We start from the raw sequence: 144,179 nt of genomic DNA on the forward strand, positions 1-144,179 counted from the left end.
TCACCTGCGGGCTACGCCAGAACCACTTGGACGACTCTCCGAAATGACCTGCCGGGCATGTTGGAACCACCTCTCAGACGTGCCAGAAGCACGTGCCAGACAGTCCGGAATCACCTGTTGGGCATACGCAACCACCTCTGAGACGTACCAGAACCACGTGCCGTGCACGCCGGAACCACCTACCGGACAGACCGGAATCAACTCTTGGGCGTGCCGGAACCACCAGTCAGATGTGCCAGAAACACGTGCCGGAGACGCCGGAAGCACCTGCCGAGCACGTCGCAACCACCTGCTCAACTCGCCTGAACCACCTGCCGGAGACGCCAAAATCACCTGCCCGCTACACCAGCACCACTTCGGGGACAAGCCGGAATCACGTGAGGGGCATGCCGGCACAGCCTCTCAGACTGAACCTCGTGCCGGACACCACAGAACCACCTGCCGGACAGACCGGAACCACCTGCCGGACACGCCGGAACCACCGTCTCGACCCGCCGGAACAACCGCTGGACATGCAAAATCACCTGACGGCTACGCCGGAAACACTTGGCGAACACTCCAGAATCATCTGCCGGACATGCCGGAACCAGCTCTCAGACACACCAGAACCACGTGCCGGAGACGCCGGAAGCACCTGCCGAGCATGCCGGAGCCACCTGCTTGACTCGCCAGAAACACCTGCCGGACACGCCAAAATCACCTGCCGGGTACGCCAGAACCACCTGGCGGACACTCCGAAATCACCTGTCGCGCATGCCGGAACCACCTCTCAGACGTGCCGGAAGCACGTGCCGGACACGCCGGAATCACCTACCGGACAGACCGGAACCACCTGCCGAGCACGCCAGAGCCACCTGTTCGACTCGCTGGAACCACCTGCCGGACAGGCCCATATCAACTGCTGGCTATGCCAGAGCCACCTGGGGGACGGTCCGGAATAACCTGCCAGCCATGGCGGAACCACCTCTCAGACGTACCAGAACCACCTGCCGGAGAACCTGGAAACACGTCCTGGACAGTCTGGAACCACCTGCCGGCCAAGCCTGAACCACCTGCCAAGCACAACGGAACATCCTGCCAGACACGCCAAAATCACCTGCGTGTTATGCCAGAACCACTTGGAGGACTCTCTGGGATGACCTGCCGGGCATGCCGGAACCACCTCTCAGACGTGCCAGAACCATGTGGCGGACAGTCCGGAATCACCTGTTGGGCATGCGCAACCACCTCTGAGACGTACCAGAACCACATGCCGTGCAGGCTGGAACCACCTACCGGACATGCCGGAACCACCTGTCAGATGTGCCAGAAACACGTGCCAGAGACGCCGGAAGCACCTGCCAAGCACGTTGGAACCACCTGCTCAACTCGCCTGAACCACCTGCCGGACATGCCAAAATCACCTGCCGACTATGCCAGAACCACTTGGCGAACACTCCGGAATCACTTGCCGGGCATGCAGGAACCACCTCTCAGACATGCCAGAACCCCGTGCCAATGACCCCGGAAGCACCAGCCGAGCACGCCGGAACCACCTGCTCGACTCGCCAGAACCACCTGCCGATCACGCAAAAATCACCTGCCGGCTACGCCACAACCAGTTGGTGAACACTTTGGAATCACCTGCCAGGCTTGCTGCAACCACCTGCCAGTCATGCCAAAATCACCTGCCAACTACGCCAGAACCGCTTGGCGGACACTGCGGAAACACCTGTCGGGCCGGCTGGAACCACATCTCAGATGTGCCAGAAACGTGTTCATGAGATGCTGGATCCACAGCCCGAACAGACGGATACCACCTGCCAGAACCGCCTGAACCACCTGCTGAGCACGCCGGAACCACCTGCTCGACTCACCGGTACCACCTCCCTGACACGCCAAAATCACCTGCTGAGTATGCCAGAACCACTTGGCGGACACTCCGGAATCATCTGCCGGACATGCCGGAACCAGCTCTCAGACACACCAGAACCACGTGCCGGAGACGCCGGAAGCACCTGCCGAGCATGCCGGAGCCACCTGCTCGACTCGCCAGAAACACCTGCCGGACATGCCAAAATCAACTGCCTGGTATGCCAGAACCACCTGGCAGACACTACGGAATCACCTGCCGCGCATGCCGGAAACACCTCTCAGACGTGCCGGAAGCACGTGCCAGACACGCCGGAAACACCTACCGGACAGACCGGAACCACCTGCCAAGAACGCCGGAGCCACCTGTTCGACTCGCTGGAACCGCCTGCCGGACAGGCCAATATCAACTGCTGGCTATGCCAGAACCACCTGGGGGACAGTCCGGGATCACCTGCCAGCCATGGCGGAACCACCTCTCAGACGTACCAGAACCACCTGCCGGAGAAGCTGGAAACACGTCCTGGACAGACTGGAACCACGTGACGGCCATGCCTGAACCACCTGTCGGACACGCCAAAATCACCTGCGGGCTACGCCAGAACCACTTGGACGACTCTCCGAAATGACCTGCCGGGCATGTTGGAACCACCTCTCAGACGTGCCAGAAGCACGTGGCGGACAGTCCGGAATCACCTGTTGGGCATACGCAACCACCTCTGACACGTACCAGAACTACGTGCCGTGCACGCCGGAACCACCTACCGGACAGACCGGAATCACCATTTGGGCATGCCGGAACCACCAGTCAGATGTGCCAGAAACACGTGCCGGAGACGCCGGAAGCACCTGCCGAGCACGTCGCAACCACCTGCTCAACTCGCCTGAACCACCTGCCGGACACGCCAAAATCACCTGCCCGCTACACCAGCACCACTTCGGGGACAAGCCGGAATCACGTGAGGGGCATGCCGGCACAGCCTCTCAGACTGAACCTCGTGCCGGACACCACAGAACCACCTGCAGGACAGACCAGAACCACCTGCCGGACACGCCGGAACCACTGGCTCGACCCGCCGGAACGACCGCTGGACATGCAAAATCACCTGCCGGCTACGCCGGAATCACTTGGCGAACACTCCGGAATCACCTGCCGGGCATGCCGGAACCACCTCTCAGATATGCCAGAACCACGTGCCAATGACCCCGGAAGCACCTGCCGAGCACGCCGGAACCACCTGCTCGACTCGCCAGAACCACCTGCCGGACACGCAAAAATCACCAGCCGGCTACGCCACAACCAGTTGGGGAACACTTCGGAATCACCTGCCGGGCTTGCTGGAACCACCTGCCGGTCATGCCAAAATCACCTGCCAACTACGCCAGTACCACTTGGCGGACACTGTGGAAACACCTGTCGGGCCGGCCGGAACCACATCTCAGACGTGCCAGAACCATGTGCATGAGATGCTGGAACCACACCCCGAACAGACGGAAAACACCTGCCAGACCCGTCTGAACAGCCTGCCGAGCACGCCGGAGCCACCTGCTCGACTCGCCGGAACCACCTACCTGACATGCCCAAATCACCAGCCGGGTATGCCAGAACCACTTGGCGGACACTCCGGAATCATCTGCCGGACATGCCGGAACCAGCTCTCAGACACACCAGAACCACGTGCCGGAGACGCCGGAAGCACCTGCCGAGCATGCCGGAGCCACCTGCTCGACTCGCCAGAAACACCTGCCGGACACGCCAAAATCACCTGCCGGGTACGCCAGAACCACCTGGCGGACACTCCGAAACCACCTGTCGCGCATGCCGGAACCACCTCTCAGACGTGCCGGAAGCACGTGCCGGACACGCCGGAAGCACCTACCGGACACACCGGAACCACCTGCTGAGCACACTGGAGCCACCTGTTCGACTCGCTGGAACCACCTGCCGGACAGGCCAATATCAACTGCTGGCTATGCCAGAGCCACCTGGGGGACGGTCCGGAATAACCTGCCAGCCATGGCGGAACCACCTCTCAGACGTACCAGAACCACCTGCCGGAGAAGCTGGAAACACGTCCTGGACAGTCTGGAACCACCTGCCGGCCAAGCCTGAACCACCTGCCAAGCACAACGGAACAACCTGCCAGACACGCCAAAATCACCTGCGTGTTATGCCAGAACCACTTGGAGGACTCTCTGGGATGACCTGCCGGGCATGCCGGAACCACCTCTCAGACGTGCCAGAACCATGTGGCGGACAGTCCGGAATCACCTGTTGGGCATGCGCAACCACCTCTGAGACGTACCAGAACCACATGCCGTGCAGGCTGGAACCACCTACCGGACAGACCGGAATCACCTTTCGGGCATGCCGGAACCACCTGTCAGATGTGCCAGAAACACGTGCCGGAGACGCCGGAAGCACCTGCCAAGCACGTTGGAACCACCTGCTCAACTCGCCTGAACCACCTGCCGGACATGCCAAAATCACCTGCCGACTATGCCAGAACCACTTGGCGAACACTCCGGAATCACTTGCCGGGCATGCAGGAACCACCTCTCAAACATGCCAGAACCCCGTGCCAATGACCCCGGAAGCACCAGCCGAGCACGCCGGAACCACCTGCTCGACTCGCCAGAACCACCTGCCGATCACGCAAAAATCACCTGCCGGCTACGCCACAACCAGTTGGTGAACACTTTGGAATCACCTGCCGGGCTTGCTGGAACCACCTGCCAGTCATGCCAAAATCACCTGCCAACTACGCCAGAACCGCTTGGCGGACACTGCGGAAACACCTGTCGGGCCGGCTGGAACCACATCTCAGACGTGCCAGAAACGTGTTCATGAGATGCTGGAACCACACCCCGAACAGACGGATACCACCTGCCAGAACCGCCTGAACCACCTGCTGAGCACGCCGGAACCACCTGCTCGACTCACCGGTACCACCTCCCTGACACGCCAAAATCACCTGCTGGGTATGCCAGAACCACCTGGCGGACACTACGGAATCACCTGCCGCGCATGCCGGAACCACCTCTCAGACGTGCCGGAAGCACGTGCCAGACACGCCGGAAACACCTACCGGACAGACCGGAACCACCTGCCAAGAACGCCAGAGCCACCTGTTCGACTCGCTGGAACCACCTGCCGGACAGGCCCATATCAACTGCTGGCTATGCCAGAACCACCTGGGGGACAGTCCGGGATCACCTGCCAGCCATGGCGGAACCACCTCTCAGACGTACCAGAACCACCTGCCGGAGAAGCTGGAAACACGTCCTGGACAGACTGGAACCACGTGACGGCCATGCCTGAACCACCTGCCGAGCACGGCGGAACCACCTGCCGGACACGCCAAAATCACCTGCGGGCAACGCCAGAACCACTTGGACGACTCTCCGAAATGACCTGCCGGGCATGTTGGAACCACCTCTCAGACGTGCCAGAAGCACGTGGCGGACAGTCCGGAATCACCTGTTGGGCATACGCAACCACCTCTGACACGTACCAGAACTACGTGCCGTGCACGCTGGAACCACCTACCGGACAGACTGGAATCACCATTTGGGCATGCCGGAACCACCAGTCAGATGTGCCAGAAACACGTGCCGGAGACCCCGGAAGCACCTACCGAGCACGTCGCAACCACCTGCTCAACTCGCCTGAACCACCTGCCGGACACGCCAAAATCACCTGCCCGCTACACCAGCACCACTTCGGGGACAAGCCGGAATCACGTGAGGGGCATGCCGGCACAGCCTCTCAGACTGAACCTCGTGCCGGACACCACAGAACCACCTGCCGGACAGACCGGAACCACCTGCCGGACACGCCGGAACCACGGGCTCGACCCGCCGGAACGACCGCTGGACATGCAAAATCACCTGCCGGCTACGCCGGAAACACTTGGCGAACACTCCGGAATCACCTGCCGGGCATGCCGGAACCACCTCTCAGATATGCCAGAACCACGTGCCAATGACCCCGGAAGCACCTGCCGAGCACGCCGGAACCACCTGCTCGACTCGCCAGAACCACCTGCCGGACACGCAAAAATCACCAGCCGGCTACGCCACAACCAGTTGGGGAACACTTCGGAATCACCTGCCGGGCTTGCTGGAACCACCTGCCGGTGATGCCAAAATCACCTGCCAACTACGCCAGTACCACTTGGCGGACACTGTGGAAACACCTGTCGGGCCGGCCGGAACCACATCTCAGACGTGCCAGAACCATGTGCATGAGATGCTGGAACCACACCCCGAACAGACGGAAAACACCTGCCAGACCCGTCTGAACAACCTGCCGAGCACGCCGGAGCCACCTGCTCGACTCGCCGGAACCACCTACCTGAAATGCCCAAATCACCAGCCGGGTATGCCAGAACCACTTGGCGGACACTCCGGAATCATCTGCCGGACATGCCGGAACCAGCTCTCAGACACACCAGAACCAAGTGCCGGAGACGCCGGAAGCACCTGCCGAGCATGCCGGAGCCACCTGCTCGACTCGCCAGAAACACCTGCCGGACACGCCAAAATCACCTGCCGGGTACGCCAGAACCACCTGGCGGACACTCCGAAATCACCTGTCGCGCATGCCGGAACCACCTCTCAGACGTGCCGGAAGCACGTGCCGGACACGCCGGAATCACCTACCGGACAGACCGGAACCACCTGCCGAGCACGCCGGAGCCACCTGTTCGACTCGCTGGAACCACCTGCCGGACAGGCCAATATCAACTGCTGGCTATGCCAGAACCACCTGGGGGACGGTCCGGAATCGCCTGCCAGCCATGGCGGAACCACCTCTCAGACGTACCAGAACCACCTGCCGGAGAATCTGGAAACACGTCCTGGACAGTCTGGAACCACCTGCCGGCCAAGCCTGAACCACCTGCCAAGCACAACGGAACAACCTGCCAGACACGCCAAGATCACCTGCGTGTTATGCCAGAACCACTTGGAGGACTCTCTGGGATGACCTGCCGGGCATGCCGGAACCACCTCTCAGACGTGCCAGAACCATGTGGCGGACAGTCCGGAATCACCTGTTGGGCATGCGCAACCACCTCTGAGACGTACCAGAACCACATGCCGTGCAGGCTGGAACCACCTACCGGACAGACCGGAATCACCTTTCGGGCATGCCGGAACCACCTGTCAGATGTGCCAGAAACACGTGCCGGAGACGCCGGAAGCACCTGCCAAGCACGTTGGAACCACCTGCTCAACTCGCCTGAACCACCTGCCGGACATGCCAAAATCACCTGCCGACTATGCCAGAACCACTTGGCGAACACTCCGGAATCACTTGCCGGGCATGCAGGAACCACCTCTCAGACATGCCAGAACCCCGTGCCAATGACCCCGGAAGCACCAGCCGAGCACGCCGGAACCACCTGCTCGACTCGCCAGAACCACCTGCCGATCACGCAAAAATCACCTGCCGGCTACGCCACAACCAGTTGGTGAACACTTTGGAATCACCTGCCAGGCTTGCTGGAACCACCTGCCAGTCATGCCAAAATCACCTGCCAACTACGCCAGAACCGCTTGGCGGACACTGCGGAAACACCTGTCGGGCCGGCTGGAACCACATCTCAGACGTGCCAGAAACGTGTTCATGAGATGCTGGAACCACACCCCGAACAGACGGATACCACCTGCCAGAACCGCCTGAACCACCTGCTGAGCACGCCGGAACCACCTGCTCGACTCACCGGTACCACCTCCCTGACACGCCAAAATCACCTGCTGGGTATGCCAGAACCACTTGGCGGACACTCCGGAATCATCTGCTGGACATGCCGGAACCAGCTCTCAGACACACCAGAACCAAGTGCCGGAGACGCCGGAAGCACCTACCGAGCATGCCGGAGCCACCTGCTCGACTCGCCAGAAACACCTGCCGGACACGCCAAAATCACCTGCCGGGTATGCCAGAACCACCTGGCGGACACTACGGAATCACCTGCCGCGCATGCCGGAACCACCTCTCAGACGTGCCGGAAGCACGTGCCAGACACGCCGGAAACACCTACCGGACAGACCGGAACCACCTGCCAAGAACGCCGGAGCCACCTGTTCGACTCGCTGGAACCACCTGCCGGACAGGCCAATATCAACTGCTGGCTATGCCAGAACCACCTGGGGGACAGTCCGGGATCACCTGCCAGCCATGGCGGAACCACCTCCCAGACGTACCAGAACCACCTGCCGGAGAAGCTGGAAACACGTCCTGGACAGACTGGAACCACGTGACGGCCATGCCTGAACCACCTGCCGAGCACGGCGGAACCACCTGCCGGACACGCCAAAATCACCTGCGGGCTACGCCAGAACCACTTGGATGACTCTCCGAAATGACCTGCCGGGCATGTTGGAACCACCTCTCAGACGTGCCAGAAGCACGTGGCGGACAGTCCGGAATCACCTGTTGGGCATACGCAACCACCTCTGACACGTACCAGAACTACGTGCCGTGCACGCCGGAACCACCTACCGGACAGACCGGAATCAACTTTTGGGCATGCCGGAACCACCAGTCAGATGTGCCAGAAACACGTGCCGGAGACGCCGGAAGCACCTGCCGAGCACGTCGCAACCACCTGCTCAACTCGCCTGAACCACCTGCCGGACACGCCAAAATCACCTGCCCGCTACACCAGCACCACTTCGGGGACAAGACGGAATCACGTGAGGGGCATGCCGGCACAGCCTCTCAGACTGAACCTCGTGCCGGACACCACAGAATCACCTGCCGGACAGACCGGAACCACCTGCCGGACACGCCGGAACCACCGGCTCGAGCCGCCGGAACGACCGCTGGACATGCAAAATCACCTGCCGGCTACGCCGGAAACACTTGGCGAACACTCCGGAATCACCTGCCGGGCATGCCGGAACCACCTCTCAGATAGGCCAGAACCACGTGCGAATGACCCCGGAAGCAACTGCCGAGCACGCCGGAACCACCTGCTCGACTCGCCAGAACCACCTGCCGGACACGCAGAAATCACCTGCCGGCTACGCCACAACCAGTTGGGGAACACTTCGGAATCACCTGCCGGGCTTGCTGGAACCACCTGCCGGTCATGCCAAAATCACCTGCCAACTACGCCAGTACCACTTGGCGGACACTGTGGAAACAGCTGTCGGGCCGGCCGGAACCACATCTCAGACGTGCCAGAACCATGTGCATGAGATGCTGGAACCACACCCCGAACAGACGGAAAACACCTGCCAGACCCGTCTGAACAACCTGCCGAGCACGCCGGAGCCACCTGCTCGACTCGCCGGAACCACCTACCTGACATGCCCAAATCACCAGCCGGGTATGCCAGAACCACTTGGCGGACACTCCGGAATCATCTGCCGGACATGCCGGAACCAGCTCTCAGACACACCAGAACCACGTGCCGGAGACGCCGGAAGCACCTGCCGAGCATGCCGGAGCCACCTGCTCGACTCGCCAGAAACACCTGCCGGACACGCCAAAATCACCTGCCGGGTACGCCAGAACCACCTGGCGGACACTCCGAAATCACCTGTCGCGCATGCCGGAACCACCTCTCAGACGTGCCGGAAGCACGTGCCGGACACGCCGGAATCACCTACCGGACAGACCGGAACCACCTGCCGAGCACGCCGGAGCCACCTGTTCGACTCGCTGGAACCACCTGCCGGACAGGCCAATATCAACTGCTGGCTATGCCAGAACCACCTGGGGGACGGTCCGGAATCGCCTGCCAGCCATGGCGGAACCACCTCTCAGACGTACCAGAACCACCTGCCGGAGAAGCTGGAAACACGTCCTGGACAGACTGGAACCACGTGACGGCCATGCCTGAACCACCTGCCGAGCACGGCGGAACCACCTGCCGGACACGCCAAAATCACCTGCGGGCTACGCCAGAACCACTTGGACGACTCTCCGAAATGACCTGCCGGGCATGTTGGAACCACCTCTCAGACGTGCCAGAAGCACGTGCCAGACCGTCCGGAATCACCTGTTGGGCATACGCAACCACCTCTGAGACGTACCAGAACCACGTGCCGTGCACGCCGGAACCACCTACCGGACAGACCGGAATCAACTTTTGGGCATGCCGGAACCACCAGTCAGATGTGCCAGAAACACGTGCCGGAGACGCCGGAAGCACCTGCCGAGCACGTCGCAACCACCTGCTCAACTCGCCTGAACCACCTGCCGGACACGCCAAAATCACCTGCCCGCTACACCAGCACCACTTCGGGGACAAGCCGGAATCACGTGAGGGGCATGCCGGCACAGCCTCTCAGACTGAACCTCGTGCCGGACACCACAGAACCACCTGCCGGACAGACCGGAACCACCTGCCGGACACGCCGGAACCACCGGCTCGACCCGCCGGAACGACCGCTGGACATGCAAAATCACCTGCCGGCTACGCCGGAAACACTTGGCGAACACTCCGGAATCACCTGCCGGAGAAGCTGGAAACACGTCCTGGACAGTCTGGAACCACCTGCCGGCCAAGCCTGAACCACCTGCCAAGCACAACGGAACAACCTGCCAGACACGCCAAGATCACCTGCGTGTTATGCCAGAACCACTTGGAGGACTCTCTGGGATGACCTGCCGGGCATGCCGGAACCACCTCTCAGACGTGCCAGAACCATGTGGCGGACAGTCCGGAATCACCTGTTGGGCATGCGCAACCACCTCTGAGACGTACCAGAACCACATGCCGTGCAGGCTGGAACCACCTACCGGACAGACCGGAATCACCTTTCGGGCATGCCGGAACCACCTGTCAGATGTGCCAGAAACACGTGCCGGAGACGCCGGAAGCACCTGCCAAGCACGTTGGAACCACCTGCTCAACTCGCCTGAACCACCTGCCGGACATGCCAAAATCACCTGCCGGCTACGCCACAACCAGTTGGGGAACACTTCGGAATCACCTGCCGGGCTTGCTGGAACCACCTGCCGGTCATGCCAAAATCACCTGCCAACTACGCCAGTACCACTTGGCGGACACTGTGGAAACACCTGTCGGGCCGGCCGGAACCACATCTCAGACGTGCCAGAACCATGTGCATGAGATGCTGGAACCACACCCCGAACAGACGGAAAACACCTGCCAGACCCGTCTGAACAACCTGCCGAGCACACCGGAGCCACCTGCTCGACTCGCCGGAACCACCTACCTGACATGCCCAAATCACCAGCCGGGTATGCCAGAACCACTTGGCGGACACTCCGGAATCATCTGCCGGACATGCCGGAACCAGCTCTCAGACACACCAGAACCACGTGCCGGAGACGCCGGAAGCACCTGCCGAGCATTCCGGAGCCACCTGCTCGACTCGCCAGAAACACCTGCCGGACACGCCAAAATCACCTGCCGGGTACGCCAGAACCACCTGGCGGACACTCCGAAATCACCTGTCGCGCATGCCGGAACCACCTCTCAGACGTGCCGGAAGCACGTGCCGGACACGCCGGAATCACCTACCGGACAGACCGGAACCACCTGCCGAGCACGCCGGAGCCACCTGTTCGACTCGCTGGAACCACCTGCCGGACAGGCCAATATAAACTGCTGGCTATGCCAGAACCACCTGGGGGACAGTCCGGGATCACCTGCCAGCCATGGCGGAACCACCTCTCAGACGTACCAGAACCACCTGCCGGAAAAGCTGGAAACACGTCCTGGACAGACTGGAACCACGTGACGGCCATGCCTGAACCACCTGCTGAGCACGGCGGAACCACCTGCCGGACACGCCAAAATCACCTGCGGGCTACGCCAGAACCACTTGGACGACTCTCCGAAATGACCTGCCGGGCATGTTGGAACCACCTCTCAGACGTGCCAGAACCACGTGCCGTGCACGCCGGAACCACCTACCGCACAGACCGGAATCAACTTTTGGGCATGCCGGAACCACCAGTCAGATGTGCCAGAAACACGTGCCGGAGACGCCGGAAGCACCTGCCGAGCACGTCGCAACCACCTGCTCAACTCGCCTGAACCACCTGCCGGACACGCCAAAATCACCTGCCCGCTACACCAGCACCACTTCGGGGACAAGCCGGAATCACGTGAGGGGCATGCCGGCACAGCCTCTCAGACTGAACCTCGTGCTGGACACCACAGAACCACCTGCCGGACAGACCGGAACCACCTGCCGGACACGCCGGAACCACCAGCTCGACCCGCCGGAACGACCGCTGGACATGCAAAATCACCTGCCGGCTACGCCGGAAACACTTAGCGAACACTCCGGAATCACCTGCCGGGCATGCCGGAACCACCTCTCAGATATGCCAGAACCACGTGCCAATGACCCCGGAAGCACCTGCCGAGCACGCCGGAACCACCTGCTCGACTCGCCAGAACCACCTGCCGGACACGCAGAAATCACCTGCCGGCTACGCCACAACCAGTTGGGGAACACTTCGGAATCACCTGCCGGGCTTGCTGGAACCACCTGCCGGTGATGCCAAAATCACCTGCCAACTACGCCAGTACCACTTGGCGGACACTGTGGAAACAGCTGTAGGGCCGGCCGGAACCACATCTCAGACGTGCCAGAACCATGTGCATGAGATGCTGGAACCACACCCCGAACAGACGGAAAACACCTGCCAGACCCGTCTGAACAACCTGCCGAGCACGCCGGAGCCACCTGCTCGACTCGCCGGAACCACCTACCTGACATGCCAAAATCACCAGCCGGGTATGCCAGAACCACTTGGCGGACACTCCGGAATCATCTGCCGGACATGCCGGAACCACCTCTCAGATATGCCAGAACCACGTGCCAATGACCCCGGAAGCACCTGCCGAGCACGCCGGAACCACCTGCTCGACTCGCCAGAACCACCTGCCGGACACGCAGAAATCACCTGCCGGCTACGCCACAACCAGTTGGGGAACACTTCGGAATCACCTGCCGGGCTTGCTGGAACCACCTGCCGGTGATGCCAAAATCACCTGCCAACTACGCCAGTACCACTTGGCGGACACTGTGGAAACACCTGTCGGGCCGGCCGGAACCACATCTCAGACGTGCCAGAACCATGTGCATGAGATGCTGGAACCACACCCCGAACAGACGGAAAACACCTGCCAGACCCGTCTGAACAACCTGCCGAGCACGCCGGAGCCACCTGCTCGACTCGCCGGAACCACCTACCTGACATGCCAAAATCACCAGCCGGGTATGCCAGAACCACTTGGCGGACACTCCGGAATCATCTGCCGGACATGCCGGAACCAGCTCTCAGACACACCAGAACCACGTGCCGGAGACGCCGGAAGCACCTGCCGAGCATGCCGAAGCCACCTGCTCGACTCGCCAGAAACACCTGCCGGACACGCCAAAATCACCTGCCGGGTATGCCAGAACCACCTGGCGGACACTCCGAAATCACCTGTCGCGCATGCCGGAACCACCTCTCAGACGTTCCGGAAGCACGTGCCGGACACGCCGGAATCACCTACCGGACATACCGGAACCACCTGCCGAGCACGCCGGAGCCACCTGTTCGACTCGCTGGAACCACCTGCCGGACAGGCCAATATCAACTGCTGTCTATGCCAGAACCACCTGGGGGACGGTCCGGAATCGCCTGCCAGCCATGGCGGAACCACCTCTCAGACGTACCAGAACCACCTGCCGGAGAAGCTGGAAACACGTCCTGGACAGTCTGGAACCACCTGCCGGCCAAGCCTGAACCACCTGCCAAGCACAACGGAACAACCTGCCAGACACGCCAAAATCACCTGCGTGTTATGCCAGAACCACTTGGAGGACTCTCTGGGATGACCTGCCGGGCATGCCGGAACCACCTCTCAGACGTGCCAGAACCATGTGGCGGACAGTCCGGAATCACCTGTTGGGCATGCGCAACCACCTCTGAGACGTACCAGAACCACATGCCGTGCAGGCTGGAACCACCTACCGGACAGACCGGAATCACCTTTCGGGCATGCCGGAACCACCTGTCAGATGTGCCAGAAACACGTGCCGGAGACGCCGGAAGCACCTGCCAAGCACGTTGGAACCACCTGCTCAACTCGCCTGAACCACCTGCCGGACATGCCAAAATCACCTGCCGACTATGCCAGAACCCCTTGGCGAACACTCCGGAATCACTTGCCGGGCATGCAGGAACCACCTCTCAGACATGCCAGAACCCCGTGCCAATGACCCCGGAAGCACCAGCCGAGCACGCCGGAACCACCTGCTCGACTCGCCAGAACCACCTGCCGATCACGCAAAAATCACCTGCCGGCTACGCCACAACCAGTTGGGGAACACTTCGGAATCACCTGCCAGGCTTGCTGGAACCACCTGCCAGTCATGCCAAAATCACCTGCCAACTACGCCAGAACCGCTTGGCGGACACTGCGGAAACACCTGTCGGGCCGGCTGGAACCACATCTCAGACGTGCCAGAAACGTGTTCATGAGATGCTGGAACCACACCCCGAACAGACGGATACCACCTGCCAGAACCGCCTGAACCACCTGCTGAGCACGCCGGAACCACCTGCTCGACTCACCGGTACCACCTCCCTGACACGCCAAAATCACCTGCTGGGTATGCCAGAACCACTTGGCGGACACTCTGGAATCATCTGCCGGACATGCCGGAACCAGCTCTCAGACACACCAGAACCAAGTGCCGGAGACGCCGGAAGCACCTACCAAGCATGCCGGAGCCACCTGCTCGACTCGCCAGAAACACCTGCCGGACACGCCAAAATCACCTGCCGGGTATGCCAGAACCACCTGGCGGACACTACGGAATCACCTGCCGCACATGCCGGAACCACCTCTCCGACGTGCCGGAAGCACGTGCCAGACACGCCGGAAACACCTACCGGACAGACCGGAACCACCTGCCAAGAACGCCGGAGCCACCTGTTCGACTCGCTGGAACCACCTGCCGGACAGGCCAATATCAACTGCTGGCTATGCCAGAACCACCTGGGGGACAGTCCGGGATCACCTGCCAGCCATGGCGGAACCACCTCTCAGACGTACCAGAACCACCTGCCGGAAAAGCTGGAAACACGTCCTGGACAGACTGGAACCACGTGACGGCCATGCCTGAACCACCTGCCGAGCACGGCGGAACCACCTGCCGGACACGCCAAAATCACCTGCGGGCTACGCCAGAACCACTTGGACGACTCTCCGAAATGACCTGCCGGGCATGTTGGAACCACCTCTCAGACGTGCCAGAAGCACGTGACGGACAGTCCGGAATCACCTGTTGGGCATACGCAACCACCTCTGACACGTACCAGAACCACGTGCCGTGCACGCCGCAACCACCTACCGGACAGACCGGAATCAACTTTTGGGCATGCCGGAACCACCAGTCAGATGTGCCAGAAACACGTGCCGGAGACGCCGGAAGCACCTGCCGAGCACGTCGCAACCACCTGCTCTACTCGCCTGAACCACCTGCCGGACACGCCAAAATCACCTGCCCGCTACACCAGCACCACTTCGGGGACAAGCCGGAATCACGTGAGGGGCATGCCGGCACAGCCTCTCAGACTGAACCTCGTGCCGGACACCACAGAACCACCTGCCGGACAGACCGGAACCACCTGCCGGACACGCCGGAACCACCGGCTCGACCCGCCGGAACGACCGCTGGACATGCAAACTCACCTGCCGGCTACGCCGCAAACACTTGGCGAACACTCCGGAATCACCTGCCGGGCATGCCGGAACCACCTCTCAGATATGCCAGAACCACGTGCCAAGGACCCCGGAAGCACCTGCCGAGCACGCCGGAACCACCTGGTCGACTCGCCAGAACCACCTGCCGGACACGCAGAAATCACCTGCCGGCTACGCCACAACCACTTGGGGAACACTTCGGAATCACCTGCCGGGCTTGCTGGAACCACCTGCCGGTCATGCCAAAATCACCTGCCAACTACGCCAGTACCACTTGGCGGACACTGTGGAAACACCTGTCGGGCCGGCGGGAACCACATCTCAGACGTGCCAGAACCATGTGCATGAGATGCTGGAACCACACCCCGAACAGACGGAAAACCCCTGCCAGACCCGTCTGAACAACCTGCCGAGCACGCCGGAGCTACCTGCTCGACTCGCCGGAACCACCTACCTGACATGCCCAAATCACCAGCCGGGTATTCCAGAACCACTTGGCGGACACTCCGAAATCATCTGCCGGACATGCCGGAACCAGCTCTCAGACACACCAGAACCACGTGCCGGAGACGCCGGAAGCACCTGCCGAGCATGCCGGAGCCAACTGCTCGACTCGCCAGAAACACCTGCCGGACACGCCAAAGTCACCTGCCGGGTACGCCAGAACCACCTGGCGGACACTCCGAAATGACCTGTCGTGCATGCCGGAACCACCTCTCAGACGTGCCGGAAGCACGTGCCGGACACGCCGGAATCACCTACCCGACAGACCGGAACCACCTGCCGAGCACGCCGGAGCCACCTGTTCGACTCGCTGGAACCACCTGCCGGACAGGCCAATATCAACTGCTGGCTATGCCAGAACCACCTGGGGCACGGTCCGGAATCGCCTGCCAGCCATGGCGGAACCACCTCTCAGACGTACCAGAACCACCTGCCGGAGAAGCTGGAAACACGTCCTGGACAGTCTGGAACCACCTGCCGGCCAAGCCTGAACCACCTGCCAAGCACAACGGAACAACCTGCCAGACACGCCAAAATCACCTGCGTGTTATGCCAGAACCACTTGGAGGACTCTCTGGGATGACCTGCCGGGCATGCCGGAACCACCTCTCAGACGTGCCAGAACCACCTGCCGGAGAAGCTGGAAACACGTCCTGGACAGACTGGAACCACGTGACGCCCATGCCTGAACCACCTGCCGAGCACGGCGGAACCACCTGCCGGACACGCCAAAATCACCTGCGGGCTACGCCAGAACCACTTGGACGACTCTCCGAAATGACCTGCCGGGCATGTTGGAACCACCTCTCAGACGTGCCAGAAGCACGTGCCAGACAGTCCGGAATCACCTGTTGGGCATACGCAAGCACCTCTGAGACGTACCAGAACCACGTGCCGTGCACGCCGGAACCACCTACCGGACAGACCGGAATCAACTTTTGGGCATGCCGGAACCACCAGTCAGATGTGCCAGAAACACGTGCCGGAGACGCCGGAAGCACCTGCCGAGCACGTCGCAACCACCTGCTCTACTCGCCTGAACCACCTGCCGGACACGCCAAAATCACCTGCCCGCTACACCAGCACCACTTCGGGGACAAGCCGGAATCACGTGAGGGGCATGCCGGCACAGCCTCTCAGACTGAACCTCGTGCCGGACACCACAGAACCACCTGCCGGACAGACCGGAACCACCTGCCGGACACGCCGGAACCACCGGCTCGACCCGCCGGAACGACCGCTGGACATGCAAAATCACCTGCCGGCTACGCCGGAAACACTTGGCGAACACTCCAGAATCACCTGCCGGGCATGCCGGAACCACCTCTCAGATATGCCAGAACCACGTGCCAATGACCCCGGAAGCACCTGCCGAGCACGCCGGAACCACCTGCTCGACTCGCCAGAACCACCTGCCGGACACGCAGAAATCACCTGCCGGCTACGCCACAACCAGTTGGGGAACACTTCGGAATCACCTGCCGGGCTTGCTGGAACCACCTGCCGGTGATGCCAAAATCACCTGCCAACTACGCCAGTACCACTTGGCGGACACTGTGGAAACAGCTGTCGGGCCGGCCGGAACCACATCTCAGACGTGCCAGAACCATGTGCATGAGATGCTGGAACCACACCCCGAACAGACGGAAAACACCTGCCAGACCCGTCTGAACAACATGCCGAGCACGCCGGAGCCACCTGCTCGACTCGCCGGAACCACCTACCTGACATGCCCAAATCACCAGCCGGGTATGCCAGAACCACTTGGCGGACACTCCGGAATCATCTGCCGGACATGCCGGAACCAGCTCTCAGACACACCAGAACCACGTGCCGGAGACGCCGGAAGCACCTGCCGAGCATGCCGGAGCCACCTGCTCGACTCGCCAGAAACACCTGCCGGACACGCCAAAATCACCTGCCGGGTATGCCAGAACCACCTGGCGGACACTCCGAAATCACCTGTCGCGCATGCCGGAACCACCTCTCAGACGTTCCGGAAGCACGTGCCGGACACGCCGGAATCACCTACCGGACATACCGGAACCACCTGCCGAGCACGCCGGAGCCACCTGTTCGACTCGCTGGAACCACCTGCCGGACAGGCCAATATCAACTGCTGTCTATGCCAGAACCACCTGGGGGACGGTCCGGAATCGCCTGCCAGCCATGGCGGAACCACCTCTCAGACGTACCAGAACCACCTGCCGGAGAAGCTGGAAACACGTCCTGGACAGTCTGGAACCACCTGCCGGCCAAGCCTGAACCACCTGCCAAGCACAACGGAACAACCTGCCAGACACGCCAAAATCACCTGCGTGTTATGCCAGAACCACTTGGAGGACTCTCTGGGATGACCTGCCGGGCATGCCGGAACCACCTCTCAGACGTGCCAGAACCATGTGGCGGACAGTCCGGAATCACCTGTTGGGCATGCGCAACCACCTCTGAGACGTACCAGAACCACATGCCGTGCAGGCTGGAACCACCTACCGGACAGACCGGAATCACCTTTCGGGCATGCCGGAACCACCTGTCAGATGTGCCAGAAACACGTGCCGGAGACGCCGGAAGCACCTGCCAAGCACGTTGGAACCACCTGCTCAACTCGCCTGAACCACCTGCCGGACATGCCAAAATCACCTGCCGACTATGCCAGAACCCCTTGGCGAACACTCCGGAATCACTTGCCGGGCATGCAGGAACCACCTCTCAGACATGCCAGAACCCCGTGCCAATGACCCCGGAAGCACCAGCCGAGCACGCCGGAACCACCTGCTCGACTCGCCAGAACCACCTGCCGATCACGCAAAAATCACCTGCCGGCTACGCCACAACCAGTTGGGGAACACTTCGGAATCACCTGCCAGGCTTGCTGGAACCACCTGCCAGTCATGCCAAAATCACCTGCCAACTACGCCAGAACCGCTTGGCGGACACTGCGGAAACACCTGTCGGGCCGGCTGGAACCACATCTCAGACGTGCCAGAAACGTGTTCATGAGATGCTGGAACCACACCCCGAAAAGACGGATACCACCTGCCAGAACCGTCTGAACAATCTGCCGAGCACGCCGGAGCCACCTGCTCGACTCGCCGGAACCACCTACCTGACATGCCCAAATCACCAGCCGGGTATGCCAGAACCACTTGGCGGACACTCCGGAATCATCTGCCGGACATGCCGGAACCAGCTCTCAGACACACCAGAACCAAGTGCCGGAGACGCCGGAAGCACCTGCCGAGCATGCCGGAGCCACCTGCTCGACTCGCCAGAAACACCTGCCGGACACGCCAAAATCACCTGCCGGGTATGCCAGAACCACCTGGCGGACACTACGGAATCACCTGCCTCGCATGCCGGAACCACCTCTCAGACGTGCCGGAAGCACGTGCCAGACACGCCGGAAACACCTACCGGACAGACCGGAACCACCTGCCAAGAACGCCAGAGCCACCTGTTCGACTCGCTGGAACCACCTGCCGGACAGGCCAATATCAACTGCTGGCTATGCCAGAACCACCTGGGGGACAGTCCGGGATCACCTGCCAGCCATGGCGGAACCACCTCTCAGACGTACCAGAACCACCTGCCGGAGAAGCTGGAAACACGTCCTGGACAGACTGGAACCACGTGACGGCCATGCCTGAACCACCTGTCGGACACGCCAAAATCACCTGCGGGCTACGCCAGAACCACTTGGACGACTCTCCGAAATGACCTGCCGGGCATGTTGGAACCACCTCTCAGACGTGCCAGAAGCACGTGGCGGACAGTCCGGAATCACCTGTTGGGCATACGCAACCACCTCTGACACGTACCAGAACTACGTGCCGCGCACGCCGGAACCACCTACCGGAAAGACCGGAATCAACTTTTGGGCATGCCGGAACCACCAGTCAGATGTGCCAGAAACACGTGCCGGAGACGCCGGAAGCACCTGCCGAGCACGTCGCAACCACTTGCTCAAGTCGCCTGAACCACCTGCCGGACACGCCAAAATCACCTGCCCGCTACACCAGCACCACTTCGGGGACAAGCCGGAATCACGTGAGGGGCATGCCGGCACAGCCTCTCAGACTGAACCTCGTGCCGGACACCACAGAACCACCTGCCGGACAGACCGGAACCACCTGCCGGACACGCCGGAACCACCGGCTCGACCCGCCGGAACGACCGCTGGACATGCAAACTCACCTGCCGGCTACGCCGCAAACACTTGGCGAACACTCCGGAATCACCTGCCGGGCATGCCGGAACCACCTCTCAGATATGCCAGAACCACGTGCCAAGGACCCCGGAAGCACCTGCCGAGCACGCCGGAACCACCTGGTCGACTCGCCAGAACCACCTGCCGGACACGCAGAAATCACCTGCCGGCTACGCCACAACCAGTTGGGGAACACTTCGGAATCACCTGCCGGGCTTGCTGGAACCACCTGCCGGTCATGCCAAAATCACCTGCCAACTACGCCAGTATCACTTGGCGGACACTGTGGAAACACCTGTCGGGCCGGCGGGAACCACATCTCAGACGTGCCAGAACCATGTGCATGAGATGCTGGAACCACACCCCGAACAGACGGAAAACCCCTGCCAGACCCGTCTGAACAACCTGCCGAGCACGCCGGAGCCACCTGCTCGACTCGCCGGAACCACCTACCTGACATGCCCAAATCACCAGCCGGGTATTCCAGAACCACTTGGCGGACACTCCGGAATCATCTGCCGGACATGCCGGAACCAGCTCTCAGACACACCAGAACCACGTGCCGGAGACGCCGGAAGCACCTGCCGAGCATGCCGGAGCCACCTGCTCGACTCGCCAGAAACACCTGCCGGACACGCCAAAATCACCTGCCGGGTATGCCAGAGCCACCTGGCGGACACTCCGAAATCACCTGTCGTGCATGCCGGAACCACCTCTCAGCCGTGCCGGAAGCAAGTGCCGGACACGCCGGAATCACCTACCGGACAGACCGGAACCACCTGCCGAGCACGCCGGAGCCACCTGTTCGACTCGCTGGAACCACCTGCCGGACAGGCCCATATCAACTGCTGGCTATGCCAGAACCACCTGGGGGATGGTCCGGAATCGCCTGCCAGCCATGGCGGAACCACCTCTCAGACGTACCAGAACCACCTGCCGGAGAAGCTGGAAACACGTCCTGGACAGTCTGGAACCACCTGCCGGCCAAGCCTGAACCACCTGCCAAGCACAACGGAACAACCTGCCAGACACGCCAAAATCACCTGCGTGTTATGCCAGAACCACTTGGAGGACTCTCTGGGATGACCTGCCGGGCATGCCGGAACCACCTCTCAGACGTGCCAGAACCATGTGGCGGACAGTCCGGAATCACCTGTTGGGCATGCGCAACCACCTCTGAGACGTACCAGAACCACATGCCGTGCAGGCTGGAACCACCTACCGGACAGACCGGAATCACCTTTCGGGCATGCCGGAACCACCTGTCAGATGTGCCAGAAACACGTGCCGGAGACGCCGGAAGCACCTGCCAAGCACGTTGGAACCACCTGCTCAACTCGCCTGAACCACCTGCCGGACATGCCAAAATCACCTGCCGACTATGCCAGAACCCCTTGGCGAACACTCCGGAATCACTTGCCGGGCATGCAGGAACCACCTCTCAGACATGCCAGAACCCCGTGCCAATGACCCCGGAAGCACCAGCCGAGCACGCCGGAACCACCTGCTCGACTCGCCAGAACCACCTGCCGATCACGCAAAAATCACCTGCCGGCTACGCCACAACCAGTTGGGGAACACTTCGGAATCACCTGCCAGGCTTGCTGGAACCACCTGCCAGTCATGCCAAAATCACCTGCCAACTACGCCAGAACCGCTTGGCGGACACTGCGGAAACACCTGTCGGGCCGGCTGGAACCACATCTCAGACGTGCCAGAAACGTGTTCATGAGATGCTGGAACCACACCCCGAACAGACGGATACCACCTGCCAGAACCGCCTGAACCACCTGCTGAGCACGCCGGAACCACCTGCTCGACTCACCGGTACCACCTCCCTGACACGCCAAAATCACCTGCTGGGTATGCCAGAACCACTTGGCGGACACTCTGGAATCATCTGCCGGACATGCCGGAACCAGCTCTCAGACACACCAGAACCAAGTGCCGGAGACGCCGGAAGCACCTACCAAGCATGCCGGAGCCACCTGCTCGACTCGCCAGAAACACCTGCCGGACACGCCAAAATCACCTGCCGGGTATGCCAGAACCACCTGGCGGACACTACGGAATCACCTGCCGCACATGCCGGAACCACCTCTCCGACGTGCCGGAAGCACGTGCCAGACACGCCGGAAACACCTACCGGACAGACCGGAACCACCTGCCAAGAACGCCGGAGCCACCTGTTCGACTCGCTGGAACCACCTGCCGGACAGGCCAATATCAACTGCTGGCTATGCCAGAACCACCTGGGGGACAGTCCGGGATCACCTGCCAGCCATGGCGGAACCACCTCTCAGACGTACCAGAACCACCTGCCGGAAAAGCTGGAAACACGTCCTGGACAGACTGGAACCACGTGACGGCCATGCCTGAACCACCTGCCGAGCACGGCGGAACCACCTGCCGGACACGCCAAAATCACCTGCGGGCTACGCCAGAACCACTTGGACGACTCTCCGAAATGACCTGCCGGGCATGTTGGAACCACCTCTCAGACGTGCCAGAAGCACGTGACGGACAGTCCGGAATCACCTGTTGGGCATACGCAACCACCTCTGACACGTACCAGAACCACGTGCCGTGCACGCCGCAACCACCTACCGGACAGACCGGAATCAACTTTTGGGCATGCCGGAACCACCAGTCAGATGTGCCAGAAACACGTGCCGGAGACGCCGGAAGCACCTGCCGAGCACGTCGCAACCACCTGCTCTACTCGCCTGAACCACCTGCCGGACACGCCAAAATCACCTGCCCGCTACACCAGCACCACTTCGGGGACAAGCCGGAATCACGTGAGGGGCATGCCGGCACAGCCTCTCAGACTGAACCTCGTGCCGGACACCACAGAACCACCTGCCGGACAGACCGGAACCACCTGCCGGACACGCCGGAACCACCGGCTCGACCCGCCGGAACGACCGCTGGACATGCAAACTCACCTGCCGGCTACGCCGCAAACACTTGGCGAACACTCCGGAATCACCTGCCGGGCATGCCGGAACCACCTCTCAGATATGCCAGAACCACGTGCCAAGGACCCCGGAAGCACCTGCCGAGCACGCCGGAACCACCTGGTCGACTCGCCAGAACCACCTGCCGGACACGCAGAAATCACCTGCCGGCTACGCCACAACCACTTGGGGAACACTTCGGAATCACCTGCCGGGCTTGCTGGAACCACCTGCCGGTCATGCCAAAATCACCTGCCAACTACGCCAGTACCACTTGGCGGACACTGTGGAAACACCTGTCGGGCCGGCAGGAACCACATCTCAGACGTGCCAGAACCATGTGCATGAGATGCTGGAACCACACCCCGAACAGACGGAAAACCCCTGCCAGACCCGTCTGAACAACCTGCCGAGCACGCCGGAGCTACCTGCTCGACTCGCCGGAACCACCTACCTGACATGCCCAAATCACCAGCCGGGTATTCCAGAACCACTTGGCGGACACTCCGAAATCATCTGCCGGACATGCCGGAACCAGCTCTCAGACACACCAGAACCACGTGCCGGAGACGCCGGAAGCACCTGCCGAGCATGCCGGAGCCAACTGCTCGACTCGCCAGAAACACCTGCCGGACACGCCAAAATCACCTGCCGGGTACGCCAGAACCACCTGGCGGACACTCCGAAATGACCTGTCGTGCATGCCGGAACCACCTCTCAGACGTGCCGGAAGCACGTGCCGGACACGCCGGAATCACCTACCCGACAGACCGGAACCACCTGCCGAGCACGCCGGAGCCACCTGTTCGACTCGCTGGAACCACCTGCCGGACAGGCCAATATCAACTGCTGGCTATGCCAGAACCACCTGGGGCACGGTCCGGAATCGCCTGCCAGCCATGGCGGAACCACCTCTCAGACGTACCAGAACCACCTGCCGGAGAAGCTGGAAACACGTCCTGGACAGTCTGGAACCACCTGCCGGCCAAGCCTGAACCACCTGCCAAGCACAACGGAACAACCTGCCAGACACGCCAAAATCACCTGCGTGTTATGCCAGAACCACTTGGAGGACTCTCTGGGATGACCTGCCGGGCATGCCGGAACCACCTCTCAGACGTGCCAGAACCACCTGCCGGAGAAGCTGGAAACACGTCCTGGACAGACTGGAACCACGTGACGCCCATGCCTGAACCACCTGCCGAGCACGGCGGAACCACCTGCCGGACACGCCAAAATCACCTGCGGGCTACGCCAGAACCACTTGGACGACTCTCCGAAATGACCTGCCGGGCATGTTGGAACCACCTCTCAGACGTGCCAGAAGCACGTGCCAGACAGTCCGGAATCACCTGTTGGGCATACGCAAGCACCTCTGAGACGTACCAGAACCACGTGCCGTGCACGCCGGAACCACCTACCGGACAGACCGGAATCAACTTTTGGGCATGCCGGAACCACCAGTCAGATGTGCCAGAAACACGTGCCGGAGACGCCGGAAGCACCTGCCGAGCACGTCGCAACCACCTGCTCTACTCGCCTGAACCACCTGCCGGACACGCCAAAATCACCTGCCCGCTACACCAGCACCACTTCGGGGACAAGCCGGAATCACGTGAGGGGCATGCCGGCACAGCCTCTCAGACTGAACCTCGTGCCGGACACCACAGAACCACCTGCCGGACAGACCGGAACCACCTGCCGGACACGCCGGAACCACCGGCTCGACCCGCCGGAACGACCGCTGGACATGCAAAATCACCTGCCGGCTACGCCGGAAACACTTGGCGAACACTCCAGAATCACCTGCCGGGCATGCCGGAACCACCTCTCAGATATGCCAGAACCACGTGCCAATGACCCCGGAAGCACCTGCCGAGCACGCCGGAACCACCTGCTCGACTCGCCAGAACCACCTGCCGGACACGCAGAAATCACCTGCCGGCTACGCCACAACCAGTTGGGGAACACTTCGGAATCACCTGCCGGGCTTGCTGGAACCACCTGCCGGTGATGCCAAAATCACCTGCCAACTACGCCAGTACCACTTGGCGGACACTGTGGAAACAGCTGTCGGGCCGGCCGGAACCACATCTCAGACGTGCCAGAACCATGTGCATGAGATGCTGGAACCACACCCCGAACAGACGGAAAACACCTGCCAGACCCGTCTGAACAACATGCCGAGCACGCCGGAGCCACCTGCTCGACTCGCCGGAACCACCTACCTGACATGCCCAAATCACCAGCCGGGTATGCCAGAACCACTTGGCGGACACTCCGGAATCATCTGCCGGACATGCCGGAACCAGCTCTCAGACACACCAGAACCACGTGCCGGAGACGCCGGAAGCACCTGCCGAGCATGCCGGAGCCACCTGCTCGACTCGCCAGAAACACCTGCCGGACACGCCAAAATCACCTGCCGGGTATGCCAGAACCACCTGGCGGACACTCCGAAATCACCTGTCGCGCATGCCGGAACCACCTCTCAGACGTTCCGGAAGCACGTGCCGGACACGCCGGAATCACCTACCGGACATACCGGAACCACCTGCCGAGCACGCCGGAGCCACCTGTTCGACTCGCTGGAACCACCTGCCGGACAGGCCAATATCAACTGCTGTCTATGCCAGAACCACCTGGGGGACGGTCCGGAATCGCCTGCCAGCCATGGCGGAACCACCTCTCAGACGTACCAGAACCACCTGCCGGAGAAGCTGGAAACACGTCCTGGACAGTCTGGAACCACCTGCCGGCCAAGCCTGAACCACCTGCCAAGCACAACGGAACAACCTGCCAGACACGCCAAAATCACCTGCGTGTTATGCCAGAACCACTTGGAGGACTCTCTGGGATGACCTGCCGGGCATGCCGGAACCACCTCTCAGACGTGCCAGAACCATGTGGCGGACAGTCCGGAATCACCTGTTGGGCATGCGCAACCACCTCTGAGACGTACCAGAACCACATGCCGTGCAGGCTGGAACCACCTACCGGACAGACCGGAATCACCTTTCGGGCATGCCGGAACCACCTGTCAGATGTGCCAGAAACACGTGCCGGAGACGCCGGAAGCACCTGCCAAGCACGTTGGAACCACCTGCTCAACTCGCCTGAACCACCTGCCGGACATGCCAAAATCACCTGCCGACTATGCCAGAACCCCTTGGCGAACACTCCGGAATCACTTGCCGGGCATGCAGGAACCACCTCTCAGACATGCCAGAACCCCGTGCCAATGACCCCGGAAGCACCAGCCGAGCACGCCGGAACCACCTGCTCGACTCGCCAGAACCACCTGCCGATCACGCAAAAATCACCTGCCGGCTACGCCACAACCAGTTGGGGAACACTTCGGAATCACCTGCCAGGCTTGCTGGAACCACCTGCCAGTCATGCCAAAATCACCTGCCAACTACGCCAGAACCGCTTGGCGGACACTGCGGAAACACCTGTCGGGCCGGCTGGAACCACATCTCAGACGTGCCAGAAACGTGTTCATGAGATGCTGGAACCACACCCCGAAAAGACGGATACCACCTGCCAGAACCGTCTGAACAATCTGCCGAGCACGCCGGAGCCACCTGCTCGACTCGCCGGAACCACCTACCTGACATGCCCAAATCACCAGCCGGGTATGCCAGAACCACTTGGCGGACACTCCGGAATCATCTGCCGGACATGCCGGAACCAGCTCTCAGACACACCAGAACCAAGTGCCGGAGACGCCGGAAGCACCTGCCGAGCATGCCGGAGCCACCTGCTCGACTCGCCAGAAACACCTGCCGGACACGCCAAAATCACCTGCCGGGTATGCCAGAACCACCTGGCGGACACTACGGAATCACCTGCCTCGCATGCCGGAACCACCTCTCAGACGTGCCGGAAGCACGTGCCAGACACGCCGGAAACACCTACCGGACAGACCGGAACCACCTGCCAAGAACGCCAGAGCCACCTGTTCGACTCGCTGGAACCACCTGCCGGACAGGCCAATATCAACTGCTGGCTATGCCAGAACCACCTGGGGGACAGTCCGGGATCACCTGCCAGCCATGGCGGAACCACCTCTCAGACGTACCAGAACCACCTGCCGGAGAAGCTGGAAACACGTCCTGGACAGACTGGAACCACGTGACGGCCATGCCTGAACCACCTGTCGGACACGCCAAAATCACCTGCGGGCTACGCCAGAACCACTTGGACGACTCTCCGAAATGACCTGCCGGGCATGTTGGAACCACCTCTCAGACGTGCCAGAAGCACGTGGCGGACAGTCCGGAATCACCTGTTGGGCATACGCAACCACCTCTGACACGTACCAGAACTACGTGCCGCGCACGCCGGAACCACCTACCGGAAAGACCGGAATCAACTTTTGGGCATGCCGGAACCACCAGTCAGATGTGCCAGAAACACGTGCCGGAGACGCCGGAAGCACCTGCCGAGCACGTCGCAACCACTTGCTCAAGTCGCCTGAACCACCTGCCGGACACGCCAAAATCACCTGCCCGCTACACCAGCACCACTTCGGGGACAAGCCGGAATCACGTGAGGGGCATGCCGGCACAGCCTCTCAGACTGAACCTCGTGCCGGACACCACAGAACCACCTGCCGGACAGACCGGAACCACCTGCCGGACACGCCGGAACCACCGGCTCGACCCGCCGGAACGACCGCTGGACATGCAAACTCACCTGCCGGCTACGCCGCAAACACTTGGCGAACACTCCGGAATCACCTGCCGGGCATGCCGGAACCACCTCTCAGATATGCCAGAACCACGTGCCAAGGACCCCGGAAGCACCTGCCGAGCACGCCGGAACCACCTGGTCGACTCGCCAGAACCACCTGCCGGACACGCAGAAATCACCTGCCGGCTACGCCACAACCAGTTGGGGAACACTTCGGAATCACCTGCCGGGCTTGCTGGAACCACCTGCCGGTCATGCCAAAATCACCTGCCAACTACGCCAGTATCACTTGGCGGACACTGTGGAAACACCTGTCGGGCCGGCGGGAACCACATCTCAGACGTGCCAGAACCATGTGCATGAGATGCTGGAACCACACCCCGAACAGACGGAAAACCCCTGCCAGACCCGTCTGAACAACCTGCCGAGCACGCCGGAGCCACCTGCTCGACTCGCCGGAACCACCTACCTGACATGCCCAAATCACCAGCCGGGTATTCCAGAACCACTTGGCGGACACTCCGGAATCATCTGCCGGACATGCCGGAACCAGCTCTCAGACACACCAGAACCACGTGCCGGAGACGCCGGAAGCACCTGCCGAGCATGCCGGAGCCACCTGCTCGACTCGCCAGAAACACCTGCCGGACACGCCAAAATCACCTGCCGGGTATGCCAGAGCCACCTGGCGGACACTCCGAAATCACCTGTCGTGCATGCCGGAACCACCTCTCAGCCGTGCCGGAAGCAAGTGCCGGACACGCCGGAATCACCTACCGGACAGACCGGAACCACCTGCCGAGCACGCCGGAGCCACCTGTTCGACTCGCTGGAACCACCTGCCGGACAGGCCCATATCAACTGCTGGCTATGCCAGAACCACCTGGGGGATGGTCCGGAATCGCCTGCCAGCCATGGCGGAACCACCTCTCAGACGTACCAGAACCACCTGCCGGAGAAGCTGGAAACACGTCCTGGACAGTCTGGAACCACCTGCCGGCCAAGCCTGAACCACCTGCCAAGCACAACGGAACAACCTGCCAGACACGCCAAAATCACCTGCGTGTTATGCCAGAACCACTTGGAGGACTCTCTGGGATGACCTGCCGGGCATGCCGGAACCACCTCTCAGACGTGCCAGAACCATGTGGCGGACAGTCCGGAATCACCTGTTGGGCATGCGCAACCACCTCTGAGACGTACCAGAACCACGTGCCGTGCACGCCGGAACCACCTACCGGACAGACCGGAATCACCTTTCGGGCATGCCGGAACCACCTGTCAGATGTGCCAGAAACACGTGCCGGAGACGCCGGACGCACCTGCCAAGCACGTTGGAACCACCTGCTCAACTCGCCTGAACCACCTGCCGGACATGCCAAAATCACCTGCCGACTATGCCAGAACCACTTGGCGAACACTCCGGAATCACTTGCCGGGCATGCAGGAACCACCTCTCAGACATGCCAGAACCCCGTGCCAATGACCCCGGAAGCACCAGCCGAGCACGCCGGAACCACATGCTCGACTCGCCAGAACCACCTGCCGATCACGCAAAAATCACCTGCCGTCTACGCCACAACCAGTTGGTGAACACTTTGGAATCACCTGCCAGGCTTGCTGCAACCACCTGCCAGTCATGCCAAAATCACCTGCCAACTACGCCAGAACCGCTTGGCGGACACTGCGGAAACACCTGTCGGGCCGGCTGGAACCACATCTCAGATGTGCCAGAAACGTGTTCATGAGATGCTGGATCCACACCCCGAACAGACGGATACCACCTGCCAGAACCGCCTGAACCACCTGCTGAGCACGCCGGAACCACCTGCTCGACTCACCGGTACCACCTCCCTGACACGCCAAAATCACCTGCTGAGTATGCCAGAACCACTTGGCGGACACTCCGGAATCATCTGCCGGACATGCCGGAACCAGCTCTCAGACACACCAGAACCACGTGCCGGAGACGCCGGAAGCACCTGCCGAGCATGCCGGATCCACCTGCTCGACTCGCCAGAAACACCTGCCGGACACGCCAAAATCACCTGCCGGGTATGCCAGAACCACCTGGCGGACACTACGGAATCACCTGCCGCGCATGCCGGAACCACGTCTCAGACGGGCCGGAAGCACGTGCCAGACACGCCGGAAACACCTACCGGACAGACCGGAACCACCTGCCAAGAACGCCGGAGCCACCTGTTCGACTCGCTGGAACCACCTGCCGGACAGGCCAATATCAACTGCTGGCTATGCCAGAACCACCTGGGGGACAGTCCGGGATCATCTGCCAGCCATGGCGGAACCACCTCCCAGACGTACCAGAACCACCTGCCGGAGAAGCTGGAAACACGTCCTGGACAGACTGGAACCACGTGACGGCCATGCCTGAACCACCTGCCGAGCACGGCGGAACCACCTGCCGGACACGCCAAAATCACCTGCGGGCTACGCCAGAACCACATGGACGACTCTCCGAAATGACCTGCCGGGCATGTTGGAACCACCTCTCAGACGTGCCAGAAGCACGTGGCGGACAGTCCGGAATCACCTGTTGGGCATACGCAACCACCTCTGACACGTACCAGAACTACGTGCCGTGCACGCTGGAACCACCTACCGGACAGACCGGAATCACCATTTGGGCATGCCGGAACCACCAGTCAGATGTGCCAGAAACACGTGCCGGAGACGCCGGAAGCACCTGCCGAGCACGTCGCAACCACCTGCTCAACTCGCCTGAACCACCTGCCGGACACGCCAAAATCACCTGCCCGCTACACCAGCACCACTTCGGGGACAAGCCGGAATCACGTGAGGGGCATGCCGGCACAGCCTCTCAGACTGAACCTCGTGCCGGACACCACAGAACCACCTGCAGGACAGACCAGAACCACCTGCCGGACACGCCGGAACCACTGGCTCGACCCGCCAGAACGACCGCTGGACATGCAAAATCACCTGCCGGCTACGCCGGAAACACTTGGCGAACACTCCGGAATCACCTGCCGGGCATGCCGGAACCACCTCTCAGATATGCCAGAACCACGTGCCAATGACCCCGGAAGCACCTGCCGAGCACGCCGGAACCACCTGCTCGACTCGCCAGAACCACCTGCCGGACACGCAAAAATCACCTGCCGGCTACGCCACAACCAGTTGGGGAACACTTCGGAATCACCTGCCGGGCTTGCTGGAACCACCTGCCGGTGATGCCAAAATCACCTGCCAACTACGCCAGTACCACTTGGCGGACACTGTGGAAACACCTGTCGGGCCGGCCGGAACCACATCTCAGACGTGCCAGAACCATGTGCATGAGATGCTGGAACGACACCCCGAACAGACGGAAAACACCTGCCAGACCCGTCTGAACAGCCTGCCGAGCACGCCGGAGCCACCTGCTCGACTCGCCGGAACCACCTACCTGACATGCCCAAATCACCAGCCGGGTATGCCAGAACCACTTGGCGGACACTCCGGAATCATCTGCCGGATATGCCGGAACCAGCTCTCAGACACACCAGAACCACGTGCCGGAGACGCCGGAAGCACCTGCCGAGCATGCCGGAGCCACCTGCTCGACTCGCCAGAAACACCTGCCGGACACGCCAAAATCACCTGCCGGGTACGCCAGAACCACCTGGCGGACACTCCGAAACCACCTGTCGCGCATGCCGGAACCACCTCTCAGACGTGCCGGAAGCACGTGCCGGACACGCCGGAATCACCTACCGGACACACCGGAACCACCTGCTGAGCACCCTGGAGCCACCTGTTCGACTCGCTGGAACCACCTGCCGGACAGGCCAATATCAACTGCTGGCTATGCCAGAGCCACCTGGGGGACGGTCCGGAATAACCTGCCAGCCATGGCGGAACCACCTCTCAGACGTACCAGAACCACCTGCCGGAGAAGCTGGAAACACGTCCTGGACAGTCTGGAACCACCTGCCGGCCAAGCCTGAACCACCTGCCAAGCACAACGGAACAACCTGCCAGACACGCCAAAATCACCTGCGTGTTATGCCAGAACCACTTGGAGGACTCTCTGGGATGACCTGCCGGGCATGCCGGAACCACCTCTCAGACGTGCCAGAAGCATGTGGCGGACAGTCCGGAATCACCTGTTGGGCATGCGCAACCACCTCTGAGACGTACCAGAACCACATGCCGTGCAGGCTGGAACCACCTACCGGACAGACCGGAATCACCTTTCGGGCATGCCGGAACCACCTGTCAGATGTGCCAGAAACACGTGCCGGAGACGCCGGAAGCACCTGCCAAGCACGTTGGAACCACCTGCTCAACTCGCCTGAACCACCTGCCGGACATGCCAAAATCACCTGCCGACTATGCCAGAACCACTTGGCGAACACTCCGGAATCACTTGCCGGGCATGCAGGAACCACCTCTCAGACATGCCAGAACCCCGTGCCAATGACCCCGGAAGCACCAGCCGAGCACGCCGGAACCACCTGCTCGACTCGCCAGAACCACCTGCCGATCACGCAAAAATCACCTGCCGGCTACGCCACAACCAGTTGGTGAACACTTTGGAATCACCTGCCGGGCTTGCTGGAACCACCTGCCGGTCATGCCAAAATCACCTGCCAACTACGCGAGAACCGCTTGGCGGACACTGCGGAAACACCTGTCGGGCCGGCTGGAACCACATCTCAGACGTGCCAGAAACGTGTTCATGAGATGCTGGAACCACACCCCGAACAGACGGATACCACCTGCCAGAACCGCCTGAACCACCTGCTGAGCACGCCGGAACCACCTGCTCGACTCACCGGTACCACCTCCCTGACACGCCAAAATCACCTGCTGGGTATGCCAGAACCACCTGGCGGACACTACGGAATCACCTGCCGCGCATGCCGGAACCACCTCTCAGACGTGCCGGAAGCACGTGCCAGACACGCCGGAAACACCTACCGGACAGACCGGAACCACCTGCCAAGAACGCCACAGCCACCTGTTCGACTCGCTGGAACCACCTGCCGGACAGGCCCATATCAACTGCTGGCTATGCCAGAACCACCTGTGGGACAGTCCGGGATCACCTGCCAGCCATGGCGGAACCACCTCTCAGACGTACCAGAACCACCTGCCGGAGAAGCTGGAAACACGTCCTGGACAGACTGGAACCACGTGACGGCCATGCCTGAACCACCTGCCGAGCACGGCGGAACCACCTGCCGGACACGCCAAAATCACCTGCGGGCTACGCCAGAACCACTTGGACGACTCTCCGAAATGACCTGCCGGGCATGTTGGAACCACCTCTCAGACGTGCCAGAAGCACGTGGCGGACAGTCCGGAATCACCTGTTGGGCATACGCAACCACCTCTGACACGTACCAGAACTACGTGCCGTGCACGCTGGAACCACCTACCGGACAGACTGGAATCACCATTTGGGCATGCCGGAACCACCAGTCAGATGTGCCAGAAACACGTGCCGGAGACGCCGGAAGCACCTGCCGAGCACGTCGCAACCACCTGCTCAACTCGCCTGAACCACCTGCCGGACACGCCAAAATCACCTGCCCGCTACACCAGCACCACTTCGGGGACAAGCCGGAATCACGTGAGGGGCATGCCGGCACAGCCTCTCAGACTGAACCTCGTGCCGGACACCACAGAACCACCTGCCGGACAGACCGGAACCACCTGCCGGACACGCCGGAACCACCGGCTCGACCCGCCGGAACGACCGCTGGACATGCAAAATCACCTGCCGGCTACGCCGGAAACACTTGGCGAACACTCCGGAATCACCTGCCGGGCATGCCGGAACCACCTCTCAGATATGCCAGAACCACGTGCCAATGACCCCGGAAGCACCTGCTGAGCACGCCGGAACCACGTGGTCGACTCGCCAGAACCACCTGCCGGACACGCAAAAATCACCAGCCGGCTACGCCACAACCAGTTGGGGAACACTTCGGAATCACCTGCCGGGCTTGCTGGAACCACCTGCCGGTCATGCCAAAATCACCTGCCAACTACGCCAGTACCACTTGGCGGACACTGTGGAAACACCTGTCGGGCCGGCCGGAACCACATCTCAGACGTGCCAGAACCATGTGCATGAGATGCTGGAACCACACCCCGAACAGACGGAAAACACCTGCCAGACCCGTCTGAACAACCTGCCGAGCACGCCGGAGCCACCTGCTCGACTCGCCGGAACCACCTACCTGACATGCCCAAATCACCAGCCGGGTATGCCAGAACCACTTGGCGGACACTCCGGAATCATCTGCCGGACATGCCGGAACCAGCTCTCAGACACACCAGAACCACGTGCCGGAGACGCCGGAAGCACCTGCCGAGCATGCCGGAGCCACCTGCTCGACTCGCCAGAAACACCTGCCGGACACGCCAAAATCACCTGCCGGGTACGCCAGAACCACCTGGCGGACACTCCGAAATCACCTGTCGCGCATGCCGGAACCACATCTCAGACGTGCCGGAAGCACGTGCCGGACACGCCGGAATCACCTACCGGACAGACCGGAAGCACCTGCCGAGCACGCCGGAGCCACCTGTTCGACTCGCTGGAACCACCTGCCGGACAGGCCAATATCAACTGCTGGCTATGCCAGAACCACCTGGGGGACGGTCCGGAATCGCCTGCCAGCCATGGCGGAACCACCTCTCAGACGTACCAGAACCACATGCCGGAGAACCTGGAAACACGTCCTGGACAGTCTGGAACCACCTGCCGGCCAAGCCTGAACCACCTGCCAAGCACAACGGAACATCCTGCCAGACACGCCAAAATCACCTGCGTGTTATGCCAGAACCACTTGGAGGACTCTCTGGGATGACCTGCCGGGCATGCCGGAACCACCTCTCAGACGTGCCAGAACCATGTGGCGGACAGTCCGGAATCACCTGTTGGGCATGCGCAACCACCTCTGAGACGTACCAGAACCACATGCCGTGCAGGCTGGAACCACCTACCGGACAGACCGGAATCACCTTTCGGGCATGCCAGAACCACCTGTCAGATGTGCCAGAAACACGTGCCGGAGACGCCGGAAGCACCTGCCAAGCACGTTGGAACCACCTGCTCAACTCGCCTGAACCACCTGCCGGACATGCCAAAATCACCTGCCGACTATGCCAGAACCCCTTGGCGAACACTCTGGAATCACTTGCGGGGCATGCAGGAACCACCTCTCAGACATGCCAGAACCCCGTGCCAATGACCCCGGAAGCACCAGCCGAGCACGCCGGAACCACCTGCTCGACTCGCCAGAACCACCTGCCGATCACGCAAAAATCACCTGCCGGCTACGCCACAACCAGTTGGTGAACACTTTGGAATCACCTGCCAGGCTTGCTGGAACCACCTGCCAGTCATGCCAAAATCACCTGCCAACTACGCCAGAACCGCTTGGCGGACACTGCGGAAACACCTGTCGGGCCGGCTGGAACCACATCTCAGACGTGCCAGAAACGTGTTCATGAGATGCTGGAACCACACCCCGAACAGACGGATACCACCTGCCAGAACCGCCTGAACCACCTGCTGAGCACGCCGGAACCACCTGCTCAACTCACCGGTACCACCTCCCTGACACGCCAAAATCACCTGCTGGGTATGCCAGAACCACTTGGCGGACACTCCGGAATCATCTGCCGGACATGCCGGAACCAGCTCTCAGACACACCAGAACCAAGTGCCGGAGACGCCGGAAGCACCTACCAAGCATGCCGGAGCCACCTGCTCGACTCGCCAGAAACACCTGCCGGACACGCCAAAATCACCTGCCGGGTATGCCAGAACCACCTGGCAGACACTACGGAATCACCTGCCGGACATGCCGGAACCACCTCTCCGACGTGCCGGAAGCACGTGCCAGACACGCCGGAAACACCTACCGGACAGACCGGAACCACCTGCCAAGAACGCCGGAGCCACCTGTTCGACTCGCTGGAACCACCTGCCGGACAGGCCAATATCAACTGCTGGCTATGCCAGAACCACCTGGGGGACAGTCCGGGATCACCTGCCAGCCATGGCGGAACCACCTCTCAGACGTACCAGAACCACCTGCCGGAAAAGCTGGAAACACGTCCTGGACAGACTGGAACCACGTGACGGCCATGCCTGAACCACCTGCCGAGCACGGCGGAACCTCCTGCCGGACACGCCAAAATCACCTGCGGGCTACGCCAGAACCACTTGGACGACTCTCCGAAATGACCTGCCGGGCATGTTGGAACCACCTCTCAGACGTGCCAGAAGCACGGGACGGACAGTCCGGAATCACCTGTTGGGCATACGCAACCACCTCTGACACGTACCAGAACCACGTGCCGTGCACGCCGGAACCACCTACCGGACAGACCGGAATCAACTTTTGGGCATGCCGGAACCACCAGTCAGATGTGCCAGAAACACGTGCCGGAGACGCCGGAAGCACCTGCCGAGCACGTCGCAACCACCTGCTCAACTCGCCTGAACCACCTGCCGGACACGCCAAAATCACCTGCCCGCTACACCAGCACCACTTCGGGGACAAGCCGGAATCACGTGAGGGGCATGCCGGCACAGCCTCTCAGACTGAACCTCGTGCCGGACACCACAGAACCACCTGCCGGACAGAGCGGAACCACCTGCCGGACACGCCGGAACCACCAGCTCGACCCGCCGGAACGACCGCTGGACATGCAAAATCACCTGCCTGCTACGCCGGAAATACTTAGCGAACACTCCGGAATCACCTGCCGGGCATGCCGGAACCACCTCTCAGATATGCCAGAACCACGTGCCAATGACCCCGGAAGCACCTGCCGAGCACGCCGGAACCACCTGCTCCACTCGCCAGAACCACCTGCCGGACACGCAGAAATCACCTGCCGGCTACGCCACAACCAGTTGGGGAACACTTCGGAATCACCTGCCGGGCTTGCTGGAACCACCTGCCAGTCATGCCAAAAGCACCTGCCAACTACGCCATTACCACTTGGCGGACACTGTGGAAACACCTGTCGGGCCGGCCGGAACCACATCTCAGACGTGCCAGAACCATGTGCATGAGATGCTGGAACCACACCCCGAACAGACGAAAAACACCTGCCAGACCCGTCTGAACAACCTGCCGAGCACGCCGGAGCCACCTGCTCGACTCGCCGGAACCACCTACCTGACATGCCCAAATCACCAGCCGGGTATGCCAAAACCACTTGGCGGACACTCCGGAATCATCTGCCGGACATGCCGGAACCAGCTCTCAGACACACCAGAACCACGTGCCGGAGACGCCGGAAGCACCTGCCGAGCATGCCGGAGCCACCTGCTCGACTCGCCAGAAACACCTGCCGGACACGCCAAAATAACCTTCCGGGTACGCCAGAACCACCTGGCGGACACTCCGACATCACCTGTCGCGCATGCCGGAACCACCTCTCAGACTTGCCGGAAGCACGTGCCGGACACGCCGGAATCACCTACCGGACAGACCGGAACCACCTGCCGAGCACGCCGGAGCCACCTGTTCGACTCGCTGGAACCACCTGCCGGACAGGCCAATATCAACTGCTGGCTCTGCCAGAACCACCTGCGGGACAGTCCGGGATCACCTGCCAGCCATGGCGGAACCACCTCTCAGACGTACCAGAACCACCTGCCGGAGAAGCTGGAAACACGTCCTGGACAGACTGGAACCACGTGACGGCCATGCCTGAACCACCTGCCGAGCACGGCGGAACCACCTGCCGGACACGCCAAAATCACCTGCGGGCTACGACAGAACCACTTGGACGACTCTCCGAAATGACCTGCCGGGCATGTTGGAACCACCTCTCAGACGTGCCAGAAGCACGTGCCAGACAGTCCGGAATCACCTGTTGGGCATACGCAAGCACCTCTGAGACGTACCAGAACCACGTGCCGTGCACGCCGGAACCACCTACCGGACAGACCGGAATCAAGTTTTGGGCATGCCGGAACCACCAGTCAGATGTGCCAGAAACACGTGCCGGAGACGCCGGAAGCACCTGCCGAGCACGTCGCAACCACCTGCTCTACTCGCCTGAACCACCTGCCGGACACGCCAAAATCACATGCCCGCTACACCAGCACCACTTCGGGGACAAGCCGGAATCACGTGAGGGGCATGCCGGCACAGCCTCTCAGACTGAACCTCGTGCCGGACACCACAGAACCACCTGCCGGACAGACCGGAACCACCTGCCGGACACGCCGGAACCACCGGCTCGACCCGCCAGAACGACCGCTGGACATGCAAAATCACCTGCCGGCTACGCCGGAAACACTTGGCGAACACTCCAGAATCACCTGCCGGGCATGCCGGAACCACCTCTCAGATATGCCAGAACCACGTGCCAATGACCCCGGAAGCACCTGCCGAGAACGCCGGAACCACCTGCTCGACTCGCCAGAACCACCTGCCGGACACGCAGAAATCACCTGCCGGCTACGCCACAACCAGTTGGGGAACACTTCGGAATCACCTGCCGGGCTTGCTGGAACCACCTGCCGGTGATGCCAAAATCACCTGCCAACTACGCCAGTACCACTTGGCGGACACTGTGGAAACAGCTGTCGGGCCGGCCGGAACCACATCTCAGACGTGCCAGAACCATGTGCATGAGATGCTGGAACCACACCCCGAACAGACGGAAAACACCTGCCAGACCCGTCTGAACAACCTGCCGAGCACGCCGGAGCCACCTGCTCGACTCGCCGGAACCACCTACCTGACATGCCAAAATCACCAGCCGGGTATGCCAGAACCACCTGGCGGACACTCCGAAATCACATGTCGCGCATGCCGGAACCACCTCTCAGACGTTCCGGAAGCACGTGCCGGACACGCCGGAATCACCTACCGGACATACCGGAACCACCTGCCGAGCACGCCGGAGCCACCTGTTCGACTCGCTGGAACCACCTGCCGGACAGGCCAATATCAACTGCTGTCTATGCCAGAACCACCTGGGGGACGGTCCGGAATCGCCTGCCAGCCATGGCGGAACCACCTCTCAGACGTACCAGAACCACCTGCCGGAGAAGCTGGAAACACGTCCTGGACAGTCTGGAACCACCTGCCGGCCAAGCCTGAACCACCTGCCAAGCACAACGGAACAACCTGCCAGACACGCCAAAATCACCTGCGTGTTATGCCAGAACCACTTGGAGGACTCTCTGGGATGACCTGCCGGGCATGCCGGAACCACCTCTCAGACGTGCCAGAACCATGTGGCGGACAGTCCGCAATCACCTGTTGGGCATGCGCAACCACCTCTGAGACGTACCAGAACCACATGCCGTGCAGGCTGGAACCACCTACCGGACAGACCGGAATAACCTTTCGGGCATGCCGGAACCACCTGTCAGATGTGCCAGAAACACGTGCCGGAGACGCCGGAAGCACCTGCCAAGCACGTTGGAACCACCTGCTCAACTCGCCTGAACCACCTGCCGGACACGCAAAAATCACCTGCCGGCTATGCCACAACCAGTTGGGGAACACTTCGGAATCACCTGCCGGGCTTGCTGGAACCACCTGCCGGTCATGCCAAAATCACCTGCCAACTACGCCAGAACCGCTTGGCGGACACTGTGGAAACACCTGTCGGGCCGGCCGGAACCACATCTCAGACGTGCCAGAACCATGTGCATGAGATGCTGGAACCACACCCCGAACAGACGGAAAACACCTGCCAGACCCGTCTGAACAGCCTGCCGAGCACGCCGGAGCCACCTGCTCGACTCGCCGGAACCACCTACCTGACATGCCCAAATCACCAGCCGGGTATGCCAGAACCACTTGGCGGACACTCCGGAATCATCTGCCGGACATGCCGGAACCAGCTCTCAGACACACCAGAACCACGTGCCGGAGACGCCGGAAGCACCTGCCGAGCATGCCGGAGCCACCTGCTCGACTCGCCAGAAACACCTGCCGGACACGCCAAAATCACCTGCCGGATACGCCAGAACCACCTGGCGGACACTCCGAAATCACCTGTCGCGCATGCCGGAACCACATCTCAGACGTGCAGGAAGCACGTGCCGGACACGCCGGAATCACCTACCGGACAGACCGGAACCACCTGCCGAGCACGCCGGAGCCACCTGTTCGACTCGCTGGAACCACCTGCCGGACAGGCCAATATCAACTGCTGGCTATGCCAGAACCACCTGGGGGACAGTCCGGGATCACCTGCCAGCCATGGCGGAACCACCTCTCAGACGTACCAGAACCACCTGCCGGAGAAGCTGGAAACACGTCCTGGACAGACTGGAACCACGTGACGGCCATGCCTGAACCACCTGCCGAGCACGGCGAAACCACCTGCCGGACACGCCAAAATCACCTGCGGGCTACGCCAGAACCACTTGGACGACTCTGCGAAATGACCTGCCGGGCATGTTGGAACCACCTCTCAGAAGTGCCAGAAGCACGTGGCGGAGTGTCCGGAATCACCTGTTGGGCATACGCAACCACCTCTGACATGTACCAGAACCACGTGCCGTGCACGCCGGAACCACCTACCGGACAGACCGGAATCAACTTTTGGGCATGCCGGAACCACCAGTCAGATGTGCCAGAAACACGTGCCGGAGACGCCGGAATCACCTTCCGAGAACGTCGCAACCACCTGCTCAACTCGCCTGAACCACATGCCGGACACGCCAAAATGACCTGCCCGCTACACCAGCACCACTTCGGGGACAAGCCGGAATCACGTGAGGGGCATGCCGGCACAGCCTCTCAGACTGAACCTCGTGCCGGACAACACAGAACCACCTGCCGGACAGACCAGAACCACCTGCCGGATACGCCGGAACCACCGGCTCGACCCGCCGGAACGACCGCTGGACATGCAAAATCACTTGCCGGCTACGCCGGAAACACTTGGCGAACACTCCGGAATCACCTGCCGGGCATGCCGGAACCACCTCTCAGATATGCCAGAACCACGTGCCAATGACCCCGGAAGCACCTGCCGAGCACGCCGGAACCACATGCTCGACTCGCCAGAGCCACCTGCCGGACACGCAGAAATCATTTGCCGGCTACGCCACAACCAGTTGGGGAACACTTCGGAATCACCTGCCGGGCTTGCTGGAACCACCTGCCGGTCATGCCAAAATCACCTGCCAACTACGCCAGTACCACTTGGCGGACACTGTGGAAACACCTGTCGGGCCGGCCGGAACCACATCTCAGACGCGCCAGAACCATGTGCATGAGATGCTGGAACCACACCCCGAACAGACGGAAAACACCTGCCAGACCCGTCTGAACAACCTGCCGAGCACGCCGGAGCCACCGGCTCGAATCGCCGGAACCACCTACCTGACATGCCCAAATCACCAGCCGGGTATGCCAGAAGCACCTGGCGGACACTCCGAAATCACCTGTCGCGCATGCCGGAACCACCTCTCAGACGTACCAGAACCACCTGCCGGAGAAGCTGGAAACACGTCCTGGACAGTCTGGAACCACCTGCCGGCCAAGCCTGAATCACCTGCCAAGCACAACGGAACAACCTGCCAGACACGCCAAAATCACCTGCGTGTTATGCCAGAACCACTTGGAGGACTCTCTGGGATGACCTGCCGGGCATGCCGGAACCACCTCTCAGACGTGCCAGAACCATGTGGCGGACAGTCCGCAATCACCTGTTGGGCATGCGCAACCACCTCTGAGACGTACCAGAACCACATGCCGTGCAGGCTGGAACCACCTACCGGACAGACCGGAATCACCTTTCGGGCATGCCGGAACCACCTGTCAGATGTGCCAGAAACACGTGCCGGAGACGCCGGAAGCACCTGCCAAGCACGTTGGAACCACCTGCTCAACTCGCCTGAACCACCTGCCGGACATGCCAAAATCACCTGCCGACTATGCCAGAACCACTTGGCGAACACTCCGGAATCACTTGCCGGGCATGCAGGAACCACCTCTCAGACATGCCAGAACCCCGTGCCAATGACCCCGGAAGCACCAGCCGAGCACGCCGGAACCACCTGCTCGACTCGCCGGAACCACCTGCCGATCACGCAAAAATCACCTGCCGGCTACGCCACAACCAGTTGGTGAACACTTTGGAATCACCTGCCGGGCTTGCTGGAACCACCTGCCAGTCATGCCAAAATCACCTGCCAACTACGCCAGAACCGCTTGGCGGACACTGCGGAAACACCTGTTGGCCCGGCTGGAACCACATCTCAGACGTGCCAGAAACGTGTTCATGAGATGCTGGAACCACACCCCGAACAGAAGGATACCACCTGCCAGAACCGCCTGAACCACCTGCTGAGCACGCCGGAACCACCTGCTCGACTCACCGGCACCACCTCCCTGACACGCCAAAATCACCTGCTGGGTATGCCAGAACCACTTGGCGGACACTCCGGAATCATCTGCCGGACATGCCGGAACCAGCTCTCAGACACACCAGAACCACGTGCCGGAGACGCCGGAAGCACCTGCCGAGCATGCCGGAGCCACCTGCTCGACTCGCCAGAAACACCTGCCGGACACGCCAAAATCACCTGCCGGGTATGCCAGAACCACCTGGCGGACACTACGGAATCACCTGCCGCGCATGCCGGAACCACCTCTCAGACGTGCCGGAAGCACGTGCCAGACACGCCGGAAACACCTACCGGACAGACCGGAACCACCTGCCAAGAACGCCAGAGCCACCTGTTCGACTCGCTGGAACCACCTGCCGGACAGGCCAATATCAACTGCTGGCTATGCCAGAACCACCTGGGGGACAGTCCGGGATCACCTGCCAGCCATGGCGGAACCACCTCTCAGACGTACCAGAACCACCTGCCGGAGAAGCTGGAAACACGTCCTGGACAGACTGGAACCACGTGACGGCCATGCCTGAACCACCTGCCGAGCACGGCGGAACCACCTGCCGGACACGCCAAAATCACCTGCGGGCTACGCCAGAACCACTTGGACGACTCTCCGAAATGACCTGCCGGGCATGTTGGAACCACCTCTCAGACGTGCCAGAAGCACGTGACGGACAGTCCGGAATCACCTGTTGGGCATACGCAACCACCTCTGACACGTACCAGAACCACGTGCCGTGCACGCCGGAACCACCTACCGGACAGACCGGAATCAACTTTTGGGCATGCCGGAACCACCAGTCAGATGTGCCAGAAACACGTGCCGGAGACGCCGGAAGCACCTGCCGAGCACGTCGCAACCACCTGCTCAACTCGCCTGAACCACCTGCCGGACACACCAAAATCACCTGCCCGCTACACCAGCACCACTTCGGGGACAAGACGGAATCACGTGAGGGGCATGCCGGCACAGCCTCTCAGACTGAACCTCGTGCCGGACACCACAGAACCACCTGCCGGACAGACCGGAACCACCTGCCGGACACGCCGGAACCACCGGCTCGAGCCGCCGGAACGACCGCTGGACATGCAAAATCACCTGCCGGCTACGCCGGAAACACTTGGCGAACACTCCGGAATCACCTGCCGGGCATGCCGGAACCACCTCTCAGATAGGCCAGAAACACGTGCGAATGACCCCGGAAGCACCTGCCGAGCACGCCGGAACCACCTGCTCCACTCGCCAGAACCACCTGCCGGACACGCAGAAATCACCTGCCGGCTACGCCACAACCAGTTGGGGAACACTTCGGAATCACCTGCCGGGCTTGCTGGAACCACCTGCCGGTCATGCCAAAATCACCTGCCAACTATGCCAGTACCACTTGGCGGACACTGTGGAAACACCTGTCGGGCCGGCCGGAACCACATCTCAGACGTGCCAGAACCATGTGCATGAGATGCTGGAACCACACCCCGAACAGACGGAAAACACCTGCCAGACCCGTCTGAACAACCTGCCGAGCACGCCGGAGCCACCTGCTCGACTCGCCGGAACCACCTACCTGACATGCCCAAATCACCAGCCGGGTATTCCAGAACCACTTGGCGGACACTCCGGAATCATCTGCCGGACATGCCGGAACCAGCTCTCAGACACACCAGAACCACGTGCCGGAGACGCCGGAAGCACCTGCCGAGCATGCCGGAGCCACCTGCTCGACTCGCCAGAAACACCTGCCGGACACGCCAAAATCACCTGCCGGGTATGCCAGAGCCACCTGGCGGACACTCCGAAATCACCTGTCGTGCATGCCGGAACCACCTCTCAGCCGTGCCGGAAGCAAGTGCCGGACACGCCGGAATCACCTACCGGACAGACCGGAACCACCTGCCGAGCACGCCGGAGCCACCTGTTCGACTCGCTGGAACCACCTGCCGGACAGGCCAATATCAACTGCTGGCTATGCCAGAACCACCTGGGGGACGGTCCGGAATCACCTGCCAGCCATGGCGGAACACCTCTCAGACGTACCAGAACCACCTGCCGGAGAAGCTGGAAACACGTCCTGGACAGTCTGGAACCACCTGCCGGCCAAGCCTGAACCACCTGCCAAGCACAACGGAACAACCTGCCAGACACGCCAAAATCACCTGCGTGTTATGCCAGAACCACTTGGAGGACTCTCTGGGATGACCTGCCGGGCATGCCGGAACCACCTCTCAGACGTGCCAGAACCATGTGGCGGACAGTCCGGAATCACCTGTTGGGCATGCGCAACCACCTCTGAGACGTACCAGAACCACGTGCCGTGCAGGCTGGAACCACCTACCGGACAGACCGGAATCACCTTTCGGGCATGCCGGAACCACCTGTCAGATGTGCCAGAAACACGTGCCGGAGACGCCGGACGCACCTGCCAAGCACGTTGGAACCACCTGCTCAACTCGCCTGAACCACCTGCCGGAAATGCCAAAATCACCTGCCGACTATGCCAGAACCCCTTGGCGAACACTCCGGAATCACTTGCCGGGCATGCAGGAACCACCTCTCAGACATGCCAGAACCCCGTGCCAATGACCCCGGAAGCACCAGCCGAGCACGCCGGAACAACTTGCTTGACTCGCCAGAAGCACCTGCCGATCACGCAAAAATCACCTGCCGGCTACGCCACAACCAGTTGGTGAACACTTTGGAATCACCTGCCAGGCTTGCTGGAACCACCTGCCAGTCATGCCAAAATCACCTGCCAACTACGCCAGAACCGCTTGGCGGACACTGCGGAAACACCTGTCGGCCCGGCTGGAACCACATCTCAGACGTGCCAGAAACGTGTTCATGAGATGCTGGAAACACACCCCAAACAGAAGGATACCACCTGCCAGAACCGCCTGAACCACCTGCTGAGCACGCCGGAGCCACCTGCTCGACTCACCGGCACCACCTCCCTGACACGCCAAAATCACCTGCTGGGTATGCCAGAACCACTTGGCGGACACTCCGGAATCATCTGCCGGACATGCCGGAACCAGCTCTCAGACACACCAGAACCACGTGCCGGAGACGCCGGAAGCACCTGCCGAGCATGCCGGAGCCACCTGCTCGACTCGCCAGAAACACCTGCCGGACACGCCAAAATCACCTGCCGGGTATGCCAGAACCACCTGGCGGACACTATGGAATCACCTGCCGCGCATGCCGGAACCACCTCTCAGACGTGCCGGAAGCACGTGCCAGACACGCCGGAAACACCTACCGGACAGACCGGAACCACCTGCCAAGAACCCCGGAGCCACCTGTTCGACTCGCTGGAACCACCTGCCGGACAGGCCAATATCAACTGCTGGCTATGCCAGAACCACCTGGGGGACAGTCCGGGATCACCTGCCAGCCATGGCGGAACCACCTCTCAGACGTACCAGAACCACCTGCCGGAAAAGCTGGAAACACGTCCTGGACAGACTGGAACCACGTGACGGCCATGCCTTAACCACCTGCCGAGCACGGCGGAACCACCTGCCGGACACGCCAAAATCACCTGCGGGCTACGCCAGAACCACTTGGACGACTCTCCGAAATGACCTGCCGGGCATGTTGGAACCACCTCTCAGACGTGCCAGAAGCACGTGCCAGACAGTCCGGAATCACCTGTTGGGCATACGCAACCACCTCTGACATGTACCAGAACCACGTGCCGTGCACGCCGGAACCACCTACCGGACAGACCGGAATCAACTTTTGGGCATGCCGGAACCACCAGTCAGATGTGCCAGAAAGACGTGCCGGAGACGCCGGAAGCACCTGCCGAGAACGTCGCAACCACCTGCTCAACTCGCCTGAACCACATGCCGGACACGCCAAAATCACCTGCCCGCTACACCAGCACCACTTCGGGGACAAGCCGGAATCACGTGAGGGGCATGCCGGCACAGCCTCTCAGACTGAACCTCGTGCCGGACACCACAGAACCACCTGCCGGACAGACCGGAACCACCTGCCGGACACGCCGGAACCACCAGCTCGACCCGCCGGAACGACCGCTGGACATGCAAAATCACCTGCCGGCTACGCCGGAAACACTTGGCGAACACTCCGGAATCACCTGCCGGGCATGCCGGAACCACCTCTCAGATAGGCCAGAACCACGTGCCAATGACCCCGGAAGCACCTGACGAGCACGCCGGAACCACCTGCTCGACTCGCCAGAACCACCTGCCGGACAGGCAGAAATCACCTGCCGGCTACGCCACAACCAGTTGGGTAACACTTCGGAATCACCTGCCGGGCTTGCTGGAACCACCTGCCGGTCATGCCAAAATCACCTGCCAACTACGCCAGTACCACTTGGCGGACACTGTGGAAACACCTGTCGGGCCGGCCGGAACCACATCTCAGACGTGCCAGAACCATGTGCATGAGATGCTGGAACCACACCCCGAACAGATGGAAAACACCTGCCAGACCCGTCTGAACAACCTGCCGAGCATGCCGGAGCCACCTGCCTGACATGCCCAAATCACCAGCCGGGTATGCCAGAACCACTTGGCGGACACTCCGGAATCATCTGCCGGACATGCCGGAACCAGCTCTCAGACACACCAGAACCACGTGCCGGAGACGCCGGAAGCACCTGCCGAGCATGCCGGAGCCACCTGCTAGACTCGCCAGAAACACCTGCCGGACACGCCAAAATCACCTGCCGGGTACGCCAGAACCACCTGGCGGACACTCCGAAACCACCTGTCGTGCATGCCGGAACCACCTCTCAGACGTGCCGGAAGCACGTGCCGGACACGCCGGAATCACCTACCGGACACACAGGAACCACCTGCTGAGCACACTGGAGCCACCTGTTCGACTCGCTGGAACCACCTGCCGGACAGGCCAATATCAACTGCTGGCTATGCCAGAACCACCTGGGGGACGGTCCGGAATCACCTGCCAGCCATGGCGGAACCACCTCTCAGACGTACCAGAACCACCTGCCGGAGAACCTGGAAACACGTCCTGAACAGTCTGGAACCACCTGCCGGCCAAGCCTGAACCACCTGCCAAGCACAACGGAACAACCTGCCAGACACGCCAAAATCACCTGCGTGTTATGCCAGAACCACTTGGAGGACTCTCTGGGATGACCTGCCGGGCATGCCGGAACCACCTCTCAGACGTGCCAGAAGCATGTGGCGGACAGTCCGGAATCACCTGTTGGGCATGCGCAACCACCTCTGAGACGTACCAGAACCACATGCCGTGCAGGCTGGAACCACCTACCGGACAGACCGGAATCACCTTTCGGGCATGCCGGAACCACCTGTCACATGTGCCAGAAACACGTGCCCGAGACGCCGGAAGCACCTGCCAAGCACGTTGGAACCACCTGCTCAACTCGCCTGAACCACCTGCCGGACATGCCAAAATCACCTGCCGACTATGCCAGAACCACTTGGCGAACACTCCGGAATCACTTGCCGGGCATGCAGGAACCACCTCTCAGACATGCCAGAACCCCGTGCCAATGACCCCGGAAGCACCAGCCGAGCACGCCGGAACCACCTGCTCGACTCGCCAGAACCACCTGCCGATCACGCAAAAATCACCTGCCGGCTACGCCACAACCAGTTGGTGAACACTTTGGAATCACCTGCCAGGCTTGCTGGAACCACCTGCCAGTCATGCCAAAATCACCTGCCAACTACGCCAGAACCGCTTGGCGGACACTGCGGAAACACCTGTCGGGCCGGCTGGAACCACATCTCAGACGTGCCAGAAACGTGTTCATGAGATGCTGGAACCACACCCCGAACAGACGGATACCACCTGCCAGAACCGCCTGAACCACCTGCTGAGCACGCCGGAACCACCTGCTCGACTCACCGGTACCACCTCCCTGACACGCCAAAATCACCTGCTGGGTATGCCAGAACCACTTGGCGGACACTCCGGGATCATCTGCTGGACATGCCGGAACCAGCTCTCAGACACACCAGAACCAAGTGCCGGAGACGCCGGAAGCACCTACCGAGCATGCCGGAGCCACCGGCTCGACTCGCCAGAAACACCTGCCGGACACGCCAAAATCACCTGCCGGGTATGCCAGAACCACCTGGCGGACACTACGGAATCACCTGCCGCGCATGCCGGTACCACCTCTCAGACGTGCCGGAAGCACGTGCCAGACACGCCGGAAACACCTACCGGACAGACCGGAACCACCTGCCAAGAACGCCGGAGCCACCTGTTCGACTCGCTGGAACCACCTGCCGGACAGGCCAATATCAACTGCTGGCTATGCCAGAACCACCTGGGGGACAGTCCGGGATCACCTGCCAGCCATGGCGGAACCACCTCCCAGACGTACCAGAACCACCTGCCGGAGAAGCTGGAAACAAGTCCTGGACAGACTGGAACCACGTGACGGCCATGCCTGAACCACCTGCCGAGCACGGCGGAACCACCTGCCGGACACGCCAAAATCACCTGCGGGCTACGCCAGAACCACTTGGACGACTCTCCGAAATGACCTGCCGGGCATGTTGGAACCACCTCTCAGACGTGCCAGAAGCACGTGGCGGACAGTCCGGAATCACCTGTTGGGCATACGCAACCACCTCTGACACGTACCAGAACCACGTGCCGTGCACGCCGGAACCACCTACCGGACAGACCGGAATCAACTTTTGGGCATGCCGGAACCACCAGTCAGATGTGCCAGAAACACGTGCCGGAGACGCCGGAAGCACCTGCCGAGCACGTCGCAACCACCTGCTCAGCTCGCCTGAACCACCTGCCCGACACGCCAAAATCACCTGCCCGCTACACCAGCACCACTTCGGGGACAAGCCGGAATCACGTGAGGGGCATGCCGGCACAGCCTCTCAGACTGAACCTCGTGCCGGACACCACAGAACCACCTGCAGGACAGACCAGAACCACCTGCCGGACACGCCGGAACCACCGGCTCGACCCGCCGGAACGACCGCTGGACATGCAAAATCACCTGCCGGCTACGCCGGAAACACTTGGCGAACACTCCGGAATCACCTGCCGGGCATGCCGGAACCACCTCTCAGATATGCCAGAACCACGTGCCAATGACCCCGGAAGCACCTGCCGAGCACGCCGGAACCACCTGCTCGACTCGCCAGAACCACCTGCCAGACACGCAAAAATCACCTGCCGGCTACGCCACAACCAGTTGGGGAACACTTCGGAATCACCTGCCGGGCTTGCTGGAACCACCTGCCGGTCATGCCAAAATCACCTGCCAACTACGCCAGTACAACTTGGCGGACACTGTGGAAACAGCTGTCGGGCCGGCCGGAACCACATCTCAGACGTGCCAGAACCATGTGCATGAGATGCTGGAACCACACCCCGAACAGACGGAAAACACCTGCCAGACCCGTCTGAACAACCTGCCGAGAACGCCGGAGCCACCTGCTCGACTCGCCGGAACCACCTACCTGACATGCCCAAATCACCAGCCGGGTATGCCAGAACCACTTGGCGGACACTCCGGAATCATCTGCCGGACATGCCGGAACCAGCTCTCAGACACACCAGAACCACGTGCCGGAGACGCCGGAAGCACCTGCCGAGCATGCCGGAGCCACCTGCTCGACTCGCCAGAAACACCTGCCGGACACGCCAAAATCACCTGCCGGGTATGCCAGAACCACCTGGCGGACACTCCGAAATCACCTGTCGTGCATGCCGGAACCACCTCTCAGACGTTCCGGAAGCACGTGCCGGACACGCCGGAATCACCTACCGGACAGTCCGGAACCACCTGCCGAGCACGCCGGAGCCACCTGTTCGACTCGCTGGAACCACCTGCCGGACAGGCCAATATCAACTGCTGGCTATGCCAGAACCACCTGGGGGACGGTCCGGAATCGCCTGCCAGCCATGGCGGAACCACCTCTCAGACCAACCAGAACCACCTGCCGGAGAAGCTGGAAACACGTCCTGGACAGTCTGGAACCACCTGCCGGTCAAGCCTGAACCACCTGCCAAGCACAACGGAACAACCTGCCAGACACGCCAAAATCACCTGCGTGTTATGCCAGAACCACTTGGAGGACTCTCTGGGATGACCTGCCGGGCATGCCGGAACCACCTCTCAGACGTGCCAGAACCATGTGGCGGACAGTCCGGAATCACCTGTTGGGCATGCGCAACCACCTCTGAGACGTACCAGAACCACATGCCGTGCAGGCTGGAACCACCTACCGGACAGACCGGAATCACCTTTCGGGCATGCCGGAACCACCTGTCGGATGTGCCAGAAACACGTGCCGGAGACGCCGGAAGCACCTGCCAAGCACGTTGGAACCACCTGCTCAACTCGCCTGAACCACCTGCCGGACATGCCAAAATCACCTGCCGACTATGCCAGAACCCCTTGGCGAACACTCCGGAATCACTTGCGGGGCATGCAGGAACCACCTCTCAGACATGCCAGAACCCCGTGCCAATGACCCCGGAAGCACCAGCCGAGCACGCCGGAACCACCTGCTCGACTCGCCAGAACCACCTGCCGATCACGCAAAAATCACCTGCCGGCTACGCCACAACCAGTTGGTGAACACTTTGGAATCACCTGCCAGGCTTGCTGGAACCACCTGCCAGTCATGCCAAAATCACCTGCCAACTACGCCAGAACCGCTTGGCGGACACTGCGGAAACACCTGTCGGGCCGGCTGGAACCACATCTCAGACGTGCCAGAAACGTGTTCATGAGATGCTGGAACCACACCCCGAACAGACGGATACCACCTGCCAGAACCGCCTGAACCACCTGCTGAGCACGCCGGAACCACCTGCTCGACTCACCGGTACCACCTCCCTGACACGCCAAAATCACCTGCTGGGTATGCCAGAACCACTTGGCGGACACTCCGGAATCATCTGCCGGACATGCCGGAACCAGCTCTCAGACACACCAGAACCAAGTGCCGGAGACGCCGGAAGCACCTACCGAGCATGCCGGAGCCACCTGCTCGACTCGCCAGAAACACCTGCCGGACACGCCAAAATCACCTGCCGGGTACGCCAGAACCACCTGGCGGACACTCCGAAATCACCTGTCGCGCATGCCGGAACCACCTCTCAGACTTGCCGGAAGCACGTGCCGGACACGCCGGAATCACCTACCGGACAGACCGGAACCACCTGCCGAGCACGCCGGAGCCACCTGTTCGACTCGCTGGAACCACCTGCCGGACAGGCCAATATCAACTGCTGGCTATGCCAGAACCACCTGCGGGACAGTCCGGGATCACCTGCCAGCCATGGCGGAACCACCTCTCAGACGTACCAGAACCACCTGCCGGAGAAGCTGGAAACACGTCCTGGACAGACTGGAACCACGTGACGGCCATGCCTGAACCACCTGCCGAGCACGGCGGAACCACCTGCCGGACACGCCAAAATCACCTGCGGGCTACGCCAGAACCACTTGGACGACTCTCCGAAATGACCTGCCGGGCATGTTGGAACCACCTCTCAGATGTGCCAGAAGCACGTGCCAGACAGTCCGGAATCACCTGTTGGGCATACGCAAGCACCTCTGAGACGTACCAGAACCACGTGCCGTGCACGCCGGAACCACCTACCGGACAGACCGGAATCAACTTTTGGGCATGCCGGAACCACCAGTCAGATGTGCCAGAAACACGTGCCGGAGACGCCGGAAGCACCTGCCGAGCACGTCGCAACCACCTGCTCAACTCGCCTGAACCACCTGCCGGACACGCCAAAATCACCTGCCCGCTACACCAGCACCACTTCGGGGACAAGCTGGAATCACGTGAGGGGCATGCCGGCACAGCCTCTCAGACTGAACCTCGTGCCGGACACCACAGAACCACCTGCCGGACAGACCGGAACCACCTGCCGGACACGCCGGAACCACCGGCTCGACCCGCCGGAACGACCGCTGGACATGCAAAATCACCTGCCTGCTACGCCGGAAACTCTTGGCGAACACTCCAGAATCACCTGCCGGGCATGCCGGAACCACCTCTCAGATATGCCAGAACCACGTGCCAATGACCCCGGAAGCACCTGCCGAGCACGCCGGAACCACCTGCTCGACTCGCCAGAACCACCTGCCGGACACGCAGAAATCACCTGCCGGCTACGCCACAACCAGTTGGGTAACACTTCGGAATCACCTGCCGGGCTTGCTGGAACCACCTGCCGGTGATGCCAAAATCACCTGCCAACTACGCCAGTACCACTTGGCGGACACTGTGGAAACACCTGTCGGGCCGGCCGGAACCACATCTCAGACGTGCCAGAACCATGTGCATGAGATGCTGGAACCACACCCCGAACAGACGGAAAACACCTGCCAGACCCGTCTGAACAACCTGCCGAGCACGCCGGAGCCACCTGCTCGACTCGCCGGAACCACCTACCTGACATGCCCAAATCACCAGCCGGGTATTCCAGAACCACTTGGCGGACACTCCGGAATCATCTGCCGGACATGCCGGAACCAGCTCTCAGACACACCAGAACCACGTGCCGGAGACGCCGGAAGCACCTGCCGAGCATGCCGGAGCCACCTGCTCGACTCGCCAGAAACACCTGCCGGACACGCCAAAATCACCTGCCGGGTATGCCAGAGCCACCTGGCGGACACTCCGAAATCACCTGTCGTGCATGCCGGAACCACCTCTCAGCCGTGCCGGAAGCAAGTGCCGGACACGCCGGAATCACCTACCGGACAGACCGGAACCACCTGCCGAGCACGCCGGAGCCACCTGTTCGACTCGCTGGAACCACCTGCCGGACAGGCCAATATCAACTGCTGGCTATGCCAGAACCACCTGGGGGACGGTCCGGAATCACCTGCCAGCCATGGCGGAACCACCTCTCAGACGTACCAGAACCACCTGCCGGAGAAGCTGGAAACACGTCCTGGACAGTCTGGAACCACCTGCCGGCCAAGCCTGAACCACCTGCCAAGCACAACGGAACAACCTGCCAGACACGCCAAAATCACCTGCGTGTTATGCCAGAACCACTTGGAGGACTCTCTGGGATGACCTGCCGGGCATGCCGGAACCACCTCTCAGACGTGCCAGAACCATGTGGCGGATAGTCCGGAATCACCTGTTGGGCATGCGCAACCACCTCTGAGACGTACCAGAACCACGTGCCGTGCAGGCTGGAACCACCTACCGGACAGACCGGAATCACCTTTCGGGCATGCCGGAACCACCTGTCAGATGTGCCAGAAACACGTGCCGGAGACGCCGGACGCACCTGCCAAGCACGTTGGAACCACCTGCTCAACTCGCCTGAACCACCTGCCGGAAATGCCAAAATCACCTGCCGACTATGCCAGAACCCCTTGGCGAACACTCCGGAATCACTTGCCGGGCATGCAGGAACCACCTCTCAGACATGCCAGAACCCCGTGCCAATGACCCCGGAAGCACCAGCCGAGCACGCCGGAACAACTTGCTTGACTCGCCAGAAGCACCTGCCGATCACGCAAAAATCACCTGCCGGCTACGCCACAACCAGTTGGTGAACACTTTGGAATCACCTGCCAGGCTTGCTGGAACCACCTGCCAGTCATGCCAAAATCACCTGCCAACTACGCCAGAACCACTTGGCGGACACTGCGGAAACACCTGTCGGCCCGGCTGGAACCACATCTCAGACGTGCCAGAAACGTGTTCATGAGATGCTGGAAACACACCCCGAACAGAAGGATACCACCTGCCAGAACCGCCTGAACCACCTGCTGAGCACGCCGGAGCCACCTGCTCGACTCACCGGCACCACCTCCCTGACACGCCAAAATCACCTGCTGGGTATGCCAGAACCACTTGGCGGACACTCCGGAATCATCTGCCGGACATGCCGGAACCAGCTCTCAGACACACCAGAACCACGTGCCGGAGACGCCGGAAGCACCTGCCGAGCATGCCGGAGCCACCTGCTCGACTCGCCAGAAACACCTGCCGGACACGCCAAAATCACCTGCCGGGTATGCCAGAACCACCTGGCGGACACTATGGAATCACCTGCCGTGCATGCCGGAACCACCTCTCAGACGTGCCGGAAGCACGTGCCAGACACGCCGGAAACACCTACCGGACAGACCGGAACCACCTGCCAAGAACCCCGGAGCCACCTGTTCGACTCGCTGGAACCACCTGCCGGACAGGCCAATATCAACTGCTGGCTATGCCAGAACCACCTGGGGGACAGTCCGGGATCACCTGCCAGCCATGGCGGAACCACCTCTCAGACGTACCAGAACCACCTGCCGGAAAAGCTGGAAACACGTCCTGGACAGACTGGAACCACGTGACGGCCATGCCTTAACCACCTGCCGAGCACGGCGGAACCACCTGCCGGACACGCCAAAATCACCTGCGGGCTACGCCAGAACCACTTGGACGACTCTCCGAAATGACCTGCCGGGCATGTTGGAACCACCTCTCAGACGTGCCAGAAGCACGTGCCAGACAGTCCGGAATCACCTGTTGGGCATACGCAACCACCTCTGACATGTACCAGAACCACGTGGCGTGCACGCCGGAACCACCTACCGGACAGACCGGAATCAACTTTTGGGCATGCCGGAACCACCAGTCAGATGTGCCAGAAAGACGTGCCGGAGACGCCGGAAGCACCTGCCGAGAACGTCGCAACCACCTGCTCAACTCGCCTGAACCACATGCCGGACACGCCAAAATCACCTGCCCGCTACACCAGCACCACTTCGGGGACAAGCCGGAATCACGTGAGGGGCATGCCGGCACAGCCTCTCAGACTGAACCTCGTGCCGGACACCACAGAACCACCTGCCGGACAGACCGGAACCACCTGCCGGACACGCCGGAACCACCAGCTCGACCCGCCGGAACGACCGCTGGACATGCAAAATCACCTGCCGGCTACGCCGGAAACACTTGGCGAACACTCCGGAATCACCTGCCGGGCATGCCGGAACCACCTCTCAGATATGCCAGAACCACGTGCCAATGACCCCGGAAGCACCTGACGAGCACGCCGGAACCACCTGCTCGACTCGCCAGAACCACCTGCCGGACAGGCAGAAATCACCTGCCGGCTACGCCACAACCAGTTGGGTAACACTTCGGAATCACCTGCCGGGCTTGCTGGAACCACCTGCCGGTCATGCCAAAATCACCTGCCAACTACGCCAGTACCACTTGGCGGACAGTGTGGAAACACCTGTCGGGCCGGCCGGAACCACATCTCAGACGTGCCAGAACCATGTGCATGAGATGCTGGAACCACACCCCGAACAGATGGAAAACACCTGCCAGACCCGTCTGAACAACCTGCCGAGCATGCCGGAGCCACCTGCCTGACATGCCCAAATCACCAGCCGGGTATGCCAGAACCACTTGGCGGACACTCCGGAATCATCTGCCGGACATGCCGGAACCAGCTCTCAGACACACCAGAACCACGTGCCGGAGACGCCGGAAGCACCTGCCGAGCATGCCGGAGCCACCTGCTCGACTCGCCAGAAACACCTGCCGGACACGCAAAAATCACCTGCCGGCTACGCCACAACCAGTTGGGGAACACTTCGGAATCACCTGCCGGGCTTGCTGGAACCACCTGCCGGTCATGAAAAAAATCACCTGCCAACTATGCCAGTACCACTTGGCGGACACTGTGGAAACACCTGTCGGGCCGGCCGGAACCTCATCTCAGACGTGCCAGCACCATGTGCATGAGATGCTGGAACCACACCCCGAACAGACGGAAAACACCTGCCAGACCCGTCTGAACAACCTGCCGAGCACGCCGGAGCCACCTGCTCGACTCGCCAGAACCACCTACCTGACATGCCCAAATCACAAGCCGGGTATGCCAGAATCACTTGGCGGACACTCCGGAATCATCTGCCGGACATGCCGGAACCAGCTCTCAGACACACCAGAACCACGTGCCGGAGACGCCGGAAGCACCTGCCGAGCATGCCGGAGCCACCTGCTCGACTCGCCAGAAACACCTGCCGGACACGCCAAAATCACCTGCCGGGTACGCCAGAACCACCTGGCGGACACTCCGAAACCACCTGTCGCGCATGCCGGAACCACCTCTCAGACGTGCCGGAAGCACGTGCCGGACACGCCGGAATCACCTACCGGACACACCGGAACCACCTGCTGAGCACACTGGAGCCACCTGTTCGACTCGCTGGAACCACCTGCCGGACAGGCCAATATCAACTGCTGGCTATGCCAGAACCACCTGGGGGACGGTCCGGAATCACCTGCCAGCCATGGCGGAACCACCTCTCAGACGTACCAGAACCACCTGCCGGAGAACCTGGAAACACGTCCTGAACAGTCTGGAACCACCTGCCGGCCAAGCCTGAACCACCTGCCAAGCACAACGGAACAACCTGCCAGACACGCCAAAATCACCTGTGTGTTATGCCAGAACCACTTGGAGGACTCTCTGGGATGACCTGCCGGGCATGCCGGAACCACCTCTCAGACGTGCCAGAAGCATGTGGCGGACAGTCCGGAATCACCTGTTGGGCATGCGCAACCACCTCTGAGACGTACCAGAACCACATGCCGTGCAGGCTGGAACCACCTACCGGACAGACCGGAATCACCTTTCGGGCATGCCGGAACCACCTGTCAGATGTGCCAGAAACACGTGCCGGAGACGCCGGAAGCACCTGCCAAGCACGTTGGAACCACCTGCTCAACTCGCCTGAACCACCTGCCGGACATGCCAAAATCACCTGCCGACTATGCCAGAACCACTTGGCGAACACTCCGGAATCACTTGCCGGGCATGCAGGAACCACCTCTCAGACATGCCAGAACCCCGTGCCAATGACCCCGGAAGCACCAGCCGAGCACGCCGGAACCACCTGCTCGACTCGCCAGAACCACCTGCCGATCACGCAAAAATCACCTGCCGGCTACGCCACAACCAGTTGGTGAACACTTTGGAATCACCTGCCAGGCTTGCTGGAACCACCTGCCAGTCATGCCAAAATCACCTGCCAACTACGCCAGAACCGCTTGGCGGACACTGCGGAAACACCTGTCGGGCCGGCTGGAACCACATCTCAGACGTGCCAGAAACGTGTTCATGAGATGCTGGAACCACACCCCGAACAGACGGATACCACCTGCCAGAACCGCCTGAACCACCTGCTGAGCACGCCGGAACCACCTGCTCGACTCACCGGTACCACCTCCCTGACACGCCAAAATCACCTGCTGGGTATGCCAGAACCACTTGGCGGACACTCCGGGATTATCTGCTGGACATGCCGGAACCAGCTCTCAGACACACCAGAACCAAGTGCCGGAGACGCCGGAAGAACCTACCGAGCATGCCGGAGCCACCGGCTCGACTCGCCAGAAACACCTGCCGGACACGCCAAAATCACCTGCCGGGTATGCCAGAACCACCTGGCGGACACTACGGAATCACCTGCCGCGCATGCCGGTACCACCTCTCAGACGTGCCGGAAGCACGTGCCAGACACGCCGGAAACACCTACCGGACAGACCGGAACCACCTGCCAAGAACGCCGGAGCCACCTGTTCGACTCGCTGGAACCACCTGCCGGACAGGCCAATATCAACTGCTGGCTATGCCAGAACCACCTGGGGGACAGTCCGGGATCACCTGCCAGCCATGGCGGAACCACCTCTCACACGTACCAGAACCACCTGCCGGAGAAGCTGGAAACAAGTCCTGGACAGACTGGAACCACGTGACGGCCATGCCTGAACCACCTGCCGAGCACGGCGGAACAACCTGCCGGACACGCCAAAATCACCTGCGGGCTACGCCAGAACCACTTGGACGACTCTCCGAAATGACCTGCCGGGCATGTTGGAACCACCTCTCAGACGTGCCAGAAGCACGTGGCGGACAGTCCGGAATCACCTGTTGGGCATACGCAACCACCTCTGACACGTACCAGAACCACGTGCCGTGCACGCCGGAACCACCTACCGGACAGACCGGAATCAACTTTTGGGCATGCCGGAACCACCAGTCAGATGTGCCAGAAACACGTGCCGGAGACGCCGGAAGCACCTGCCGAGCACGTCGCAACCACCTGCTCAACTCGCCTGAACCACCTGCCGGACACGCCAAAATCACCTGCCCGCTACACCAGCACCACTTCGGGGACAAGCCGGAATCACGTGAGGGGCATGCCGGCACAGCCTCTCAGACTGAACCTCGTGCCGGACACCACAGAACCACCTGCCGGACAGACCGGAACCACCTGCCGGACACGCCGGAACCACCGGCTCGAGCCGCCGGAACGACCGCTGGACATGCAAAATCACCTGCCGGCTACGCCGGAAACACTTGGCGAACACTCCAGAATCATCTGCCGGACATGCCGGAACCAGCTCTCAGACACACCAGAACCAAGTGCCGGAGACGCCGGAAGCACCTGACGAGCACGCCGGAACCACCTGCTCGACTCGCCAGAACCACCTGCCGGACAGGCAGAAATCACCTGCCAACTACGCCAGTACCACTTGGCGGACACTGTGGAAACACCTGTCGGGCCGGCCGGAACCACATCTCAGACGTGCCAGAACCATGTGCATGAGATGCTGGAACCACACCCCGAACAGATGGAAAACACCTGCCAGACCCGTCTGAACAACCTGCCGAGCATGCCGGAGCCACCTGCCTGACATGCCCAAATCACCAGCCGGGTATGCCAGAACCACTTGGCGGACACTCCGGAATCATCTGCCGGACATGCCGGAACCAGCTCTCAGACACACCAGAACCACGTGCCGGAGACGCCGGAAGCACCTGCCGAGCATGCCGGAGCCACCTGCTCGACTCGCCAGAAACACCTGCCGGACATGCCAAAATCACCTGCCGGGTACGCCAGAACCACCTGGCGGACACTAAGAAACCACCTGTCGCGCATGACGGAACCACCTCTCAGACGTGCCGGAAGCACGTGCCGGACACGCCGGAATCACCTACCGGACACACCGGAACCACCTGCTGAGCACACTGGAGCCACCTGTTCGACTCGCTGGAACCACCTGCCGGACAGGCCAATATCAACTGCTGGCTATGCCAGAACCACCTGGGGGACAGTCCGGGATCACCTGCCAGCCATGGCGGAACCACCTCTCAGACGTACCAGAACCACCTGCCGGAGAAGCTGGAAACACGTCCTGGACAGTCTGGAACCACCTGCCGGCCAAGCCTGAACCAACTGCCAAGCACAACGGAACAACCTGCCAGACACGCCAAAATCACCTGCGTGTTATGCCTGAACCACTTGGAGGACTCTCTGGGATGACCTGCCGGGCATGCCGGAACCACCTCTCAGACGTGCCAGAACCACCTGCCGGAGAAGCTCGAAACACGTCCTGGACAGACTGGAACCACGTGACGGCCATGCCTGAACCACCTGCTGGACACGCCAAAATCACCTGCGGGCTACGCCAGAACCACTTGGACGACTCTCCGCAATGACATGCCGGGCATGTTGGAACCACCTCTCAGACGTGCCAGAAGCACATGGCGGACAGTCCGGAATCACCTGTTGGGCATACGCAACCACCTCTGACACGTACCAGAACCACGTGCCGTGCACGCCGGAACCACCTACCGGACAGACCGGAATCAACTTTTGGGCATGCCGGAACCACCAGTCAGATGTGCCAGAAACATGTGCCGGAGACGCCGGAAGCACCTGCCGAGCACGTCGCAACCACCTGCTCAACTCGCCTGAACCACCTGCCGGACACGCCAAAATCACCTGCCCGCTACACCAGCACCACTTCGGGGACAAGCCGGAATCACGTGAGGGGCATGCCGGCACAGCCTCTCAGACTGAACCTCGTGCCGGACACCACAGAACCACCTGCCGGACAGACCGGAACCACATGCCGGACACGCCGGAACCACCGGCTCGACCCGCCGGAACGACCGCTGGACATGCAAACTCACCTTCCGGCTACGCCGCAAACACTTGACGAACACTCCGGAATCACCTGCCGGGCATGCCGGAACCACCTCTCAGATATGCCAGAACCACGTGCCAAGGACCCCGGAAGCACCTGCCGAGCACGCCGGAACCACCTGGTCGACTCGCCAGAACCACCTGCCGGACACGCAGAAATCACCTGCCGGCTACGCCACAACCAGTTGGGGAACACTTCGGAATCACCTGCCGGGCTTGCTGGAACCACCTGCCGGTCATGCCAAAATCACCTGCCAACTACGCCAGTACCACTTGGCGGACACTGTGGAAACACCTGTCGGGCCGGCGGGAACCACATCTCAGACGTGCCAGAACCATGTGCATGAGATGCTGGAACCACACCCCGAACAGACGGAAAACCCCTGCCAGACCCGTCTGAACAACCTGCCGAGCACGCCGGAGCCACCTGCTCGACTCGCCGGAACCACCTACCTGACATGCCCAAATCACCAGCCGGGTATTCCAGAACCACTTGGCGGACACTCCGAAATCATCTGCCGGACATGCCGGAACCAGCTCTCAGACACACCAGAACCACGTGCCGGAGACGCCGGAAGCACCTGCCGAGCATGCCGGAGCCACCTGCTCGACTCGCCATAAACACCTGCCGGACACGCCAAAATCACCTGCCGGGTACGCCAGAACCACCTGGCGGACACTCCGAAATAACCTGTCGTGCATGCCGGAACCACCTCTCAGACGTGCCGGAAGCACGTGCCGGACACGCCGGAATCACCTACCCGACAGACCGGAACCACCTGCCGAGCACGCCGGAGCCACCTGTTCGACTCGCTGGAACCACCTGCCGGACAGGCCAATATCAACTGCTGGCTATGCCAGAACCACCTGGGGCACGGTCCGGAATCGCCTGCCAGCCATGGCGGAACCACCTCTCAGACGTACCAGAACCACCTGCCGGAGAAGCTGGAAACACGTCCTGGACAGTCTGGAACCACCTGCCGGCCAAGCCTGAACCACCTGCCAAGCACAACGGAACAACCTGCCAGACACGCCAAAATCACCTGCGTGTTATGCCAGAACCACTTGGAGGACTCTCTGGGATGACCTGCCGGGCATGCCGGAACCACCTCTCAGACGTGCCAGAACCATGTGGCGGACAGTCCGGAATCACCTGTTGGGCATGCGCAACCACCTCTGAGACGTACCAGAACCACATGCCGTGCAGGCTGGAACCACCTACCGGACAGACCGGAATCACCTTTCGGGCATGCCGGAACCACCTGTCAGATGTGCCAGAAACACGTGCCGGAGACGCCGGAAGCACCTGCCAAGCACGTTGGAACCACCTGCTCAACTCGCCTGAACCACCTGCCGGAGATGCCAAAATCACCTGCCGACTATGCCAGAACCACTTGGCGAACACTCCGGAATCACTTGCCGGGCATGCAGGAACCACCTCTCAGACATGACAGAACCCCGTGCCAATGACCCCGGAAGCACCAGCCGAGCACGCCGGAACCACCTACTCGACTCGCCAGAACCACCTGCCGATCACGCAAAAATCACCTGCCGGCTACGCCACAACCAGTTGGTGAACACTTTGGAATCACCTGCCAGGCTTGCTGGAACCACCTGCCAGTCATGCCAAAATCACCTGCCAACTACGCCAGAACCGCTTGGCGGACACTGCGGAAACACCTGTCGGGCCGGCTGGAACCACATCTCAGACGTGCCAGAAACGTGTTCATGAGATGCTGGAACCACAGCCCGAACAGACGGATACCACCTGCCAGAACCGCCTGAACCACCTGCTGAGCACGCCGGAACCACCTGCTCGACTCACCGGTACCACCTCCCTGACACGCCAAAATCACCTGCTGGGTATGCCAGAACCACTTGGCGGACACTCCGGAATCATCTGCCGGACATGCCGGAACCAGCTCTCAGACACACCAGAACCAAGTGCCGGAGACGCCGGAAGCACCTGCCGAGCATGCCGGAGCCACCTGCTCGACTCGCCAGAAACACCTGCCGGACACGCCAAAATCAACTGCCGGGTATGCCAGAACCACCTGGCGGACACTCCGGAATCACCTGCCGCGCATGCCGGAACCACCTCTCAGACGTGCCGGAAGCACGTGCCAGACACGCCGGAAACACCTACCGGACAGACCGGAACCACCTGCCGAGCATGCCGGAGCCACCTGTTCGACTCGCTGGAACCACCTGCCGGACAGGCCAATATCAACTGCTGGCTATGCCAGAACCACCTGGGGGACGGTCTGGGATCACCTGCCAGCCATGGCGGAACCACCTCTCAGACGTACCAGAACCACCTGCCGGAGAAGCTGAAAACACGTCCTGGACAGACTGGAACAACGTGACGGCCATGCCTGAACCACTTGCCGAGCACGGCGGAACCACCTGCTGGACACGCCAAAATCACCTGCGGGCTACGCCAGAACCACTTGGACGACTCTCCGAAATGACCTGCCGGGCATGTTGGAACCACCTCTCAGACGTGCCAGAAGCACGTGGCGGACAGTCCGGAATCACCTGTTGGGCATACGCAACCACCTCTGACACGTACCAGAACTACGTGCCGTGCACGCCGGAACCACCTACCGGACAGACCGGAATCACCATTTGGGCATGCCGGAACCACCAGTCAGATGTGCCAGAAACACGTGCCGGAGACGCCGGAAGCACCTGCCGAGCACGTCGCAACCACCTGCTCAACTCACCTGAACCACCTGCTGGACACGCCAAAATCACCTGCCCGCTACACCAGCACCAGTTCGGGGACAAGCCGGAATCACGTGAGGGGCATGCCGGCACAGCCTCTCAGACTGAACCTCGTGCCGGACACCACAGAACCACCTGCAGGACAGACCAGAACCACCTGCCGGACACGCCGGAACCACCGGCTCGACCCGCCGGAACGACCGCTGGACATGCAAAATCACCTGCCGGCTACGCCGGAAACACTTGGCGAACACTCCGGAATCACCTGCCGGGCATGCCGGAACCACCTCTCAGATATGCCAGAACCACGTGCCAATGACCCCGGAAGCACCTGCCGAGCACGCCGGAACCACCTGCTCGACTCGCCAGAACCACCTGCCGGACACGCAAAAATCACCTGCCGGCTACGCCACAACCAGTTGGGGAACACTTCGGAATCACCTGCCGGGCTTGCTGGAACCACCTGCCGGTGATGCCAAAATCACCTGCCAACTACGCCAGTACCACTTGGCGGACACTGTGGAAACACCTGTCGGGCCGGCCGGAACCACATCTCAGACGTGCCAGAACCATGTGCATGAGATGCTGGAACCACACCCCGAACAGACGGAAAACACCTGCCAGACCCGTCTGAACAGCCTGCCGAGCACGCCGGAGCCACCTGCTCGACTCGCCGGAACCACCTACCTGACATGCCCAAATCACTAGCCGGGTATGCCAGAACCACTTGGCGGACACTCCGGAATCATCTGCCGGACATGCCGGAACCAGCTCTCAGACACACCAGAACCACGTGCCGGAGACGCCGGAAGCACCTGCCGAGCATGCTGGAGCCACCTGCTCGACTCGCCAGAAACACCTGCCGGACACGCCAAAATCACCTGCCGGGTATGCCAGAACCACCTGGCGGACACTCCGAAATCACCTGTCGCGCATGCCGGAACCACCTCTCAGACGTTCCGGAAGCACGTGCCGGACACGCCGGAATCACCTACCGGACAGTCCGGAACCACCTGCCGAGCACGCCGGAGCCACCTGTTCGACTCGCTGGAACCACCTGCCGGACAGGCCAATATCAACTGCTGGCTATGCCAGAACCACCTGGGGGACGGTCCGGAATCGCCTGCCAGCCATGGCGGAACCACCTCTCAGACGTACCAGAACCACCTGCCGGAGAAGCTGGAAACACGTCCTGGACAGTCTGGAACCACCTGCCGGCCAAGCCTGAACCACCTGCCAAGCACAACGGAACAACCTGCCAGACACGCCAAAATCACCTGCGTGTTATGCCAGAACCACTTGGAGGACTCTCTGGGATGACCTGCCGGGCATGCCGGAACCACCTCTCAGACGTGCCAGAAGCATGTGGCGGACAGTCCGGAATCACCTGTTGGGCATGCGCAACCACCTCTGAGACGTACCAGAACCACGTGCCGTGCAGGCTGGAACCACCTACCGGACAGACCGGAATCACCTTTCGGGCATGCCGGAACCACCTGTCAGATGTGCCAGAAACACGTGCCGGAGACGCCGGAAGCACCTGCCAAGCACGTTGGAACCACCTGCTCAACTCGCCTGAACCACCTGCCGGACATGCCAAAATCACCTGCCGACTATGCCAGAACCCCTTGGCGAACACTCCGGAATCACTTGCGGGGCATGCAGGAACCACCTCTCAGACATGCCAGAACCCCGTGCCAATGACCCCGGAAGCACCAGCCGAGCACGCCGGAACCACCTACTCGACTCGCCAGAACCACCTGCCGATCACGCAAAAATCACCTGCCGGCTACGCCACAACCAGTTGCTGAACACTTTGGAATCACCTGCCAGGCTTGCTGGAACCACCTGCCAGTCATGCCAAAATCACCTGCCAACTACGCCAGAACCGCTTGGCGGACACTGCGGAAACACCTGTCGGGCCGGCTGGAACCACATCTCAGACGTGCCAGAAACGTGTTCATGAGATGCTGGAACCACACCCCGAACAGACGGATACCACCTGCCAGAACCGCCTGAACCACCTGCTGAGCACGCCGGAACCACCTGCTCGACTCACCGGTACCACCTCCCTGACACGCCAAAATCACCTGCTGGGTATGCCAGAACCACTTGGCGGACACTCCGGAATCATCTGCCGGACATGCCGGAACCAGCTCTCAGACACACCAGAACCAAGTGCCGGAGACGCCGGAAGCACCTACCAAGCATGCCGGAGACACCTGCTCGACTCGCCAGAAACACCTGCCGGACACGCCAAAATCACCTGCCGGGTATGCCAGAACCACCTGGCGGACACTACGGAATCACCTGCCGCACATGCCGGAACCACCTCTCCGACGTGCCGGAAGCACGTGCCAGACACGCCGGAAACACCTACCGGACAGACCAGAACCACCTGCCAAGAACGCCGGAGCCACCTGTTCGACTCGCTGGAACCACCTGCCGGACAGGCCAATATCAACTGCTGGCTATGCCAGAACCACCTGGGGGACAGTCCGGGATCACCTGCCGGGCATGCCGGAACCACCTCTCAGACGTGCCAGAACCACCTGCCGGAGAAGCTCGACACACGTCCTGGACAGACTGGAACCACGTGACGGCCATGCCTGAACCACCTGCTGGACACGCCAAAATCACCTGCGGGCTACGCCAGAACCACTTGGACGACTCTCCGCAATGACCTGCCGGGCACGTTGGAACCACCTCTCAGACGTGCCAGAAGCACGTGGCGGACAGTCCGGAATCACCTGTTGGGCATACGCAACCACCTCTGACACGTACCAGAACCACGTGCCGTGCACGCCGGAACCACCTACCGGACAGACCGGAATCAACTTTTGGGCATGCCGGAACCACCAGTCAGATGTGCCAGAAACACGTGCCGGAGACGCCGGAAGCACCTGCCGAGCACGTCGCAACCACCTGCTCAACTCGCCTGAACCACCTGCCGGACACGCCAAAATCACCTGCCCGCTACACCAGCACCACTTCGGGGACAAGCCGGAATCACGTGAGGGGCATGCCGGCACAGCCTCTCAGACTGAACCTCGTGCCGGACACCACAGAACCACCTGCCGGACAGACCGGAACCACCTGCCGGACACGCCGGAACCACCGGCTCGACCCGCCGGAACGACCGCTGGACATGCAAACTCACCTTCCGGCTACGCCGCAAACACTTGACGAACACTCCGGAATCACCTGCCGGGCATGCCGGAACCACCTCTCAGATATGCCAGAACCACGTGCCAAGGACCCCGGAAGCACCTGCCGAGCACGCCGGAACCACCTGGTCGACTCGCCAGAACCACCTGCCGGACACGCAGAAATCACCTGCCGGCTACGCCACAACCAGTTGGGGAACACTTCGGAATCACCTGCCGGGCTTGCTGGAACCACCTGCCGGTCATGCCAAAATCACCTGCCAACTACGCCAGTACCACTTGGCGGACACTGTGGAAACACCTGTCGGGCCGGCGGGAACCACATCTCAGACGTGCCAGAACCATGTGCATGAGATGCTGGAACCACACCCCGAACAGACGGAAAACCCCTGCCAGACCCGTCTGAACAACCTGCCGAGCACGCCGGAGCCACCTGCTCAACTCGCCGGAACCACCTACCTGACATGCCCAAATCATCAGCCGGGTATTCCAGAACCACTTGGCGGACACTCCGAAATCATCTGCCGGACATGCCGGAACCAGCTCTCAGACACACCAGAACCACGTGCCGGAGACGCCGGAAGCACCTGCCGAGCATGCCGGAGCCACCTGCTCGACTCGCCATAAACACCTGCCGGACACGCCAAAATCACCTGCCGGGTACGCCAGAACCACCTGGCGGACACTCCGAAATAACCTGTCGTGCATGCCGGAACCACCTCTCAGATGTGCCGGAAGCACGTGCCGGACACGCCGGAATCACCTACCCGACAGACCGGAACCACCTGCCGAGCACGCCGGAGCCACCTGTTCGACTCGCTGGAACCACCTGCCGGACAGGCCAATATCAACTGCTGGCTATGCCAGAACCACCTGGGGCACGGTCCGGAATCGCCTGCCAGCCATGGCGGAACCACCTCTCAGACGTACCAGAACCACCTGCCGGAGAAGCTGGAAACACGTCCTGGACAGTCTGGAACCACCTGCCGGCCAAGCCTGAACCACCTGCCAAGCACAACGGAACAACCTGCCAGACACGCCAAGATCACCTGCGTGTTATGCCAGAACCACTTGGAGGACTCTCTGGGATGACCTGCCGGGCATGCCGGAACCACCTCTCAGACGTGCCAGAACCATGTGGCGGACAGTCCGGAATCACCTGTTGGGCATGCGCAACCACCTCTGAGACGTACCAGAACCACATGCCGTGCAGGCTGGAACCACCTACCGGACAGACCGGAATCACCTTTCGGGCATGCCAGAACCACCTGACAGATGTGCCAGAAACACGTGCCGGAGACGCCGGAAGCACCTGCCAAGCACGTTGGAACCACCTGCTCAACTCGCCTGAACCACCTGCCGGACATGCCAAAATCACCTGCCGACTATGCCAGAACCCCTTGGCGAACACTCCGGAATCACTTGCCGGGCATGCAGGAACCACCTCTCAGACATGCCAGAACCCCGTGCCAATGACCCCGGAAGCACCAGCCGAGCACGCCGGAACCACCTGCTCGACTCACCAGAACCACCTGCCGATCACGCAAAAATCACCTGCCGGCTACGCCACAACCAGTTGGTGAACACTTTGGAATCACCTGCCAGGCTTGCTGGAACCACCTGCCAGTCATGCCAAAATCACCTGCCAACTACGCCAGAACCGCTTGGCGGACACTGCGGAAACACCTGTCGGGCCGGCTGGAACCACATCTCAGACGTGCCAGAAACGTGTTCATGAGATGCTGGAACCACACCCCGAACAGACGGATACCACCTGCCAGAACCGCCTGAACCACCTGCTGAGCACGCCGGAACCACCTGCTCGACTCACCGGTACCACCTCCCTGACACGCCAAAATCACCTGCTGGGTATGCCAGAACCACTTGGCGGACACTCCGGAATCATCTGCCGGACATGCCGGAACCAGCTCTCAGACACACCAGAACCAAGTGCCGGAGACGCCGGAAGCACCTACCAAGCATGCCGGAGACACCTGCTCGACTCGCCAGAAACACCTGCCGGACACGCCAAAATCACCTGCCGGGTATGCCAGAACCACCTGGCGGACACTACGGAATCACCTGCCGCACATGCCGGAACCACCTCTCCGACGTGCCGGAAGCACGTGCCAGACACGCCGGAAACACCTACCGGACAGACCAGAACCACCTGCCAAGAACGCCGGAGCCACCTGTTCGACTCGCTGGAACCACCTGCCGGACAGGCCAATATCAACTGCTGGCTATGCCAGAACCACCTGGGGGACAGTCCGGGATCACCTGCCGGGCATGCCGGAACCACCTCTCAGACGTGCCAGAACCACCTGCCAGAGAAGCTCGACACACGTCCTGGACAGACTGGAACCACGTGACGGCCATGCCTGAACCACCTGCTGGACACGCCAAAATCACCTGCGGGCTACGCCAGAACCACTTGGACGACTCTCCGCAATGACCTGCCGGGCATGTTGGAACCACCTCTCAGACGTGCCAGAAGCACGTGGCGGACAGTCCGGAATCACCTGTTGGGCATACGCAACCACCTCTGACACGTACCAGAAACACGTGCCGTGCACGCCGGAACCACCTACCGGACAGACCGGAATCAAATTTTGGGCATGCCGGAACCACCAGTCAGATGTGCCAGAAACACGTGCCGGAGACGCCGGAAGCACCTGCCGAGCACGTCGCAACCACCTGCTCAACTCGCCTGAACCACCTGCCGGACACGCCAAAATCACCTGCCCGCTACACCAGCACCACTTCGGGGACAAGCCGGAATCACGTGAGGGGCATGCCGGCACAGCCTCTCAGACTGAACCTCGTGCCGGACACCACAGAACCACCTGCCGGACAGACCGGAACCACCTGCCGGACACGCCGGAACCACCGGCTCGACCCGCCGGAACGACCGCTGGACATGCAAACTCACCTTCCGGCTACGCCGCAAACACTTGACGAACACTCCGGAATCACCTGCCGGGCATGCCGGAACCACCTCTCAGATATGCCAGAACCACGTGCCAAGGACCCCGGAAGCACCTGCCGAGCACGCCGGAACCACCTGGTCGACTCGCCAGAACCACCTGCCGGACACGCAGAAATCACCTGCCGGCTACGCCACAACCAGTTGGGGAACACTTCAGAATCACCTGCCGGGCTTGCTGGAACCACCTGCCGGTCATGCCAAAATCACCTGCCAACTACGCCAGTACCACTTGGCGGACACTGTGGAAACACCTGTCGGGCCGGCGGGAACCACATCTCAGACGTGCCAGAACCATGTGCATGAGATGCTGGAACCACACCCCGAACAGACGGAAAACCCCTGCCAGACCCGTCTGAACAACCTGCCGAGCACGCCGGAGCCACCTGCTCGACTCGCCGGAACCACCTACCTGACATGCCCAAATCACCAGCCGGGTATTCCAGAACCACTTGGCGGACACTCCGAAATCATCTGCCGGACATGCCGGAACCAGCTCTCAGACACACCAGAACCACGTGCCGGAGACGCCGGAAGCACCTGCCGAGCATGCCGGAGCCACCTGCTCGACTCGCCATAAACACCTGCCGGACACGCCAAAATCACCTGCCGGGTACGCCAGAACCACCTGGCGGACACTCCGAAATAACCTGTCGTGCATGCCGGAACCACCTCTCAGACGTGCCGGAAGCACGTGCCGGACACGCCGGAATCACCTACCCGACAGACCGGAACCACCTGCCGAGCACGCCGGAGCCACCTGTTCGACTCGCTGGAACCACCTGCCGGACAGGCCAATATCAACTGCTGGCTATGCCAGAACCACCTGGGGCACGGTCCGGAATCGCCTGCCAGCCATGGCGGAACCACCTCTCAGACGTACCAGAACCACCTGCCGGAGAAGCTGGAAACACGTCCTGGACAGTCTGGAACCACCTGCCGGCCAAGCCTGAACCACCTGCCAAGCACAACGGAACAACCTGCCAGACACGCCAAAATCACCTGCGTGTTATGCCAGAACCACTTGGAGGACTCTCTGGGATGACCTGCCGGGCATGCCGGAACCACCTCTCAGACGTGCCAGAACCATGTGGCGGACAGTCCGGAATCACCTGTTGGGCATGCGCAACCACCTCTGAGACGTACCAGAACCACATGCCGTGCAGGCTGGAACCACCTACCGGACAGACCGGAATCACCTTTCGGGCATGCCGGAACCACCTGTCAGATGTGCCAGAAACACGTGCCGGAGACGCCGGAAGCACCTGCCAAGCACGTTGGAACCACCTGCTCAACTCGCCTGAACCACCTGCCGGAGATGCCAAAATCACCTGCCGACTATGCCAGAACCACTTGGCGAACACTCCGGAATCACTTGCCGGGCATGCAGGAACCACCTCTCAGACATGACAGAACCCCGTGCCAATGACCCCGGAAGCACCAGCCGAGCACGCCGGAACCACCTACTCGACTCGCCAGAACCACCTGCCGATCACGCAAAAATCACCTGCCGGCTACGCCACAACCAGTTGGTGAACACTTTGGAATCACCTGCCAGGCTTGCTGGAACCACCTGCCAGTCATGCCAAAATCACCTGCCAACTACGCCAGAACCGCTTGGCGGACACTGCGGAAACACCTGTCGGGCCGGCTGGAACCACATCTCAGACGTGCCAGAAACGTGTTCATGTGATGCTGGAACCACACCCCGAACAGACGGATACCACCTGCCAGAACCGCCTGAACCACCTGCTGAGCACGCCGGAACCACCTGCTCGACTCACCGGTACCACCTCCCTGACACGCCAAAATCACCTGCTGGGTATGCCAGAACCACTTGGCGGACACTCCGGAATCATCTGCCGGACATGCCGGAACCAGCTCTCAGACACACCAGAACCAAGTGCCGGAGACTCCGGAAGCACCTGCCGAGCATGCCGGAGCCACCTGCTCGACTCGCCAGAAACACCTGCCGGACACGCCAAAATCAACTGCCGGGTATGCCAGAACCACCTGGCGGACACTCCGGAATCACCTGCCGCGCATGCCGGAACCACCTCTCAGACGTGCCGGAAGCACGTGCCAGACACGCCGAAACACCTACCGGACAGACCGGAACCACCTGCCGAGCATGCCGGAGCCACCTGTTCGACTCGCTGGAACCACCTGCCGGACAGGCCAATATCAACTGCTGGCTATGCCAGAACCACCTGGGGGACGGTCTGGGATCACCTGCCAGCCATGGCGGAACCACCTCTCAGACGTACCAGAACCACCTGCCGGAGAAGCTGAAAACACGTCCTGGACAGACTGGAACCACGTGACGGCCATGCCTGAACCACTTGCCGAGCACGGCGGAACCACCTGCTGGACACGCCAAAATCACCTGCGGGCTACGCCAGAACCACTTGGACGACTCTCCGAAATGACCTGCCGGGCATGTTGGAACCACCTCTCAGACGTGCCAGAAGCACGTGGCGGACAGTCCGGAATCACCTGTTGGGCATACGCAACCACCTCTGACACGTACCAGAACTACGTGCCGTGCACGCCGGAACCACCTACCGGACAGACCGGAATCACCATTTGGGCATGCCGGAACCACCAGTCAGATGTGCCAGAAACACGTGCCGGAGACGCCGGAAGCACCTGCCGAGCACGTCGCAACCACCTGCTCAACTCACCTGAACCACCTGCTGGACACGCCAAAATCACCTGCCCGCTACACCAGCACCAGTTCGGGGACAAGCCGGAATCACGTGAGGGGCATGCCGGCACAGCCTCTCAGACTGAACCTCGTGCCGGACACCACAGAACCACCTGCAGGACAGACCAGAACCACCTGCCGGACACGCCGGAACCACCGGCTCGACCCGCCGGAACGACCGCTGGACATGCAAAATCACCTGCCGGCTACGCCGGAAACACTTGGCGAACACTCCGGAATCACCTGCCGGGCATGCCGGAACCACCTCTCAGATATGCCAGAACCACGTGCCAATGACCCCGGAAGCACCTGCCGAGCACGCCGGAACCACCTGCTCGACTCGCCAGAACCACCTGCCGGACACGCAAAAATCACCTGCCGGCTACGCCACAACCAGTTGGGGAACACTTCGGAATCACCTGCCGGGCTTGCTGGAACCACCTGCCGGTCATGCCAAAATCACCTGCCAACTACGCCAGTACCACTTGGCGGACACTGTGGAAACACCTGTCGGGCCGGCCGGAACCACATCTCAGACGTGCCAGAACCATGTGCATGAGATGCTGGAACCACACCCCGAACAGACGGAAAACACCTGCCAGACCCGTCTGAACAGCCTGCCGAGCACGCCGGAGCCACCTGCTCGACTCGCCGGAACCACCTACCTGACATGCCCAAATCACCAGCCGGGTATGCCAGAACCACTTGGCGGACACTCCGGAATCATCTGCCGGACATGCCGGAACCAGCTCTCAGACACACCAGAACCACGTGCCGGAGACGCCGGAAGCACCTGCCGAGCATGCCGGAGCCACCTGCTCGACTCGCCTGAAACACCTGCCGGACACGCCAAAATCACCTGCCAGGTATGCCAGAACCACCTGGCGGACACTCCGAAATCACCTGTCGCGCATGCCGGAACCACCTCTCAGACGTTCCGGAAGCACGTGCCGGACACGCCGGAATCACCTACCGGACAGTCCGGAACCACCTGCCGAGCACGCCGGAGCCACCTGTTCGACTCGCTGGAACCACCTGCCGGACAGGCCAATATCAACTGCTGGCTATGCCAGAACCACCTGGGGGACGGTCCGGAATCGCCTGCCAGCCATGGCGGAACCACCTCTCAGACGTACCAGAACCACCTGCCGGAGAAGCTGGAAACACGTCCTGGACAGTCTGGAACCACCTGCCGGCCAAGCCTGAACCACCTGCCAAGCACAACGGAACAACCTGCCAGACACGCCAAAATCACCTGCGTGTTATGCCAGAACCACTTGGAGGACTCTCTGGGATGACCTGCCGGGCATGCCGGAACCACCTCTCAGACGTGCCAGAAGCATGTGGCGGACAGTCCGGAATCACCTGTTGGGCATGCGCAACCACCTCTGAGACGTACCAGAACCACATGCCGTGCAGGCTGGAACCACCTACCGGACAGACCGGAATCACCTTTCGGGCATGCCGGAACCACCTGTCAGATGTGCCAGAAACACGTGCCGGAGACGCCGGAAGCACCTGCCAAGCACGTTGGAACCACCTGCTCAACTCGCCTGAACCACCTGCCGGACATGCCAAAATCACCTGCCGACTATGCCAGAACCCCTTGGCGAACACTCCGGAATCACTTGCGGGGCATGCAGGAACCACCTCTCAGACATGCCAGAACCCCGTGCCAATGACCCCGGAAGCACCAGCCGAGCACGCCGGAACCACCTACTCGAATCGCCAGAACCACCTGCCGATCACGCAAAAATCACCTGCCGGCTACGCCACAACCAGTTGCTGAACACTTTGGAATCACCTGCCAGGCTTGCTGGAACCACCTGCCAGTCATGCCAAAATCACCTGCCAACTACGCCAGAACCGCTTGGCGGACACTGCGGAAACACCTGTCGGGCCGGCTGGAACCACATCTCAGACGTGCCAGAAACGTGTTCATGAGATGCTGGAACCACACCCCGAACAGACGGATACCACCTGCCAGAACCGCCTGAACCACCTGCTGAGCACGCCGGAACCACCTGCTCGACTCACCGGTACCACCTCCCTGACACGCCAAAATCACCTGCTGGGTATGCCAGAACCACTTGGCGGACACTCCGGAATCATCTGCCGGACATGCCGGAACCAGCTCTCAGACACACCAGAACCAAGTGCCGGAGACGCCGGAAGCACCTACCAAGCATGCCGGAGACACCTGCTCGACTCGCCAGAAACACCTGCCGGACACGCCAAAATCACCTGCCGGGCATGCCAGAACCACCTGGCGGACACTACGGAATCACCTGCCGCACATGCCGGAACCACCTCTCCGACGTGCCGGAAGCACGTGCCAGACACGCCGGAAACACCTACCGGACAGACCAGAACCACCTGCCAAGAACGCCGGAGCCACCTGTTCGACTCGCTGGAACCACCTGCCGGACAGGCCAATATCAACTGCTGGCTATGCCAGAACCACCTGGGGGACAGTCCGGGATAACCTGCCGGGCATGCCGGAACCACCTCTCAGACGTGCCAGAACCACCTGCCGGAGAAGCTCGACACACGTCCTGGACAGACTGGAACCACGTGACGGCCATGCCTGAACCACCTGCTGGACACGCCAAAATCACCTGCGGGCTACGCCAGAACCACTTGGACGACTCTCCGCAATGACCTGCCGGGCACGTTGGAACCACCTCTCAGACGTGCCAGAAGCACGTGGCGGACAGTCCGGAATCACCTGTTGGGCATACGCAACCACCTCTGACACGTACCAGAACTACGTGCCGTGCACGCCGGAACCACCTACCGGACAGACCGGAATCAACTTTTGGGCATGCCGGAACCACCAGTCAGATGTGCCAGAAACACGTGCCGGAGACGCCGGAAGCACCTGCCGAGCACGTCGCAACCACCTGCTCAACTCGCCTGAACCACCTGCCAGACACGCCAAAATCACCTGCCCGCTACACCAGCACCACTTCGGGGACAAGCCGGAATCACGTGAGGGGCATGCCGGCACAGCCTCTCAGACTGAACCTCGTGCCGGACACCACAGAACCACCTGCCGGACAGACCGGAACCACCTGCCGGACACGCCGGAACCACCGGCTCGACCCGCCGGAACGACCGCTGGACATGCAAACTCACCTTCCGGCTACGCCGCAAACACTTGACGAACACTCCGGAATCACCTGCCGGGCATGCCGGAACCACCTCTCAGATATGCCAGAACCACGTGCCAAGGACCCCGGAAGCACCTGCCGAGCACGCCGGAACCACCTGGTCGACTCGCCAGAACCACCTGCCGGACACGCAGAAATCACCTGCCGGCTACGCCACAACCAGTTGGGGAACACTTCGGAATCACCTGCCGGGCTTGCTGGAACCACCTGCCGGTCATGCCAAAATCACCTGCCAACTACGCCAGTACCACTTGGCGGACACTGTGGAAACACCTGTCGGGCCGGCGGGAACCACATCTCAGACGTGCCAGAACCATGTGCATGAGATGCTGGAACCACACCCCGAACAGACGGAAAACCCCTGCCAGACCCGTCTGAACAACCTGCCGAGCACGCCGGAGCCACCTGCTCAACTCGCCGGAACCACCTACCTGACATGCCCAAATCACCAGCCGGGTATGCCAGAACCACTTGGCGGACACTCCGGAATCATCTGCCGGACATGCCGGAACCAGCTCTCAGACACACCAGAACCACGTGCCGGAGACGCCGGAAGCACCTGCCGAGCATGCCGCAGCCACCTGCTCAAGTCGCCAGAAACACCTGCCGGACACGCCAAAATCACCTGCCGGGTACGCCAGAACCACCTGGCGGACACTCCGAAATCACCTGTCGCGCATGCCGGAACCACCTCTCAGACTTGCCGGAAGCACGTGCCGGACACGCCGGAATCACCTACCGGACAGACCGGAACCACCTGCCGAGCACGCCGGAGCCACCTGTTCGACTCGCTGGAACCACCTGCCGGACAGGCCAATATCAACTGCTGGCTATGCCAGAACCACCTGCGGGACGGTCCGGGATCACCTGCCAGCCATGGCGGAACCACCTCTCAGACGTACCAGAACCACCTGCCGGAGAAGCTGGAAACACGTCCTGGACAGACTGGAACCACGTGACGGCCATGCCTGAACCACCTGCCGAGCACGGCGGAACCACCTGCCGGACACGCCAAAATCACCTGCGGGCTACGCCAGAACCACTTGGACGACTCTCCGAAATGACCTGCCGGGCATGTTGGAACCACCTCTCAGATGTGCCAGAAGCACGTGCCAGACAGTCCGGAATCACCTGTTGGGCATACGCAAGCACCTCTGAGACGTACCAGAACCACGTGCCGTGCACGCCGGAACCACCTACCGGACAGACCGGAATCAACTTTTGGGCATGCCGGAACCACCAGTCAGATGTGCCAGAAACACGTGCCGGAGACGCCGGAAGCACCTGCCGAGCACGTCGCAACCACCTGCTCAACTCGCCTGAACCACCTGCCGGACACGCCAAAATCACCTGCCCGCTACACCAGCACCACTTCGGGGACAAGCCGGAATCACGTGAGGGGCATGCCGGCACAGCCTCTCAGACTGAACCTCGTGCCGGACACCACAGAACCACCTGCCGGACAGACCGGAACCACCTGCCGGACACGCCGGAACCACCGGCTCGACCCGCCGGAACGACCGCTGGACATGCAAAATCACCTGCCGGCTACGCCGGAAACTCTTGGCGAACACTCCAGAATCACCTGCCGGGCATGCCGGAACCACCTCTCAGATATGCCAGAACCACGTGCCAATGACCCCGGAAGCACCTGCCGAGCACGCCGGAACCACCTGCTCGACTCGCCAGAACCACCTGCCGGACACGCAGAAATCACCTGCCGGCTACGCCACAACCAGTTGGGTAACACTTCGGAATCACCTGCCGGGCTTGCTGGAACCACCTGCCGGTGATGCCAAAATCACCTGCCAACTACGCCAGTACCACTTGGCGGACACTGTGGAAACACCTGTCGGGCCGGCCGGAACCACATCTCAGACGTGCCAGAACCATGTGCATGAGATGCTGGAACCACACCCCGAACAGACGGAAAACACCTGCCAGACCCGTCTGAACAACCTGCCGAGCACGCCGGAGCCACCTGCTCGACTCGCCGGAACCACCTACCTGACATGCCCAAATCACCAGCCGGGTATTCCAGAACCACTTGGCGGACACTCCGGAATCATCTGCCGGACATGCCGGAACCAGCTCTCAGACACACCAGAACCACGTGCCGGAGACGCCGGAAGCACCTGCCGAGCATGCCGGAGCCACCTGCTCGACTCGCCAGAAACACCTGCCGGACACGCCAAAATCACCTGCCGGGTATGCCAGAGCCACCTGGCGGACACTCCGAAATCACCTGTCGTGCATGCCGGAACCACCTCTCAGCCGTGCCGGAAGCAAGTGCCGGACACGCCGGAATCACCTACCGGACAGACCGGAACCACCTGCCGAGCACGCCGGAGCCACCTGTTCGACTCGCTGGAACCACCTGCCGGACAGGCCAATATCAACTGCTGGCTATGCCAGAACCACCTGGGGGACGGTCCGGAATCACCTGCCAGCCATGGCGGAACCACCTCTCAGACGTACCAGAACCACCTGCCGGAGAAGCTGGAAACACGTCCTGGACAGTCTGGAACCACCTGCCGGCCAAGCCTGAACCACCTGCCAAGCACAACGGAACATCCTGCCAGACACGCCAAAATCACCTGTGTGTTATGCCAGAACCACTTGGAGGACTCTCTGGGATGACCTGCCGGGCATGCCGGAACCACCTCTCAGACGTGCCAGAACCATGTGGCGGACAGTCCGGAATCACCTGTTGGGCATGCGCAACCACCTCTGAGACGTACCAGAACCACATGCCGTGCAGGCTGGAACCACCTACCGGACAGACCGGAATCACCTTTCGGGCATGCCAGAACCACCTGTCAGATGTGCCAGAAACACGTGCCGGAGACGCCGGAAGCACCTGCCAAGCACGTTGGAACCACCTGCTCAACTCGCCTGAACCACCTGCCGGACATGCCAAAATCACCTGCCGACTATGCCAGAACCCCTTGGCGAACACTCCGGAATCACTTGCGGGGCATGCAGGAACCACCTCTCAGACATGCCAGAACCCCGTGCCAATGACCCCGGAAGCACCTGACGAGCACGCCGGAACCACCTGCTCGACTCGCCAGAACCACCTGCCGGACAGGCAGAAATCACCTGCCGGCTACGCCACAACCAGTTGGGTAACACTTCGGAATCACCTGCCGGGCTTGCTGGAACCACCTGCCGGTCATGCCAAAATCACCTGCCAACTACGCCAGTACCACTTGGCGGACACTGTGGAAACACCTGTCGGGCCGGCCGGAACCACATCTCAGACGTGCCAGAACCATGTGCATGAGATGCTGGAACCACACCCCGAACAGATGGAAAACACCTGCCAGACCCGTCTGAACAACCTGCCGAGCATGCCGGAGCCACCTGCCTGACATGCCCAAATCACCAGCCGGGTATGCCAGAACCACTTGGCGGACACTCCGGAATCATCTGCCGGACATGCCGGAACCAGCTCTCAGACACACCAGAACCACGTGCCGGAGACGCCGGAAGCACCTGCCGAGCATGCCGGAGCCACCTGCTCGACTCGCCAGAAACACCTGCCGGACACGCCAAAATCACCTGCCGGGTACGCCAGAACCACCTGGCGGACACTCCGAAACCACCTGTCGCGCATGCCGGAACCACCTCTCAGACGTGCCGGAAGCACGTGCCGGACACGCCGGAATCACCTACCGGACACACCGGAACCACCTGCTGAGCACACTGGAGCCACCTGTTCGACTCGCTGGAACCACCTGCCGGACAGGCCAATATCAACTGCTGGCTATGCCAGAACCACCTGGGGGACGGTCCGGAATCACCTGCCAGCCATGGCGGAACCACCTCTCAGACGTACCAGAACCACCTGCCGGAGAACGTGGAAACACGTCCTGGACAGTCTGGAACCACCTGCCGGCCAAGCCTGAACCACCTGCCAAGCACAACGGAACAACCTGCCAGACACGCCAAAATCACCTGCGTGTTATGCCAGAACCACTTGGAGGACTCTCTGGGATGACCTGCCGGGCATGCCGGAACCACCTCTCAGACGTGCCAGAACCATGTGGCGGACAGTCCGGAATCACCTGTTGGGCATGCGCAACCACCTCTGAGACGTACCAGAACCACATGCCGTGCAGGCTGGAACCACCTACCGGACAGACCGGAATCACCTTTCGGGCATGCCGGAACCACCTGTCACATGTGCCAGAAACACGTGCCCGAGACGCCGGAAGCACCTGCCAAGCACGTTGGAACCACCTGCTCAACTCGCCTGAACCACCTGCCGGACATGCCAAAATCACCTGCCGACTATGCCAGAACCACTTGGCGAACACTCCGGAATCACTTGCCGGGCATGCAGGAACCACCTCTCAGACATGCCAGAACCCCGTGCCAATGACCCCGGAAGCACCAGCCGAGCACGCCGGAACCACCTGCTCGACTCGCCAGAACCACCTGCCGATCACGCAAAAATCACCTGCCGGCTACGCCACAACCAGTTGGTGAACACTTTGGAATCACCTGCCAGGCTTGCTGGAACCACCTGCCAGTCATGCCAAAATCACCTGCCAACTACGCCAGAACCGCTTGGCGGACACTGCGGAAACACCTGTCGGGCCGGCTGGAACCACATCTCAGACGTGCCAGAAACGTGTTCATGAGATGCTGGAACCACACCCCGAACAGACGGATACCACCTGCCAGAACCGCCTGAACCACCTGCTGAGCACGCCGGAACCACCTGCTCGACTCACCGGTACCACCTCCCTGACACGCCAAAATCACCTGCTGGGTATGCCAGAACCACTTGGCGGACACTCCGGGATCATCTGCTGGACATGCCGGAACCAGCTCTCAGACACACCAGAACCAAGTGCCGGAGACGCCGGAAGCACCTACCGAGCATGCCGGAGCCACCTGCTCGACTCGCCAGAAACACCTGCCGGACACGCCAAAATCACCTGCCGGGTATGCCAGAACCACCTGGCGGACACTACGGAATCACCTGCCGCGCATGCCGGAACCACCTCTCAGACGTGCTGGAAGCACGTGCCAGACACGCCGGAAACACCTACCGGACAGACCGGAACCACCTGCCAAGAACGCCGGAGCCACCTGTTCGACTCGCTGGAACCACCTGCCGGACAGGCCAATATCAACTGCTGGCTATGCCAGAACCACCTGGGGGACAGTCCGGGATCACCTGCCAGCCATGGCGGAACCACCTCCCAGACGTACCAGAACCACCTGCCGGAGAAGCTGGAAACAAGTCCTGGACAGACTGGAACCACGTGACGGCCATGCCTGAACCACCTGCCGAGCACGGCGGAACCACCTGCCGGACACGCCAAAATCACCTGCGGGCTACGCCAGAACCACTTGGACGACTCTCCGAAATGACCTGCCGGGCATGTTGGAACCACCTCTCAGACGTGCCAGAAGCACGTGGCGGACAGTCTGGAATCACCTGTTGGGCATACGCAACCACCTCTGACACGTACCAGAACCACGTGCCGTGCACGCCGGAACCACCTACCGGACAGACCGGAATCACCATTTGGGCATGCCGGAACCACCAGTAAGATGTGCCAGAAACACGTGCCGGAGACGCCGGAAGCACCTGCCGAGCACGTCGCAACCACCTGCTCAACTCGCCTGAACCACCTCCCGACACGCCAAAATCACCTGCCCGCTACACCAGCACCACTTCGGGGACAAGCCGGAATCACGTGAGGGGCATGCCGGCACAGCCTCTCAGACTGAACCTCGTGCCGGACACCACAGAACCACCTGCAGGACAGACCAGAACCACCTGCCGGACACGCCGGAACCACCGGCTCGACCCGCCGGAACGACCGCTGGACATGCAAAATCACCTGCCGGCTATGCCGGAAACACTTGGCGAACACTCCGGAATCACCTGCCGGGCATGCCGGAACCACCTCTCAGATATGCCAGAACCACGTGCCAATGACCCCGGAAGCACCTGCCGAGCACGCCGGAACCACCTGCTCGACTCGCCAGAACCACCTGCCGGACACGCAAAAATCACCTGCCGGCTACGCCACAACCAGTTGGGGAACACTTCGGAATCACCTGCCGGGCTTGCTGGAACCACCTGCCGGTCATGCCAAAATCACCTGCCAACTACGCCAGTACCACTTGGCGGACACTGTGGAAACAGCTGTCGGGCCGGCCGGAACCACATCTCAGACGTGCCAGAACCATGTGCATGAGATGCTGGAACCACACCCCGAACAGACGGAAAACCCCTGCCAGACCCGTCTGAACAACCTGCCGAGCACGCCGGAGCCACCTGCTCGACTCGCCGGAACCACCTACCTGACATGCCCAAATCACCAGCCGGGTATGCCAGAACCACTTGGCGGACACTCCGGAATCATCTGCCGGACATGCCGGAACCAGCTCTCAGACACACCAGAACCACGTGCCGGAGACGCCGGAAGCACCTGCCGAGCATGCCGGAGCCACCTGCTCGACTCGCCAGAAACACCTGCCGGACACGCCAAAATCACCTGCCGGGTATGCCAGAACCACCTGGCGGACACTCCGAAATCACCTGTCGCGCATGCCGGAACCACCTCTCAGACGTTCCGGAAGCACGTGCCGGACACGCCGGAATCACCTACCGGACAGTCCGGAACCACCTGCCGAGCACGCCGGAGCCACCTGTTCGACTCGCTGGAACCACCTGCCGGACAGGCCAATATCAACTGCTGGCTATGCCAGAACCACCTGGGGGACGGTCCGGAATCGCCTGCCAGCCATGGCGGAACCACCTCTCAGACGTACCAGAACCACCTGCCGGAGAAGCTGGAAACACGTCCTGGACAGTCTGGAACCACCTGCCGGCCAAGCCTGAACCACCTGCCAAGCACAACGGAACAACCTGCCAGACACGCCAAAATCACCTGCGTGTTATGCCAGAACCACTTGGAGGACTCTCTGGGATGACCTGCCGGGCATGCCGGAACCACCTCTCAGACGTGCCAGAACCATGTGGCGGACAGTCCGGAATCACCTGTTGGGCATGCGCAACCACCTCTGAGACGTACCAGAACCACATGCCGTGCAGGCTGGAACCACCTACCGGACAGACCGGAATCACCTTTCGGGCATGCCGGAACCACCTGTCAGATGTGCCAGAAACACGTGCCGGAGACGCCGGAAGCACCTGCCAAGCACGTTGGAACCACCTGCTCAACTCGCCTGAACCACCTGCCGGACATGCCAAAATCACCTGCCGACTATGCCAGAACCCCTTGGCGAACACTCCGGAATCACTTGCGGGGCATGCAGGAACCACCTCTCAGACATGCCAGAACCCCGTGCCAATGACCCCGGAAGCACCAGCCGAGCACGCCGGAACCACCTGCTCGACTCGCCAGAACCACCTGCCGATCACGCAAAAATCACCTGCCGGCTACGCCACAACCAGTTGGTGAACACTTTGGAATCACCTGCCAGGCTTGCTGGAACCACCTGCCAGTCATGCCAAAATCACCTGCCAACTACGCCAGAACCGCTTGGCGGACACTGCGGAAACACCTGTCGGGCCGGCTGGAACCACATCTCAGACGTGCCAGAAACGTGTTCATGAGATGCTGGAACCACACCCCGAACAGACGGATACCACCTGCCAGAACCGCCTGAACCACCTGCTGAGCACGCCGGAACCACCTGCTCGACTCACCGGTACCACCTCCCTGACACGCCAAAATCACCTGCTGGGTATGCCAGAACCACTTGGCGGACACTCCGGAATCATCTGCCGGACATGCCGGAACCAGCTCTCAGACACACCAGAACCAAGTGCCGGAGACGCCGGAAGCACCTACCGAGCATGCCGGAGCCACCTGCTCGACTCGCCAGAAACACCTGCCGGACACGCCAAAATCACCTGCCGGGTATGCCAAAACCACCTGGCGGACACTACAGAATCACCTGCCGCACATGCCGGAACCACCTCTCCGACGTGCCGTAAGCACGTGCCAGACACGCCGGAAACACCTACCGGACAGACCGGAACCACCTGCCAAGAACGCCGGAGCCACCTGTTCGACTCGCTGGAACCACCTGCCGGACAGGCCAATATCAACTGCTGGCTATGCCAGAACCACCTGGGGGACAGTCCGGGATCACCTGCCAGCCATGGCGGAACCACCTCTCAGACGTACCAGAACCACCTGCCGGAAAAGCTGGAAACACGTCCTGGACAGACTGGAACCACGTGACGGCCATGCCTGAACCACCTGCCGAGCACGGCGGAACCACCTGCCGGACACGCCAAAATCACCTGCGGGCTACGCCAGAACCACTTGGACGACTCTCCGAAATGACCTGCCGGGCATGTTGGAACCACCTCTCAGACGTGCCAGAAGCACGTGCCGGACAGTCCGGAATCACCTGTTGGGCATACGCAACCACCTCTGACACGTACCAGAACCACGTGCCGTGCACGCCGGAACCACCTACCGGACAGACCGGAATCAACTTTTGGGCATGCCGGAACCACCAGTCAGATGTGCCAGAAACACGTGCCGGAGACGCCGGAAGCACCTGCCGAGCACGTCGCAACCACCTGCTCAACTCGCCTGAACCACCTGCCGGACACGCCAAAATCACCTGCCCGCTACACCAGCACCACTTCGGGGACAAGACGGAATCACGTGAGGGGCATGCCGGCACAGCCTCTCAGACTGAACCTCGTGCCGGACACCACAGAACCACCTGCAGGACAGACCGGAACCACCTGCCGGACACGCCGGAACGACCGCTGGACATGCAAAATCACCTGCCGGCTACGCCGGAAACACTTGGCGAACACTCCGGAATCACCTGCCGGGCATGCCTGAACCACCTCTCAGATATGCCAGAACCACGTGCCAATGACCCCGGAAGCACATGCCGAGAACGCCGGAACCACCTGCTCGACTCGCCAGAACCACCTGCCGGACACGCAAAAATCACCTGCCGGCTACGCCACAACCAGTTGGGGAACACTTCGGAATCACCTGCCGGGCTTGCTGGAACCACCTGCCGGTCATGCCAAAATCACCTGCCAACTACGCCAGTACCACTTGGCGGACACTGTGGAAACACCTGTCGGGCCGGCTGGAACCACATCTCAGACGTGCCAGAACCATGTGCATGAGATGCTGGAACCACACCCCGAACAGACGGAAAACACCTGCCAGACCCGTCTGAACAACCTGCCGAGCACGCCGGAGCCACCTGCTCGACTCGCCGGAACCACCTACCTGACATGCCCAAATCACCAGCCGGGTATGCCAGAACCACCTGGCGGACACTCCGAAACCACCTGTCGCGCATGAAGGAACCACCTCTCAGACGTGCCGGAAGCACGTGCCGGACACGCCGGAATCACCTACCGGACACACCGGAACCACCTGCTGAGCACACTGGAGCCACCTGTTCGACTCGCTGGAACCACCTGCCGGACAGGCCAATATCAACTGCTGGCTATGCCAGAACCACCTGGGGGACGGTCCGGAATCACCTGCCAGCCATGGCGGAACCACCTCTCAGACGTATCAGAACCACCTGCCGGAGAACCTGGAAACACGTCCTGGACAGTCTGGAACCACCTGCCGGCCAAGCCTGAACCACCTGCCAAGCACAACGGAACAACCTGCCAGACACGCCAAAATCACCTGCGTGTTATGCCAGAACCACTTGGAGGACTCTCTGGGATGACCTGCCGGGCATGCCGGAACCACCTCTCAGACGTGCCAGAAGCATGTGGCGGACATTCCGGAATCACCTGTTGGGCATGCGCAACCACCTCTGAGACGTACCAGAACCACATGCCGTGCAGGCTGGAACCACCTACCGGACACGCCGGAACCACCGGCTCGACCCGCCGGAACGACCGCTGGACATGCAAAATCACCTGCCGGCTATGCCGGAAACACTTGGCGAACACTCCGGAATCACCTGCCGGGCATGCCGGAACCACCTCTCAGATATGCCAGAACCACGTGCCAATGACCCCGGAAGCACCTGCCGAGCACGCCGGAACCAGCTGCTCGACTCGCCAGAACCACCTGCCGGACACGCAAAAATCACCTGCCGGCTATGCCACAACCAGTTGGGGAACACTTCGGAATCACCTGCCGGGCTTGCTGGAACCACCTGCCGGTCATGCCAAAATCACCTGCCAACTACGCCAGTACCACTTGGCGGACACTGTGGAAACAGCTGTCGGGCTGGCCGGAACCACATCTCAGACGTGCCAGAACCATGTGCATGAGATGCTGGAACCACACCCCGAACAGACGGAAAACACCTGCCAGACCCGTCTGAACAACCTGCCGAGCACGCCGGAGCCACCTGCTCGACTCGCCGGAACCACCTACCTGACATGCCCAAATCACCAGCCGGGTATGCCAGAACCACTTGGCGGACACTCCGGAATCATCTGCCGGACATGCCGGAACCAGCTCTCAGACACACCAGAACCACGTGCCGGAGACGCCGGAAGCACCTGCCGAGCATGCCGGAGCCACCTGCTCGACTCGCCAGAAACACCTGCCGGACACGCCAAAATCACCTGCCGGGTACGCCAGAACCACCTGGCGGACACTCCGAAATCACCTGTCGCGCATGCCGGAACCACCTCTCAGACGTGCCGGAAGCACGTGCCGGACACGCCGGAATCACCTACCGGACAGACCGGAACCACCTGCCGAGCACGCCGGAGCCACCTGTTCGACTCGCTGGAACCACCTGCCGGACAGGCCAATATCAACTGCTGGCTATGCCAGAACCACGTGGGGGACGGTCCGGAATCGCCTGCTAGCCATGGCGGAACCACCTCTCAGACGTACCAGAACCACCTGCCGGAGAAGCTGGAAACACGTCCTGGACAGTCTGGAACCACCTGCCGGCCAAGCCTGAACCACCTGCCAAGCACAACGGAACAACCTGCCAGACACGCCAAAATCACCTGCGTGTTATGCCAGAACCACTTGGAGGACTCTCTGGGATGACCTGCCGGGCATGCCGGAACCACCTCTCAGACGTGCCAGAACCATGTGGCGGACAGTCCGGAATCACCTGTTGGGCATGCGCAACCACCTCTGAGACGTACCAGAACCACATGCCGTGCAGGCTGGAACCACCTACCGGACAGACCGGAATCACCTTTCGGGCATGCCGGAACCACCTGTCAGATGTGCCAGAAACACGTGCCGGAGACGCCGGAAGCACCTGCCAAGCACGTTGGAACCACCTGCTCAACTCGCCTGAACCACCTGCCGGACATGCCAAAATCACCTGCCGACTATGCCAGAACCCCTTGGCGAACACTCCGGAATCACTTGCGGGGCATGCAGGAACCACCTCTCAGACATGCCAGAACCCCGTGCCAATGACCCCGGAAGCACCAGCCGAGCACGCCGGAACCACCTGCTCGACTCGCCAGAACCACCTGCCGATCACGCAAAAATCACCTGCCGGCTACGCCACAACCAGTTGGTGAACACTTTGGAATCACCTGCCAGGCTTGCTGGAACCACCTGCCAGTCATGCCAAAATCACCTGCCAACTACGCCAGAACCGCTTGGCGGACACTGCGGAAACACCTGTCGGGCCGGCTGGAACCACATCTCAGACGTGCCAGAAACGTGTTCATGAGATGCTGGAACCACACCCCGAACAGACGGATACCACCTGCCAGAACCGCCTGAACCACCTGCTGAGCACGCCGGAACCACCTGCTCGACTCACCGGTACCACCTCCCTGACACGCCAAAATCACCTGCTGGGTATGCCAGAACCACTTGGCGGACACTCCGGAATCATCTGCCGGACATGCCGGAACCAGCTCTCAGACACACCAGAACCAAGTGCCGGAGACGCCGGAAGCACCTACCGAGCATGCCGGAGCCACCTGCTCGACTCGCCAGAAACACCTGCCGGACACGCCAAAATCACCTGCCGGGTATGCCAGAACCACCTGGCGGACACTACGGAATCACCTGCCGCACATGCCGGAACCACCTCTCCGACGTGCCGTAAGCACGTGCCAGACACGCCGGAAACCCCTACCGGACAGACCGGAACCACCTGCCAAGAACGCCGGAGCCACCTGTTCGACTCGCTGGAACCACCTGCCGGACAGGCCAATATCAACTGCTGGCTACGCCAGAACCACCTGCGGGACAGTCCGGGATCACCTGCCAGCCATGGCGGAACCACCTCTCAGACGTACCAGAACCAACTGCCGGAAAAGCTGGAAACACGTCCTGGACAGACTGGAACCACGTGACGGCCATGCCTGAACCACCTGCCGAGCACGGCGGAACCACCTGCCGGACACGCCAAAATCACCTGCGGGCTACGCCAGAACCACTTGGACGACTCTCCGAAATGACCTGCCGGGCATGTTGGAACCACCTCTCAGACGTGCCAGAAGCACGTGCCGGACAGTCCGGAATCACCTGTTGGGCATACGCAACCACCTCTGACACGTACCAGAACCACGTGCCGTGCACGCCGGAACCACCTACCGGACAGACCGGAATCAACTTTTGGGCATGCCGGAACCACCAGTCAGATGTGCCAGAAACACGTGCCGGAGACGCCGGAAGCACCTGCCGAGCACGTCGCAACCACCTGCTCAACTCCCCTGAACCACCTGCCGGACACGCTAAAATCACCTGCCCGCTAAACCAGCACCACTTCGTGGACAAGACGGAATCACGTGAGGGGCATGCCGGCACAGCCTCTCAGACTGAACCTCGTGCCGGACACCACAGAACCACCTGCCGGACAGACCGGAACCACCTGCCGGACACGCCGGAACCACCGGCTCGAGCCGCCGGAATGACCGCTGGACATGCCAAATCACCTGCCGGCTACGCCGGAAACACTTGGCGAACACTCCGGAATCACCTGCCGGGCATGCCGGAACCACCTCTCAGATATGCCAGAACCACGTGCGAATGACCCCGGAAGCACCTGCCGAGCACGCCGGAACCACCTGCTCGACTCGCCAGAACCACCTGCCGGACACGCAAAAATCACCTGCCGGCTATGCCACAACCAGTTGGGGAACACTTCGGAATCACCTGCCAGGCTTGCTGGAACCACCTGCCGGTCATGCCAAAATCACCTGCCAACTACGCCAGTACCACTTGGCGGACACTGTGGAAACACCTGTCGGGCCGGCCGGAACCACATCTCAGACGTGCCAGAACCATGTGCATGAGATGCTGGAACCACACCCCGAACAGACGGAAAACACCTGCCAGACCCGTCTGAACAACTTGCCGAGCACGCCGGAGCCACCTGCTCGACTCGCCGGAACCACCTACCTGACATGCCCAAATCACCAGCCGGGTATGCCAGAACCACTTGGCGGACACTCCGGAATCATCTGCCGGACATGCCGGAACCAGCTCTCAGACACACCAGAACCACGTGACGGAGACGCCGGAAGCACCTGCCGAGCATGCCGGAGCCACCTGCTCGACTCGCCAGAAACACCTGCCGGACACGCCAAAATCTCCTGCCAGGTACGCCAGAACCACCTGGCGGACACTCCGAAATCACCTGTCGCGCATGCCGGAACCACCTCTCAGACGTGCCGGAAGCACGTGCCGGACACGCCGGAATCACCTACCGGACAGACCGGAACCACCTGCCGAGCACGCCGGAGCCGCCTGTTCGACTCGCTGGAACCACCTGCCGGACAGGCCAATATCAACTGCTGGCTATGCCAGAACCACCTGGGGGACAGTCCGGGATCACCTGCCAGCCATGGCGGAACCACCTCTCAGACGTACCAGAACCACCTGCCGGAAAAGCTGGAAACACGTCCTGGACAGACTGGAACCACGTGACGGCCATGCCTGAACCACCTGCCGAGCACGGCGGAACCACCTGCCGGACACGCCAAAATCACCTGCGGGCTACGCCAGAACCACTTGGACGACTCTCCGAAATGACCTGCCGGGCATGTTGGAACCACCTCTCAGACGTGCCAGAAGCACGTGGCGGACAGTCCGGAATCACCTGTTGGGCATGCGCAACCACCTCTGAGACGTACCAGAACCACGTGCCGTGCAGGCTGGAACCACCTACCGGACACACCGGAATCACCTTTCGGGCATGCCGAAACCACCAGTCAGATGTGCCAGAAACATGTGCCGGAGACGCCGGAAGCACCTGCCAAGCACGTTGGAACCACCTGCTCAACTTGCCTGAACCACCTGCCGGACATGCCAAAATCACCTGCCGACTATGCCAGAACCCCTTGGCGAACACTCCGGAATCACTTGCCGGGCATGCAGGAACCACCCCTCAGACATGCCAGAACCCCGTGCCAATGACCCCGGAAGCACCAGCTGAGCACGCCGGAACCACCTGCTCGACTCGCCAGAACCACCTGCCGATCACGCAAAAATCACCTGCCGGCTACGCCACAACCAGTTGGTGAACACTTTGGAATCACCTGCCAGGCTTGCTGGAACCACCTGCCAGTCATGCCAAAATCACCTGCCAACTACGCCAGAACCGCTTGGCGGACACTGCGGAAACACCTGTCGGGCCGGCTGGAACCACATCTCAGACGTGCCAGAAACGTGTTCATGAGATGCTGGAACCACACCCCGAACAGACGGATACCACCTGCCAGAACCGCCTGAACCACCTGCTGAGCACGCCGGAACCACCTGCTCGACTCACCGGTACCACCTCCCTGACACGCCAAAATCACCTGCTGGGTATGCCAGAACCACTTGGCGGACACTCCGGAATCATCTGCCGGACATGCCGGAACCAGCTCTCAGACACACCAGAACCACGTGCCGGAGACGCCGGAAGCACCTGCCGAGCATGCCGGAGCCACCTGCTCGACTCGCCAGAAACACCTGCCGGACACGCCAAAATCACCTGCCGGGTATGCCAGAACCACCTGGCGGACACTACGGAATCACCTGTCGCGCATGCCGGAACCACCTCTCAGACGTGCCGGAAGCACGTGCCGGACACGCCGGAATCACCTACCGGACAGTCCGGAACCACCTGCCGAGCACGCCGGAGCCACCTGTTCGACTCGCTGGAACCACCTGCCGGACAGGCCAATATCAACTGCTGGCTATGCCAGAACCACCTGGGGGACGGTCCGGAATCGCCTGCCAGCCATGGCGGAACCACCTCTCAGAGGTACCAGAACCACCTGCCGGAGAAGCTGGAAACACGTCCTGGACAGTCTGGAACCACCTGCCGGCCAAGCCTGAACCACCTGCCAAGCACAACGGAACAACCTGCCAGACACGCCAAAATCACCTGCGTGTTATGCCAGAACCACTTGGAGGACTCTCTGGGATGACCTGCCGGGCATGCCGGAACCACCTCTCAGACGTGCCAGAAGCATGTGGCGGACAGTCCGGAATCACCTGTTGGGCATGCGCAACCACCTCTGAGACGTACCAGAACCACATGCCGTGCAGGCTGGAACCACCTACCGGACAGACCGGAATCACCTTTCGGGCATGCCGGAACCACCTGTCAGATGTGCCAGAAACACGTGCCGGAGACGCCGGAAGCACCTGCCAAGCAAGTTGGAACCACCTGCTCAACTCGCCTGAACCACCTGCCGGACATGCCAAAATCACCTGCCGACTATGCCAGAACCCCTTGGCGAACACTCCGGAATCACTTGCGGGGCATGCAGGAACCACCTCTCAGACATGCCAGAACCCCGTGCCAATGACCCCGGAAGCACCAGCCGAGCACGCCGGAACCACCTGCTCGACTCGCCAGAACCACCTGCCGATCACGCAAAAATCACCTGCCGGCTACGCCACAACCAGTTGCTGAACACTTTGGAATCACCTGCCAGGCTTGCTGGAACCACCTGCCAGTCATGCCAAAATCACCTGCCAACTACGCCAGAACCGCTTGGCGGACACTGCGGAAACACCTGTCGGGCCGGCTGGAACCACATCTCAGACGTGCCAGAAACGTGTTCATGAGATGCTGGAACCACACCCCGAACAGACGGATACCACCTGCCAGAACCGCCTGAACCACCTGCTGAGCACGCGGGAACCACCTGCTCGACTCACCGGTACCACCTCCCTGACACGCCAAAATCACCTGCTGGGTATGCCAGAACCACTTGGCGGACACTCCGGAATCATCTGCCGGACATGCCGGAACCAGCTCTCAGACACAGCAGAACCAAGTGCCGGAGACGCCGGAAGCACCTACCGAGCATGCCGGAGCCACCTGCTCGACTCGCCAGAAACACCTGCCGGACACGCCAAAATCACCTGCCGGGTATGCCAGAACCACCTGGCGGACACTACGGAATCACCTGCCGCACATGCCGGAACCACCTCTCCGACGTGCCGTAAGCACGTGCCAGACACGCCGGAAACACCTACCGGACAGACCGGAACCACCTGCCAAGAACGCCGGAGCCACCTGTTCGACTCGCTGGAACCACCTGCCGGACAGGCCAATATCAACTGCTGGCTACGCCAGAACCACCTGCGGGACAGTCCGGGATCACCTGCCAGCCATGGCGGAACCACCTCTCAGACGTACCAGAACCACCTGCCGGAAAAGCTGGAAACACGTCCTGGACAGACTGGAACCACGTGACGGCCATGCCTGAACCACCTGCCGAGCACGGCGGAACCACCTGCCGGACACGCCAAAATCACCTGCGGGCTACGCCAGAACCACTTGGACGACTCTCCGAAATGACCTGCCGGGCATGTTGGAACCACCTCTCAGACGTGCCAGAAGCACGTGCCGGACAGTCCGGAATCACCTGTTGGGCATACGCAACCACCTCTGACACGTACCAGAACCACGTGCCGTGCACGCCGGAACCACCTACCGGACAGACCGGAATCAACTTTTGGGCATGCCGGAACCACCAGTCAGATGTGCCAGAAACACGTGCCGGAGACGCCGGAAGCACCTGCCGAGCACGTCGCAAACACCTGCTCAACTCCCCTGAACCACCTGCCGGACACGCTAAAATCACCTGTCCGCTACACCAGCACCACTTCGTGGACAAGACGGAATCACGTGAGGGGCATGCCGGCACAGCCTCTCAGACTGAACCTCGTGCCGGACACCACAGAACCACCTGCCGGACAGACCGGAACCACCTGCCGGACACGCCGGAACCACTTGGCTAACACTCCGGAATCACCTGCCGGGCATGCCGGAACCACCTCTCAGACATGCCAGAACCACGTGCCAATGACCCCGGAAGCACCAGCCGAGCATGCCGGAGCCACCTGCTCGACTCGCCAGAAGAACCTGCCGGACACGCAAAAATCACCTGCCGGCTACGCCACAACCAGTTGGGGAACACTTCGGAATCACCTGTCGGGCTTGCTGGAACCACCTGCCTGTCATGCCAAAATCAGCTGCCAACTACGCCAGTACCACTTGGCGGACACTGTGGAAACACCTGTCGGGCCGGCCGGAACCACATCTCAGACGTGCCAGAACCATGTGCATGAGATGCTGGAACCACACCCCGAACAGACGGAAAACACCTGCCAGACCCGTCTGAACAACCTGCCGAGCACGCCGGAGCCACCTGCTCGACTCGCCGGAACCACCTACCTGACATGCCCAAATCACCAGCCGGGTATGCCAGAACCACTTGGCTGACACTCCGGAATCATCTGCCGGACATGGCGGAACCAGCTCTCAGACACACCAGAACCACGTGCCGGAGACGCCGGAAGCACCTGCCGAGCATGCCGGAGCCACCTGCTCGACTCGCCAGAAACACCTGCCGGACACGCCAAAATCACCTGCCGGGTACGCCAGAACCACCTGGCGGACACTCCGAAATCACCTGTCGCGCATGCCGGAACCACCTCTCAGACGTGCCGGAAGCACGTGCCGGACACGCCGGAATCACCTACCGGACAGACCGGAACCACCTGCCGAGCACGCCGAAGCCACCTGTTCGACTCGCTGGAACCACCTGCCGGACAGGCCAATATCAACTGCTGGCTATGCCAGAACCACCTGGGGGACGGTCCGGAATCGCCTGCCAGCCATGGCGGAACCACCTCTCAGACGTACCAGAACCACCTGCCGGAGAACCTGGAAACACGTCCTGGACAGTCTGGAACCACCTGCCGGCCAAGCCTGAACCACCTGCCAAGCACAACGGAACAACCTGCCAGACACGCCAAAATCACCTGCGTGTTATGCCAGAACCACTTGGAGGACTCTCTGGGATGACCTGCCGGGCATGCCGGAACCACCTCTCAGACGTGCCAGAACCATGTGGCGGACAGTCCGGAATCACCTGTTGGGCATGCGCAACCACCTCTGAGACGTACCAGAACCACATGCCGTGCAGGCTGGAACCACCTACCGGACAGACCGGAATCACCTTTCGGGCATGCCGGAACCACCTGTCAGATGTGCCAGAAACACGTGCCGGAGACGCCGGAAGCACCTGCCAAGCACGTTGGAACCACCTGCTCAACTCGCCTGAACCACCTGCCGGACATGCCAAAATCACCTGCCGACTATGCCAGAACCACTTGGCGAACACTCCGGAATCACTTGCCGGGCATGCAGGAACCACCTCTCAGACATGCCAGAACCCCGTGCCAATGACCCCGGAAGCACCAGCCGAGCACGCCGGAACCACCTGCTCGACTCGCCAGAACCACCTGCCGATCACGCAAAAATCACCTGCCGGCTACGCCACAACCAGTTGGTGAACACTTTGGAATCACCTGCCGGGCTTGCTGGAACCACCTGCCAGTCATGCCGAAATCACCTGCCAACTACGCCAGAACCGCTTGGCGGACACTGCGGAAACACCTGTCGGGCTGGCTGGAACCACATCTCAGACGTGCCAGAAACGTGTTCATGAGATGCTGGAACCACACCCCGAAAAGACGGATACCACCTGCCAGAACCGCCTGAACCACCTGCTGAGCACGCCGGAACCACCTGCTCGACTCACCGGTACCACCTCCCTGACACGCCAAAATCACCTGCTGGGTATGCCAGAACCACTTGGCGGACACACCAGAATCATCTGCCGGACATGCCGGAACCAGCTCTCAGACACAGCAGAACCACGTGCCCTAGACGCCGGAAGCACCTGCAGAGCATGCCGGAGCCACCTGCTCGACTCGCCAGAAACACCTGCCGGACACGCCAAAATCACCTGCCGGGTATGCCAGAACCACCTGGCGGACACTACGGAATCACCTGCCGTGCATGCCGGAACCACCTCTCAGACGTGCCGGAAGCACGTGCCAGACACGCCGGAAACACCTACCGGACAGACCGGAACCACCTGCCAAGAACGCCAGAGCCACCTGTTCGACTCGCTGGAACCACCTGCCGGACAGGCCCATATCAACTGCTGGCTATGCCAGAACCACCTGGGGGACAGTCCGGGATCACCTGCCAGCCATGGCGGAACCACCTCTCAGACGTACCAGAACCACCTGCCGGAGAAGCTGGAAACACGTCCTGGACAGACTGGAACCACGTGACGGCCATGCCTGAACCACCTGCCGAGCACGGCGGAACCACCTGCCGGACACGCCAAAATCACCTGCGGGCTACGCCAGAACCACTTGGACGACTCTCCGAAATGACCTGCCGGGCATGTTGGAACCACCTCTCAGACGTGCCAGAAGCACGTGCCGGACAGTCCGGAATCACCTGTTGGGCATACGCAACCACCTCCGACACGTACCAGAACTACGTGCCGTGCACGCTGGAACCACCTACCGGACAGACCGGAATCACCATTTGGGCATGCCGGAACCACCAGTCAGATGTGCCAGAAACACGTGCCGGAGACGCCGGAAGCACCTGCCGAGCACGTCGCAACCACCTGCTCAACTCGCCTGAACCACCTGCCGGACACGCCAAAATCACCTGCCCGCTACACCAGCACCACTTCGGGGACAAGCCGGAATCACGTGAGGGGCATGCCGGCACAGCCTCTCAGACTGAACCTCGTGCCGGACACCACAGAACCACCTGCCGGACAGACCGGAACCACCTGCCGGACACGCCGGAACCACCAGCTCGACCCGCCGGAACGACCGCTGGACATGCAAAATCACCTGCCGGCTACGCCGGAAACACTTGGCGAACACTCCGGAATCACCTGCCGGGCATGCCGGAACCACCTCTCAGATATGCCAGAACCACGTGCCAATGACCCCGGAAGCACCTGCCGAGCACGCCGGAACCACCTGGTCGACTCGCCAGAACCACCTGCCGGACACGCAAAAATCACCTGCCGGCTACGCCACAACCAGTTGGGGAACACTTCGGAATCACCTGCCGGGCTTGCTGGAACCACCTGCCGGTCATGCCAAAATCACCTGCCAACTACGCCAGTACCACTTGGCGGACACTGTGGAAACACCTGTCGGGCCGGCCGGAACCACATCTCAGACGTGCCAGAACCATGTGCATGAGATGCTGGAACCACACCCCGAACGGACGGAAAACACCTGCCAGACCCGTCTGAACAACCTGCCGAGCACGCCGGAGCCACCTGCTCGACTCGCCGGAACCACCTACCTGACATGCCCAAATCACCAGCCGGGTATGCCAGAACCACTTGGCGGACACTCCGGAATCATCTGCCGGACATGCCGGAACCAGCTCTCAGACACACCAGAACCACGTGCCGGAGACGCCGGAAGCACCTGCCGAGCATTCCGGAGCCACCTGCTCGACTCGCCAGAAACACCTGCCGGACACGCCAAAATCACCTGCCAGGTATGCCAGAACCACCTGGCGGACACTACGGAATCACCTGCCGCGCATGCCGGAACCACCTCTCCGACGTGCCGTAAGCACGTGCCAGACACGCCGGAAACACCTACCGGACAGACCGGAACCACCTGCCAAGAACGCCGGAGCCACCTGTTCGACTCGCTGGAACCACCTGCCGGACAGGCCAATATCAACTGCTGGCTATGCCAGAACCACCTGGGGGACAGTCCGGGATCACCTGCCAGCCATGGCGGAACCACCTCTCAGACGTACCAGAACCACCTGCCGGAAAAGCTGGAAACACGTCCTGGACAGACTGGAACCACGTGACGGCCATGCCTGAACCACCTGCCGAGCACGGCGGAACCACCTGCCGGACACGCCAAAATCACCTGCGGGCTACGCCAGAACCACTTGGACGACTCTCCGAAATGACCTGCCGGGCATGTTGGAACCACCTCTCAGACGTGCCAGAAGCACGTGCCGGACAGTCCGGAATCACCTGTTGGGCATACGCAACCACCTCTGACACGTACCAGAACCACGTGCCGTGCACGCCGGAACCACCTACCGGACAGACCGGAATCACCATTTGGGCATGCCGGAACCACCAGTCAGATGTGCCAGAAACACGTGCCGGAGACGCCGGAAGCACCTGCCGAGCACGTCGCAACCACCTGCTCAACTCGCCTGAACCACCTGCCGGACACGCCAAAATCACCTGCCCGCTACACCAGCACCACTTCGGGGACAAGACGGAATCACGTGAGGGGCATGCCGGCACAGCCTCTCAGACTGAACCTCGTGCCGGACACCACAGAACCACCTGCCGGACAGACCGGAACCACCTGCCGGACACGCCGGAACGACCGCTGGACATGCAAAATCACCTGCCGGGCATGCCGGAACCACCTCTCAGATATGCCAGAACCACGTGCCAATGACCCCGGAAGCACCTGCTGAGCACGCCGGAACCACCTGCTCGACTCGCCAGAACCACTTGCCAGACACGCAAAAATCACCTGCCGGCTACGCCACAACCAGTTGGGGAACACTTCGGAATCACCTGCCGGGCTTGCTGGAACCACCTGCCGGTCATGCCAAAATCACCTGCCAACTACGCCAGTACCACTTGGCGGACACTGTGGAAACACCTGTCGGGCCGGCCGGAACCACATCTCAGACGTGCCAGAACCATGTGCATGAGATGCTGGAACCACACCCCGAAAAGACGGAAAACACCAGCCAGACCCGTCTGAACAACCTGCCGAGCACGCCGGAGCCACCTACCTGACATGCCCAAATCACCAGCCGGGTATGCCAGAACCACTTGGCGGACACTCCGGAATCATCTGCCGGACATGCCGGAACCAGCTCTCAGACACACCAGAACCACGTGCCGGAGACGCCGGAAGCACCTGCCGAGCATGCCGGAGCCACCTGCTCGACTCGCCAGAAACACCTGCCGGACACGCCAAAATCACCTGCCGGGTACGCCAGAACCACCTGGCGGACACTCCGAAACCACCTGTCGCGCATGCCGGAACCACCTCTCAGACGTGCCGGAAGCACGTGCCGGACACGCCGGAATCACCTACCGGACACACCGGAACCACCTGCTGAGCACACTGGAGCCACCTGTTCGACTCGCTGGAACCACCTGCCGGACAGGCCAATATCAACTGCTGGCTATGCCAGAGCCACCTGGGGGACGGTCCGGAATAACCTGCCAGCCATGGCGGAACCACCTTTCAGACGTACCAGAACCACCTGCCGGAGAACCTGGAAACACGTCCTGGACAGTCTGGAACCACCTGCCGGCCAAGCCTGAACCACCTGCCAAGCACAACGGAACAACCTGCCAGACACGCCAAAATCACCTGCGTGTTATGCCAGAACCACTTGGAGGACTCTCTGGGATGACCTGCCGGGCATGCCGGAACCACCTCTCAGACGTGCCAGAACCATGTGGCGGACAGTCCGGAATCACCTGTTGGGCATGCGCAACCACCTCTGAGACGTACCAGAACCACATGCCGTGCAGGCTGGAACCACCTACCGGACAGACCGGAATCACCTTTCGGGCATGCCGGAACCACCTGTCAGATGTGCCAGAAACACGTGCCGGAGACGCCGGAAGCACATGCCAAGCACGTTGGAACCACCTGCTCAACTCGCCTGAACCACCTGCCGGACATGCCAAAATCACCTGCCGACTATGCCAGAACCCCGTGCCAATGACCCCGGAAGCACCAGCTAAGCACGCCGGAACCACCTGCTCGACTCGCCAGAACCACCTGCCGATCACGCAAAAATCACCTGCCGGCTACGCCACAAACAGTTGGTGAACACTTTGGAATCACCTGACAGGCTTGCTGGAACCACCTGCCAGTCATGCCAAAATCACCTGCCAACTACGCCAGAACCGCTTGGCGGACACTGCGGAAACACCTGTCGGGCCGGCTGGAACCACATCTCAGACGTGCCAGAAACGTGTTCCTGAGATGCTGGAACCACACCCCGAACAGACGGATACCACCTGCCAGAACCGCCTGAACCACCTGCTGAGCACGCGGGAACCACCTGCTCGACTCACCGGTACCACCTCCCTGACACGCCAAAATCACCTGCTGGGTATGCCAGAACCACTTGGCGGACACTCCGGAATCATCTGCTGGACATGCCGGAACCAGCTCTCAGACACACCAGAAACAAGTGCCGGAGACGCCGGAAGCACCTACCGAGCATGCCGGAGCCACCTGCTCGACTCGCCAGAAACACCTGCCGGACACGCCAAAATCACCTGCCGGGTATGCCAGAACCACCTGGCGGACACTACGGAATCACCTGCCGCGCATGCCGGAACCACCTCTCAGACGTGCCGGAAGCACGTGCCAGACACGCCGGAAACACCTACCGGACAGACCGGAACCACCTGCCAAGAACGCCGGAGCCACCTGTTCGACTCGCTGGAACCACCTGCCGGACAGGCCAATATCAACTGCTGGCTATGCCAGAACCACCTGGGGGACAGTCCGGGATCACCTGCCAGCCATGGCGGAACCACCTCCCAGACGTACCAGAACCACCTGCCGGAGAAGCTGGAAACACGTCCTGGACAGACTGGAACCACGTGACGGCCATGCCTGAACCACCTGCCGAGCACGGCGGAACCACCTGCCGGACACGCCAAAATCACCTGCGGGCTACGCCAGAACCACTTGGACGACTCTCCGAAATGACCTGCCGGGCATGTTGGAACCACCTCTCAGACGTGCCAGAAGCACGTGGCGGACAGTCCGGAATCACCTGTTGGGCATACGCAACCACCTCTGACACGTACCAGAACTACGTGCCGTGCACGCCGAAACCACCTACCGGACAGACCGGAATCACCATTTGGGCATGCCGGAACCACCAGTCAGATGTGCCAGAAACACGTGCCGGAGACGCCGGAAGCACCTGCCGAGCACGTCGCAACCACCTGCTCAACTCGCCTGAACCACCTGCCGGACACGCCAAAATCACCTGCCCGCTACACCAGCACCACTTCGGGGACAAGCCGGAATCACGTGAGGGGCATGCCGGCACAGCCTCTCAGACTGAACCTCGTGCCGGACACCACAGAACCACCTGCCGGACAGACCGGAACCACCTGCCGGACACGCCGGAACCACCGGCTCGACCCGCCGGAACGACCGCTGGACATGCAAAATCACCTGCCGGCTACGCCGGAAACACTTGGCGAACACTCCGGAATCACCTGCCGGGCATGCCGGAACCACCTCTCAGATATGCCAGAACCACGTGCCAATGACCCCGGAAGCACCTGCCGAGCACGCCGGAACCACCTGGTCGACTCGCCAGAACCACCTGCCGGACACGCAGAAATCACCTGCCGGCTACGCCACAACCAGTTGGGGAACAGTTCGGAATCACCTGCCGGGCTTGCTGGAACCACCTGCCGGTCATGCCAAAATCACCTGCCAACTACGCCAGTACCACTTGGCGGACACTGTGGAAACAGCTGTCGGGCCGGCCGGAACCACATCTCAGACGTGCCAGAACCATGTGCATGAGATGCTGGAACCACACCCCGAACAGGTGGAAAACACCTGCCAGACCCGTCTGAACAACCTGCCGAGCACGCCGGAGCCACCTGCTCGACTCGCCGGAACCACCTACCTGACATGCCCAAATCACCAGCCGGGTATGCCAGAACCACTTGGCGGACACTCCGGAATCATCTGCCGGACATGCCGGAACCAGCTCTCAGACACACCAGAACCACGTGCCGGAGACGCCGGAAGCACCTGCCGAGCATGCCGGAGCCACCTGCTCGACTCGCCAGAAACACCTGCCGGACACGCCAAAATCACCTGCCGGGTATGCCAGAACCACCTGGCGGACACTCCGAAATCACCTGTCGTGCATGCCGGAACCACCTCTCAGCCGTGCCGGAAGCAAGTGCCGGACACGCCGGAATCACCTACCGGACAGACCGGAACCACCTGCCGAGCACGCCGGAGCCACCTGTTCGACTCGCTGGAACCACCTGCCGGACAGGCCAATATCAACTGCTGGCTATGCCAGAACCACCTGGGGGACGGTCCGGAATCGCCTGCCAGCCATGGCGGAACCACCTCTCAGACGTACCAGAACCACCTGCCGGAGAACCTGGAAACACGTCCTGGACAGTCTGGAACCACCTGCCGGCCAAGCCTGAACCACCTGCCAAGCACAACGGAACAACCTGCCAGACACGCCAAAATCACCTGCGTGTTATGCCAGAACCACTTGGAGGACTCTCTGGGATGACCTGCCGGGCATGCCGGAACCACGTCTCAGACGTGCCAGAAGCACGTGCCAGACAGTCCGGAATCACCTGTTGGGCATACGCAACCACCTCTGAGACGTACCAGAACCACGTGCCGTGCACGCCGGAACCACCTACCGGACAGACCGGAATCAACTTTTGGGCATGCCGGAACCACCAGTCAGATGTGCCAGAAACACGTGCCGGAGACGCCGGAAGCACCTGCCGAGCACGTCGCAACCACCTGCTCAACTCGCCTGAACCACCTGCCGGACACGCCAAAATCACCTGCCCGCTACACCAGCACCACTTCGGGGACAAGCCGGAATCACGTGAGGGGCATGCCGGCACAGCCTCTCAGACTGAACCTCATGCCGGACACCACAGAACCACCTGCCGGACAGACCGGAACCACCTGCCGGACACGCCAGAACCACCGGCTCGAAACGCCGGAACGACCGCTGGACATGCAAAATCACCTGCCGGCTACGCCGGAAACACTTGGCGAACACTCCAGAATCATCTGCCGGACACGCCGGAACCAGCTCTCAGACACACCAGAACCACGTGCCGGAGACGCCGGAAGCACCTGCCGAGCATGCCGGAGCCACCTGCTTGACTCGCCAGAAACACCTGCCGGACACGCCAAAATCACCTGCCGGGTACGCCAGAACCACCTGGCGGACACTCCGAAATCACCTGTCGCGCATGCCGGAACCACCTCTCAGACATGCCAGAACCCCGTGCCAATGACCCCGGAAGCACCTGCCGAGCACGCCGGAACAACTTGCTCGACTCGCCAGAACCACCTGCCGATCACGCAAAAATCACCTGCCGGCTACGCCACAACCAGTTGGTGAACACTTTGGAATCACCTGCCAGGCTTGATGGAACCACATGCCAGTCATGCCAAAATCACCTGCCAACTACGCCAGAACCGCTTGGCGGACACTGCGGAAACACCTGTCGGGCCGGCTGGAACCACATCTCAGACGTGCCAGAAACGTGTTCATGAGATGCTGGAACCACACCCCGAACAGACGGATACCACCTGCCAGAACCGCCTGAACCACCTGCTGAGCACGCCGGAACCACCTGCTCGACTCACCGGTACCACCTGCCGGACACGCCAAAATCACCTGCCCGCTACACCAGCACCACTTCGGGGACAAGCCGGAATCACGTGAGGGGCATGCCGGCACAGCCTCTCAGACTGAACCTCGTGCCGGACACCACAGAACCACCTGCCGGACAGACCGGAACCACCTGCCGGACACGCCGGAACCACCGGCTCGACCCGCCGGAACGACCGCTGGACATGCAAAATCACCTGCCGGCTACGCCGGAAACACTTGGCGAACACTCCGGAATCACCTGCCGGGCATGCCGGAACCACCTCTCAGATATGCCAGAACCACGTGCCAATGACCCCGGAAGCACCTGCCGAGCACGCCGGAACCACCTGGTCGACTCGCCAGAACCACCTGCCGGACACGCAAAAATCACCTGCCGGCTACGCCACAACCAGTTGGGGAACACTTCGGAATCACCTGCCGGGCTTGCTGGAACCACCTGCCGGTCATGCCAAAATCACCTGCCAACTACGCCAGTACCACTTGGCGGACACTGTGGAAACAGCTGTCGGGCCGGCCGGAACCACATCTCAGACGTGCCAGAACCATGTGCATGAGATGCTGGAACCACACCCCGAACAGATGGAAAACACCTGCCAGACCCGTCTGAACAACCTGCCGAGCACGCCGGAGCCACCTGCTCGACTCGCCAGAACCACCTACCTGACATGCCCAAATCACCAGCCGGGTATGCCAGAACCACTTGGCGGACACTCCGGAATCATCTGCCGGACATGCCGGAACCAGCTCTCAGACACACCAGAACCACGTGCCGGAGACGCCGGAAGCACCTGCCGAGCATGCCGGAGCCACCTGCTCGACTCGCCAGAAACACCTGCCGGACACGCCAAAATCACCTGCCGGGTACGCCAGAACCACCTGGCGGACACTCCGAAATCACCTGTCGCGCATGCCGGAACCACCTCTCAGACGTGCCGGAAGCACGTGCCGGACACGCCGGAATCACCTACCGGACAGACCGGAACCACCTGCCGAGCACGCCGGAGCCACCTGTTCGACTCGCTGGAACCACCTGCCGGACAGGCCAATATCAACTGCTGGCTATGCCAGAACCACCTGGGGGACGGTCCGGAATCGCCTGCCAGCCATGGCGGAACCACCTCTCAGACGTACCAGAACCACCTGCCGGAGAAGCTGGAAACACGTCCTGGACAGTCTGGAACCACCTGCCGGCCAAGCCTGAACCACCTGCCAAGCACAACGGAACAACCTGCCAGACACGCCAAGATCACCTGCGTGTTATGCCAGAACCACTTGGAGGACTCTCTGGGATGACCTGCCGGGCATGCCGGAACCACCTCTCAGACGTGCCAGAACCATGTGGCGGACAGTCCGGAATCACCTGTTGGGCATGCGCAACCACCTCTGAGACGTGCCAGAACCACATGCCGTGCAGGCTGGAACCACCTACCGGACAGACCGGAATCACCTTTCGGGCATGCCGGAACCACCTGTCAGATGTGCCAGAAACACGTGCCGGAGACGCCGGAAGCACCTGCCAAGCACGTTGGAACCACCTGCTCAACTCGCCTGAACCACCTGCCGGACATGCCAAAATCACCTGCCGACTATGCCAGAACCACTTGGCGAACACTCCGGAATCACTTGCCGGGCATGCAGGAACCACCTCTCAGACATGCCAGAACCCCGTGCCAATGACCCCAGAAGCACCAGCCGAGCACGCCGGAACCACCTGCTCGACTCGCCAGAACCACCTGCCGATCACGCAAAAATCACCTGCCGGCTACGCCACAACCAGTTGGTGAACACTTTGGAATCACCTGCCAGGCTTGCTGCAACCACCTGCCAGTCATGCCAAAATCACCTGCCAACTACGCCAGAACCGCTTGGCGGACACTGCGGAAACACCTCTCGGGCCGGCTGGAACCACATCTCAGATGTGCCAGAAACGTGTTCATGAGATGCTGGATCCACACCCCGAACAGACGGATACCACCTGCCAGAACCGCCTGAACCACCTGCTGAGCACGCCGGAACCACCTGCTAGACTCACCGGTACCACCTCCCTGACACGCCAAAATCACCTGCTGGGTATGCCAGAACCACTTGGCGGACACTCCGGAATCATCTGCCGGACATGCCGGAACCAGCTCTCAGACACACCAGAACCAAGTGCCGGAGACGCCGGAAGCACCTGCCGAGCATGCCGGAGCCACCTGCTCGACTCGCCAGAAACACCTGCCGGACACGCCAAAATCAACTGCCTGGTATGCCAGAACCACCTGGCAGACACTACGGAATCACCTGCCGCGCATGCCGGAACCACCTCTCAGACGTGCCGGAAGCACGTGCCAGACACGCCGGAAACACCTACCGGACAGACCGGAACCACCTGCCAAGAACGCCGGAGCCACCTGTTCGACTCGCTGGAACCACCTGCCGGACAGGCCAATATCAACTGCTGGCTATGCCAGAACCACCTGGGGGACAGTCCGGGATCACCTGCCAGCCATGGCGGAACCACCTCTCAGACGTACCAGAACCACCTGCCGGAGAAGCTGGAAACACGTCCTGGACAGACTGGAACCACGTGACGGCCATGCCTGAACCACCTGCCGAGCACGGCGGAACCACCTGCCGGACACGCCAAAATCACCTGCGGGCTACGCCAGAACCACTTGGACGACTCTCCGAAATGACCTGCCGGGCATGTTGGAACCACCTCTCAGACGTGCCAGAAGCACGTGCCGGACAGTCCGGAATCACCTGTTGGGCATACGCAACCACCTCTGAGACGTACCAGAACCACGTGCCGTGCACGCCGGAACCACCTACCGGACAGACCGGAATCAACTTTTGGGCATGCCGGAACCACCAGTCAGATGTGCCAGAAACACGTGCCGGAGACGCCGGAAGCACCTGCCGAGCACGTCGCAACCACCTGCTCAACTCGCCTGAACCACCTGCCGGACACGCCAAAATCACCTGCCCGCTACACCAGCACCACTTCGGGGACAAGCCGGAATCACGTGAGGGGCATGCCGGCACAGCCTCTCAGACTGAACCTCGTGCCGGACACCACAGAACCACCTGCCGGACAGACCGGAACCACCTGCCGGACACGCCGGAACCACCGGCTCGACCCACCAGAACGACCGCTGGACATACAAAATAACCTGCCGGCTACGCCGGAAACACTTGGCGAACACTCCGGAATCACCTGCCGGGCATGCCGGAACCACCTCTCAGATATGCCAGAACCACGTGCCAATGACCCCGGAAGCACCTGCTGAGCACGCCGGAACCACCTGCTCGACTCGCCAGAACCACCTGCCAGACACGCAAAAATCACCTGCCGGCTACGCCACAACCAGTTGGGGAACACTTCGGAATCACCTGCCGGGCTTGCTGGAACCACCTGCCGGTCATGCCAAAATCACCTGCCAACTACGCCAGTACCACTTGGCGGACACTGTGGAAACACCTGTCGGGCCGGCCGGAACCACATCTCAGACGTGCCAGAACCATGTGCATGAGATGCTGGAACCACACCCCGAAAAGACGGAAAACACCAGCCAGACCCGTCTGAACAACCTGCCGAGCACGCCGGAGCCACCTACCTGACATGCCCAAATCACCAGCCGGGTATGCCAGAACCACTTGGCGGACACTCCGGAATCATCTGCCGGACATGCCGGAACCAGCTCTCAGACACACCAGAACCACGTGCCGGAGACGCCGGAAGCACCTGCCGAGCATGCCGGAGCCACCTGCTCGACTCGCCAGAAACACCTGCCGGACACGCCAAAATCACCTGCCGGGTACGCCAGAACCACCTGGCGGACACTCCGAAACCACCTGTCGCGCATGCCGGAACCACCTCTCAGACGTGCCGGAAGCACGTGCCGGACACGCCGGAATCACCTACCGGACACACCGGAACCACCTGCTGAGCACACTGGAGCCACCTGTTCGACTCGCTGGAACCACCTGCCGGACAGGCCAATATCAACTGCTGGCTATGCCAGAGCCACCTGGGGGACGGTCCGGAATAACCTGCCAGCCATGGCGGAACCACCTCTCAGACGTACCAGAACCACCTGCCGGAGAACCTGGAAACACGTCCTGGACAGTCTGGAACCACCTGCCGGCCAAGCCTGAACCACCTGCCAAGCACAACGGAACAACCTGCCAGACACGCCAAAATCACCTGCGTGTTATGCCAGAACCACTTGGAGGACTCTCTGGGATGACCTGCCGGGCATGCCGGAACCACCTCTCAGACGTGCCAGAACCATGTGGCGGACAGTCCGGAATCACCTGTTGGGCATGCGCAACCACCTCTGAGACGTACCAGAACCACATGCCGTGCAGGCTGGAACCACCTACCGGACAGACCGGAATCACCTTTCGGGCATGCCGGAACCACCTGTCAGATGTGCCAGAAACACGTGCCGGAGACGCCGGAAGCACATGCCAAGCACGTTGGAACCACCTGCTCAACTCGCCTGAACCACCTGCCGGACATGCCAAAATCACCTGCCGACTATGCCAGAACCCCTTGGCGAACACTCCGGAATCACTTGCCGGGCATGCAGGAACCACCTCTCAGACATGCCAGAACCCCGTGCCAATGACCCCGGAAGCACCAGCTAAGCACGCCGGAACCACCTGCTCGACTCGCCAGAACCACCTGCCGATCACGCAAAAATCACCTGCCGGCTACGCCACAACCAGTTGGTGAACACTTTGGAATCACCTGACAGGCTTGCTGGAACCACCTGCCAGTCATGCCAAAATCACCTGCCAACTACGCCAGAACCGCTTGGCGGACACTGCGGAAACACCTGTCGGGCCGGCTGGAACCACATCTCAGACGTGCCAGAAACGTGTTCCTGAGATGCTGGAACCACACCCCGAACAGACGGATACCACCTGCCAGAACCGCCTGAACCACCTGCTGAGCACGCCGGAACCACCTGCTCGACTCACCGGTACCACCTCCCTGACACGCCAAAATCACGTGCTGGGTATGCCAGAACCACTTGGCGGACACTCCGGAATCATCTGCTGGACATGCCGGAACCAGCTCTCAGACACACCAGAACCAAGTGCCGGAGACGCCGGAAGCACCTACCGAGCATGCCGGAGCCACCTGCTCGACTCGCCAGAAACACCTGCCGGACACGCCAAAATCACCTGCCGGGTATGCCAGAACAACCTGGCGGACACTACGGAATCACCTGCCGCGCATGCCGGAACCACCTCTCAGACGTGCCGGAAGCACGTGCCAGACACGCCGGAAACACCTACCGGACAGACCGGAACCACCTGCCAAGAACGCCGGAGCCACCTGTTCGACTCGCTGGAACCACCTGCCGGACAGGCCAATATCAACTGCTGGCTATGCCAGAACCACCTGGGGGACAGTCCGGGATCACCTGCCAGCCATGGCGGAACCACCTCCCAGACGTACCAGAACCACCTGCCGGAGAAGCTGGAAACACGTCCTGGACAGACTGGAACCACGTGACGGCCATGCCTGAACCACCTGCCGAGCACGGCGGAACCACCTGCCGGACACGCCAAAATCACCTGCGGGCTACGCCAGAACCACTTGGACGACTCTCCGAAATGACCTGCCGGGCATGTTGGAACCACCTCTCAGACGTGCCAGAAGCACGTGGCGGACAGTCCGGAATCACCTGTTGGGCATACGCAACCACCTCTGACACGTACCAGAACTACGTGCCGTGCACGCCGGAACCACCTACCGGACAGACCGGAATCACCATTTGGGCATGCCGGAACCACCAGTCAGATGTGCCAGAAACACGTGCCGGAGACGCCGGAAGCACCTGCCGAGCACGTCGCAACCACCTGCTCAACTCGCCTGAACCACCTGCCGGACACGCCAAAATCACCTGCCCGCTACACCAGCACCACTTCGGGGACAAGCCGGAATCACGTGAGGGGCATGCCGACACAGCCTCTCAGACTGAACCTCGTGCCGGACACCACAGAACCACCTGCAGGACAGACCAGAACCACCTGCCGGACACGCCGGAACCACCGGCTCGACCCGCCGGAACGACCGCTGGACATGCAAAATCACCTGCCGGCTACGCCGGAAACACTTGGCGAACACTCCGGAATCACCTGCCGGGCATGCCGGAACCACCTCTCAGATATGCCAGAACCACGTGCCAATGACCCCGGAAGCACCTGCCGAGCACGCCGGAACCACCTGCTCGACTCGCCAGAACCACCTGCCGGACACGCAGAAATCACCTGCCGGCTACGCCACAACCAGTTGGGGAACAGTTCGGAATCACCTGCCGGGCTTGCTGGAACCACCTGCCGGTCATGCCAAAATCACCTGCCAACTACGCCAGTACCACTTGGCGGACACTGTGGAAACAGCTGTCGGGCCGGCCGGAACCACATCTCAGACGTGCCAGAACCATGTGCATGAGATGCTGGAACCACACCCCGAACAGATGGAAAACACCTGCCAGACCCGTCTGAACAACCTGCCGAGCACGCCGGAGCCACCTGCTCGACTCGCCGGAACCACCTACCTGACATGCCCAAATCACCAGCCGGGTATGCCAGAACCACTTGGCGGACACTCCGGAATCATCTGCCGGACATGCCGGAACCAGCTCTCAGACACACCAGAACCACGTGCCGGAGACGCCGGAAGCACCTGCCGAGCATGCCGGAGCCACCTGCTCGACTCGCCAGAAACACCTGCCGGACACGCCAAAATCACCTGCCGGGTATGCCAGAACCACCTGGCGGACACTCCGAAATCACCTGTCGTGCATGCCGGAACCACCTCTCAGCCGTGCCGGAAGCAAGTGCCGGACACGCCGGAATCACCTACCGGACAGACCGGAACCACCTGCCGAGCACGCCGGAGCCACCTGTTCGACTCGCTGGAACCACCTGCCGGACAGGCCAATATCAACTGCTGGCTATGCCAGAACCACCTGGGGGACGGTCCGGAATCGCCTGCCAGCCATGGCGGAACCACCTCTCAGACGTACCAGAACCACCTGCCGGAGAAGCTGGAAACACGTCCTGGACAGTCTGGAACCACCTGCCGGCCAAGCCTGAACCACCTGCCAAGCACAACGGAACAACCTGCCAGACACGCCAAAATCACCTGCGTGTTATGCCAGAACCACTTGGAGGACTCTCTGGGATGACCTGCCGGGCATGCCGGAACCACGTCTCAGACGTGCCAGAAGCACGTGCCAGACAGTCCGGAATCACCTGTTGGGCATACGCAACCACCTCTGAGACGTACCAGAACCACGTGCCGTGCACGCCGGAACCACCTACCGGACAGACCGGAATCAACTTTTGGGCATGCCGGAACCACCAGTCAGATGTGCCAGAAACACGTGCCGGAGACGCCGGAAGCACCTGCCGAGCACGTCGCAACCACCTGCTCAACTCGCCTGAACCACCTGCCGGACACGCCAAAATCACCTGCCCGCTACACCAGCACCACTTCGGGGACTAGCCGGAATCACGTGAGGGGCATGCCGGCACAGCCTCTCAGACTGAACCTCATGCCGGACACCACAGAACCACCTGCCGGACAGACCGGAACCACCTGCCGGACACGCCAGAACCACCGGCTCGACCCGCCGGAACGACCGCTGGACATGCAAAATCACCTGCCGGCTACGCCGGAAACACGTGGCGAACACTCCAGAATCATCTGCCGGACATGCCGGAACCAGCTCTCAGACACACCAGAACCACGTGCCGGAGACGCCGGAAGCACCTGCCGAGCATGCCGGAGCCACCTGCTTGACTCGCCAGAAACACCTGCCGGACACGCCAAAATCACCTGCCGGGTACGCCAGAACCACCTGGCGGACACTCCGAAATCACCTGTCGCGCATGCCGGAACCACCTCTCAGACATGCCAGAACCCCGTGCCAATGACCCCGGAAGCACCTGCCGAGCACGCCGGAACAACTTGCTCGACTCGCCAGAACCACCTGCCGATCACGCAAAAATCACCTGCCGGCTACGCCACAACCAGTTGGTGAACACTTTGGAATCACCTGCCAGGCTTGATGGAACCACATGCCAGTCATGCCAAAATCACCTGCCAACTACGCCAGAACCGCTTGGCGGACACTGCGGAAACACCTGTCGGGCCGGCTGGAACCACATCTCAGACGTGCCAGAAACGTGTTCATGAGATGCTGGAACCACACCCCGAACAGACGGATACCACCTGCCAGAACCGCCTGAACCACCTGCTGAGAACGCCGGAACCACCTGCTCGACTCACCGGTACCACCTGCCGGACACGCCAAAATCACCTGCCCGCTACACCAGCACCACTTCGGGGACAAGCCGGAATCACGTGAGGGGCATGCCGGCACAGCCTCTCAGACTGAACCTCGTGCCGGACACCACAGAACCACCTGCCGGACAGACCGGAACCACCTGCCGGACACGCCGGAACCACCGGCTCGACCCGCCGGAACGACCGCTGGACATGCAAAATCACCTGCCGGCTACGCCGGAAACACTTGGCGAACACTCCGGAATCACCTGCCGGGCATGCCGGAACCACCTCTCAGATATGCCAGAACCACGTGCCAATGACCCCGGAAGCACCTGCCGAGCACGCCGGAACCACCTGGTCGACTCGCCAGAACCACCTGCCGGACACGCAAAAATCACCTGCCGGCTACGCCACAACCAGTTGGGGAACACTTCGGAATCACCTGCCGGGCTTGCTGGAACCACCTGCCGGTCATGCCAAAATCACCTGCCAACTACGCCAGTACCACTTGGCGGACACTGTGGAAACAGCTGTCGGGCCGGCCGGAACCACATCTCAGACGTGCCAGAACCATGTGCATGAGATGCTGGAACCACACCCCGAACAGATGGAAAACACCTGCCAGACCCGTCTGAACAACCTGCCGAGCACGCCGGAGCCACCTGCTCGACTCGCCAGAACCACCTACCTGACATGCCCAAATCACCAGCCGGGTATGCCAGAACCACTTGGCGGACACTCCGGAATCATCTGCCGGACATGCCGGAACCAGCTCTCAGACACACCAGAACCACGTGCCGGAGACGCCGGAAGCACCTGCCGAGCATGCTGGAGCCACCTGCTCGACTCGCCATAAACACCTGCCGGACACGCCAAAATCACCTGCCGGGTACGCCAGAACCACCTGGCGGACACTCCGAAATCACCTGTCGCGCATGCCGGAACCACCTCTCAGACGTGCCGGAAGCACGTGCCGGACACGCCGGAATCACCTACCGGACAGACCGGAACCACCTGCCGAGCACGCCGGAGCCACCTGTTCGACTCGCTGGAACCACCTGCCGGACAGGCCAATATCAACTGCTGGCTATGCCAGAACCACCTGGGGGACGGTCCGGAATCGCCTGCCAGCCATGGCGGAACCACCTCTCAGACGTACCAGAACCACCTGCCGGAGAAGCTGGAAACACGTCCTGGACAGTCTGGAACCACCTGCCGGCCAAGCCTGAACCACCTGCCAAGCACAACGGAACAACCTGCCAGACACGCCAAGATCACCTGCGTGTTATGCCAGAACCACTTGGAGGACTCTCTGGGATGACCTGCCGGGCATGCCGGAACCACCTCTCAGACGTGCCAGAACCATGTGGCGGACAGTCCGGAATCACCTGTTGGGCATGCGCAACCACCTCTGAGACGTGCCAGAACCACATGCCGTGCAGGCTGGAACCACCTACCGGACAGACCGGAATCACCTTTCGGGCATGCCGGAACCACCTGTCAGATGTGCCAGAAACACGTGCCGGAGACGCCGGAAGCACCTGCCAAGCACGTTGGAACCACCTGCTCAACTCGCCTGAACCACCTGCCGGACATGCCAAAATCACCTGCCGACTATGCCAGAACCACTTGGCGAACACTCCGGAATCACTTGCCGGGCATGCAGGAACCACCTCTCAGACATGCCAGAACCCCGTGCCAATGACCCCAGAAGCACCAGCCGAGCACGCCGGAACCACCTGCTCGACTCGCCAGAACCACCTGCCGATCACGCAAAAATCACCTGCCGGCTACGCCACAACCAGTTGGTGAACACTTTGGAATCACCTGCCAGGCTTGCTGCAACCACCTGCCAGTCATGCCAAAATCACCTGCCAACTACGCCAGAACCGCTTGGCGGACACTGCGGAAACACCTCTCGGGCCGGCTGGAACCACATCTCAGATGTGCCAGAAACGTGTTCATGAGATGCTGGATCCACACCCCGAACAGACGGATACCACCTGCCAGAACCGCCTGAACCACCTGCTGAGCACGCCGGAACCACCTGCTAGACTCACCGGTACCACCTCCCTGACACGCCAAAATCACCTGCTGGGTATGCCAGAACCACTTGGCGGACACTCCGGAATCATCTGCCGGACATGCCGGAACCAGCTCTCAGACACACCAGAACCAAGTGCCGGAGACGCCGGAAGCACCTGCCGAGCATGCCGGAGCCACCTGCTCGACTCGCCAGAAACACCTGCCGGACACGCCAAAATCAACTGCCTGGTATGCCAGAACCACCTGGCAGACACTACGGAATCACCTGCCGCGCATGCCGGAACCACCTCTCAGACGTGCCGGAAGCACGTGCCAGACACGCCGGAAACACCTACCGGACAGACCGGAACCACCTGCCAAGAACGCCGGAGCCACCTGTTCGACTCGCTGGAACCACCTGCCGGACAGGCCAATATCAACTGCTGGCTATGCCAGAACCACCTGGGGGACAGTCCGGGATCACCTGCCAGCCATGGCGGAACCACCTCTCAGACGTACCAGAACCACCTGCCGGAGAAGCTGGAAACACGTCCTGGACAGACTGGAACCACGTGACGGCCATGCCTGAACCACCTGCCGAGCACGGCGGAACCACCTGCCGGACACGCCAAAATCACCTGCGGGCTACGCCAGAACCACTTGGACGACTCTCCGAAATGACCTGCCGGGCATGTTGGAACCACCTCTCAGACGTGCCAGAAGCACGTGCCGGACAGTCCGGAATCACCTGTTGGGCATACGCAACCACCTCTGAGACGTACCAGAACCACGTGCCGTGCACGCCGGAACCACCTACCGGACAGACCGGAATCAACTTTTGGGCATGCCGGAACCACCAGTCAGATGTGCCAGAAACACGTGCCGGAGACGCCGGAAGCACCTGCCGAGCACGTCGCAACCACCTGCTCAACTCGCCTGAACCACCGTCCGGACACGCCAAAATCACCTGCCCGCTACACCAGCACCACTTCGGGGACAAGCCGGAATCACGTGAGGGGCATGCCGGCACAGCCTCTCAGACTGAACCTCGTGCCGGACACCACAGAACCACCTGCCGGACAGACCGGAACCACCTGCCGGACACGCCGGAACCACCGGCTCGACCCACCAGAACGACCGCTGGACATACAAAATAACCTGCCGGCTACGCCGGAAACACTTGGCGAACACTCCGGAATCACCTGCCGGGCATGCCGGAACCACCTCTCAGATATGCCAGAACCACGTGCCAATGACCCCGGAAGCACCTGCTGAGCACGCCGGAACCACCTGCTCGACTCGCCAGAACCACCTGCCAGACACGCAAAAATCACCTGCCGGCTACGCCACAACCAGTTGGGGAACACTTCGGAATCACCTGCCGGGCTTGCTGGAACCACCTGCCGGTCATGCCAAAATCACCTGCCAACTACGCCAGTACCACTTGGCGGACACTGTGGAAACACCTGTCGGGCCGGCCGGAACCACATCTCAGACGTGCCAGAACCATGTGCATGAGATGCTGGAACCACACCCCGAAAAGACGGAAAACACCAGCCAGACCCGTCTGAACAACCTGCCGAGCACGCCGGAGCCACCTACCTGACATGCCCAAATCACCAGCCGGGTATGCCAGAACCACTTGGCGGACACTCCGGAATCATCTGCCGGACATGCCGGAACCAGCTCTCAGACACACCAGAACCACGTGCCGGAGACGCCGGAAGCACCTGCCGAGCATGCCGGAGCCACCTGCTCGACTCGCCAGAAACACCTGCCGGACACGCCAAAATCACCTGCCGGGTACGCCAGAACCACCTGGCGGACACTCCGAAACCACCTGTCGCGCATGCCGGAACCACCTCTCAGACGTGCCGGAAGCACGTGCCGGACACGCCGGAATCACCTACCGGACACACCGGAACCACCTGCTGAGCACACTGGAGCCACCTGTTCGACTCGCTGGAACCACCTGCCGGACAGGCCAATATCAACTGCTGGCTATGCCAGAGCCACCTGGGGGACGGTCCGGAATAACCTGCCAGCCATGGCGGAACCACCTCTCAGACGTACCAGAACCACCTGCCGGAGAACCTGGAAACACGTCCTGGACAGTCTGGAACCACCTGCCGGCCAAGCCTGAACCACCTGCCAAGCACAACGGAACAACCTGCCAGACACGCCAAAATCACCTGCGTGTTATGCCAGAACCACTTGGAGGACTCTCTGGGATGACCTGCCGGGCATGCCGGAACCACCTCTCAGACGTGCCAGAACCATGTGGCGGACAGTCCGGAATCACCTGTTGGGCATGCGCAACCACCTCTGAGACGTACCAGAACCACATGCCGTGCAGGCTGGAACCACCTACCGGACAGACCGGAATCACCTTTCGGGCATGCCGGAACCACCTGTCAGATGTGCCAGAAACACGTGCCGGAGACGCCGGAAGCACATGCCAAGCACGTTGGAACCACCTGCTCAACTCGCCTGAACCACCTGCCGGACATGCCAAAATCACCTGCCGACTATGCCAGAACCCCTTGGCGAACACTCCGGAATCACTTGCCGGGCATGCAGGAACCACCTCTCAGACATGCCAGAACCCCGTGCCAATGACCCCGGAAGCACCAGCTAAGCACGCCGGAACCACCTGCTCGACTCGCCAGAACCACCTGCCGATCACGCAAAAATCACCTGCCGGCTACGCCACAACCAGTTGGTGAACACTTTGGAATCACCTGACAGGCTTGCTGGAACCACCTGCCAGTCATGCCAAAATCACCTGCCAACTACGCCAGAACCGCTTGGCGGACACTGCGGAAACACCTGTCGGGCCGGCTGGAACCACATCTCAGACGTGCCAGAAACGTGTTCCTGAGATGCTGGAACCACACCCCGAACAGACGGATACCACCTGCCAGAACCGCCTGAACCACCTGCTGAGCACGCCGGAACCACCTGCTCGACTCACCGGTACCACCTCCCTGACACGCCAAAATCACGTGCTGGGTATGCCAGAACCACTTGGCGGACACTCCGGAATCATCTGCTGGACATGCCGGAACCAGCTCTCAGACACACCAGAACCAAGTGCCGGAGACGCCGGAAGCACCTACCGAGCATGCCGGAGCCACCTGCTCGACTCGCCAGAAACACCTGCCGGACACGCCAAAATCACCTGCCGGGTATGCCAGAACCACCTGGCGGACACTACGGAATCACCTGCCGCGCATGCCGGAACCACCTCTCAGACGTGCCGGAAGCACGTGCCAGACACGCCGGAAACACCTACCGGACAGACCGGAACCACCTGCCAAGAACGCCGGAGCCACCTGTTCGACTCGCTGGAACCACCTGCCGGACAGGCCAATATCAACTGCTGGCTATGCCAGAACCACCTGGGGGACAGTCCGGGATCACCTGCCAGCCATGGCGGAACCACCTCCCAGACGTACCAGAACCACCTGCCGGAGAAGCTGGAAACACGTCCTGGACAGACTGGAACCACGTGACGGCCATGCCTGAACCACCTGCCGAGCACGGCGGAACCACCTGCCGGACACGCCAAAATCACCTGCGGGCTACGCCAGAACCACTTGGACGACTCTCCGAAATGACCTGCCGGGCATGTTGGAACCACCTCTCAGACGTGCCAGAAGCACGTGGCGGACAGTCCGGAATCACCTGTTGGGCATACGCAACCACCTCTGACACGTACCAGAACTACGTGCCGTGCACGCCGGAACCACCTACCGGACAGACCGGAATCACCATTTGGGCATGCCGGAACCACCAGTCAGATGTGCCAGAAACACGTGCCGGAGACGCCGGAAGCACCTGCCGAGCACGTCGCAACCACCTGCTCAACTCGCCTGAACCACCTGCCGGACACGCCAAAATCACCTGCCCGCTACACCAGCACCACTTCGGGGACAAGCCGGAATCACGTGAGGGGCATGCCGACACAGCCTCTCAGACTGAACCTCGTGCCGGACACCACAGAACCACCTGCAGGACAGACCAGAACCACCTGCCGGACACGCCGGAACCACCGGCTCGACCCGCCGGAACGACCGCTGGACATGCAAAATCACCTGCCGGCTACGCCGGAAACACTTGGCGAACACTCCGGAATCACCTGCCGGGCATGCCGGAACCACCTCTCAGATATGCCAGAACCACGTGCCAATGACCCCGGAAGCACCTGCCGAGCACGCCGGAACCACCTGCTCGACTCGCCAGAACCACCTGCCGGACACGCAGAAATCACCTGCCGACTACGCCACAACCAGTTGGGGAACAGTTCGGAATCACCTGCCGGGCTTGCTGGAACCACCTGCCGGTCATGCCAAAATCACCTGCCAACTACGCCAGTACCACTTGGCGGACACTGTGGAAACAGCTGTCGGGCCGGCCGGAACCACATCTCAGACGTGCCAGAACCATGTGCATGAGATGCTGGAACCACACCCCGAACAGATGGAAAACACCTGCCAGACCCGTCTGAACAACCTGCCGAGCACGCCGGAGCCACCTGCTCGACTCGCCGGAACCACCTACCTGACATGCCCAAATCACCAGCCGGGTATGCCAGAACCACTTGGCGGACACTCCGGAATCATCTGCCGGACATGCCGGAACCAGCTCTCAGACACACCAGAACCACGTGCCGGAGACGCCGGAAGCACCTGCCGAGCATGCCGGAGCCACCTGCTCGACTCGCCAGAAACACCTGCCGGACACGCCAAAATCACCTGCCGGGTATGCCAGAACCACCTGGCGGACACTCCGAAATCACCTGTCGCGCATGCCGGAACCACCTCTCAGCCGTGCCGGAAGCAAGTGCCGGACACGCCGGAATCACCTACCGGACAGACCGGAACCACCTGCCGAGCACGCCGGAGCCACCTGTTCGACTCGCTGGAACCACCTGCCGGACAGGCCAATATCAACTGCTGGCTATGCCAGAACCACCTGGGGGACGGTCCGGAATCGCCTGCCAGCCATGGCGGAACCACCTCTCAGACGTACCAGAACCACCTGCCGGAGAAGCTGGAAACACGTCCTGGACAGTCTGGAACCACCTGCCGGCCAAGCCTGAACCACCTGCCAAGCACAACGGAACAACCTGCCAGACACGCCAAAATCACCTGCGTGTTATGCCAGAACCACTTGGAGGACTCTCTGGGATGACCTGCCGGGCATGCCGGAACCACCTCTCAGACGTGCCAGAAGCACGTGCCAGACAGTCCGGAATCACCTGTTGGGCATACGCAACCACCTCTGAGACGTACCAGAACCACGTGCCGTGCACGCCGGAACCACCTACCGGACAGACCGGAATCAACTTTTGGGCATGCCGGAACCACCAGTCAGATGTGCCAGAAACACGTGCCGGAGACGCCGGAAGCACCTGCCGAGCACGTCGCAACCACCTGCTCAACTCGCCTGAACCACCTGCCGGACACGCCAAAATCACCTGCCCGCTACACCAGCACCACTTCGGGGACAAGCCGGAATCACGTGAGGGGCATGCCGGCACAGCCTCTCAGACTGAACCTCATGCCGGACACCACAGAACCACCTGCCGGACAGACCGGAACCACCTGCCGGACACGCCAGAACCACCGGCTCGACCCGCCGGAACGACCGCTGGACATGCAAAATCACCTGCCGGCTACGCCGGAAACACGTGGCGAACACTCCAGAATCATCTGCCGGACATGCCGGAACCAGCTCTCAGACACACCAGAACCACGTGCCGGAGACGCCGGAAGCACCTGCCGAGCATGCCGGAGCCACCTGCTTGACTCGCCAGAAACACCTGCCGGACACGCCAAAATCACCTGCCAGGTACGCCAGAACCACCTGGCGGACACTCCGAAATCACCTGTCGCGCATGCCGGAACCACCTCTCAGACATGCCAGAACCCCGTGCCAATGACCCCGGAAGCACCTGCCGAGCACGCCGGAACAACTTGCTCGACTCGCCAGAACCACCTGCCGATCACGCAAAAATCACCTGCCGGCTACGCCACAACCAGTTGCTGAACACGTTGGAATCACCTGCCAGGCTTGCTGGAACCACATGCCAGTCATGCCAAAATCACCTGCCAACTACGCCAGAACCGCTTGGCGGACACTGCGGAAACACCTGTCGGGCCGGCTGGAACCACATCTCAGACGTGCCAGAAACGTGTTCATGAGATGCTGGAACCACACCCCGAACAGACGGATACCACCTGCCAGAACCGCCTGAACCACCTGCTGAGCACGCCGGAACCACCTGCTCGACTCACCGGTACCACCTGCCGGACACGCCAAAATCACCTGCCCGCTACACCAGCACCACTTCGGGGACAAGCCGGAATCACGTGAGCGGCATGCCGGCACAGCCTCTCAGACTGAACCTCGTGCCGGACACCACAGAACCACCTGCCGGACAGACCGGAACCACCTGCCGGACACGCCGGAACCACCGGCTCGACCCGCCGGAACGACCGCTGGACATGCAAAATCACCTGCCGGCTACGCCGGAAACACTTGGTGAACACTCCGGAATCACCTGCCGGGCATGCCGGAACCACCTCTCAGATATGCCAGAACCACGTGCCAATGACCCCGGAAGCACCTGCCGAGCACGCCGGAACCACCTGGTCGACTCGCCAGAACCACCTGCCGGACACACAAAAATCACCTGCCGGCTACGCCACAACCAGTTGGGGAACACTTCGGAATCACCTGCCGGGCTTGCTGGAACCACCTGCCGGTCATGCCAAAATCACCTGCCAACTACGCCAGTACCACTTGGCGGACACTGTGGAAACAGCTGTCGGGCCGGCCGGAACCACATCTCAGACGTGCCAGAACCATGTGCATGAGATGCTGGAACCACACCCCGAACAGACGGAAAACACCAGCCAGACCCGTCTGAACAACCTGCCGAGCACGCCGGAGCCACCTGCTCGACTCGCCAGAACCACCTACCTGACATGCCCAAATCACCAGCCGGGTATGCCAGAACCACTTGGCGGACACTCCGGAATCATCTGCCGGACATGCCGGAACCAGCTCTCAGACACACCAGAACCACGTGCCGGAGACGCCGGAAGCACCTGCCGAGCATGCCGGAGCCACCTGCTCGACTCGCCAGAAACACCTGCCGGACACGCCAAAATCACCTGCCGGGTACGCCAGAACCACCTGGCGGACACTCCGAAATCACCTGTCGCGCATGCCGGAACCACCTCTCAGACGTGCCAGAAGCACGTGCCGGACACGCCGGAATCACCTACCGGACAGACCGGAACCACCTGCCGAGCACGCCGGAGCCACCTGTTCGACTCGCTGGAACCACCTGCCGGACAGGCCAATATCAACTGCTGGCTATGCCAGAACCACCTGGGGGACGGTCCGGAATCGCCTGCCAGCCATGGCGGAACCACCTCTCAGACGTACCAGAACCACCTGCCGGAGAAGCTGGAAACACGTCCTGGACAGTCTGGAACCACCTGCCGGCCAAGCCTGAACCACCTGCCAAGCACAACGGAACAACCTGCCAGACACGCCAAGATCACCTGCGTGTTATGCCAGAACCACTTGGAGGACTCTCTGGGATGACCTGCCGGGCATGCCGGAACCACCTCTCAGACGTGCCAGAACCATGTGGCGGACAGTCCGGAATCACCTGTTGGGCATGCGCAACCACCTCTGAGACGTGCCAGAACCACATGCCGTGCAGGCTGGAACCACCTACCGGACAGACCGGAATCACCTTTCGGGCATGCCGGAACCACCTGTCAGATGTGCCAGAAACACGTGCCGGAGACGCCGGAAGCACCTGCCAAGCACGTTGGAACCACCTGCTCAACTCGCCTGAACCACCTGCCGGACATGCCAAAATCACCTGCCGACTATGCCAGAACCACTTGGCGAACACTCCGGAATCACTTGCCGGGCATGCAGGAACCACCTCTCAGACATGCCAGAACCCCGTGCCAATGACCCCAGAAGCACCAGCCGAGCACGCCGGAACCACCTGCTCGACTCGCCAGAACCACCTGCCGATCACGCAAAAATCACCTGCCGGCTACGCCACAACCAGTTGGTGAACACTTTGGAATCACCTGCCAGGCTTGCTGCAACCACCTGCCAGTCATGCCAAAATCACCTGCCAACTACGCCAGAACCGCTTGGCGGACACTGCGGAAACACCTCTCGGGCCGGCTGGAACCACATCTCAGATGTGCCAGAAACGTGTTCATGAGATGCTGGATCCACACCCCGAACAGACGGATACCACCTGCCAGAAACGCCTGAACCACCTGCTGAGCACGCCGGAACCACCTGCTCGACTCACCGGTACCACCTCCCTGACACGCCAAAATCACCTGCTGGGTATGCCAGAACCACTTGGCGGACACTCCGGAATCATCTGCCGGACATGCCGGAACCAGCTCTCAGACACACCAGAACCAAGTGCCGGAGACGCCGGAAGCACCTGCCGAGCATGCCGGAGCCACCTGCTCGACTCGCCAGAAACACCTGCCGGACACGCCAAAATCAACTGCCTGGTATGCCAGAACCACCTGGCAGACACTACGGAATCACCTGCCGCGCATGCCGGAACCACCTCTCAGACGTGCCGGAAGCACGTGCCAGACACGCCGGAAACACCTACCGGACAGACCGGAACCACCTGCCAAGAACCCCGGAGCCACCTGTTCGACTCGCTGGAACCACCTGCCGGACAGGCCAATATCAACTGCTGGCTATGCCAGAACCACCTGGGGGACAGTCCGGGATCACCTGCCAGCCATGGCGGAACCACCTCTCAGACGTACCAGAACCACCTGCCGGAGAAGCTGGAAACACGTCCTGGACAGACTGGAACCACGTGACGGCCATGCCTGAACCACCTGCCGAGCACGGCGGAACCACCTGCCGGACACGCCAAAATCACCTGCGGGCTACGCCAGAACCACTTGGACGACTCTCCGAAATGACCTGCCGGGCATGTTGGAACCACCTCTCAGACGTGCCAGAAGCACGTGCCGGACAGTCCGGAATCACCTGTTGGGCATACGCAACCACCTCTGAGACGTACCAGAACCACGTGCCGTGCACGCCGGAACCACCTACCGGACAGACCGGAATCAACTTTTGGGCATGCCGGAACCACCAGTCAGATGTGCCAGAAACACGTGCCGGAGACGCCGGAAGCACCTGCCGAGCACGTCGCAACCACCTGCTCAACTCGCCTGAACCACCTGCCGGACACGCCAAAATCACCTGCCCGCTACACCAGCACCACTTCGGGGACAAGCCGGAATCACGTGAGGGGCATGCCGGCACAGCATCTCAGACTGAACCTCGTGCCGGACACCACAGAACCACCTGCCGGACAGACCGGAACCACCTGCCGGACACGCCGGAACCACCGGCTCGACCCACCAGAACGACCGCTGGACATACAAAATAACCTGCCGGCTACGCCGGAAACACTTGGCGAACAATCCGGAATCACCTGCCGGGCATGCCGGAACCACCTCTCAGATATGCCAGAACCACGTGCCAATGACCCCGGAAGCACCTGCTGAGCACGCCGGAACCACCTGCTCGACTCGCCAGAACCACCTGCCAGACACGCAAAAATCACCTGCCGGCTACGCCACAACCAGTTGGGGAACACTTCGGAATCACCTGCCGGGCTTGCTGGAACCACCTGCCGGTCATGCCAAAATCACCTGCCAACTACGCCAGTACCACTTGGCGGACAGTGTGGAAACACCTGTCGGGCCGGCTGGAACCACATCTCAGACGTGCCAGAACCATGTGCATGAGATGCTGGAACCACACCCCGAAAAGACGGAAAACACCTGCCAGACCCGTCTGAACAACCTGCCGAGCACGCCGGAGCCACCTACCTGACATGCCCAAATCACCAGCCGGGTATGCCAGAACCACTTGGCGGACACTCCGGAATCATCTGCCGGACATGCCGGAACCAGCTCTCAGACACACCAGAACCACGTGCCGGAGACGCCGGAAGCACCTGCCGAGCATGCCGGAGCCACCTGCTCGACTCGCCAGAAACACCTGCCGGACACGCCAAAATCACCTGCCGGGTACGCCAGAACCACCTGGCGGACACTCCGAAACCACCTGTCGCGCATGCCGGAACCACCTCTCAGACGTGCCGGAAGCACGTGCCGGACACGCCGGAATCACCTACCGGACACACCGGAACCACCTGCTGAGCACACTGGAGCCACCTGTTCGACTCGCTGGAACCACCTGCCGGACAGGCCAATATCAACTGCTGGCTATGCCAGAGCCACCTGGGGGACGGTCCGGAATAACCTGCCAGCCATGGCGGAACCACCTCTCAGACGTGCCAGAACCATGTGGCGGACAGTCCGGAATCACCTGTTGGGCATGCGCAACCACCTCTGAGACGTACCAGAACCACGTGCCGTGCAGGCTGGAACCACCTACCGGACAGACCGGAATCACCTTTCGGGCATGCCGGAACCACCTGTCAGATGTGCCAGAAACACGTGCCGGAGACGCCGGACGCACCTGCCAAGCACGTTGGAACCACCTGCTCAACTCGCCTGAACCACCTGCCGGAAATGCCAAAATCACCTGCCGACTATGCCAGAACCCCTTGGCGAACACTCCGGAATCACTTGCCGGGCATGCAGGAACCACCTCTCAGACATGCCAGAACCCCGTGCCAATGACCCCGGAAGCACCAGCCGAGCACGCCGGAACAACTTGCTTGACTCGCCAGAAGCACCTGCCGATCACGCAAAAATCACCTGCCGGCTACGCCACAACCAGTTGATGAACACTTTGGAATCACCTGCCAGGCTTGCTGGAACCACCTGCCAGTCATGCCAAAATCACCTGCCAACTACGCCAGAACCGCTTGGCGGACACTGTGGAAACACCTGTCGGCCCGGCTGGAACCACATCTCAGACGTGCCAGAAACGTGTTCATGAGATGCTGGAACCACACCCCGAACAGAAGGATACCACCTGCCAGAACCGCCTGAACCACCTGCTGAGCACGCCGGAACCACCTGCTCGACTCACCGGCACCACCTCCCAGACACGCCAAAATCACCTGCTGGGTATGCCAGAACCACTTGGCGGACACTCCGGAATCATCTGCCGGACATGCCGGAACCAGCTCTCAGACACACCATAACCACGTGCCGGAGACGCCGGAAGCACCTGCCGAGCATGCCGGAGCCACCTGCTCGACTCGCCAGAAACACCTGCCGGACACGCCAAAATCACCTGCCGGGTATGCCAGAACCACCTGGCGGACACTATGGAATCACCTGCCGCGCATGCCGGAACCACCTCTCAGACGTGCCGGAAGCACGTGCCAGACACGCCGGAAACACCTACCGGACAGACCGGAACCACCTGCCAAGAACCCCGGAGCCACCTGTTCGACTCGCTGGAACCACCTGCCGGACAGGCCAATATCAACTGCTGGCTATGCCAGAACCACCTGGGGGACAGTCCGGGATCACCTGCCAGCCATGGCGGAACCACCTCTCAGACGTACCAGAACCACCTGCCGGAGAAGCTGGAAACACGTCCTGGACAGACTGGAACCACGTGACGGCCATGCCTGAACCACCTGCCGAGCACGGCGGAACCACCTGCCGGACACGCCAAAATCACCTGCGGGCTACGCCAGAACCACTTGGACGACTCTCCGAAATGACCTGCCGGGCATGTTGGAACCACCTCACAGACGTGCCAGAAGCACGTGCCAGACAGTCCGGAATCACCTGTTGGGCATACGCAACCACCTCTGACACGTACCAGAACTACGTGCCGTGCACGCTGGAACCACCTACCGGACAGACCGGAATCACCATTTGGGCATGCCGGAACCACCAGTCAGATGTGCCAGAAACACGTGCCGGAGACGCCGGAAGCACCTGCCGAGCCCGTCGCAACCACCTGCTCAACTCGCCTGAACCACCTGCCGGACACGCCAAAATCACCTGCCCGCTACACCAGCACCACTTCGGGGACAAGCCGGAATCAGGTGAGGGGCATGCCGGCACAGCCTCTCAGACTGAACCTCGTGCCGGACACCACAGAACCACCTGCCGGACAGACCGGAACCACCTGCCGGACACGCCGGAACCACCGGCTCGACCCGCCGGAACGACCGCTGGACATGCAAAATCACCTGCCGGCTACGCCGGAAACACTTGGTGAACACTCCGGAATCACCTGCCGGGCATGCCGGAACCACCTCTCAGATATGCCAGAACCACGTGCCAATGACCCCGGAAGCACCTGCCGAGCACGCCGGAACCACCTGGTCGACTCGCCAGAACCACCTGCCGGACACACAAAAATCACCTGCCGGCTACGCCACAACCAGTTGGGGAACACTTCGGAATCACCTGCCGGGCTTGCTGGAACCACCTGCCGGTCATGCCAAAATCACCTGCCAACTACGCCAGTACCACTTGGCGGACACTGTGGAAACAGCTGTCGGGCCGGCCGGAACCACATCTCAGACGTGCCAGAACCATGTGCATGAGATGCTGGAACCACACCCCGAACAGACGGAAAACACCAGCCAGACCCGTCTGAACAACCTGCCGAGCACGCCGGAGCCACCTGCTCGACTCGCCAGAACCACCTACCTGACATGCCCAAATCACCAGCCGGGTATGCCAGAACCACTTGGCGGACACTCCGGAATCATCTGCCGGACATGCCGGAACCAGCTCTCAGACACACCAGAACCACGTGCCGGAGACGCCGGAAGCACCTGCCGAGCATGCCGGAGCCACCTGCTCGACTCGCCAGAAACACCTGCCGGACACGCCAAAATCACCTGCCGGGTACGCCAGAACCACCTGGCGGACACTCCGAAATCACCTGTCGCGCATGCCGGAACCACCTCTCAGACCTGCCAGAAGCACGTGCCGGACACGCCGGAATCACCTACCGGACAGACCGGAACCACCTGCCGAGCACGCCGGAGCCACCTGTTCGACTCGCTGGAACCACCTGCCGGACAGGCCAATATCAACTGCTGGCTATGCCAGAACCACCTGGGGGACGGTCCGGAATCGCCTGCCAGCCATGGCGGAACCACCTCTCAGACGTACCAGAACCACCTGCCGGAGAAGCTGGAAACACGTCCTGGACAGTCTGGAACCACCTGCCGGCCAAGCCTGAACCACCTGCCAAGCACAACGGAACAACCTGCCAGACACGCCAAGATCACCTGCGTGTTATGCCAGAACCACTTGGAGGACTCTCTGGGATGACCTGCCGGGCATGCCGGAACCACCTCTCAGACGTGCCAGAACCATGTGGCGGACAGTCCGGAATCACCTGTTGGGCATGCGCAACCACCTCTGAGACGTGCCAGAACCACATGCCGTGCAGGCTGGAACCACCTACCGGACAGACCGGAATCACCTTTCGGGCATGCCGGAACCACCTGTCAGATGTGCCAGAAACACGTGCCGGAGACGCCGGAAGCACCTGCCAAGCACGTTGGAACCACCTGCTCAACTCGCCTGAACCACCTGCCGGACATGCCAAAATCACCTGCCGACTATGCCAGAACCACTTGGCGAACACTCCGGAATCACTTGCCGGGCATGCAGGAACCACCTCTCAGACATGCCAGAACCCCGTGCCAATGACCCCAGAAGCACCAGCCGAGCACGCCGGAACCACCTGCTCGACTCGCCAGAACCACCTGCCGATCACGCAAAAATCACCTGCCGGCTACGCCACAACCAGTTGGTGAACACTTTGGAATCACCTGCCAGGCTTGCTGCAACCACCTGCCAGTCATGCCAAAATCACCTGCCAACTACGCCAGAACCGCTTGGCGGACACTGCGGAAACACCTCTCGGGCCGGCTGGAACCACATCTCAGATGTGCCAGAAACGTGTTCATGAGATGCTGGATCCACACCCCGAACAGACGGATACCACCTGCCAGAAACGCCTGAACCACCTGCTGAGCACGCCGGAACCACCTGCTCGACTCACCGGTACCACCTCCCTGACACGCCAAAATCACCTGCTGGGTATGCCAGAACCACTTGGCGGACACTCCGGAATCATCTGCCGGACATGCCGGAACCAGCTCTCAGACACACCAGAACCAAGTGCCGGAGACGCCGGAAGCACCTGCCGAGCATGCCGGAGCCACCTGCTCGACTCGCCAGAAACACCTGCCGGACACGCCAAAATCAACTGCCTGGTATGCCAGAACCACCTGGCAGACACTACGGAATCACCTGCCGCGCATGCCGGAACCACCTCTCAGACGTGCCGGAAGCACGTGCCAGACACGCCGGAAACACCTACCGGACAGACCGGAACCACCTGCCAAGAACCCCGGAGCCACCTGTTCGACTCGCTGGAACCACCTGCCGGACAGGCCAATATCAACTGCTGGCTATGCCAGAACCACCTGGGGGACAGTCCGGGATCACCTGCCAGCCATGGCGGAACCACCTCTCAGACGTACCAGAACCACCTGCCGGAGAAGCTGGAAACACGTCCTGGACAGACTGGAACCACGTGACGGCCATGCCTGAACCACCTGCCGAGCACGGCGGAACCACCTGCCGGACACGCCAAAATCACCTGCGGGCTACGCCAGAACCACTTGGACGACTCTCCGAAATGACCTGCCGGGCATGTTGGAACCACCTCTCAGACGTGCCAGAAGCACGTGCCGGACAGTCCGGAATCACCTGTTGGGCATACGCAACCACCTCTGAGACGTACCAGAACCACGTGCCGTGCACGCCGGAACCACCTACCGGACAGACCGGAATCAACTTTTGGGCATGCCGGAACCACCAGTCAGATGTGCCAGAAACACGTGCCGGAGACGCCGGAAGCACCTGCCGAGCACGTCGCAACCACCTGCTCAACTCGCCTGAACCACCTGCCGGACACGCCAAAATCACCTGCCCGCTACACCAGCACCACTTCGGGGACAAGCCGGAATCACGTGAGGGGCATGCCGGCACAGCATCTCAGACTGAACCTCGTGCCGGACACCACAGAACCACCTGCCGGACAGACCGGAACCACCTGCCGGACACGCCGGAACCACCGGCTCGACCCACCAGAACGACCGCTGGACATACAAAATAACCTGCCGGCTACGCCGGAAACACTTGGCGAACAATCCGGAATCACCTGCCGGGCATGCCGGAACCACCTCTCAGATATGCCAGAACCACGTGCCAATGACCCCGGAAGCACCTGCTGAGCACGCCGGAACCACCTGCTCGACTCGCCAGAACCACCTGCCAGACACGCAAAAATCACCTGCCGGCTACGCCACAACCAGTTGGGGAACACTTCGGAATCACCTGCCGGGCTTGCTGGAACCACCTGCCGGTCATGCCAAAATCACCTGCCAACTACGCCAGTACCACTTGGCGGACAGTGTGGAAACACCTGTCGGGCCGGCTGGAACCACATCTCAGACGTGCCAGAACCATGTGCATGAGATGCTGGAACCACACCCCGAAAAGACGGAAAACACCTGCCAGACCCGTCTGAACAACCTGCCGAGCACGCCGGAGCCACCTACCTGACATGCCCAAATCACCAGCCGGGTATGCCAGAACCACTTGGCGGACACTCCGGAATCATCTGCCGGACATGCCGGAACCAGCTCTCAGACACACCAGAACCACGTGCCGGAGACGCCGGAAGCACCTGCCGAGCATGCCGGAGCCACCTGCTCGACTCGCCAGAAACACCTGCCGGACACGCCAAAATCACCTGCCGGGTACGCCAGAACCACCTGGCGGACACTCCGAAACCACCTGTCGCGCATGCCGGAACCACCTCTCAGACGTGCCGGAAGCACGTGCCGGACACGCCGGAATCACCTACCGGACACACCGGAACCACCTGCTGAGCACACTGGAGCCACCTGTTCGACTCGCTGGAACCACCTGCCGGACAGGCCAATATCAACTGCTGGCTATGCCAGAGCCACCTGGGGGACGGTCCGGAATAACCTGCCAGCCATGGCGGAACCACCTCTCAGACGTGCCAGAACCATGTGGCGGACAGTCCGGAATCACCTGTTGGGCATGCGCAACCACCTCTGAGACGTACCAGAACCACGTGCCGTGCAGGCTGGAACCACCTACCGGACAGACCGGAATCACCTTTCGGGCATGCCGGAACCACCTGTCAGATGTGCCAGAAACACGTGCCGGAGACGCCGGACGCACCTGCCAAGCACGTTGGAACCACCTGCTCAACTCGCCTGAACCACCTGCCGGAAATGCCAAAATCACCTGCCGACTATGCCAGAACCCCTTGGCGAACACTCCGGAATCACTTGCCGGGCATGCAGGAACCACCTCTCAGACATGCCAGAACCCCGTGCCAATGACCCCGGAAGCACCAGCCGAGCACGCCGGAACAACTTGCTTGACTCGCCAGAAGCACCTGCCGATCACGCAAAAATCACCTGCCGGCTACGCCACAACCAGTTGATGAACACTTTGGAATCACCTGCCAGGCTTGCTGGAACCACCTGCCAGTCATGCCAAAATCACCTGCCAACTACGCCAGAACCGCTTGGCGGACACTGCGGAAACACCTGTCGGCCCGGCTGGAACCACATCTCAGACGTGCCAGAAACGTGTTCATGAGATGCTGGAACCACACCCCGAACAGAAGGATACCACCTGCCAGAACCGCCTGAACCACCTGCTGAGCACGCCGGAACCACCTGCTCGACTCACCGGCACCACCTCCCAGACACGCCAAAATCACCTGCTGGGTATGCCAGAACCACTTGGCGGACACTCCGGAATCATCTGCCGGACATGCCGGAACCAGCTCTCAGACACACCATAACCACGTGCCGGAGACGCCGGAAGCACCTGCCGAGCATGCCGGAGCCACCTGCTCGACTCGCCAGAAACACCTGCCGGACACGCCAAAATCACCTGCCGGGTATGCCAGAACCACCTGGCGGACACTATGGAATCACCTGCCGCGCATGCCGGAACCACCTCTCAGACGTGCCGGAAGCACGTGCCAGACACGCCGGAAACACCTACCGGACAGACCGGAACCACCTGCCAAGAACCCCGGAGCCACCTGTTCGACTCGCTGGAACCACCTGCCGGACAGGCCAATATCAACTGCTGGCTATGCCAGAACCACCTGGGGGACAGTCCGGGATCACCTGCCAGCCATGGCGGAACCACCTCTCAGACGTACCAGAACCACCTGCCGGAGAAGCTGGAAACACGTCCTGGACAGACTGGAACCACGTGACGGCCATGCCTGAACCACCTGCCGAGCACGGCGGAACCACCTGCCGGACACGCCAAAATCACCTGCGGGCTACGCCAGAACCACTTGGACGACTCTCCGAAATGACCTGCCGGGCATGTTGGAACCACCTCACAGACGTGCCAGAAGCACGTGCCAGACAGTCCGGAATCACCTGTTGGGCATACGCAACCACCTCTGACACGTACCAGAACTACGTGCCGTGCACGCTGGAACCACCTACCGGACAGACCGGAATCACCATTTGGGCATGCCGGAACCACCAGTCAGATGTGCCAGAAACACGTGCCGGAGACGCCGGAAGCACCTGCCGAGCCCGTCGCAACCACCTGCTCAACTCGCCTGAACCACCTGCCGGACACGCCAAAATCACCTGCCCGCTACACCAGCACCACTTCGGGGACAAGCCGGAATCAGGTGAGGGGCATGCCGGCACAGCCTCTCAGACTGAACCTCGTGCCGGACACCACAGAACCACCTGCCGGACAGACCGGAACCACCTGCCGGACACGCCGGAACCACCGGCTCGACCCGCCGGAACGACCGCTGGACATGCAAAATCACCTGCTGGCTACGCCGGAAACACTTGGCGAACACTCCGGAATCACCTGCCGGGCATGCCGGAACCACCTCTCAGATATGCCAGAACCACGTGCCAATGACCCCGGAAGCACCTGCCGAGCACGCCGGAACCACCTGCTCGACTCGCCAGAACCACCTGCCGGACACGCAAAAATCACCTGCCGGCTACGCCACAACCAGTTGGGGAACACTTCGGAATCACCTGCCGGGCTTGCTGGAACCACCTGCCGGTCATGCCAAAATCACCTGCCAACTACGCCAGAACCGCTTGGCGGACACTGTGGAAACACCTGTCGGGCCGGCCGGAACCACATCTCAGACGTGCCAGAACCATGTGCATGAGATGCTGGAACCACACCCCGAACAGACGGAAAACACCTGCCAGACCCGTCTGAACAGCCTGCCGAGCACGCCGGAGCCACCTGCTCGACTCGCCGGAACCACCTACCTGACATGCCCAAATCACCAGCCGGGTATGCCAGAACCACTTGGCGGACACTCCGGAATCATCTGCCGGACATGCCGGAACCAGCTCTCAGACACACCAGAACCACGTGCCGGAGACGCCGGAAGCACCTGCCGAGCATGCCGGAGCCACCTGCTCGACTCGCCAGAAACACCTGCCGGACACGCCTAAATCACCTGCCGGGTATGCCAGAACCACCTGGCGGACACTACGGAATCACCTGCCGCGCATGCCGGAACCACCTCTCAGACGTGCCGGAAGCACGTGCCAGACACGCCGGAAACACCTACCGGACAGACCGGAACCACCTGCCAAGAACGCCAGAGCCACCTGTTCGACTCGCTGGAACCACCTGCCGGACAGGCCCATATCAACTGCTGGCTATGCCAGAACCACCTGGGGGACAGTCCGGGATCACCTGCCAGCCATGGCGGAACCACCTCTCAGACGTACCAGAACCACCTGCCGGAGAAGCTGGAAACACGTCCTGGACAGACTGGAACCACGTGACGGCCATGCCTGAACCACCTGCCGAGCACGGCGGAACCACCTGCCGGACACGCCAAAATCACCTGCGGGCTACGCCAGAACCACTTGGACGACTCTCCGAAATGACCTGCCGGGCATGTTGGAACCACCTCTCAGACGTGCCAGAAGCACGTGGCGGACAGTCCGGAATCACCTGTTGGGCATACGCAACCACCTCTGACACGTACCAGAACTACGTGCCGTGCACGCTGGAACCACCTACCGGACAGACCGGAATCACCATTTGGGCATGCCGGAACCACCAGTCAGATGTGCCAGAAACACGTGCCGGAGACGCCGGAAGCACCTGCCGAGCACGTCGCAACCACCTGCTCAACTCGCCTGAACCAGCTGCCGGACATGCCAAAATCACCTGCCCGCTACACCAGCACCACTTCGGGGACAAGCCGGAATCACGTGAGGGGCATGCCGGCACAGCCTCTCAGACTGAACCTCGTGCCGGACACCACAGAACCACCTGCCGGACAGACCGGAACCACCTGCCGGACACGCCGGAACCACCGGCTCGACCCGCCGGAACGACCGCTGGACATGCAAAATCACCTGCCGGCTACGCCGGAAACACTTGGCGAACACTCCGGAATCACCTGCCGGGCATGCCGGAACCACCTCTCAGATATGCCAGAACCACGTGCCAATGACCCCGGAAGCACCTGCCGAGCACGCCGGAACCACCTGGTCGACTCGCCAGAACCACCTGCCGGACACGCAAAAATCACCTGCCGGCTACGCCACAACCAGTTGGGGAACACTTCGGAATCACCTGCCGGGCTTGCTGGAACCACCTGCCGGTCATGCCAAAATCACCTGCCAACTACGCCAGTACCACTTGGCGGACACTGTGGAAACACCTGTCGGGCCGGCCGGAACCACATCTCAGACGTGCCAGAACCATGTGCATGAGATGCTGGAACCACACCCCGAACAGACGGAAAACACCTGCCAGACCCGTCTGAACAACCTGCCGAGCACGCCGGAGCCACCTGCTCGACTCGCCGGAACCACCTACCTGACATGCCCAAATCACCAGCCGGGTATGCCAGAACCACTTGGCGGACACTCCGGAATCATCTGCCGGACATGCCGGAACCAGCTCTCAGACACACCAGAACCACGTGCCGGAGACGCCGGAAGCACCTGCCGAGCATGCCGGAGCCACCTGCTCGACTCGCCAGAAACACCTGCCGGACACGCCAAAATCACCTGCCGGGTATGCCAGAGCCACCTGGCGGACACTCCGAAATCACCTGTCGTGCATGCCGGAACCACCTCTCAGCCGTGCCGGAAGCAAGTGCCGGACACGCCGGAATCACCTACCGGACAGACCGGAACCACCTGCCGAGCACGCCGGAGCCACCTGTTCGACTCGCTGGAACCACCTGCCGGACAGGCCAATATCAACTGCTGGCTATGCCAGAACCACCTGGGGGACGGTCCGGAATCGCCTGCCAGCCATGGCGGAACCACCTCTCAGACGTACCAGAACCACCTGTCGGAGAAGCTGGAAACACGTCCTGGACAGTCTGGAACCACCTGCCGGCCAAGCCTGAACCACCTGCCAAGCACAACGGAACAACCTGCCAGACACGCCAAAATCACCTGCGTGTTATGCCAGAACCACTTGGAGGACTCTCTGGGATGACCTGCCGGGCATGCCGGAACCACCTCTCAGACGTGCCAGAACCATGTGGCGGACAGTCCGGAATCACCTGTTGGGCATGCGCAACCACCTCTGAGACGTACCAGAACCACGTGCCGTGCAGGCTGGAACCACCTACCGGACAGACCGGAATCACCTTTCGGGCATGCCGGAACCACCTGTCAGATGTGCCAGAAACACGTGCCGGAGACGCCGGACGCACCTGCCAAGCACGTTGGAACCACCTGCTCAACTCGCCTGAACCACCTGCCAGAAATGCCAAAATCACCTGCCGACTATGCCAGAACCCCTTGGCGAACACTCCGGAATCACTTGCCGGGCATGCAGGAACCACCTCTCAGACATGCCAGAACCCCGTGCCAATGACCCCGGAAGCACCAGCCGAGCACGCCGGAACAACTTGCTTGACTCGCCAGAAGCACCTGCCGATCACGCAAAAATCACCTGCCGGCTACGCCACAACCAGTTGGTGAACACTTTGGAATCACCTGCCAGGCTTGCTGGAACCACCTGCCAGTCATGCCAAAATCACCTGCCAACTACGCCAGAACCGCTTGGCGGACACTGCGGAAACACCTGTCGGGCCGGCTGGAACCACATCTCAGACGTGCCAGAAACGTGTTCATGAGATGCTGGAACCACACCCCGAACAGAAGGATACCACCTGCCAGAACCGCCTGAACCACCTGCTGAGCACGCCGGAACCACCTGCTCGACTCACCGGCACCACCTCCCTGACACGCCAAAATCACCTGCTGGGTATGCCAGAACCACTTGGCGGACACTCCGGAATCATCTGCCGGACATGCCGGAACCAGCTCTCAGACACACCATAACCACGTGCCGGAGACGCCGGAAGCACCTGCCGAGCATGCCGGAGCCACCTGCTCGACTCGCCAGAAACACCTGCCGGACACGCCAAAATCACCTGCCGGGTATGCCAGAACCACCTGGCGGACACTATGGAATCACCTGCCGCGCATGCCGGAACCACCTCTCAGACGTGCCGGAAGCACGTGCCAGACACGCCGGAAACACCTACCGGACAGACCGGAACCACCTGCCAAGAACCCCGGAGCCACCTGTTCGACTCGCTGGAACCACCTGCCGGACAGGCCAATATCAACTGCTGGCTATGCCAGAACCACCTGGGGGACAGTCCGGGATCACCTGCCAGCCATGGCGGAACCACCTCTCAGACGTACCAGAACCACCTGCCGGAGAAGCTGGAAACACGTCCTGGACAGACTGGAACCACGTGACGGCCATGCCTGAACCACCTGCCGAGCACGGCGGAACCACCTGCCGGACACGCCAAAATCACCTGCGGGCTACGCCAGAACCACTTGGACGACTCTCCGAAATGACCTGCCGGGCATGTTGGAACCACCTCTCAGACGTGCCAGAAGCACGTGCCAGACAGTCCGGAATCACCTGTTGGGCATACGCAACCACCTCTGAGACGTACCAGAACCACGTGCCGTGCACGCCGGAACCACCTACCGGACAGACCGGAATCAACTTTTGGGCATGCCGGAACCACCAGTCAGATGTGCCAGAAACACGTGCCATAGACGCCGGAAGCACCTGCCGAGCACGTCGCAACCACCTGCTCAACTCGCCTGAACCACCTGCCGGACACGCCAAAATCACCTGCCCGCTACACCAGCACCACTTCGGGGACAAGCCGGAATCACGTGAGGGGCATGCTGGCACAGCCTCTCAGACTGAACCTCGTGCCGGACACCACAGAACCACCTGCCGGACAGACCGGAAACACCTGCCGGACACGCCGGAACCACCGGCTCGACCCGCCGGAACGACCGCTGGACATGCCAAATCACCTGCCGGCTACGCCGGAAACACTTGGCGAACACTCCAGAATCATCTGCCGGACATGCCGGAACCAGCTCTCAGACACACCAGAACCAAGTGCCGGAGACGCCGGAAGCACCTGCCGAGCATGCCGGAGCCACCTGCTTGACTCGCCAGAAACACCTGCCGGACACGCCAAAATCACCTGCCGGGTACGCCAGAACCACCTGGTGGACACTCCGAAATCACCTGTCGCGCATGCCGGAACCACCTCTCAGACATGCCAGAACCCCGTGCCAATGACCCCGGAAGCACCTGCCGAGCACGCCGGAACAACTTGCTCGACTCGCCAGAACCACCTGCCGATCACGCAAAAATCATCTGCCGGCTACGCCACAACCAGTTGGTGAACACTTTGGAATCACCTGCCAGGCTTGCTGGAACCACCTGCCAGTCATGCCAAAATCACCTGCCAACTACGCCAGAACCGCTTGGCGGACACTGCGGAAACACCTGTCGGCCCGGCTGGAACCACATCTCAGACGTGCCAGAAACGTGTTCATGAGATGCTGGAACCACACCCCGAACAGACGGATACCACCTGCCAGAACCGCCTGAACCACCTGCTGAGCACGCCGGAACCACCTGCTCGACTCACCGGTACCACCTCCCTGACACGCCAAAATCACCTGCTGGGTATGCCAGAACCACTTGGCGGACACTCCAGAATCATCTGCCGGACATGCCGGAACCTGCTCTCAGACACAGCAGAACCATGTGCCCTAGACGCCGGAAGCACCTGCAGAGCATGCCGGAGCCACCTGCTCGACTCGCCAGAAACACCTGCCGGACACGCCAAAATCACCTGCCGGGTATGCCAGAACCACCTGGCGGACACTACGGAATCACCTGCCGCGCATGCCGGAACCACCTCTCAGACGTGCCGGAAGCACGTGCCAGACACCCCGGAAACACCTACCGGACAGACTGGAACCACCTGCCAAGAACGCCAGAGCCACCTGTTCGACTCGCTGGAACCACCTGCCGGACAGGCCCATATCAACTGCTGGCTATGCCAGAACCACCTGGGGGACAGTCCGGGATCACCTGCCAGCCATGGCGGAACCACCTCTCAGACGTACCAGAACCACCTGCCGGAGAAGCTGGAAACACGTCCTGGACAGACTGGAACCACGTGACGGCCATGCCTGAACCACCTGCCGAGCACGGCGGAACCACCTGCCGGACACGCCAAAATCACCTGCGGGCTACGCCAGAACCACTTGGACGACTCTCCGAAATGACCTGCCGGGCATGTTGGAAACACCTCTCAGACGTGCCAGAAGCACGTGGCGGACAGTCCGGAATCACCTGTTGGGCATACGCAGCCACCTCTGACACGTACCAGAACTACGTGCCGTGCACGCTGGAACCACCTACCGGACAGACCGGAATCACCATTTGGGCATGCCGGAACCACCAGTCAGATGTGCCAGAAACACGTGCCGGAGACGCCGGAAGCACCTGCCGAGCACGTCGCAACCACCTGCTCAACTCGCCTGAACCACCTGCCGGACACGCCAAAATCACCTGCCCGCTACACCAGCACCACTTCGGGGACAAGCCGGAATCACGTGAGGGGCATGCCGGCACAGCCTCTCAGACTGAACCTCGTGCCGGACACCACAGAACCACCTGCCGGACAGACCGGAACCACCTGCCGGACACGCCGGAACCACCGGCTCGACCCGCCGGAACGACCGCTGGACATGCAAAATCACCTGCCGGCTACGCCGGAAACACTTGGCGAACACTCCGGAATCACCTGCCGGGCATGCCGGAACCACCTCTCATATATGCCAGAACCACGTGCCAATGACCCCGGAAGCACCTGCCGAGCACGCCGGAACCACCTGGTCGACTCGCCAGAACCACCTGCCGGACACGCAAAAATCACCTGCCGGCTACGACACAACCAGTTGGGGAACACTTCGGAATCACCTGCCGGGCTTGCTGGAACCACCTGCCGGTCACGCCAAAATCACCTGCCAACTACGCCAGAACCGCTTGGCGGACACTGTGGAAACACCTGTCGGGCCGGCCGGAACCACATCTCAGACGTGCCAGAACCATGTGCATGAGATGCTGGAACCACACCCCGAACAGACGGAAAACACCTGCCAGACCCGTCTGAACAGCCTGCCGAGCACGCCGGAGCCACCTGCTCGACTCGCCGGAAACACCTGCCGGACACGCCTAAATCACCTGCCGGGTATGCCAGAACCACCTGGCGGACACTCCGGAATCATCTGCCGGACATGCCGGAACCAGCTCTCAGACACACCAGAACCACGTGCCGGAGACGCCGGAAGCACCTGCCGAGCATGCCGGAGCCACCTGCTCGACTCGCCAGAAACAACTGCCGGACACGCCAAAATCACCTGCCGGTATGCCAGAGCCACCTGGCGGACACTCCGAAATCACCTGTCGTGCATGCCGGAACCACCTCTCAGCCGTGCCGGAAGCAAGTGCCGGACACGCCGGAATCACCTACCGGACAGACCGGAACCACCTGCCGAGCACGCCGGAGCCACCTGTTCGACTCGCTGGAACCACCTGCCGGACAGGCCAATATCAACTGCTGGCTATGCCAGAACCACCTGGGGGACGGTCCGGAATCGCCTGCCAGCCATGGCGGAACCACCTCTCAGACGTACCAGAACCACCTGTCGGAGAAGCTGGAAACACGTCCTGGACAGTCTGGAACCACCTGCCGGCCAAGCCTGAACCACCTGCCAAGCACAACGGAACAACCTGCCAGACACGCCAAAATCACCTGCGTGTTATGCCAGAACCACTTGGAGGACTCTCTGGGATGACCTGCCGGGCATGCCGGAACCACCTCTCAGACGTGCCAGAACCATGTGGCGGACAGTCCGGAATCACCTGTTGGGCATGCGCAACCACCTCTGAGACGTACCAGAACCACGTGCCGTGCAGGCTGGAACCACCTACCGGACAGACCGGAATCACCTTTCGGGCATGCCGGAACCACCTGTCAGATGTGCCAGAAACACGTGCCGGAGACGCCGGACGCACCTGCCAAGCACGTTGGAACCACCTGCTCAACTCGCCTGAACCACCTGCCAGAAATGCCAAAATCACCTGCCGACTATGCCAGAACCCCTTGGCGAACACTCCGGAATCACTTGCCGGGCATGCAGGAACCACCTCTCAGACATGCCAGAACCCCGTGCCAATGACCCCGGAAGCACCAGCCGAGCACGCCGGAACAACTTGCTTGACTCGCCAGAAGCACCTGCCGATCACGCAAAAATCACCTGCCGGCTACCCCACAACCAGTTGGTGAACACTTTGGAATCACCTGCCAGGCTTGCTGGAACCACCTGCCAGTCATGCCAAAATCACCTGCCAACTACGCCAGAACCGCTTGGCGGACACTGCGGAAACACCTGTCGGCCCGGCTGGAACCACATCTCAGACGTGCCAGAAACGTGTTCATGAGATGCTGGAACCACACCCCGAACAGAAGGATACCACCTGCCAGAACCGCCTGAACCACCTGCTGAGCACGCCGGAACCACCTGCTCGACTCACCGGCACCACCTCCCTGACACGCCAAAATCACGTGCTGGGTATGCCAGAACCACTTGGCGGACACTCCGGAATCATCTGCCGGACATGCCGGAACCAGCTCTCAGACACACCATAACCACGTGCCGGAGACGCCGGAAGCACCTGCCGAGCATGCCGGAGCCACCTGCTCGACTCGCCAGAAACACCTGCCGGACACGCCAAAATCACCTGCCGGGTATGCCAGAACCACCTGGCGGACACTATGGAATCACCTGCCGCGCATGCCGGAACCACCTCTCAGACGTGCCGGAAGCACGTGCCAGACACGCCGGAAACACCTACCGGACAGACCGGAACCACCTGCCAAGAACCCCGGAGCCACCTGTTCGACTCGCTGGAACCACCTGCCGGACAGGCCAATATCAACTGCTGGCTATGCCAGAACCACCTGGGGGACAGTCCGGGATCACCTGCCAGCCATGGCGGAACCACCTCTCAGACGTACCAGAACCACCTGCCGGAGAAGCTGGAAACACGTCCTGGACAGACTGGAACCACGTGACGGCCATGCCTGAACCACCTGCCGAGCACGGCGGAACCACCTGCCGGACACGCCAAAATCACCTGCGGGCTACGCCAGAACCACTTGGACGACTCTCCGAAATGACCTGCCGGGCATGTTGGAACCACCTCTCAGACGTGCCAGAAGCACGTGCCAGACAGTCCGGAATCACCTGTTGGGCATACGCAAGCACCTCTGAGACGTACCAGAACCACGTGCCGTGCACGCCGGAACCACCTACCGGACAGACCGGAATCAACTTTTGGGCATGCCGGAACCACCAGTCAGATGTGCCAGAAACACGTGCCGGAGACGCCGGAAGCACCTGCCGAGCACGTCGCAACCACCTGCTCAACTCGCCTGAACCACCTGCCGGACACGCCAAAATCACCTGCCCGCTACACCAGCACCACTTCGGGGACAAGCCGGAATCACGTGAGGGGCATGCCGGCACAGCCTCTCAGACTGAACCTCGTGCCGGACACCACAGAACCACCTGCCGGACAGACCGGAAACACCTGCCGGACACGCCGGAACCACCGGCTCGACCCGCCGGAACGACCGCTGGACATGCAAAATCACCTGCCGGCTACGCCGGAAACACTTGGCGAACACTGCAGAATCATCTGCCGGACATGCCGGAACCAGCTCTCAGACACACCAGAACCAAGTGCCGGAGACGCCGGAAGCACCTGCCGAGCATGCCGGAGCCACCTGCTTGACTCGCCAGAAACACCTGCCGGACACGCCAAAATCACCTGCCGGGTACGCCAGAACCACCTGGTGGACACTCCGAAATCACCTGTCGCGCATGCCGGAACCACCTCTCAGACATGCCAGAACCCCGTGCCAATGACCCCGGAAGCACCTGCCGAGCACGCCGGAACCACCTGGTCGACTCGCCAGAACCACCTGCCGGACACGCAAAAATCACCTGCCGGCTACGCCACAACCAGTTGGGGAACACTTCGGAATCACCTGCCGGGCTTGCTGGAACCACCTGCCGGTCATGCCAAAATCACCTGCCAACTACGCCAGAACCGCTTGGCGGACACTGTGGAAACACCTGTCGGGCCGGCCGGAACCACATCTCAGACGTGCCAGAACCATGTGCATGAGATGCTGGAACCACACCCCGAACAGACGGAAAACACCTGCCAGACCCGTCTGAACAGCCTGCCGAGCACGCCGGAGCCACCTGCTCGACTCGCCGGAACCACCTACCTGACATGCACAAATCACCAGCCGGGTATGCCAGAACCACTTGGCGGACACTCCGGAATCATCTGCCGGACATGCCGGAACCAGCTCTCAGACACACCAGAACCACGTGCCGGAGATGCCGGAAGCACCTGCCGAGCATGCCGGAGCCACCTGCTCGACTCGCCAGAACCACCTGCCGGACACGCAAAAATCACCTGCCGGCTACGCCACAACCAGTTGGGGAACACTTCGGAATCACCTGCCGGGCTTGCTGGAACCACCTGCCGGTCATGCCAAAATCACCTGCCAACTACGCCAGAACCGCTTGGCGGACACTGCGGAAACACCTGTCGGCCCGGCTGGAACCACATCTCAGACGTGCCAGAAACGTGTTCATGAGATGCTGGAACCACACCCCGAACAGACTGATACCACCTGCCAGAACCGCCTGAACCACCTGCTGAGCACGCCGGAACCACCTGCTCGACTCACCGGTACCACCTCCCTGACACGCCAAAATCACCTGCCGGGTATGCCAGAACCACCTGGCGGACACTACGGAATCACCTGCCGCGCATGCCGGAACCACCTCTCAGACGTGCCGGAATCACGTGCCAGACACGCCGGAAACACCTACCGGACAGACTGGAACCACCTGCCAAGAACGCCAGAGCCACCTGTTCGACTCGCTGGAACCACCTGCCGGACAGGCCCATATCAACTGCTGGCTATGCCAGAACCACCTGGGGGACAGTCCGGGATCACCTGCCAGCCATGGCGGAACCACCTCTCAGACGTACCAGAACCACCTGCCGGAGAAGCTGGAAACACGTCCTGGACAGACTGGAACCACGTGACGGCCATGCCTGAACCACCTGCCGAGCACGGCGGAACCACCTGCCGGACACGCCAAAATCACCTGCGGGCTACGCCAGAACCACTTGGACGACTCTCCGAAATGACCTGCCGGGCATGTTGGAACCACCTCTCAGACGTGCCAGAAGCACGTGCCGGACAGTCCGGAATCACCTGTTGGGCATACGCAACCACCTCTGACACGTACCAGAACTACGTGCCGTGCACGCTGGAACCACCTACCGGACAGACCGGAATCACCATTTGGGCATGCCGGAACCACCAGTCAGATGTGCCAGAAACACGTGCCGGAGACGCCGGAAGCACCTGCCGAGCACGTCGCAACCACCTGCTCAACTCGCCTGAACCACCTGCCGGACACGCCAAAATCACCTGCCCGCTACACCAGCACCACTTCGGGGACAAGCCGGAATCACGTGAGGGGCATGCCGGCACAGCCTCTCAGACTGAACCTCGTGCCGGACACCACAGAACCACCTGCCGGACAGACCGGAACCACCTGCCGGACACGCCGGAACCACCGGCTCGACCCGCCGGAACGACCGCTGGACATGCAAAATCACCTGCCGGCTACGCCGGAAACACTTGGCGAACACTCTGGAATCACCTGCCGGGCATGCCGGAACCACCTCTCAGATATGCCAGAACCACGTGCCAATGACCCCGGAAGCACCTGCCGAGCACGCCGGAACCACCTGCTCGACTCGCCAGAACCACCTGCCGGACACGCAGAAATCACCTGCCGGCTACGCCACAACCAGTTGGGGAACACTTCGGAATCACCTGCCGGGCTTGCTGGAACCACCTGCCGGTGATGCCAAAATCACCTGCCAACTACGCCAGTACCACTTGGCGGACACTGTGGAAACAGCTGTCGGGCCGGCCGGAACCACATCTCAGACGTGCCAGAACCATGTGCATGAGATGCTGGAACCACACCCCGAACAGACGGAAAACACCTGCCAGACCCGTCTGAACAACCTGCCGAGCACGCCGGAGCCACCTGCTCGACTCGCCGGAACCACCTACCTGACATGCCCAAATCACCAGCCGGGTATGCCAGAACCACTTGGCGGACACTCCGGAATCATCTGCCGGACATGCCGGAACCAGCTATCAGACACACCAGAACCACGTGCCGGAGACGCCGGAAGCACCTGCCGAGCATGCCGGAGCCACCTGCTCGACTCGCCAGAAACACCTGCCGGACACGCCAAAATCACCTGCCGGGTATGCCAGAGCCACCTGGCGGACACTCCGAAATCACCTGTCGTGCATGCCGGAACCACCTCTCAGCCGTGCCGGAAGCAAGTTCCGGACACGCCGGAATCACCTACCGGACAGACCGGAACCACCTGCCGAGCACGCCGGAGCCACCTGTTCGACTCGCTGGAACCACCTGCCGGACAGGCCAATATCAACTGCTGGCTATGCCAGAACCACCTGGGGGACGGTCCGGAATCGCCTGCCAGCCATGGCGGAACCACCTCTCAGACGTACCAGAACCACCTGTCGGAGAAGCTGGAAACACGTCCTGGACAGTCTGGAACCACCTGCCGGCCAAGCCTGAACCACCTGCCAAGCACAACGGAACAACCTGCCAGACACGCCAAAATCACCTGCGTGTTATGCCAGAACCACTTGGAGGACTCTCTGGGATGACCTGCCGGGCATGCCGGAACCACCTCTCAGACGTGCCAGAACCATGTGGCGGACAGTCCGGAATCACCTGTTGGGCATGCGCAACCACCTCTGAGACGTACCAGAACCACGTGCCGTGCAGGCTGGAACCACCTACCGGACAGACCGGAATCACCTTTCGGGCATGCCGGAACCACCTGTCAGATGTGCCAGAAACACGTGCCGGAGACGCCGGACGCACCTGCCAAGCACGTTGGAACCACCTGCTCAACTCGCCTGAACCACCTGCCGGAAATGCCAAAATCACCTGCCGACTATGCCAGAACCCCTTGGCGAACACTCCGGAATCACTTGCCGGGCATGCAGGAACCACCTCTCAGACATGCCAGAACCCCGTGCCAATGACCCCGGAAGCACCAGCCGAGCACGCCGGAACAACTTGCTTGACTCGCCAGAAGCACCTGCCGATCACGCAAAAATCACCTGCCGGCTACGCCACAACCAGTTGATGAACACTTTGGAATCACCTGCCAGGCTTGCTGGAACCACCTGCCAGTCATGCCAAAATCACCTGCCAACTACGCCAGAACCGCTTGGCGGACACTGCGGAAACACCTGTCGGCCCGGCTGGAACCACATCTCAGACGTGCCAGAAACGTGTTCATGAGATGCTGGAACCACACCCCGAACAGAAGGATACCACCTGCCAGAACCGCCTGAACCACCTGCTGAGCACGCCGGAACCACCTGCTCGACTCACCGGCACCACCTCCCAGACACGCCAAAATCACCTGCTGGGTATGCCAGAACCACTTGGCGGACACTCCGGAATCATCTGCCGGACATGCCGGAACCAGCTCTCAGACACACCATAACCACGTGCCGGAGACGCCGGAAGCACCTGCCGAGCATGCCGGAGCCACCTGCTCGACTCGCCAGAAACACCTGCCGGACACGCCAAAATCACCTGCCGGGTATGCCAGAACCACCTGGCGGACACTATGGAATCACCTGCCGCGCATGCCGGAACCACCTCTCAGACGTGCCGGAAGCACGTGCCAGACACGCCGGAAACACCTACCGGACAGACCGGAACCACCTGCCAAGAACCCCGGAGCCACCTGTTCGACTCGCTGGAACCACCTGCCGGACAGGCCAATATCAACTGCTGGCTATGCCAGAACCACCTGGGGGACAGTCCGGGATCACCTGCCAGCCATGGCGGAACCACCTCTCAGACGTACCAGAACCACCTGCCGGAGAAGCTGGAAACACGTCCTGGACAGACTGGAACCACGTGACGGCCATGCCTGAACCACCTGCCGAGCACGGCGGAACCACCTGCCGGACACGCCAAAATCACCTGCGGGCTACGCCAGAACCACTTGGACGACTCTCCGAAATGACCTGCCGGGCATGTTGGAACCACCTCACAGACGTGCCAGAAGCACGTGCCAGACAGTCCGGAATCACCTGTTGGGCATACGCAACCACCTCTGAGACGTACCAGAACAACGTGCCGTGCACGCCGGAACCACCTACCGGACAGACCGGAATCAACTTTTGGGCATGCCGGAACCACCAGTCAGATGTGCCAGAAACACGTGCCGGAGACGCCGGAAGCACCTGCCGAGCACGTCGCAACCACCTGCTCAACTCGCCTGAACCACCTGCCGGACACGCCAAAATCACCTGCCCGCTACACCAGCACCACTTCGGGGACAAGCCGG

This window comes from Equus caballus, unplaced genomic scaffold (genome assembly GCF_041296265.1).
Source record: "Equus caballus isolate H_3958 breed thoroughbred unplaced genomic scaffold, TB-T2T haplotype1-0000016, whole genome shotgun sequence".
In the NCBI taxonomy this organism is placed as follows: Eukaryota; Metazoa; Chordata; class Mammalia; order Perissodactyla; family Equidae; genus Equus; species Equus caballus.